Source organism: Scomber scombrus, chromosome 14 (assembly GCF_963691925.1).
Source record: "Scomber scombrus chromosome 14, fScoSco1.1, whole genome shotgun sequence".
Taxonomy (NCBI): domain Eukaryota; kingdom Metazoa; phylum Chordata; class Actinopteri; order Scombriformes; family Scombridae; genus Scomber; species Scomber scombrus.
The window spans coordinates 28,909,227-29,050,499 of record NC_084983.1 but is presented as its reverse complement, the minus strand read 5'-3'; the positions used below and the strand labels follow the sequence as shown (position 1 = coordinate 29,050,499).

Sequence of the window (141,273 nt, the reverse complement as noted above, 5' to 3'; positions counted from 1 at the left end):
GGAAGGATATTCAAGCACACAAAGCATACATTGTAAATACGCATAAGGGCCAATCTCCCCACTATTCTAGCAAAGGTTATGATGATGTTAGAGGCAAAGGTGGAGGTGAGAATCAGGATTAGCTGAATCATGTGAAGCAGGAGAGTCTGAAGAGCCTTTCTGGCTGATGCTTTGTCTGTTGAGGCAGACCTGGCTACGAGTGCTACACCAATGTAGGTGCCGATGATTACCACACCTATTGACAGAAACAGAGTGCTGGCATACACTTCTTCAAAATGATTAAACACTGGTGAAAAAAAAATTGCCTCTTTAGAGCAAAAGACACCCATCTGCATCAGGGAGAAGTCTGTCAACACATATAACAACATAAAACTTCGAATGAGGATGTGAATTAAACTGATGGCCCACACCACTGCAATGGCTATGCCTGTGCTTCTCATGTTGAAGACAGTAGCATGCCTCAGTGGATAACATACAGCCACATATCTCTCAAGTGACATCACAGCCAAGGTGAGAGGGGAGATGTTATCTGTGAAATTTGAGAGTAAGATAAGGAGACCACATGGCAAATATGTCAGTTTTATCCGTAAGGCAGCCAGTAAGTAAAGCAGAACTGATATTGCCATGTGAGCGATGTCTGCAAAGAGCAAGTTGTACAGCAGGATGTAACGAGATGTCTCACAAAACACCTGCTTACTCCTCAGGGTGAACAGCAAAACACAATTAATGTAGAGAAAAGAGCAGCTTGATCCCATGGATAACATGCCAAACATCATTACCTCCTGTGCTGTGAGATATTGTAGACCAGCAGTGATATTGGTCTTGGGCTGCAGCAAAGACAACATTACAGTACATGTAAAGAAAAAAGGCTTCTTTGGCTTGCTGTAGTTGTAATAATAAACTGTATAACATACAAAGCAAAGACAAAACAGTTAAAAATTACCCATCAGCACAAACACCTGTTGAGTGTAGAAGCCCAAGTTATCCATCAGTGTTGAGCAGTGAAGTCATGACGTCAGAGGCCATGTTCGTCTCCACCAGGGAAGAGCTGGTGTGGAGCTGTCTTTTCATGCAACATGCAGTATATATACTGTTTCCTCATACTCACTTCACAGGACACCATTACATCAACTTAGTCATGATATTAGAAATGAGTGATGTCATCTCTATACTATTGTCTTTTTCCACTTCTTCCATTTGTTTTTTTAAACTTTTTTTGGCATTCAGTGAACGTATCAATCATTTAAGTAGTTCTGATTATTATGTGAATGTGCAGTTAGTATTATACTCAGTACAGTTAATATAATTTGGATGTAATGCTTTATTTTACAGGTCCCCTAATTTTATACTAATTTCCTGGAATTCCTTTGAGTATTTAATGGTTAATATTTAGGACATTTGGTACAAAGTATAAGAAAAACATCTAGATTAGTTGGTAAGAACCCACTCATTATAAACTAAATGTAGCTGCTGTGTAAAGGTTAAAACACAATGCCACTGAATGGTGCATGTCAAAGCAGCATTCCAGACTATTTTCGACTAGTTTCTTCTTTTTTAACACCTACACTGGCAGCAGCAAGGTGCGTATTTATTTTATATTTTTTGCTGTGCTTGGAGCACTTATGGGCATCAACCTTTGTACAGTGGATGTGTAGCCTCCAGCCACCTCCAAACCAAACCACCTCATCCTGATGTTCCTGCAATCATCGCATTTCATTCATGTGTAGCTGAGACTGGCCCCGGAACCTGCATGACAATCACAGGTGTTTTTTTTAACTTATGAAGCTTAGCTAAAGTTCAGACAGGAAGACCACCTTTTTTGTATGCTCACGTCATAGTTTTATTTCTCATTCTTCTTCTCACAGCTCATACTGATATTTCCTGAGCATCAATTGACACATCAGCTGTTCACATCACCTGGTCATGTCTAACCAATAGCACAGTGACACACATTCGTTGTCAGCCTATCATATTGTAGCTGTCTTTTAAATGTTCTCCTTCTCTGCTCAGGTGCTCTCTTGATGCTGTTTTGTGCAGCCCACCACCTCCTCATCACCACCCAATCTTCAGATTCCTCAATGCAACACTTCAACCTCATCAGCTGATCAGTTTCAGCCTCATGATGACTTTGTTGTGATTTGGCCCGAGATTGATTGATCGAAGTCATCAGCCACCACCAGTGTCTGGACACCATGGGAGGATCTATCATGCTGATGCTCAGGATTTACGTCCTTCGATTCAAAAATTCTCCGTGCAGAGTCCAGGCGCCAAAGACTTTGACAATACCTAATCATTAATATCATCTGCATAATAAACATTATTTTACTTCATTCTCTGGTCTCTCCTGATTGAAATGTCATGTTGCTGTTAGGCGTTTCAGTCATTCAACCTGCGTTTCCTCATGGTGTAGCACAGTACGTTGTAAGCTCTGGTATTTTGTTTGTTTGTACATTGCATCGTTCGTGCTCACCATTTAGCAAAAATACTCTGTTGTATTTTGCAGCTGTAGCGGACTGATTGGTCCCAAGTAGTAAACGCAGCAACCGCCTGTTACCTGTGAAGTTGACCAGTGTTTGAGTTTGTACACTTGGTTAAAAGAGCGAGGTATGTAAATTACCGTCTTTGAATAAATGAAATCTGTGAGTTGCAGTTGATGGCTATTTTGTACAGGCCTTATTTAGTTAATTAGAAAGGTGAATGCGTAAGGTTTTTTGTGTTGTTGGTTTTTTATTTATTTAACTGTATTGAATATAATGTGTTTTGTATTGCTTTTATTAATTATGTAGAGTACTGTTTCATATTTGTATGGCTTGTATTTGTGCTTTGTTTAGTTTCACGGTGCTGAATGAAATTAAGAAGTTGAATCCATCAGAGACTCTCTGCCTTGTTTTTCATGAGACCAAGGGCTGCTACATCGGATGTTTCCCTTCTTTCAACATCATACGCCCTCCTCCAGGCAACCCAGCTGAGGCTGATCAGACCCCAGCTTGTATCTAGATTGCCAGCAAGCTTCTTTGCTCCCCGTGGTTCTCCTCTTTTGAGCCACAACCATCTTGAGGCTTTCTCTGCCACTTTGGTTGTATATTGTGGATGGCTCTTCCCTTCCTTGCTCCTTCGATGCCCAGCAAACAGAAGCCTCTGGACAGGAATCGGGCTGCAAAACCTCTGCATTCGACCTCTACTGGTAGACACCTTGCTATGTATCAGGTTTGTTGACACCCACTGACCAGTACCTCGTATTTTATGAATTTCCTTACAAAGGCCTCTTCTAAGCAGTCTTCTGAAAGTACTGTCAGCTCTAATAGAACCACTTGTTTGGTGGACTTGGATGGGAGAATGTCTGGTCTCAAGGTGGTGATCACAATATGATTTGGAAAATTCAATTGCCAGTCAAGGTCCACCAACAGCTGCCAGTCCCTCGCAGAGGCCAGAATGGCTGCACATGGTTTTGCAGTGGGTCTTGGCTGTCCCCCAGCTCTGATGGTGGTGATGGCTAACCCTCCATCTGTATTGTCCCTCCCCCATTGCTTTTGAGCAGTTGCTCAGATTGTGCTCCAGTGTCTCATGCTTGGAGCACAGTGACATGCTGATGGCTCCACTTTGCCCCACAGGTGTAGATTTGACAGGCTGGGGAGCACATCATACACCGTCTGGATAAAAACCGTGGTCTGCTGTGGTTCAGCTTCCCACAGCTCGACCAAGGTCACCCGCCTCTCAATCGTGTTCTCCCATCGTGTCCACACCCCCTGTTGCCTCATTCCCACTGTCCTGCACAATCTCCCCTCCTCAGCTGTTGCTCTCACCTCTTTCTGGACTAAGCAACGCCTTTCCTTCCCTTCGGTGGTGTCAGTGTGGGGAGTTGAAAAGGATCTCAATCCAGCCCTGCCTCTCGTTACCACTCCTACAAGCCTGCTGTGATGCAGTCGTGACTCTTTTTGCTGAACAGCCTCCTCTGCCCTCCACTTCCTTCTTGTCTTCACTTGAATCCCAGCTTTGGTCATGTTTGGATGAATGGAGCCTCTGTAATGCATAACCTATCTGGTTCTCTTCACTTTGGACTCCTCTTCCAAGGACTTTAGTGGCAGTTGTAGTTTGTTGCACTGTCCATGAAGTACAATGCTGCTCTGGCTCTTTGGAAGTCCCAGCCATCGTCTCAGATGTCCGCCAACTTTCCTCTCTATGTTCTCAACTGTTGAGATCACCACTTCATAAACGAGGAGTGGTAACAAATTTCTAGAAAGAATGCCATGCTGATACAGTCATGATCTATATTTCCCTAACAGGCCAGGCCGGTCCACTGACTTCAGCCAGCAATCCAACTCAGTGCAGGTTGACTGCATGGAAGCTACATCCCTTAGGGTGCTGTCAAACACTTTGCCTAAGCTCTTAACAGACTTCTCATAGATGGTTTGGGTGGTTGCACCTGCAGCACTAAACCGGAACTAGTCATCCACTTATCCTCTTCTCAGCACCATTGATCTCAACTTGTTGGCGTGAAATGCATCCAGGCCCACTCCATCAGCTTTTTGAGTCTCTACATAATCAGCTTGGTGTTGTGGATTCTCACCTCTGGTTTCTTCAGTGGGGCCCTTTGGCACATTTCTTAATCTCTTCTCCAAACCGTACAGATGCAGTGCTGATGATGTATTCATGTTATTTATCAATTTCAAAATAAATGTGTTTAAAATGTGGTTCTGCTGACAGACAGACTCTCCCTGCCTTTTTTAAAATTGATTTTATTAATTTTATCCATAATAAAAGTTAACAAGGGATCTACCAGATCATGAAGAGAATACTTTTTCTAATGAATAAAGAAAGTTTTTTATGGTTCTATTGTTTAAAAATTCTAAATGTTGTACAAGAACAATGTCTAGTTGCAGCAAGGATCTAGCTGCGCTTAAATGGTAAATGGACTGCACGATATATAGCACCTTTCTAGTCTGCTAACCTCTAAAAATGCTTTTAAACTACAAGTCACATTCACCCATTCATGCATGGTACTATGTTGTTCTTTATTTTAAAATGTATGCATCTTGCTAATGATCCCCATTTTTATTAAATGTATCTGTAATCTGATTAACCGTTTTTTATCTGTAACTATGGAATGCATTTACCTTTTTTCATATACTGATTACATAACTCAGTTGCATATGTTATGTTACTTCCCAAGCCTGCCAATAAATCCTGCATAATCTGCTTTTAAAGCTTTATTATGAATTACACAACCTGGGAAATGTTATTATCAGGACACAAACATGATATACATTTCTGTTTACTGCAGTACAAATAAATTAACTAGTGACACATTTTAGGGGTGGAAATTATATATAAGTACTTTATTGTATACAAAGTACAGATACAAGTACAAATATAATACCAGAAAGCATTAACAGAAAGGAAAGCCATTTTAATCTTCCACATGAGTTTATCAATAAGCTCAGCTCAGTTCTATATATCTAATATCTATTGGCACATACTATGTTGTATATTAGTAGTGCAAAGTTTTGTTCACAACGAAATATTTTGAGAACAAGAAATAGGTTAATATATACCATATGAATATATATATATATATGTAAGTATGAAATATATAAACAATTGACTGTATATGGTAAATCAGACTTAATATGCACTCACAAGGCAAGACCAACACACAAATGTATTATAAAGTGAATTTAGGAACATTAATGTATTTCTTTTTACCTAAACCTCTTGGTAAACAGAGCTGTGTATTACAATTATTATCACTTGAAATATATGTCAGAAAACAAACATAAAATTAGGGTTTGTTAAATTTCTCACTGGCTCTTGCTGAATACAACTGAACATCTGTACTGACAGCACAGATTCTGCATGAGGGCCGCTCTGATAGTTTGATCCCTGAGACCATAAATGAGAGCACTCAGACACCTTGGAAGGATATTCAAGCACACAAAGCATACATTGTAAATACGCATAAGGGCCAATCTCCCCACTATTCTAGCAAGGGTTATGATGATGTTAGAGGTAAAGGTGGAGGTGAGAATCAGGATTAGCTGAATCATGTGAAGCAGGAGAGTCTGAAGAGCCTTTCTGGCCGAGGTTTTGTCTTTTGAGACAGACCTGGCTACGAGTGCTACACCAATGTAGGAGCCGATGATTACCACACCTATTGACAGAAACAGAGTGCTGGCATACACTTCTTCAAAAACTTTTAACATTGGTTCAAAAAAAAACGCCTCTTTAGAGCAAAAGACACCCATCTGCATCAGGGAGAAGTCTGTCAACACATATAACAACATGAAACCACGAATGAGGATGTTAATCAAACTGAAAGACCAAACCACTGCAATGGCTATGCCTGTGCTTCTCATGTTGAAGACAGTAGCATGCCTCAGTGGATAACATACAGCCACATATCTCTCAAGTGACATCACAGCCAAAGTGAGAGGGGAGATTGTGGCTGTCAAATTTGAAAGTAAGACAAGGACACCACATGGTAAATATATGAGGTTTATCCGTAAGGCAGCCAGTAAGTAAAGCAGAACTGCTATTGCCATGTGAGCGGTGTCTGCAAAGAGCAAGTTGTACAGCAGGATGTAACGAGATGTCTCACAAAACACCTGCTTACTCCTCAGGGTGAACAGCAAAACACTGTTAATGTAAAGAAATGAGCAGTTTGATCCCACGGATAACATGCCAAACATCATTACCTCCTGTGATGTTTGATATTGCAGACCAGCAGTGATATTGGTCTTGGGCTGCAGCAAAGACAACATTACAGTACATGTGAAGAAAAAAGGCTTCTTTGGCTTGCTGTAGTTGTAATAATAAACTGTATAACATACAAAGCAAAGACAAAGCAGTTATAGATGACCCATCAGCACAAACACCTGTTGAGTGTAGAAGCCCAAGTTATCCATCAGTGTTGAGCAGTGAAGTCATGAGGTCAGAGGCCATGTTCGTCTCCACCAGGGAAGAGCTGGTGTGGAGCTGTCTTTTCATGCAACATGCAGTATATATACTGTTTCCTCACACTCACTTCACAGGACACCATTACATCAACTTAGTCATGATATTAGAAATGAGTGATGTCATCTCTATACTATTGTCTTTTTCCACTTCTTCCATTTGTTTTGTTTTTTACTTTTTTTGGCATTCAGTGAACGTATCAATCATTCAAGTAGTTCTGATTATTATGTGAATGTGCAGTTAGTATTGTACTCAGTACAGTTAATATAATTTGGAGGTAATGCTTTATTTTACAGGTCCCCTAATTTTATACTAATTTCCTGGAATTCCTTTGAGTATTTAATGGTTAATATTTAGGACATTTGGTACAAAGTATAAGAAAAACATTTAGATTAGTTGGTAAGAACCCACTCATTATAAACTAAATGTAGCTGCTGTGTAAAGGTTAAAACACAATGCCACTGAATGGTGCATGTCAAAGCAGCATTCCAGACTATTTTCTTCTTTTTTAACACCTACACTGGCAGCAGCAAGGTGCGTATTCATTTTATATTTTTTGCTGTGCTTGGAGCACTTATGGGCATCAAGCTTTGTACAGTGGATGTGTAGCCTCCAGCCACCTCCAAACCAAACCACCTCATCCTGATGTTCCTGCAATCATCGCATTTCATTCATGTGTAGCTGAGACTGGCCCCGGAACCTGCATGACAATCACAGGTGTTTCTGCTCACCGCTTTCTCTACTCACCCTAACTAGTCCCACCTGTCTCTTCCCTCCTCTGCTCTGATTACTCTGCCAGCTGCGCTGCATTACCCACTAACCTCTCCCAGTATTTAAAGCCTCTTCTTACAGCTCTACTTTGTCAGATCGTCTGCAAAGCCCACAGTCTGAACCTGTTTGCTCGCACTTCATCTGATTCCTGCTTTGTGACCCCGGACCTGCCTGTATCCTGACGACTCTTCTGCCCCGGAAACCTTCTCGACTCCTGACTACTCTTCTACCCCGGTAATTCTGACCAGCCTTCTGCCTTGCACTACGATTTTGGATTCTCCTTCAACTGTACTTCTGCCTTCTTTCATCGTGCTGTTGTGTTTGTGTTCCCCCCCACCAGGACTTCTGGACCACCCACCACCTTCTCCCTTGGATGCATCATTGCCACTGGGGGACACACACACACAGCACGTTGGACGGACCACTGGAACTCCTGTAACCCCGGTACCCCTTCACCACTGGAACCCTCACTCACTTCCAACTTCTCTTTCCCTGAAAATTCAATAAACATTCTTGTGTGACGCAATTGTGGTCCTCCGGTCATCTGTCTGATCCTTGACAGTACGATCTGACCACCATGGACCCAGCGCACATTTCCCCCAACATGGAAACCGACGAGCCTGAGCAACCCACCGCCATGCAACGTCTGGAAAACGCTGAGAGAGAGGTAAACCGCATGAGCGGCGACATTGCCTCCCTGCTACAGGTCTGCCACCAACAGCAGCAGCAGTTCCAGCAGCAACAGCAACAGGTCCAGCACCAGCAACAACAACTCGGCTTAATCGTCCAGCTCCTCACCAACCTTACCCCAGCCGTTCTACCCGCCGGCCTAGCCCCAGCCGCTCTGCCCGCCAGTCCAGCTCCAGTCAGTCTGCCCACCAGCCCAGCACCCGAGTCATCTGCCCCAGTCACTGCAGCCGCTGCTTTTGCCCCAGAACCCAAGATTGGAAACCCAGAGCGGTTCAACGGCGATTCAACCCAGGTCCGGCCATTCCTGATTAGCTGCTGACTTCAGTTCTCCTTGCAGCCAAGGACCTTTGCCACGGAAGGGGCCCCTGCATGTGCAACCTTCGACCTGTTTGCTGAGGAGATGCTGAAGGTGTTTGACCTGGATTCACAGACCACAGAGGCATCCCGTGAACTGTTTAGTATTCGGCAAGGCAGACGAACAGTTGCAGACCATTCCATCGACTTCCGAACCCTGGTAAGACGAAGTTCTTGGAACACACCATCGCTGGTGGACGCGTTCTTCCATAGCTTGGCCGACTACATCAAGGATGAGTTGGTCTCCCATGAACTGCCTTCCACCCTTGATGAAGCCATCGCACTGGTTGTCCGGATCGACAGAAGGATACAGACCCGCCGTCGTGAGAGGGGGTGCCAAAATCCACCAACCACAGGCATTCGGAGAAATTCGACTGGACCCCTGTCATCTACTGCTACCCAACCAAGCCAGCTTGACCAGTCTGAGCCCATGGAGATTGGGCGAGCCTCTCTCACTCCAGCAGAACGCCAGCGCCGCTTCACCTTAAACCTCTGCCTCTACTGTGGAGGTGATTCACATCGTGTTGCCATCTGCCCTTTAAAAGCCGAAGCTCACCGGACATAGGGGGAGTCCAGTTGAGCTCAATGACCATCCAGTCCTCCGACCGCAAAACCCTGCTGCAAGTTCACCTCCATCTCTCTGACTCAACTCACACCCTGGCTGCTCTGGTGGATTCTGGTGCCGAAGCCAACATAATAGACATCAAGCTGGCACGCCAACTGGGACTAGAGAGTCACCGTTTGACACCTCCTATTCCTGCCCGGGCGCTGGATGGACATTTACTCGGATCAGTCACTCATGTCACGGCCCCTGTCTCAATGAGCCTGTCCGGAAACCATCAAGAAACCATCCAGTTTCACCTGCTCCACTTTCCGGGCCAGCCCCTCATCCTGGGTTACCCATGGCTCCGCCGGCACAACCCTCACCTCGACTGGGTGACCGGGGAGATCAGGGAGTGGGGAGAAGACTGCCATCGAACCTGCCTGCTTGCTGCCGCCTTACCCCCACGGCCAGTACCCACCAACTCTGCTCCAGACCTTGCCAATGTCCCGGAATGCTACCACGGTCTCAGAGAAGTGTTCAACAAGGCAAGAGCCACATGGCTGCCCCCTCACCGGCCGTACGACTGTGCCATCGACCTCCTCCCTGGAACAGCTCCTCCCAAGGCCCGTCTCTATTGATTGTCTGCTCCTGAGAGACAGTCCATGGAGGACTACATCAATGACTCTCTGTCTGCAGGGTTAATCCGTCCATCTTCATCTCCTGCTGGTGCTGGCTTCTTCTTTGTGGGGAAGAAAGACGGATCCCTTCGCCCCTGCATCGATTACAGGGGGCTCAACGACATCACGGTTAAGAACCGTTACCCTCTGCCTCTGCTCACCTCTGCCTTTGAGTTGCTCCAGGGAGCCACAGTCTTTACCAAATTGGATCTCAGAAACGCATACCACCTAGTGCGGATCTGGGAGGGGGATGAATGGAAGACCGCATTCAATACACCAACAGGCCACTACGAGTATCTGGTTATGCCCTTTGGCCTCACCAATGCTCCTGCTGTGTTCCAGGCTCTTGTGAACGACGTGCTGCGGGACATGTTAAACCAATTTGTCTTCATTTACCTGGATGACATCTTGATCTTCTCCAGAAGCCTGTCTGACCACACCCGTCATGTCCAGCAAGTCCTTCGTCGTCTCCTGGAGAATTCCCTCTGTGTCAAGGCGGAGAAATGTGAGTTTCACGTCAAGACGGTGGCCTTCCTGGGGTACATTGTGGCAGAGGGAAGTATCCAAATGGATCCAGCCAAGGTGTCAGCAGTCAGTTCATGGCCAGTTCCGGAGAACAGAAAGAAGCTGCAGCAGTTCTTGGGGTTTGCTAACTTCTATAGAAAGTTTGTCAGGAACTACAGTACCCTTGCCGCCCCTCTGACTGCTCTAACCAGCACCAAGCAACCCTTCACCTGGACCCCAGCAGCCGACAAAGCCTTCGGTATCCTCAAGGCAAGGTTCACCTCCGCTCCCATCCTCCAGATGCCTGATGTGGACCGGCAATTCATCGTGGAGGTGGATGCCTCTGATGTGGGAGTTGGTGCTGTGATTTCCCAGTGGGCTGCGGAGGATAAGAAGCTCCATCCCTGTGCATTTTTCTCACGTCGGTTGTCCCCCTCTGAGTGCAATTACGACATAGGGAACCGAGAGCTGCTAGCTGTAAAGCTTGTCCTGGAGGAGTGGCGTCACTGGCTGGAGGGGGCCACCGTCCCATTCCTCGTTTGGACTGATCATAAAAACTTGGAGTACATCCGCACGGCCAAATGGTTGAACTCCAGGCAGTCCCGCTGGGCCCTCTTCTTCACGCGGTTTAACTTCACTCTGTCATACCGGCCTGGATCACGCAACACCAAGCCAGACGCCCTCTCCCGCCAATTCCAGAAAGGTGACACTCCCAAGGATCCTGTGTCGATTCTGCCCAGTCCCTGCATCGTAGCAGCTCTGACCTGGGATGTCGAGGAACGGGTGCTGGAAGCTCTTCGTAACCAGCCAGGTCCCAGCACTTGTCCAGTTGACCGCCTCTTTGTTCCCGAAGATCTCAGGTCCCAGGTCATTCAATGGGGACAACTCCCTCCTAGCTTGTCACCCTGGCTCCAACCGCACTTACGACCTGCTCGACCAGAGATTCTGGTGGCCCTCTCTGAAAAAGGATGTACGGGAATTCGTCCAAGCCTGTCCCATCTGCAGCCAAAACAAGTCGGCCTGCCAGCCCCCAGCCGGATTGCTGCAGCCTCTGCCTGTGCCCACACGTCCCTGGTCTCACATCTCCCTTGACTTTGTCATGGGCCTGCCCCCTTCCAGTGGCATGACTGTCATTCTCACCATAGTCGACAGATTCAGCAAGATGGCACACTTCGTTCCTCTCCCCAAGCTCCCAACCGCCAAGGAGACCGCCCAGGTGGTCCTAGAACAGGTCTTCCGCATCCACGGTCTGCCCAAGGATGTAGTTTCTGATCGTGGCCCACAATTCTCCTCTGCCTTTTGGAAGGAGTTCTGCCGCCTGCTGGGAGCCACAGTCAGTCTGACTTCTGGATTCCATCCCCAATCCAATGGGCAGTCAGAGCGGACAAATCAGGAGCTTGAGAAGGCACTGCGATGCATGTCGTCCCGCAACCCCCACTCCTGGTCACAGCAATTGCCATGGGTGGAGTACGCACACAATTCTCTGACCAGCTCTGCCATCGGTATGTCCCCCTTCCAATGTGTCTATGGATACCAGCCTCCTCTACTCGCCAGCGAGGAAGGGGAGGTTACCTGCCCATCTGCACTTGCTTTTGCCCGTCGATGTCGTCGCACCAGTCACAAGCCGAGCCACACTCCTCAAATCCGTTGCCAGCTACACTACCGGGGCCAACCGTCGGAGAATCCCTGCACCCACCTACCATGTGGGCCAAAGAGTGTGGTTGTCATCCAAGGACCTGCTGCTCAAGGTGGAGTCACGAAAGCTGGCGCCCAGGTTCCTTGGTCCATTCCCCATCAAGAGGGTGATCAGCCCAACTGCTGTCCGGCTCCAACTGCCCAATTCCATGAGGGTGCACCCAACTTTCCATGTGTCAAAGATTAAGCCCATTCATGAGAGTCCGCTGGTTCCTGCTGCACCCCCTCCTCCTCCACGCCTTGTCAATGGTGGTCCAGTATACACCGTCCGCCGCCTGCTTCGGTCCAGACGGAGAGGTAGGGGCCTCCAGTACCTCGTTGACTGGGAGGGCTATGGACCTGAGGAAAGGACCTGGGTGCCGGCTGGTCGGATTGTGGATCGGACCCTCATCACCAGCTTCCACCAACGGCATCCTGATCAGCCTGCAATCCGGAGGGGGTGCCCCAGAGGGGTTCCTGACCGTCCTACCCGCCCGGCGTCCCGTCCTGTGCCTGACCCTGACCCTGTCCCGCAGCCAGTGATCCGTAGGGGCCGTCTCAGAGGGGCCCCTGGCCGTCCTACCCGCTCGGCCTCTTGTCCTGTACCTGACCCTGACCCAGTCTTGGGCCCTGTCCCCGACCACGAGCCTCCAGCTTCCTCGGAGGATGAGGGCGCTCACTCGGACCGTTCAGAGTTCTAACCCTCCGCCGGCTCCCCTCCTCCCGCCCGGCGTGATGTTGCGTTTGGGACTTCTGGGGCCGTCCCTTGGGTGGAGGGTTCTGTCATGAGCCCTCTCACTCCACCGGTTTACTTCCTAATTGGTTCCCATTATCTGCCACTCTGCTCACCGCTTTCTCTACTCACCCTAACTAGTCCCACCTGTCTCTTCCCTCCTCTGCTCTGATTACTCTGCCAGCTGCGCTGCATCACCCATTAACCTCTCCCAGTATTTAAAGCCTCTTCTTACAGCTCTACTTTGTCAGATCGTCTGCAAAGCCCACAGTCTGAACCTGTTTGCTCGCACTTCATCTGATTCCTGCTTTGTGACCCCGGACCTGCCTGTATCCTGACGACTCTTCTGCCCCGGAAAACTAGACCTGCCTTCTCGACTCCTGACTACTCTTCTACCCCGGTAATTCTGACCAGCCTTCTGCCTTGCACTACGATTTTGGATTCTCCTTGAACTGTACTTCTGCCTTCTTTCATCGTGCTGTTGTGTTTGTGTTCCCCCCACCAGGACTTCTGCACAACCCACCACCGGCTCCCTTGGATGCATCATTGCCACTGGGGGGGACACACACACAGCACGTTGGACGGACCACTGGAACTCCTGTAACCCTGGTACCCCTTCACCAATGGAACCCTCACTCACTTCCAACTTCCCTTTCCCTGAAAATTCAATAAACATTCTTGTGTGACGCAATTGTGGTCCTCTGGTCATCTGTCTGATCCGTGACACAGCTGTTCACATCACCTGGTCAAGTCTAACCAATAGCACAGTGACACACATTCGTTGTCAGCCTATCATATTGCAGCTGTCTTCTTAAATGTTCTCCTTCTCTGCTCAGGTGCTCTCTTGATGCTGTTTTGTGCAACCCACCACCTCCTCATCACCACCCAATCTTCAGATTCCTCAATGCAACACTTCAACCTCATCAGCTGATCAGTTTCAGCCTCATGATGACTTTGTTGTGATTTGGCCCAAGATTGATTGATCGAAGTCATCAACCACTACCAGTGTCTGGTCACCATGGGAGGATCTATCATGCTGATGCTCAGGATTTACGTCCTTCGATTCAAAAATTCTCCCTGCAGAGTCCAAGCGCCAAAGACTTTGACAATACCTAATCATTAATATCATCTGCATAATAAACATTATTTTACTTCATTCTCTGGTCTCTCCTCATTGAAATGTCATGTTGCTGTTAGGCGTCCCAGTCATTCAACCTGCGTTTCCTCATGGTGTAGCACAGTACGTTGTAAGCTCTGGTATTTTGTTTGTTTGTACATTGCATCGTTCGTGCTCACCATTTAGCAAAAATCTCTGTATTTTGCAGCTTTAGCGGACTGATTGGTCCCGAGTAGTAAACCCAGCAACCGCCTGTTACCTGTGAAGTTGACCAGTGTCTGAGTTTGTACACTTGGTTAAAAGAGCGAGGTATGTAAATTACCGTCTTTGAATAAATGAAATCTGTGATTTGCCGTTGATGGCTATTTTGTACAGGCCTTATTTAGTTAATTAGAAAGGTGAATGCATAAGGTTTTTTGTGTTGTTGGTTTTTTATTTATTTAACTGTATTGAATACGATGTGTTTTGTATTGCTTTTATTAATTATGTAGAGTACTGTTTCATATTTGTATGGCTTGTATTTGTGCTTTGTTTAGTTTCACGGTGCTGAATGAAATTAAAAAGTTGAATCCATCAGAGACTCTCTGCCTTGTTTTTCATGAGACCAAGGGCTGCTACATCGGATGTTTCCCTTCTTTCAACATCATACGCCCTCCTCCAGGCAACCCAGCTGAGGCTGATCAGACCCCAGCTTGTATCTAGATTGCCAGCAAGCTTCTTTGCTCCCCGTGGTTCTCCTCTTTTGAGCCACAACCATCTTGAGGCTTTCTCTGCCACTTTGGTTGTATATTGTGGATGGCTCTTCCCTTCCTTGCTCCTTCGATGCCCAGCAAACAGAAGCCTCTGGACAGGAATCGGGCTGCAAAACCCCTTCATCCGACCTCTACTGGTAGACACCTTGCTCTCTACCAGGTTTGTTGACACCCACTGACCAGTACCTCGTATTTTATGAATTTCCTTTCAAAGGCCTCTTCTAAGCAGTCTTCTGAAAGTACTGTCAGCTCTAATAGAACGACTTGTTTGTTGGACTTGGATGGGAGAATGTCTGGTCTCAAGGTGGTGGTCACAATATGATTTGGAAAATTCAATTGCCAGTCAAGGTCCACCAACAGCTGCCAGTCCCTCGCAGAGGCCAGAATGGCTGCACATGGTTTTGCAGTGGGTCTTGGCTGTCCCCCAGCTCTGATGGTGGTGATGGCTAACCCTCCATCTGTATTGTCCCTCCCCCATTGCTTTTGAGCAGTTGCTCAGATTGTGCTCCAGTGTCTCATGCTTGGAGCACAGTGACATGCTGATGGCTCCACTTTGCCCCACAGGTGTAGATTTGACAGGCTGGGGAGCACATCATACACGTCTGGATAAAAACCTTGGTCTGCTGTGGTTCAGCGTCCCACAGCTCGACCCAGGTCACCCGCCTCTCAATTGTGTTCTCCCATCGTGTCCACACCCCCTGTTGCCTCATTCCCACTGTCCTGCACAATCTCCCCTCCTCAGCTGTTGCTCTCACCTCTTTCTGGACTAAGCAACGCCTTTCCTTCCCTTCGGTGGTGGGGAGTTGCAAAGGATCTCAATCCAGCCCTGCCTCTCATTACCACTCCTATAAGCCTGCTGTGATGCAGTCGTGACTCTTTTTGCTGAACAGCCTCCTCTGCCCTCCACTTCCTACTTGTCTTCACTTGAATCCCAGCTTTGGTCATGTTTGGATGAATGGAGCCTCTGTAATGCATAACCTATCTGGTTCTCTTCACTTTGGACTCCTCTTCCAAGGACTTGGGTGGCAGTTGTAGTTTGTTGCACTGTCCATGGAGTACAATGCTGCTCTGGCTCTTTGGAAGTCCCAGCCATCGCCTAAGATGTCCGCCAACTTTCCTCTCTATGGTCTCAACTGTTGAGATCACCACTTCATAAACGAGGAGTGGTAACAAAGTTCTAGAAAGAATGCCATGCTGATACAGTCATGATCTATACTTCCCTAGCAGGCCAGGCCGGTCCACTGACTTCAGCCAGCAATCCAACTCAGTGCAGGTTGACTGCATGGAAGCTACATCCCTTAGGGTGCTGTCAAACACTTTGCCTAAGCTCTTAACAGACTTCTCATAGATGGTTTGGGTGGTTGCACCTGCAGCGCTAAACCGGAACTTGTCATCCACCTATCCTCTTCTCAGCACCATTGATCTCAACTTGTTGGCGTGACATGCATCCAGGCCAACTCCATCAGCTTTTTGAGTCTCTACATAATCAGCTTGGTGTTGTGGATTCTCACCTCCCTTTGGTTTCTTCAGTGAGGCCCTTTGGCACATTTCTTATTCTCTTCTCCAAACCACGCAGATGCAGTGCTGATGATGTATTCATGTTATTTATCAATTTCAAAATAAATGTGTTTAAAATGTGGTTCTGCTGACAGACAGACTCTCCCTGCCTTTTTTAAAATTGATTTTATTAATTTTATCCATAATAAAAGTTAACAAGGGATCTACCAGATCATGAAGAGAATACTTTTTCTAATGAATAAAGAAAGTTTTTTATGGTTCTATTGTTTAAAAATTCTAAATGTTGTACAAGAACAATGTCTAGTTGCAGCAAGGATCTAGCTGCGCTTAAATGGTAAATGGACTGCACGATATACAGTGCTGTGAAAAAGTATTTGCCCCCTACCAAATTTCTTCTGTTTTTGCTTTTTTGTCACACTTACATGTTTCAGATCATCAAAGAAACTTTAATTTAAGAAAAAGACAATGAGAGTGAACATAAAATGCAGCTTTTAAATGATCATTCCACTTATTTAAAGTAAATAATTATTCAAAACCTATATCACCAATGTGAAAAAGTAATTGCCCCCTTAACTTAATAACTGGTTGTGCCACCCTTTGCTGCAACAACTGCAATCAAGCGTTTGCAATAACTAGCAATGAGTCTTTCACATCGCTGTGTAGGAACTTTTGCCCATTCTTCTTTGCAGAACTGCTTTAATTCAGCCACATTGGAGGGTTTTCGAGCATGAACAGCCCGTTTAAGGTCATGCCACAACATCTTGATTGGATTCAGGTCCGGACTTTGACTAGGCCACTCCAAAAACCTTAATTTTGTTTTTATTTAGCCACTCAGAGGTGGACTTGCTGGTGTGCTTCGGATCATTGTCCTGCTGCATAACCCAAGTGCGCTTGAGCTTCAAGTCACGAACTGATAGCCGGACATTCTCCTTCAAAATGTTTTGATAGAGAGCAGAATTCATGGTTCCGTCAATCACAGCAGGTCGTCCAGGCCCTGAAGCAGCAAAGCAGCCCCAGACCATCACACTACCACCACCATGTTTGACTGTTGGTATGATGTTCTTTGTATAAAATGCTGTGTTAGTTTTGCGCCAGATGTAACTGGACACACACTTTCCAAAAAGTTCCACTTTTGTCTCATCAGTCCACAGAATATTTTCCCAGAAGTCTTGGGGATCATCCAGGTGTTTTTTGGAAAATGTGAGACGAGCCTTTGTGTTCTTTTTGGTCAGCAGTGGTTTTCGCCTTGGAACTCTACCATGGATGCCATTTTTGCCCAGTCTGTTTCTTATGGTAGAATCATAAACACTGACCGTAACTGAGGCAAGTGATGCCTGCAGTTCTTTAGATGTTGTTCTGGATTCTTTTGTGACCTCCTGGATGAGTCGTTGATGCGCTCTTGGAGTAATTTTGGTAGGCCGGCCACTCCTGGGAAGGTTCGCCACTGTTCCATGTTTTCTCCATTTGTGGATAATGGCTCTCACAGTTGTTCGCTGGAGTCCCAAAGCCTTAGAAATGGCTTTGTAACCCTTTCCAGACTGATAAATGTCAATTACTTTGTTTCTCATCTGTTCTTGGATTTCTTTAGATCGCGGCATGATGTGTGGCTTTTTGAGATCTTTTAGCCTACTTCATGTTGTCAGACAGGTTCTATTTAAGTGATTTCTTGATTGTACAGGTCTGGAAGTAATCAGGCCTGGGTGTGGCTAGTGAAATTGAACTCAGCTTTCCAAAAAAATTGGTTAATCACAGTTAATTCATGATTTGACAAGGGGGGGCAATTACTTTTTCACATAGGGCTAGGTTGATTTGGATAGTTTTTTCCCTTAATAAATGAAATCATCATTTAAAAACTGCATTTTGTTTTTACTTGGGTTGTCTTTGTCTGATATTAGAATTTGTTTGATGATCTGGAACATTTAAGTGTGCCAAATGTGCAAAGAAATAGGTAATCCGTAAGAGGGCAAATACTTTTTCACAGCACTGTATAGCACCTTTCTAGTCTGCTAACCTCTAAAAATGCTTTTAAACTACAAGTCACATTCACCCATTCATGCATGGTACTATGTTGTTCTTTATTTTAAAATGTATGCATCTTGCTAATGATCCCCATTTTTATTAAATGTATCTGTAATCTGATTAACCGTTTTTTATCTGTAACTATGGAATGCATTTACCTTTTTTCATATACTGATTACATAAATCAGTTGCATATGTTATGTTACTTCCCAAGCCTGCCAATAAATCCTGCATAATCTGCTTTTAAAGCTTTATTATGAATTACACAACCTGGGAAATGTTATTATCAGGACACAAACATGAGATACATTTCTGTTTACTGCAGTACAAATAAATTAACTAGTGACACATTTTAGGGGTGGAAATTATATATAAGTACTTTATTGTGTACAAAGTACAGATACAAGTACAAATATAATACCAGAAAGCATTAACAGAAAGGAAAGCCATTTTAATCTTCCACATGAGTTTATCAATAAGTTCAGCTCAGTTCTATATATCTAATATCTATTGCCACATACTATGTTGTATATTAGTAGTGCAAAGTTTTGTTCACAACAAAATATTTTGAGAACAAGAAATAGGTTAATATATACCATATGAATATATATATATATGTAAGTATGAAATATATAAACAATTGACTGTATATGGTAAATCAGACTTAATATGCACTCACAAGGCAAGACCAACACACAAATGTGTACAAATGTATTATAAAATGAATTTAGGGACATTAATGTATTTCTTTTTATCTAAACCTCTTGGTAAACACAGCTGTGTATTACAATTATTATCACTTGAAATATATGTCAGAAAACAAACATAAAATTAGGGTTTGTTAAATTTCTCACTGGCTCTTGCTGAATACAACTGAAGATCTGCACTGACAGCACAGATTCTGCATGAGGGCCGCTCTGATAGTTTGATCCCTGAGACCATAAATGAGAGCACTCAGACACCTTGGAAGGATATTCAAGCACACAAAGCATACATTGTAAATACGCATAAGGGCCAATCTCCCCACTATTCTAGCAAGGGTTGTGATGATGTTAGAGGTAAAGGTGGAGGTGAGAATCAGGATTAGCTGAATCATGTGAAGCAGGAGAGTCTGAAGAGCCTTTCTGGCCGAGGTTTTGTCTTTTGAGACAGACCTGGCTACGAGTGCTACACCAATGTAGGTGCCGATGATTACCACACCTATTGACAGAAACAGAGTGCTGGCATACACTTCTTCAAAGTGATTAAACACTGGTGAAAAAAAAATTGCCTCTTTAGAGCAAAACTCACCCATCTGCATCAGGGAGAGTTCTGTGAAAAAATATAACAACATAAAACTTCGAATGAGGATGTGAATTAAACTGATGGCCCACACCACTGCAATGGCTATGCCTGTGCTTCTCATGTTGAAGACAGTAGCATGCCTCAGTGGATAACATACAGCCACATATCTCTCAAGTGACATCACAGCCAAGGTGAGAGGTGAGATGTTATTTGTGAAATTTGAGAGTAAGATAAGGAGACCACATGGTAAATATGTCAGGTTTATCCGTAAAGATGCCAGTAAGTAAAGCAGATCTGATATTGCCATGTAAGCAGTGTCTGCAAAGAGCAAGTTGTACAGCAGGATGTAACGAGATGTCTCACAAAACACCTGCTTACTCCTCAGGGTGAACAGCAAAACACTGTTAATGTAAAGAAAAGAGCAGCTTGATCCCATGGACAACATGCCAAACATCATTACATCCTGTGCTGTGAGATATTGTAGACCAGCAGTGATATTGGTCTTGGGCTGCAGCAAAGACAACATTACAGTACATGTGAAGAAAAAAGGCTTCTTTGGCTTGCTGTAGTTGTAATAATAAACTGTATAACATACAAAGCAAAGACAAAACAGTTAAAAATTACCCATCAGCACAAACACCTGTTGAGTGTAGAAGCCCAAGTTATCCATCAGTGTTGAGCAGTGAAGTCATGAGGTCAGAGGCCATGTTCGTCTCCACCAGGGAAGAGCTGGTGTGGAGCTGTCTTTTCATGCAACATGCAGTATATATACTGTTTCCTCATACTCACTTCACATGACACCATTACATCAACTTAGTCATTATAATAGAAATGAGTGATGTCATTTCCCTATTATTCTCCCTAACTATTTGTCTAAATGTGACACTGTTAACACAAATGTAACACTTTGAAGGTAAGGAACCACCTGATGACCTCTCCTCCTGGTCAAGCCTACATCTATTAAAAAATGAATGTATTCAAAATTCTCCAAGGCCAGAAACCCCTAATGCAGCACTCATGAGAAGTCACCAAACAAGCCACAAAACAGACAACCAAGCAATACCCAGAGTCTCCCAAGAGGGGAAAAGGATGAGAGACTCAGTAGGAAAGAATCAACAGCAACAGCCAGGATTGTGACACATACACAGAGAAGGCTCAAATAAACAACTTTAACGCGGGAGGCATAGGAAGCAAAATTACATTTTGGAAAGATCTGCAAAAATGCAAAAAGCGAAGGAGAAAAAAAAGGCAACCTTACAGTTGTCTGCTCATCTGTGCCAATGCATATGGATCCAGCATCTCCAGCACAGAACATCAAGCTGAAGACTGGCTGAAGATAGTTGATAAGTCTGGCCTACCTGTGCGACATCAATACTACATTGCCTGCTTCCAGGACATATGTGGCTTCTCACTGTGTATGAAGTGACTATAACATTTAACTGTTGAAGGAGTGGAAAGGAAATTCAATAAGCACCTTCGTAGATGGCTGGCTGGGAATACCCCCAAGCTTTACATCAGGCTCTCCATAAGGTCTGGACAGCTCCTGCTCCCATTGTCTTCCGTTGCTGAGTAGTTCAAGGTTGCTAAGTATAGATTATCCTTAATATACCAGGACTCTCAAGACCAACCCATCCAAGAAGTGAGAATAAGAACAAGAGCTGGGCAGACGCAGGTTGCAAGTGCTGCAATTAACAAGGCAGAATGTTCTCTCAAGACCAGAGACATCATTGGCAACTCAGCAGTGGCCAAAGTCCACTCCTAAGGAAAAGAGAAGCTTGATCCAAAAGGAAGACCAAAGCCTTAATGAAGAGGGGAGAAGAGCTAAAGCTGTTCAGCTTGGAACACGAGCCGCCTGGATGGAACCTTCCTACAATTACATGGACTGAAGACCAGACATCGTCATGTGGTCATTCTGGTGGAAGTAACAGTCCAGTGGAAGGTGGGCTGCAAGGAAGTGGCAGAGAGGGAAACTGGTCCAGGATTGTCAAGGGTGGACAACATGGCTGTTCTCAGTGGAAGTGGGGTGTCAAGGATTCCCAGCTCAATCAGTTTGAAATATGATGATGAAAACTGCTCTTCAAAGGTTGGGAGAACAGGAAGAAAGACTCTCCTGTTGGCTCTGGCATAAGAGGGAGGACAGTAGCTGAACACCAGGAAGACAGCGGCAGTGACCCACCAATTGGAGGGTGGTGTGGTTGAGGGTCGAAACAATCATTGAGGGTTAGGAACCACCTGACAACCTCATCTCCTGATCATGGATGTATTAAAGGATCTCTGATGTAATACATACCTTACAGGTAACACTGATTAGATGTAACGCATATCAAACTTGAAACTCAGGAACTGTCAGTCTCAGAGTGGAAATGGTGTCAAATATAAATGTGTTTCTTGTTGACAGACAGACTCTCCCTGACTTTAATTATGATCCATAATAAAAGTTAAATAGATAACAGTATTGTCAGGGCAATAGCCCTTTGTAGGGTCTCCCAAGGCAAATTGATACCACGTGAGAATCAAGACTAAGAATGATTCATAGACCCCATTGAAGAAACACTTAAGGGACATGAAAACCTCACCCAGAAGAGGGAGACCAGGGCACTCTCCTAGAGCCAGGCCTGGGAGGGGAGCTCACTGATAAGTGTCTGATAGCTGGGCCTTGACCTATGTGGCCCGGTGGTTGGGCACAACCCAAGAAACAACGCAGAGTTGCCACCCTGTGGTTCCGCCACTGGATGATGTGGTTCTGCTGGCTTCAACACATCAGGACCTCCAACAGTCACTGTGATGGTTTGCAGCCGATTGTGAAGCTGTCAGGATGAGAGTCAGCACCTCCCAATCTGAGGCCATGGTGGTCTACTAGAAAAAGGAGGACTGTCCCCTCAGGGTTGGGAGGGAGTTACAGTCCCAATAAAAGGAGTTCAAGTGTCTTAAGGTCTTATTCATGAGTGAGGGTAAGATGGAGTGTGAGTTTGACAGGTGGATCAATGCGGCATCCTGCAGTGATGCAGGTGTTGTACCGGACCGTCCTGGTGAAGAAAGATCTGAGCTTGAAGGTGAAGCTCTCAATTTACCAGTCAGTCTACGCCCCAACTTTCACCTATAGTCACCAGCTTTGGGTAGTGACCAAAACAATGAGATCATGGATACAAGTGGCTGAAATAAGTTTCCTCCAGAGAGTGTCTGGGCTCAGCCTTAGAGATAGGGTCAGACATCCGGGGGAGGCTAGGAGTAGAGCCGCTGCTGGTTTGGGCACCTGGTCAGGATCCTCCTGGACGCCTCCTTTAGAGGAGTTCCAGGTACGTCACCCAGAACACACTGGAGGGATTATATATATCTCTCCTGGCCTGGGAACGCCTTGGGATCCCCTGGGAGGAGCTAATGAGTGTTGCTGGGGAGAAGGATGTTTGGGTTTTATTGCTCAGCCCTAATGCCACCATGACCCAACCCTGGATAAGCAGCAGAACATTTATGGATGGGAAATAACAGACCATGAAGAGAAAAATCTTTCCAACAAGTGAAGAAAGATTTTTTTATGGTTGTTTTATTGATCAGACCCACAATGAACAGATGGTGAATTAAAAACCATTTAAAATACAAAGCTTGGGAATGGTACACTTGAGTTAATTCATTAAGCTGTCTCCACTCAGTGATGTTGTAATGTGTCAGATCAGTCTTATCAGCTGCAGCATCCAATCAATAACTGCTTTCCAGTAAAGTGTTGTGTCAACCAGTAAAATACTTCTGTGAAGGCTGCTCTCGTGTATCCTTGCTCATGGCTCCTCAGAGATGCTCCTTCGAGCAGACTTATGAGCTTTAAGATGGACTTCAAAATGGTGGACCAGAATGACATCAATTCAAGCGGTGAGCGAGGTAACAACACAAGAGACTTGAGATTTAAGCTGTGTGTTTGTCTGACTGTGGGTGGTGCTGAGCTCTAAACACACACATGTTGTCTTTATACCCTGGTGAGGACACTTATTGACATAATAATTCCCTTGCCCCTTACCCTAACTTTAACCATCACAACTAAATGCCTAAACCTAACCATTACCCTAAGCTGAACCAAGTCTGAAAACTCAAACAACCCTCTGAAGTTGTGAGGACCGGCCACAAGTTGTGATGTCCTAACAACACAGAAATGTCCTCACAATGCTGGTTTTTAACTGAAATTGGTTCTGTCAAAGATAGAGTGAGTCTTTGGGACTGCCTCAGTGAGTAACGACTGTCCCTGCTCTCCCAACATAAATTCAGTAAGTGTGACAGTTTCTTCCCCCCAGGCAGTGAGACCTGTCAACACACTGTGTCCCCTACCACTACCACCCCCACTGACAAGATAATATTCCCCTGGCACATACGCGCTTTAGGAGGCACACACATTGACTGTCGGCATCCCTAATGAACTATTTTTACCTCACTATTTATTTATTATTATTAAATGCACTGCACTTTTTGTTTAAGGGAACACAATTTTGTTTCTTATGTACATGTACTTGAGAAATGACAATAAAGGCTATCTTTATCTTTATCTTTATTGTGAGTGAGTTATTTTGCCTCTCATCCCTGCTCTGCTTCAGTTTGGGACTTTTACGGTGTATGGTAGTATATGGTTCTTTATTTTAAAATGTATTGTAAAACTGAAATGCTGCTAATAGTCCCCATTTTTATAAAGTGTACCTGTAATCTGATGTCTTTTTTTCCTACTAACTCTTTAACTTCAATGGTATGCAGGTACCTTTTTTGTATCCTAATTACATAATGTATTGTGATTCTGCCCAAGCCTACTAACAAATCTCGTATAATCTGCCTTTAAAGCTTCAATACATATTGCACAACCTGTAAACCTGTCAATACTAGGGCACAAACATAAGTGATAATATAAATTAACCAGTGACACATTTTGGGGATTGAAATGTCAATTATATGTACTTTAATGTATTTTACAAACATAATATTACAAAGTATTGAAAGAAAGGTAAAATGATAAATGGACTGCATTTATATTGCATTTGTCTAGTCTTCCAATCACTCAAAAAAAAGTATAAAATATATAAACTGAATTCATCTGATGAAGGTGATTCAATATGCAGTGACAAGACAAGACGTTCATCATACAGTATGGCTTCACTTACAGAAATTAGGGTTTGTTAAATGTTCTCACTGGTTCTTGCTGAATAAAACTGAACATCTGCACTGACAGCACAGATTCTGCATGAGGGCCGCTCTGATAGTTTGATCCCTGAGACCATAAATGAGAGCACTCAGACACCTTGGAAGGATATTCAAGCACACAAAGCATGCATTGTAAATACGTGTGAGGGCCAATCTCCCCATTGTTCTAATAATGGCTCTGATGATGGTAGAGGTGAAGGTGGAGGTGAGAATCAGGATTAGCTGAATCATGTGAAGCAGGAGAGTCTGAAGAGCCTTTCTGGCCGAGGTTTTGTCTTTTGAGACAGACCTGGCTACGAGTGCTACACCAATGTAGGAGCCGATGATTACCACACCTATTGACAGAAACAGAGTGCTGGCATACACTTCTTCAAAATCATTAAACATTGGTGCAAAAAAAATGGCCTCTTTAGAGCAAAAGTCACCCATCTGCATCAGGGAGAGTTCTGTGAACAAATATAACAACATAAAACCACGAATGACAATGTGGATAAAACTGAAAGCCCACACCACTGCAATGGCTATGCCTGTGCTCCTCATGTTGAAGACAGTAGCATGCCTCAGTGGATAACATACAGCCACATATCTCTCAAGTGACATCACAGCCAGCATTAGAGGGGAGATTGTCTCTGTGAAATTCGAGAGTAAGATGAGAGCACTGCATACAGAATATGTCAGTTTTATCCGTAAGGCAGCCAGTAAGTAAAGCAGAACTGATGTTGCCATGTGAGCAGTGTCTGCAAAGAGCAAGTTGTACAGCAGGATGTAACGAGATGTCTCACAAAACACCTGCTTACTCCTCAGGGTGAACAGCAAAACACTGTTAATGTAAAGAAAAGAGCAGCTTGATCCCATAGATAACATGCCAAACATCATTACCTCCTGTGATGTTTGATATTGCAGACCAGCAGTGATATTGGTCTTGGGCTGCAGCAAAGACAACATTACAGAATATGTGAAGAAAAAAGGCATAAAGCAGTTAAAAATGACCCATCAGCACAAACACCTGTTGAGTGTAGAAGCGCAAATTATCCATCAGTGTTGAGCAGTGAAGTCAGGAGGTCAGAGGCAATGTTCGTCTCCACTAGGGAAGAGCTGGTGTGGAGCTGTCATTTCATGCAACATGCAGTATATATACTGTTTCCTCACACCCACTTCACAGGACACCATTACATCAACTTAGTCATGATATTAGAAATGAGTGATGTCATCTCTTCTATTGTCTCCTTAAAACTTTCCCATTTTTCCACTGCTTCCATTCTCTTTTTTACTTTTTTTTGGCATTCAGTTAACATATCAACCACTCAAATAGTTCTGATTATTATGTGAATGTACAGTTAGTATTGTACTCAGTACAGTTAATATAATTTGGAGGTAATGTTTATTTTTACAAATCGAGAGCTTTGCCTTTCGGCTCAGCTCCCTCTTCACCACAACGGATCTGTGCAGGGTCCGCATTACTGCAGACGCAGCACTGATCCGCCTGTCGATCTCATACTCCATCCTTCCTTCACTCGTGATCAAGACCCTGAGGTACTTGAACTCCTCCACTTGGGGAAGGATCTCATCCCTGACCCGTAGAGTGCACTCCACCCTTTTCCGGCTGAGGACTATGGACTCGGATTTGGAGGTGCTGATTCTCATCCCGGCCGCTTCACACTCTGTGGCGAACCGATCCAGTGAGAATTGGAGGTCACGGTCTGATGAAGCCAACAGGACCACATCATCTGCAAAAAGCAGCGACCTAATCCTGAGGTCACCAAACCGGACCCCCTCAACGCCCTGGCTGCACCTAGAAATCCTGACCATAAAGATTATAAACAGGATCGGTGACAAAGGGCAGCCCTGGCGGAGTCCAACCCTCACTGGACACAAGTCCGACTTATTACCGGCAATGTGGACCAAGCTCTGACACCGGTCGTACAGGGAACGGACTGCCTGTATCAGGGGGTCCGATTCCCCCTTCTCCCGGAGAACCCCCCACAGGACTCCCCGAGGGTCGAATGCCTTCTCCAACTCCACAAAACACATGTGGACTGGTTGAGCAAACTCCCATGAACCCTCAAGGATCCTGCAGAGGGTGTAGAGCTGGTCCACAGCTCCACGACCCGGACGAAAGCCACATTGCTCCTCCTGAATCCGAGATTCGACTATCCGACGGACCCTCCTCTCAAGCACCCCCGAATAGACCTTACCAGGGAGGCTGAAGAGTGTGATCCCCCTATAGTTGGAGCACACCCTCCGGTCCCCCTTCTTAAAAAGAGGGACCACCACCCCAGTTTGCCAATCCAGAGGCACTGCCCGCGATGTCCACGCGATGCAGCAGAGTTGTGTCAACCATGACAGCCCCACAATATCCAGGGCCTTGAGGAACTCATCCACCCCCGGGGCCCTGCCACTGAGAAGTTTTTTGAGCACCTCGGCGACCTCAGCCCCAGAGATAGGAGACCCCACACCCGGGTCCCCAAGCCCTGCTTCCTTACCGGAAGGCGTGTCAGTGGGATAGAGGAGGTCTTCGAAGTATTCCTTCCACCGATCCACAACGTCCCGAGTCGAGGTCAGCAGCGCACCGTCCCCACCGTACACAGTGTTAACGGTGCACTGCTTCCCCCTCCTGAGACGCCGGATGGTGGTCCAGAACCTCTTCGAAGCCGTCCGGATGTCGTTCTCCATGGCCTCACCGAACTCCTCCCATGTCTGGGTTTTTGCCTCAGCGACCGCCGAAGCTGCACTCCGCTTGGCCTGTCGGTACCTGCCTGCTGCCTCCGGAGTCCCACAGGCCAAAAAGGCCCTATAGGACTCCTTCTTCAGCTCCACGGCATCCCTCACCACCGGTGTCCACCAGCGGGTTCGGGTATTGCCGCCACGACAGGCACCGACCACCTTACAGCCACAGCACCGATCGGCCGCCTTGACAATGGAGGCACGGAACATGGCCCACTCGGACTCAATGTCCCCCCCTCCCCCGATACATGGTCAAAGCTCTCCTGGAGGTGGGAGTTGAAACTCTCTCTGATAGGAGACTCTGCCAGATGTTCCCAGCAGACCCTCATAATGCGTTTGGGTCTGCCAGGTCTGACCGGCATCCTCCCCCACCATCGGAGCCAACTCACCACCAGGTGATGGTCAGTTGACAGCTCCGCCCCTCTCTTCGCCTGAGTGTCCAAGACATGCGGCCGCAAGTCCGATGACATGACTTCAAAGTCAATCATCGAACTGCGGCCTAGGGTGTCCTGGTGCCAAGTGCACATGTGGACACCCTTATGCTTGAACATGGTGTTTGTTATGGACAATCTGTGACGAGCACAGAAGTCCAGTAACAACGCACCGCTCGGGTTCAGATCGGGGGTGGTGTTCCTCCCAATCACACACTTCCAGGTCTCACTGTCGCTGCCAATGTGAGCGTTGAAGTCCCCCCAGCAGAACGAGGGAATCCCCAGAGGGAGCACTCTCTAGCACCCCCTTTAAGGAATCCAAAAGGGGTGGATACTCTGAAATGCTGTTTGGACTGTAGGCACAAACAACAGTAAGGATCCGTCCCCCCACCTGAAGGCGGAGGTAGGCTAGTTTGTGTCTGTACATGTCTACACTTTTCTGACACTAATAAAGACTCAGTTATCACTGGCACTCACTGTTATCACTGTTGACGTCCACTGATCAGTCCCTCATTTTTGGCGAGCTTCCCTTCAGAGGCTCCTTCAAAGCAGTCTTCAGCTCTAAGAGAACCTCTTGTTTGGCGGGCTCGGACAGTAGAATATTGTTTGGTCTCAAGGTGGTGGTCATAGGTAGATACTTTTGCAGCAGGTCTTTCTCTCAGATGACCGCCAACCTTCCTCTCTATGGTCTCACCTATTGAGATCACCACTTCATAAACGAGGAGTGGTAACAAAGTTCTAGAAAGAATGCCATGCTGATACAGTCATGATCTATACTTCCCTAGCAGGCCAGGCTGGTCCACTGACTTCAGTCAGACATCCAACTCAGTGCAGGTTGACTGTATAGAGGCTACATCCCTAAACCAAAAATCATCCATATTTCCTCTTCTCAGCACCACTGATCTCGACTTGTTGGCTTGAAACGCATCCGGGCCCACTCTATCAGCTTTTCAAGTCAATGCAGAATCCTCTGACAGCCTAGGAAACTGTGATGTCATCCATAAATGCCCTGATTGGTGGCTAGCATTGAGCTGATTTTATTTTGGGCCCTCTGTGCTCTGAGTCAGCAGATTTTGCATGCATAATAATGGTCAGGGAAAACAGGACCACAGAGATAGTACATCCTTTGATGATCCCAATCTTGATCTTGTGCCAGTCTGATGTCACTGCTTCATGAGAGGCTCTCATCCTGAATTTACTGTAATAGTCAGCAACAAGGTCTCTGTCTCTGCTGGGGGCTTGATGTTTTATCAATGTGAGGTGCACCAGCTTGAGTGATATTGACCCATATGCATTTTCCAGGTCAAGCCATGACACTGAAAGATTGCCCTTGTTCTTTCTGGCCTCTCTGATGAGCTGGGTCACCATGCCGATGTGCTCCAGGCATCCTAACGTTCCTGAGAAAAAAGTTTCTAATAAATAAAGTTTTTTATGGTTCTTTTGTTGATCAGACCAACAACTATCAGACGTGAATCAGAAAAAAATAAAATATAAAACTTGGTAATGATACACTTTAATTTAATGTGTAATCTGTCTCCACTCAGTCTGATCAGCTGCAGTATCAAATCAATGTTTGCTTTCCAGATAGGTGGTGTGTCGACCAGACTTTGTAGTCTGCTAACCCCTCGAAGTGCTTTACACAACATGTCACATTCACCCATTTATGGACAGTAGATGATGTTCTTTATTTTAAAATGTATTATAAAATTGTAATTCTGCTAATAATTAAATATATTTAATGTTAGTAGAATATAAACCCAGTAGGACTCTGAGATCTACTGACTCAGGTCAGATAGTGGAGCCCAGAGTTCAGACTAAACATGGTGAAGCAGCTTTTACACAACTGGAACAAACTACCAGCAGAACTGAAATCAGCCCCAACTGTGAATATTTTTAAATCCAGGTTAAAAACACTTCTCTTCTCCTGTGCTTATGATTGAGCTCTTTCAAAGCACTTTAAATTTTAATCTTTCATTTGCACTCTATGTCCTTTTAATGATTTTAAAGCAAATCATTATTTAATGCTGCAATCTTATATTTAATGCTCTATTATAGTATTTTATTTCTCTCTCTTTCTGTGTTTCTGTACTTTGTTTTTATTATAAGTGTGTGTGTGTGGGGGGGGGGGGGGGGGGGATTTGTATGTGTTTACTATGATTGGGTTTTATTTTTATTTCTCAAATTCCATGTTTTTTTCCCAATTTTTTCTGTTAAATGTTTGTTTTATGTAAAGCACATTGAGTTGCCACTGTGTATGAAATGCGCTATATAAATAAAACTGCCTTGCATGTATCTGTAGTCTGCCTTTAAAGTTATACTTTGTATTACACAACCTGTGAAATGTCGATATCAGGGCACAAACATGAGATACATTTCTATTTGCTACAGTACTAATAAAATAACATATGACACATTTGAAGGGTTGAAATGTCAATTTTCTATGAGAACTTTAATGTGTTAATTACAAACATAATACCAAAACATAATTACAGAAAAGTGAAATGGTAAATGGACTGCATTTATATTGCACTTTTCTAGACTTCCAACCACTCAAAGATCTTTATACTACATGACAACATTAACACATTAATACATTCATACAGTGATGGCAGAGGCTGCCATGCAAGGAGCAAACCTGCTCATCAAAAGGAGTTTCTTATCATTCACTCACACATACTGAGGCACAGCATTCAGGAGCAACATTGGTCATTAGTAGACAACCCACTGTACTTCTGAGCCACAGCCGCTTCATAAAGAAAAGCAATTTTAATTGTGAATAAGTTCAGTTCCTACTGTTTATTGTGATATGCATACCTTTTATATTGGTAGTGCAAAGATTAATTCTTGCTCTTTGTTCCATTGTAAGATAAATTATTTGTGCCTCTGATTATGGTAAAAACACAATGTTTTGGGAACAGGAAGGTAGTATATATATACCATATAAATAATTTTTTTGTGAAAAGTATAAAATATATAAAGAACTGAACTGAACTGATAAAGCTGACTTAATATGCAGTGACGTGACAAGACATCAAGTTTATCATACAGTATAGCTTTGCTTACAGAAATGAGGGTTTGTTAAATGTTCTCACTGGCTCTTCCTGAGTAAAACTGAACATCTGCACTGACAGCATAGATTCTGCATGAGGGCCACTCTGATAGTTTGATCCCTGAGACCATAAATGAGAGCACTCAGACACCTTGGAAGGATATTCAAGCACACAAAACATGCATTGTAAATACGCATAAGGGTCAATCTCCCCAATGTTCTAGCTAGGGTTATGAAGATGGTGGAGATGAAGGTGGAGGTGAGAATCAGGATTAGCTGAATCATGTGAAGCAGGAGAGTCTGAAGAGCCTTTCTGGCTGATGCTTTGTCTGTTGAGGCAGACCTGGCTACGAGTGCTACACCAATGTAGGAGCCGATGATTACCACACCTACTGACAGAAACAGAGTGCTGGCATACACTTCTTCAAAGTGATTAAACACTGGTGAAAAAAATATCGAATCTTTAGAGCAAAAGTCACCCATCTGCATCAGGGAGAGTTCTGTGAAAAAATATAACAACATAAAACTTCGAATGAGGATGTGAATTAAACTGATGGCCCACACAACTGCAATGGCTATGCCTGTGCTTCTCATGTTGAAGACAGTAGCATGCCTCAGTGGATAACATACAGCCACATATCTCTCAAGTGACATTACAGCCAAGGTGAGAGGGGAGATGTTATCTGTGAAATTTGAGAGTAAGATAAGGAGACCACATGGTAAATATGTCAGTTTTATCCGTACGTTAGCCAGTAAGTAAAGCAGAACTGATATTGCCATGTGAGCGGTGTCTGCAAAGAGCAAGTTGTACAGCAGGATGTAACGAGATGTCTCACAAAACACCTGCTTACTCCTCAGGGTGAACAGCAAAACACTGTTAATGTAAAGAAAAGTGCAGCTTGATCCCATGGATAACATGCCAAACATCATTACATCCTGTGCTGTGAGATATTGCAGACCAGCAGTGATATTGGTCTTGGGCTGCAGCAAAGACAACATTACAGTACATGTGAAGAAAAAAAGCTTCTTTGGCTTGCTGTAGTTGTAATAATAAACTGTATAACATACAAAGCAAAGTTTACCATGACAAAACAGTTAAAAATTACCCATCAGCACAAACACTTGTTGAGTGTAGAAGCCCAAGTTATCCATCAGTGCTGAGCAGTGAAGTCAGGAGGTCAGAGGCCATGTTCGTCTCCACCAGGGAAGAGCTGGTGTGGAGCTGTCATTTCATGCAACATGCAGTATATATACTGTTTCCTCATACTCACTTCACAGGACACCATTACATCAACTTAGTCATGATATTAGAAATGAGTGATGTCATCTCTATACTATTGTCTTTTTCCATTGCTTCCATTTGTTTTTTTAAACTTTTTTTTGGCATTCAGTGAACGTATCAATCATTCAAGTAGTTCTGATTATTATGTGAATGTACAGTTAGTATTGTACTCAGTACAGTTAATATAATTTGGAGGTAATGCTTTATTTTACAGGTCCCCTAATTTTATACTAATTTCCTGGAATTCCTTTGAGTATTTAATGGTTAATATTTAGGACATTTGGTACAAAGTATAAGAAAAAAATGAAAAATTGTTTATTTAGATTAGTTCGAAAGAACCCACTTATTATAAAGCTGCTGTGTAAAGGTTAAAACACAATGCCACTGAATGGTGCATGTCAAAGCAGCATTCCTTACTATTTTCGACTAGTTTCTTCTTTTTTAACACCTACACTGGCAGCAGCAAGGTGCGTATTTATTTTATATTTTTTGCTGTGCTTGGAGCACTTATGGGCATCAACCTTTGTACAGTGGATGTGTAGCCTCCAGCCACGCAACCACCAAACCACCTCATCCTGATGTTCCTGCAATCATCGCATTTCCTTCATGGGTAGCTGAGACTGGACCCGGAACCTGCATGACAATCACAGGTGTTTTTTTAGGGCCCGAGCGGCGACTGCAAGTCGCCTGGCGAAAGCCCTATTGAAATTCGTTCATGCCCCAACGTGCAAGTGACCCCAAAGTGCAAGTGACCCCAAAGTAATCAAGTAATCAAGTAATCATGTGGTATGGAAGACCCCCGGGGAAAAAAACTTTATTGAAATTGTAATGTTTATTATTATTATTATTATTCTTCCGACATTTCGTGCCCCAATTTCGCCCCTTTCTCAAATGCGAAAATGCTAATACTTTTGCACGGACGTCCGGCCTCATCCGAAATTCGATATTTTTGGGTGGTCGCACATGGTCGACGTAGAATGGCGGAATAGCGCCCCCTACAAAGTCCAAAAATGCCCATTGGGAATTTTGCTAACTTTGTCCTATGCTCACAAAATTCGGTACACATATGTATTATACCCACATATGCAAAAAAGCCTCTTGACCTCATGACCTCAACCCAACAGGGAGTCGGCCATTTTGGTTTTGATTTTTCCCGCCTAAAATGAACTCCTCCCACAGCGTTTGCCCGATCAAGTTCAAATTAGGTACGCAACATCTCTAGACCTAGCTGAGCTTAAGTTGTGCTCTGCGCATCCGTAGGTCAAAGGGCGTATCTGCCAGGGCTCAACTAACTTTGGCGTGCTCGCCATGTACATACGAGTGGCTGTCACGGCCACATACTTCATCCAATCACCTTCAAACTTGCTGGACATGATGATGTCTCCGCCCTGAACGTCGATATATTAACTTCCCACGTAACTCATAGCGCCCCCCGGTGGTAACAGGAAGTGAACTTAAATTCGTGAAAAATACATAGTTGACCCCATCAACTTCATTCCACATCTAAAACATGCAGAACCAGTTCGTGAAGCTACATTATGAACACTGTGAAGCTACGAGTAATGGCGTCCCTGTGGGGGCGTGGCTACCATCAATTCCTCGCCATGAAAATACGTTTGGCTTTTTGATGGCTTTATTGAACACGTATCATCATGAAAATTGGTACACAGGTCCAGGGTGGAGACCTCTTCCGTCTGATAGGGGTGTCGCTCATGTCGCCCCTTAGTGGAAACAGGAAGTGCCATTTTTTGCATCAACATTGTCCGATTTCCACGAAACTTCACATGTGTGATGAGGGACTGACCCTGAAAAAACCTGCATGCATCCCATTACTGCCCCCTGGTGGATGAACCATCAACTGCTCATAACTCCCTCATGCTTCGTCCCATTTCCACGAAACTTCACATGTGTGATGAGGGACTGACCCTGAACACACCTGCACGCATCCCATTACTGCCCCCTGGTGGATGAACCATCAAATACTCATAATTCCCTCTTGCTTTGTCCGATTCACTCCAAACTTCACATGAGTGATGAATGGCCGCCCTGAACACACCAGACCACACCAGACCATATGTGTAACTACCTGTGACTGCCCCCTACTGGATGAACGAAACATTGCATTTTTGGCCTCCTTCCAGGTTTTTTCTCACTTTCTGCTTCACGCCACAGCCCCGCCATGCCTCAGGCCCCGCGGTGGCATGGGTGAGCGAGGGCCCGCCATCGCCGCTTGCGGCTTTAATTTTACTTGTGTTATGTTGCTGATTAGGCGTCTCAGTCATTCAACCTGCGTTTCCTCATGGTCTACCACAGTACGTTGTAAGCTCTGGTATTTAGTTTGTTTGTACATTGCATCGTTCGTGCTCACCATTTAGCAAAAATACTCTGTTGTATTTTGCAGCTTTAGTGGACTGATTGGTCCCGAGTAGTAAACGCAGCAACCGCCTGTTACCTGTGAAGTTGACCAGTGTCTGAGTTTGTACACTTGGTTAAAAGATCGAGGTATGTAAATTACCGTCTTTGAATAAATGAAATCTGTGAGTTGCCGTTGATGGCTATTTTGTGCAGGCCTTATTTAGTTAATTAGAAAGGTGAATGCGTAAGGTTTTTTGTATTGTTGTTTTTTATTTATTTAACTGTATTGAATACGATGTTGCAATTACTATTGTGAGGACTGCAATGATTAATAATTTGCTCCCCGTGGTTCTCCTCTTTTGAGCCACAACCATCTTGAGGCTTTCTCTGCCACTTTGGTTGCATATTTTGGATGGCTCTTCCCTTCCTTGCTCCTTCGATGCCCAGCAAACAGAAGCCTCTGGACAGGAATCGGGCTGCAAAACCCCTGCATCCGACCTCTACTGGTAGACACCTTGCTATCTATCAGGTTTGTTGACACCCACTGACCAGTACCTCGTATTTTATGAATTTCCTTACAAAGGCCTCTTCTAAGCAGTCTTCTGAAAGTACTGTCACCTCTAAGAGAACCACTTGTTTGGTGGACTTGGATGGGAGAATATCTGGTCTCAAGGTGGTGGTCACAATATGGTTTGGAAAATTCAATTGCCAGTCAAGGTCCACCAACAGCTGCCAGTCCCTCGCAGAGGCCAGAATGGCTGCACATGGTTTTGCAGTGGGTCTTGGCTGTCCCCCAGCTCTGATGGTGGTGATGGCTAACCCTCTATCTGTATTGTCCCTCCCCCATTGCCTTTGAGCAGTTGCTGAGATTGTGCTCCAGTGTCTCATGCTTGGAGCACAGTGACATGCTGATGGCTCCACTTTGCCCCACAAGTGTAGATTTGATAGGCTGGGGAGCACATCATACACCGCCTGGATAAGAACCGTGGTCTGCTGTTGTTCAGCTTCCCACAGCTCGACCCAGGTCACCTTCCTCTCAATCGTGTTCTCCCATTGTGTCCTGTTGCCTCATTCCCACTGTCCTGCACAATCTCCCCTCCTCAGCTGTTGCTCTCACCTCTTTCTGGACTAAGCAACGCCTTTCCTTCCCTTCGGTGGTGTCAGTGTGGGGAGTTGAAAAGGATCTCAATCCAGCCCTGCCTCTCGTCACCACTCCTACAAGCCTGCTGTGATGCAGTCGTGACTCTTCTTGCTGAACAGCCTCCTCTGCCCTCCACTTCCTACTTGTCTTCACTTAAGTCCAAGCTTTGGTCATGTTTGGATGAATGGAGCCTCTGTAATGCATAACCTCTCTGGTTCTCGTCACTTTGGACTCCTCTTCCAAGGACTTGAGCAGCAGTTGTAGTTTGTTGCACTGTCCATGAAGTACAATGCTGCTCTGGCTCTTTGGAAGTCCCAGCCATCGTCTCAGATGTCCGCCAACCTTCCTCGCTATGGTCTCACCTGTTGAGATCACTACTTTATAAACGAGGAGTGGTAACAAAGTTCTAGAAAGAATGCCATGCTGATACAGTCATGATCTATATTTCCCTAGAAGGCCAGGCCGGTCCACTGACTTCATCCAGCCATCCAACTCAGTGCAGGTTGACTGCATGGAAGCTACATCCCTAAAGCCCAATTTCCACTGGGTCCTTCAGCGGAACGTTACGGCTGCGCCGCGGCCACCGGACCTGATAGGTACCACTATAATCAATGAGAGTATTTCCACAGGGAGCGTGTCAGCAACATCCCAGCAACGTCCAAGCAGCGGCTCTCCGCGCCGCAACGCTATCAATCCGCAGCATTTCTATTTTTCACGGACACGTTTCTAACTCGCAACAAGCTCAACAGAGCAGATTGCACCAGACAGGAAGTCAGACACAGAATCGGCATAATAAAACTTCCGTCCCCTTTCAAAATAAAACACAATGCGCAGATCACAACCTCACATCCACATTACATCATAACCGGTGGCCCCAGGTCAGCAGTCAATCGATCACAGGGTCTCAGAGAATTGGTCCGAGAAGCAAAGTAACCAGTTGTTTCTTGTTGTTGACTTTATACACCCAGTTCGCGGGATCTCGCGGTCTCGCGATTATCGCGTGATCTCGCGCGAATACTGCTGGCTCGCAAGGCACCGCTCCGCTGCTGTAACGCTCCCGGTGTGAGTTGACACTGGGCAGAGGACGGATCTAAACTGTGGCGCAGCTGTAAGGTGCCGCTGACGGACCCGGTGGAAATCCCGGGTTAGTGTGCTGTCAAACACTTTGCCTAAGCTCTTCACAGACTTCTCTTAGTTTGGGTGGTTGCACCTGCAGCGCTAAACCGGAACTTGTCATCCACCTATCCTCTTCTCAGCACCATTGATCTCAACTTGTTGGCTTGAAATGCATCCAGGCCCACTCCATCAGCTTTTTGAGTCTCTACAGAATCAGCTTGGTGTTGTGGATTCTGACCTCCCTTTGGTTTCTTCAGTGAGGCCCTTTGGCACATTTCTTATTCTCTTCTCCAAACCACGCAGATGCAGTGCTGATGATGTATTCATGTTATTTATCAATTTCAAAATAAATGTGTTTAAAATGTGGTTCTGCTGACTGACAGACTCTCCCTGCCTTTAAAAAATAATAATTTTATTAATTTTATCCATTATAAAAGTTAACAAGGGATCTACCAGATCATGAAGAGAATATTTTTTCTAATGAATGAATAACGTTTTTTATGGTTCTATCTAAATTTTAAATGGTGGACAAGAACAATGTCCAGTTGCAGCAAGGATCTAGCTGCATTTACCTTTTTTCATATACTGATCACATAACTCTGTTGCATGTGTTATGTTACTCCCCAAGCCTGCCAATAAATCCTGAATAGTCTGCTTTGAAAGTTTTACTATATATTACGCAACCTGTGAAATGTCGATATCAGGGCACAAACATGAGATACATTTCTATTTGCTACAGTACTAATAAAATAACATATGACACATTTGAAGGGTTGAAATGTCAATTTTATATGAGAACTTTAATGTGTTAATTACAAACATAATACCAGAACATAATTACAGAAAAGTAAAATGGTAAAGGCATTGGCATTCAGGAGCAACATTGGTCATTAGTAGACAACCCACTGTACTTCTGAGCCACAGCCGCTTCATAAAGAAAAGCAATTTTAATTGTGAATAAGTTCAGTTCCTACTGTTTATTGTGATATGCATACCTTTTATATTGGTAGTGCAAAGATTAATTCCTGCTCTTTGTTCCATTGTAAGTTTTTTGTGCCTCTGATGATTGTAACAACAAAATGTTTTGGGGAAAAGAAGATAGTTAATATATACCATATAAATACATATAAATGCAATTTTTGTGAAAAGTATAAAATATATAAAGAACTGAACTGAACTGATAAAGCTGACTTAATATGCAGTGACAAGACATCAAGTTTATCATACAGTATAGCTTCACTTACAGAAATTAGGGTTTGTTAAATGTTCTCAATGTCTCTTCCTGAATATAACTGAACATCTGCACTGACAGCATAGATTCTGCATGAGGGCCGCTCTGATAGTTTGATCCCTGAGACCATAAATGAGAGCACTCAGACACCTTGGAAGGATATTCAAGCACACAAAACATGCATTGTAAATACGCATAAGGGTCAATCTCCCCAATGTTCTAGCAAGGGTTATGAAGATGGTGGAGATGAAGGTGGAGGTGAGAATCAGGATTAGCTGAATCATGTGAAGCAGGAGAGTCTGAAGAGCCTTTCTGGCTGATGCTTTGTCTGTTGAGACAGACCTGGCTACGAGTGCTACACCAATGTAGGAGCCGATGATTACCACACCTATTGACAGAAACAGAGTGCTGGCATACACTTCTTCAAAATCTTTAAAAATTGGTGCAGTAAAAAATGAGTCTTTAGAGCAAAAGACACCCATCTGCATCAGGGAAAAGTCTGTCAACACATATAACAACATGAAACCACGAATGACGATGTTGATCAAACTGAAAGACCAAACCACTGCAATGGCTATGCCTGTGCTTCTCATGTTGAAGACAGTAGCATGCCTCAGTGGATAACATACAGCCACATATCTCTCAAGTGACATCACAGCCAAAGTGAGAGGGGAGATTGTGGCTGTCAAAATTGAGAGTAAGACAAGGACACCACATGCTAAATATGTCAGGTTTATCCGTAAAGATGCCAGTAAGTAAAGCAGAACTGATGTTGCCATGTGAGCGGTGTCTGCAAATAGCAAGTTGTACAGCAGGATGTAACGAGATGTCTCACAAAACACCTGCTTACTCCTCAGGGTGAACAGCAAAACACTGTTAATGTAGACAAAAGAGCAGCTTGATCCCATGGACAACATGCCAAACATCATTACATCCTGTGATGTTAGATATTGCAGACCAGCAGTGATATTGGTCTTGGGCTGCAGCAAAGACAACATTACAGTACATGTGAAGAAAAAAGGCTCCTTTGGCTTGCTGTAGTTGTAATAATAAACTGTATAACAGACAAAGCAAAGACAAAACAGTTAAAAATGACCCATCAGCACAAACTCCTGTTGAGTGTATAAGCCCAAGTTATCCATCAGTGTTGAGCAGTGAAGTCAGGAGGTCAGATGCCATGTTCGTCTCCACCAGGGAAGAGCTGGTGTGGAGCTGTCTTTTCATGCAACATGCATTATATATACTGTTTCCTCACACTCACTTCACAGGACACCATTACATAAATGTAGTCCTGATATTAGAATTGAGTGATGTCATCTCCCTACTACTAACCCTAACCCATATTCAACATTGAAGTTTAGATTTTTACATGAAAAACTAGGTCTCACAGCCCCGCACCGTGCAGCTTGATCAGCATTCAGAGAACACCAGAACCGTTCTCTTCACAGATGAGAGCAGGTTGACACTGAGCACATGTGACAGGCCTGAAAGAGTCCGTAGATGCAGTGGTGAACGTTATGCTGCTGGAACATCATCCAGCAGGACCGCTTTAGTGGGGGGGTCAGTGATGGTCTCGGAAGCAGATCCTTGGAGGGTCACACAGACCTCCATGTCATAGCCAACTGTACACTGACTGCTGTTAGGTACCGGGATGAAACCCTCAGAGAGACTGTCAGACCTTACACTGGAGCAGTGGGTTCCTCCTGGTGCAATGCCCGGCCTGATGTGGCCAGAGTGTGTAGGCAGTTCCTGTATGATGAAGGCATTGATGCCATTGACTGGCCCTCATGTTCCCCCGACCTACGTCCAACTGTGCACCTACGGAATATTGTGTATCAATGCATCTGAAGCCGCCGAGTACTGCCACAGCAGCTCACTGATGCCCTGATCCATCAGGAGCATGCCCAGACATTGTTGGGAGTCCATACAGGCACGTGGGGGCCAAACACACTACTGACTCATATTATGAGTTGCTGTGATGAAGTTGGATCAGTTGTAGGACCCACTGGACGTCAGGGGAGATGGAGGAGAAGACCAGGACTCTGCAGACAAAGGAGGGAAATTGTGCAGGTTGAAGATGTCATATTTATTCTCCAACTGGATGTCACAGTGAGGAGGTGCAGGTGACCTGTCCTCCTGCTGTGAGCCCTGACCAGGGCTTGTGATGGGATGGAGTGGCGCTGACCAGGGCTTTAGGTTTGTTGCAGCCACCTCCACAACTGAAGTCCGGAACATGGCCTACTGGGATTCCATTTCCCCAACCTCCTCAGGATGCAGGAAAAATTCCTCCAGAAGTGCAACTTGAAGACCTCATGGACAGGGGCTGATACCAGTCACCCTCACTATTCACTTAGGCTTCCCAGGTTTTGTCCAGGAACCTCCCCCGCCACCTGATCCAACTCACCACCAGATGGTGAGTAGTAGACAGCTCTCCTACACTTTACCTGAGTGTCCAAGACATATGACCGCAGACCTGATGACACAACTACAAAGTCAATCAACGATCTTTGGTTCTGGTACTAGGTACACTCATGAACAGCCTTATGCTTAAACATGGTGTTTGTTATGTTCAATCCATGGCTAGCAAAGAAGTTCAGTAAAAATGCACTACCTGGGTTCAGATCATGCAAGCCGTTCCTCCCAGTCGCCCCTTCAGGTTTCTCTGTCACCTGCATGGGCATTGAAGTCCACCAGCAGAACAATGGTCTTGCCAGGCTTCACATGCTCCAGGGCCTGACTCAGAGAGTCCAAGAAGGCAGAATACTCTGAAATGCTGTTTAGTGCATACGCATGGTCAACAGTCAGAGTCTTCCTGCCAGCATCAGGAGGTCTCAAGGAGGCACCTCTTACCCCAGCTGGTGCTGTGAAAAGAGGCCAGCCCAGCTACATCTAGTTGATACCGCTCCACCTCTTGCACTAGCTCAGACTTTCCCACCAAGAAGGTAACTTTCATCCCCAAAACTGGTTTACGATGCCATGGATTAGCACTAAAAGGCCTCTGCCCCTGCCTGCTACCTGTTTGGCAATACACTGACTCCAAGTCTTTATCCTTGCAGTTGGTCGGCCCTCGGCCGGTGTCCAGTCCAGGCCCCATGAGTCAAGGCCCGGGTACCAGATGTGCACCAGCAAGCTCCCCTCTCAGGTTTTTTTATTTTGCTGGCACCCATAGCATACACTATAGTAACTGCTCTCTTCAAAGAGCAAACTACATACTTTTTACAGTAATCCACTTTTCAGGGCTACAGGAAGTTATTCTGACAACTTTATGCTTTGTGGGTTAAATATTATGTTGTTAGGGCAATTTTGACAGATGCCTCAGCATACCTCAGCATACCATTTAAGTCCTTTCAATTCCTCCAAATTTGGATTTGGCCATGTGTTATATCCTAATATCCTACAATTGGGAAAAAAGTATTGTTGGGTGTCTACTATATTTTATTTTAGGTTTTATATGGTTCTGCTTGAATATCTAATGCCTACAACTAAATGGAAAACAGTAATCAGAAAAGTTGGACTTCTTCTAACCAAGTAATGAGGTTTGTTATTGTTATTATGACAATGATGTTTTTAGTTTGCTGAAATACTCTGAGGTATCACAGAGAGAAATCCCCACATCTAACCTGGTCCCCTGATAACTCATTTAGACGCATTAAATATTCAGACATTCACTGATGAATGTTTTCAGTAAATATTGACATAATTAATGTATCTTATGGATGTTTATCAGCAGTCTTAATGGAGGGGGGGTGGTGTGTGAGCCCATAGTGAATGATGAAATCTTTAGAGTGAATGAAAGTACAAAATTAATTAAGAAAACTTTTAACTTGAATCTTAAATGACGGAACATGTAAATAAGTATAAGTTGCATTAAGTAGAAAATAAATATAGACATAAATTAAACAAACAATGGTACCATTTCACATTTTAGGCTAAAGTGTGACTACAGAAAACAGCAATCTCTCTGTAGGCACTGCCTCATAGTGTTCAATATCCCTGTTTGCCAACATATAGTAGAGCATAGTTAGGTGCACTTTACACATTAATGTTAAGTATAAATATTATTTGGAGTAAATGGGGTACTTCGTAACCTTGTTATGTTAGATTAGTTATGGCCTAACTACAGAGTAGGTCTAGACTATAGACTGTACATATATTTGGAGGAAGCGAGGTGTGACATCACGCGTTGGTTTCATTGGAGCTGGTTTGAAGCCCAGAGTTGCAGCTCATGGTTGGTGCCATTTTTTCCATTTGGAGCCAGGACCTTCCAAATAGAGAGGGATGATGTTGTCTTTCATGCTCTGGAAACATGCCCAACTACCTCGGACCCAAGCTAATGCTAGCTTACCTGGGCTAACATTGGCTACTTTAGCAAAATCGTGCTAACAGGGCAGGTATCATAATCAAGTAACTTAGTGAAATATTGCAACAGTAGTCCAACTCAGTGTGAGAACACATCTACTAGTCTTTACATTTTATTGATGGCGCAATAATTTCCTAAAGGACCACCAGCACACCGAATTTAGAGATTGAAACCATAATGACTTGTTGAAAAAACAATTGACTTAGTAGTTCTAAAGAGAAGTTGAGGCTTTGAATGGGAATGCACTGGAGCAACTACTGGCTGTCAGTGGCATTGCATTTTATGGAACTTATGCATTGGCATTAACTTCTACCTGTGGTAGTTGCTGATTGATCTCAATTCTACTTAATGTTACCTTGAAGTTTCATGTTTCATGAAATTAACCAGAGCATAACGTTTAATTCCTTCACAGTGCACAGATAAAAACTTTTGTCAATGGAGAGAATTTCCCAGACTGTATTATGCATTTGTCCAGATTGGTTAATTAAGTAGACAAAAACCTCACTACTTCCTTCTCCAAAATTGAACAGAATTGTCTTGAGGGCTAACAGTTATAGGGGATTTAGTGGGATCAATTTTGCCTGAGAGCTAAAGCTTTGTACATCTTGCACCTTTCTACAATGAGTCATAAAAGTGAATTTAAGAGATTAATTTGAGCTATTTCAATTATGACTATTACTAATGCAAAAGTGGTAGAGGATTAAAAGTGCAAATATATAGAGGCCTTGTGCTAGACTTTCTCTTGGTGTTCTAAGGTCACACTGTCACTCTGAAGCAGGTTTCATTCGGGGATGCTCAGTAGACACAAGAGTTCGAGACCTGTTCTTGAGTTTAAATTGTGTCCAGACTGACTCCAAACTTGATTTTAGAGGTGGCACAATATCATATGGAAAGATGGCAATGGAGGCAAGTAGGTCTGGTTCTGTCGAGGTGGCAGAAAGACTTGTTCACCTGAGATGGAAATGCTTTGATTTGCAGCATAAAGTTTTGTTTTTCAGAGACAGGAGTAAAAAAGTATGTAAAAAAGTATAATGGAAAATAAATAAAGATAAACATGTGTTATTTTGAGTTAAAACTATTGATTCTGTGGTATTTCTTGGGAGGATAAAAATAAGGGAGATACACAGTAAGTGATGTGTTTTATATTACTCATCAGCAGTTAGTTGGCCAGAGATGGTGTGTGAAGCAGCGTACTGTTTTTTCCCGGTTCTGTTTGGATCTTTGGGAGTGAGGCTGAGTGAGGTCCAAAAACACATCTGTAATCCGGAAGGCTAAAAGCATTACCAGAGACAGCACACACCCTGGACACTGCTTCTTTGCCCCCCTGCCCTCAGGAGGGCGCCAAAAAACACTGAGCGCCCACACCACAAGACTAAAAAACACTTTCTACCACAGAGCTGTTACACTTCTTAACTACTTTAAATTATATCTTTAAATATAAAACTTTGGTATCACTGTTCTTCATGATTGACGTCATGTTTCCGTAATTGACTGTTAATGATTTCTAAAAGTGTAAATGTTGTTTTTGTGTTGTGTCACAGAGAGAAATCCCTCTCCTCTGACCTGGTCCCCTGACAACTCATTTAGACACATTAAATATTCAAAGCCTTGCTAACTGATGTTTTCAGTACATATCGTTATGGTTAATGATTCCTGTGGGATTAATCAGGAGAGCCTTCATGCAGAGGGTATGATGTATTCCTCTGTGGTGACAAATTATGGCAAAGTTGAACAAGTTGAAACAAAGTAAATAGAGAAAACTTAACTTCAGCTTCAACTTAAAACTTGTAAGGTAAAACTGTGCTTGGTAAAGATTGTTATGAATTTAAAGTTGGCCTGCAACAGAGGGGAATATCTCATCTTCACTGCCTGAGACGGTTCCTTTGCCCAGCATAGTGCATAGTTAGTTATATGTTACACAGCAATATAAAATATAAATAAAGTTAAAAAAAAAAAAAGGACATGATTGTGAGGTAAGGAAATCCCCCTTAGTCAAACTGTCATACAGATCTCAGCCTGGTATAGATATTTACAAATACTTTGGGACAGTAATTGAAATCAAACTGGAATCATATATTGATTTTGTTTATATGATAGCTTAACTGTGACTGTATTTTTTAAAGATATATGAACTCTCTTAAAGTTTGTGGCTCCGTGATGACTGTGTTCTATCGCAGTTTCATTTAATCTTTTCTACATGTTTGCATCGTGGTGTGGTCCAACAAAAATAGATTAAACAGTTAGAGTGTCAAAGTGTCCAATAATGGATTGTGGCATTTTCAGCTCTCTGACATCTATAATATGCATATTTTTAGGATAACTGAGGTTATTCTGGAGGTAATTCCATCTGATCGTTTTAAGGTAGCCTACCAGTTGTAAGGATTCTACAAATGTGTTAGAGTTTGAGTGTAGTTTAATCCAGGTAGGCTGGTTCGTGAAGAGATTCTTCTCCGTAAGGAAGGTCTAAATTGTGTTTGTGTTTTACTGTATTGTGGGTTTGACTATTGTTTCTGGTTCTCATAGCTGATGTCATCTGACTGCAAACCAAGTTTCCCCCTTAAACAAAGACAGTAAAGATTGTTTAGCTCGGTTTCCATCCATAGTTATCGCACATGTTAACCAAATTTTCAGACAAGGCAAAGGAAAATGCAAATTTATGTGAATATTAGGAGATGTTTAATCAAAATAAGTAGCAGGTGGCGCTAATTCTCCAGTCAGGTTCTAATTATACGACTGCAGAAGAAGAGGGCTCAACAAGATAAACAAGTGCAGTGAATGATCTGGTAGTTCTGTTGTGTTTGTTCTCCTCAGTCACAACCAGGCGGGGAGCTCCGGTCCTCTGAAATGAGGCCAACGCGGAAGTAACTTAAAACTGCATTCTATCAAAAGGCCACCAGGGGGCGACCGTTTTGGTGTCAAAAGGACTTCCGTCTCTATACAAGTCAATGGAGAATTCACCAACTTCTCACTTGATTTCTAACCTCAGTAAACGTTTTCAAAATGTGTTTATGGTCTCAATCGCTAGTTTAAAGCCTTCTTCAATGCAGTATGATGTTCATTTGGGACATTTTGGCCTCCCTGATTTTATATGTGACGATAAAGCAGGGTATGCATTAGGGCGTGGCTACGTCGTGATTGACAGGTTGATTGATTCACAGGTTCAGGAGGGCGCCTCATGCTCCTCCTGATGCCCATATAAGTAGAATCCATGTTTTTATTTTTCCCGACATGCACCTCAAATTCTCTGACAGCTCTGACATCTGGAGGGAGTTCTGAGTAGATGTGGAGATATTCCTGGCATGTCCAACTGAGAGGAGATGGCAGGGAGATTTACTGTACATCCCATCTGGTCTAGAGATCACCCAGGGCAGACTAGACGAAGTGTCTGTAAAGAAAGTTGAAAAAAGGTTGTACTTTATTTGCAATTTTTAAAGAAAAACAACACAAAGGTGCATCTTTTACACATAAAAGGGCTGTAGATGAGAATCAGGATGTCTGTCACCTGATGATGTCACGTGACGTTGGTGTGAGGACAGGATACTGAGAACGTGATAGTGTCATGTGAAATGGGCGTGAGGACAGAGTTCATAAACGGTATGTGAGGGTAGGCAAACCTTGCAGAAAGGCTGTGCCCATATGGGAACAAGCATGGCCTCTAACCTGCAAACTTTCTGCACTGAACAAAATACTTGTGTGTGATTTGGAGCTTTGTTTTGCTCTAAAGAGGACTGTTGACTGTTTTAGGAATACAAACTGAAAAAGAGTTGTTCTGCTTTTGTGCGCCAATTACTCAACAAGGCATTGTTCATATTTTAACTGTTTCTCTAAGATGTTGTTTGCAAATCAATCTCAGACCAACATCACTGCTGGTCTGCAGTATCAGGGGCTACTGGGAATAGTGATGTTTTCCATTCTGACAACCCTGCCATGTTGTGTGTTTCTCTTCATTAACGGGACTATGTTATTCACTTTGAGGAGTAAACTGGTGTTTCGTGAGACCTCCCGTTATATTCTCCTGTATAACCTCCTTTTTGCAGACACTGTACTCCTGGCACAGAGTCAGTTACTGTACATAATTGCTGCTTGTAGAATAAGGCTGACATATCCTGTATGTGGTTTTCTCATCACGCTTGCTCATCTCACAAATGAAATCTCTCCTCTCACACTGGTAGTGATGTCTCTGGAGAGGTATGTAGCTGTGTGCTACCCACTGAGGCACGCTACCATCATCACCATCAGAAACACAGGGGTGGCCATCACTGTGGTTTGGGCCTTTTGTTCAGTAAATGTCCTCATTCGAGTTGTTTTGCTGTTAGATTTTCCATTTGAAGACCTGGAGAGCCTGCAGATGAAAGACTTTTGCTCTGACATAGCCATGTTTGTTGGTGCGTTGTCTGATCATTATGACAAGGCCTACACTTGTTTTGTGTTTATATCAGCTGGTGTGGCAGTCATTTCTTCTTACATTGGTGTGATGATAGCAGCAAGGTCGGCCTCCACAGACAAAGCTTCAGCCCGTAAAGCTCGCAACACACTGCTGCTGCATCTGGTGCAGCTGGGCCTCAGTCTCCTGTCAACTATGCACAATCCATTGCTTTTAGCTATTTCAGAAATTGGAAGCAGGATAGTCATTGTGCGTATCCGCATGGTTGTTTATGTATGTATTATCCTCTTCCCCAGATGTCTGAGTTCTCTCATCTATGGGCTCAGAGATAAGACCATCAGACCCATCCTCATGTACCATCTGTGCTGTCGAGTGAAACTTTCAGTAATTCCATCCAAAGCTGAGGTCAGCATTCACTATCAATAGATGTACTACATCAGATGATATGGAAATGCTTGAAATAAAGGTTTTCAGTTTACATGATTCATAATTGAAAATATATATATTTAAAGTATATTTATGTAGTCAAACATGACACAAGACTCTTATTTCCATAAAATCCACCAGAAGAGGGGATGAAACCATTGCACAGACTGAAAACATAGCAGATTGTTGCCACATTTAATGATCACACATCAGTGTCTGACAGTGTCTCCTCTTCACATTCCTGATGGATTGATATAAAGTTTTAGACACAATACTATGAACATTTGTGCAAAACAATGCATTCCAGATAAATAGCCCTGAAGAAAATGTTTTGTGAAGATACGTAAATTTAGAAAGTATTCCTCTCTGTTAGGGATCTTTGCTGGCTCGGTGGTCAAACCTTGTTCCTGGTCAGCCTCCCTGTTAGATTGTTTTATGGCTTGTTAAATTTAAGAAATTATTTGTAATTTTACCCTAAGCCTAACCCTAAGCCTAACCCTCTTGCACACTCCATGTACCGTTTATACTGTTTTTATACTGTGAACTTTTACTACAAAATTTTCCATTTAAGGACCTGCAAGGTCTAAAAACTGATAGACCTTTTGTTCTGACATGTTTGTTGGTGCATTGTCTGATCATTATGACAAAGTCTATACTTGTTTTCTCTTCTGTTCGATGTTGTGTTACTTAATTCACTTATCTTTCATAGTAGTGGTATTTTTCTCTTTACTCTCTATTTTTTGACAGTTATGCACTACAGCACCAAGGCAGATTCCTTGTATGTGTAAATGTACTTGGAAATAAAGCTGATGTGGGAGAGGGAAGAGATGATGTTTTAAGGTTTTTTAATGAGGAACTTCATTTGTGGAAAGAGCATATTAGGCACAGATTATTAGTATTAGTATAGTATTAGGATAGTATAGTATTACAATGTTATAATATATTTTAAAACATGTCTGGAGGGGACCTTTAGAAAGTATGAAGACATGTTTTTCAGTGTTTATTCATGCACATTGCATTTGAATTCAAACTATGGGCCTAATTAATGTGTGATCATGTTTTCTCTGTTTTCTCTGATTATGTTTTCTCTTAACTGTGTTTGAAAAAACCCTGAGGAAGATTAAATAATTTATAGATCTCCCTTATTACCCTCAGGGAAATCTTTGCAAATCAAGATTGTTCTAAATTTGGGTGGAGTAGCGTAAAAATGACAAATAATCCAGTATAGGGCAGCGATCCTTACTCCCATATGCCTACCAGAACAACAGGGACTAATAACAATGCTAAATACACAAACTGCACACGTGGGGAAAAGAGAAAAGATCAAAAATGTTTTCACTGTAGTGTTAAGGTTGGATGGATATGATGAATGCTTGCAGTAAATACAGATCTCATGGAGACTTAACACCTGTAGCGCTTTCCACTGGATCAGGCATTATGGTCAGGTTTTTAATCAACTCCAGTGATAGTCACCAAAGTGGAGGCACATCATTGTCTACAATATCAGTGCATATTGGGACATTTCCCTTATAGAAATTAAGAGGTTCAGTCATAGCCATGAAAAACTACATTGGACCAAAAGTACACACTTTGCAAGAAAAAAACATGTCTTGACTTGGAGCCGGTCCAAACTATATTCTTGGTTGCTGTGGTTTCAACATGATACTGCAGAGCTTACTTCATGCAGAAAGTCAATGGTGCCAAAAGGTTGAACAAACCCCTCAAGAGGCTGCACATGAAACCTCTTTAGAACAATAGTGATACTTCACATGTGGAACCGATCAGCCAAAAGCTACTGGTTCAGGGTGTGTTCAAAGTGCTGCAAGGAACATTTAAATAAAATCTCTCTCCTCTCTACCCCAACCGGTCGAGGCAGATGTTCTCCCACTGTGAGTCTGGTTCTGAGGTTTCTTCCTGTTAAAAGGAAGTTTTTTCTCTCCACTGTCACCAAGTGCTGCTCATGTGGGAATGTTGGGTCTCTTATTTAAAAAAAAATTAAAATTAAAACCTGAAGAGTTCAGTTTAGACCTGCTCTATGTGTACAGTGCCTTGAGATAACTTTGTTTTGATTTGGCGCTATACAAATAAAGATTGATTGATTGATTGAGTCCTCCCACAGTGGTTTACCATGACAGGATGTCTGTTGCTGATGATTTCCTCCAAAGCTCAGATGAATTTCTCCATCCAGTAAAGGAAATGTGATTTGGTAGTCATTTGTAGTAGTGGTAGTTGTTTTTCTTCCAGCGAACCCCTCATGCCTGTCCATCACAGAGCCCCCTCCAGATGGCCTTCCAACCGAAAACATCACATCTGCTTTCACTACAAAGGTTTCTCCCCTACATCACTACAAAGAAGATACATTCATTTGTTCTGGCTTGTTTGATCAGCAGTACTTAGAACATTTGAGCAACTTCTGCCTTCTACTGATTATGATTCAGAGATTCTCAAATATCAACCCAAAACTGGCTGACTGATTGTGTTCGCTGTCTTACTGAGATTCATAGAGGACTGACAGGGTTGATTAATGGACGTCAGCCAATGTTAATTTAGTTCAGAATTGGAGGGTCTATAAATTGTACAGCTGATGTCAGGATTTCTGGAGTGCTGTCATTAGCTGTGTTCCCATCTAATGTCAAGCAAATTTTAAGCAAACTTTTGAAATGTCACAAACAAAGAGAATATGATAACAAAGAGGATTTCCATCAACTGGTTCGGAGCGAATAAACTGGGGTACGCAAAGCATAGTTTTGTCAGAAGTTGGCGGTAAAGACTACATTACACATGGCCGTACCAAACATAGCTGACCTTTTCATAAAAATGTATTGATGACAACATGGCTACTGCAACTATGGTAATGCTAGCTGTTATATGGTCAGTAAATCCTCCCAAACTGTCTCTTTGCCTGCTCGTTAAACCACAAATATCTAATTTTCTTTCACTGCATGTGTTAAATAAGATGCAGAATGCGGTTGTAGAAGATTTTGAGCTGTTTAAAAGCAACTTCGATGGAGCTGAGTAACAGGAGCAAAGTGATAAGTAATATAACATGTTACTGCAACTGCTGAGGAATGAGTTGAGTAATGTAAACACTTTCATAATTAGTGTTATCAATAATTAATTATAATTTTTTAAGTAACTTGTCCAACACTGTTCAGAATACATCCAATTTGGACATCAGTTTGTGTGCTTATTTTGCAACTTCAGGACAGACTGGATGTTCATTGGCAGGAGAAATCTTTCTATAGAATAATATGCTTGGACAGCCATGATTAATACAAGCAAAGCAACAAATAAAAATAAATCCACCAAGTTTGATAGATGCTAATCATTTCTTTGCATTTCCACTATGGAAAACATCACCAGATGGACCAGGATACTGGGAATGTGATGATGTCATGTGATGATGTCATGTGATGGTGTCATGTGATGGTGTTTCGTGAATTGGGTGTAAGGGCAGAGCTCATATACAGCATATGAGGGTAGTCAAACCCTGCAGAGCAGCTCTGCTTACATGGGAACAAGCTGAGACTCGTACTTGCTCAAACTGTTTGCAGGGGAAACATGTATGTGCATGATTTGAAATGTTTGCATGTTTACTGAACAGGTGCCTCTTCTCACGCTGGCTCTTCACTGTTGTGGGAATACAAATTTGAAGAAAATTGTTGTGTGTTAGTTTTCAAATGAGATCAGTGGATTAATGTCTTAAATGTCTCTCTGAAATGACGTTTTCAAATCAATCTCTGACCAATGTCAGCGCTGAACAGCAGTTTCAGGGATTGCTGGAAAGGGGGTTATTTTCCGCTCTGACTACAGTGCCATGCTGTGTGTTCCTCTTCATTAATGTGACCATGCTTTTTACCCTGAGGAGTAAATCAGTGTTTTGTGAGACCTCCCGTTACATTCTTCTGTATAACCTCCTTTTTGCAGACACTGCACAGCTGGTTGTGAGCCAGTTATTGTACATAATTGCTTTCTGTAGAATGAAACTGACATATCCTGTATGTGGTGTTCTGACTTTGTTTGCTGTTCTCGCAAATGAAATCTCTCCTCTCACACTTGTGTTGATGTCTCTGGAGAGATATGTAGCTGTGTGCTACCCACTGAGGCACGCTACCATCATCACCACCAGAAACACAGCTGTGTCTATCATTGCAGTTTGGGCCTTCAGTTCACTAAATGTTCTCACTCGAGTTTTTTTGCTGTTAGAATTTCCATTTGAAGACCTGGAGAGCCTGCAGATGAAAGACTTTTGCTCAAACATAGCCATGTCTATTGGTCCGATGTCTGTTAACTATGACAACGCCTACACATGTTTTCTGTTTGTTTCAGCTGCTGTTGCAATCACTTCTTCCTATGTTGGAGTGATGATAGCGGCCAGGTCGGCCTCCACAGACAAAGCTTCAGCCCATAAAGCTCGTAACACACTGCTGCTGCATCTGGTGCAGCTATGCCTCAGTCTCTCCTCAACCATTTACACCCCAATGCTCATAGCTCTTTCGAAATCTGTTGCAAGATTAGTATTTGTGCGTGTCCAGAATGTTTTTTATGTGTGCATCTTCATTTTCCCCAGATGTCTGAGTTCTCTCATTTATGGTATCAGAGACAAAACCATCAGACCCATCCTTGTGTACCATCTGTGCTGTCGGCTGAAACTCTCAGCCAAGTCTGAGGTCTCCCCTTAGGTTTAATGGACTGGGTCAAGCTTTGTATGTCCTCGTAAATATTTAACACATTTAAAATAAGCATATCTTTGATTTAGCACGAGGCAAATTGAAAATAATAAGAATAACAATTTTCATATGTAGTTTTATCAGTATTTTTTTATCTACAGTAAAGAAGAATGTCAAAAATATTAACATAGTGTGAACAAACAAAGGGTGTTTGAAAAGGATTGTAATTGTTGAAGATACTTTCATTAAAATGTTGAAAGGGCAGAAAGGGCAACGTCAAATGTATTATTATGGGGAAATCTCTTCAGATCTTCTCAGATATGTGGAGTGAGCAGATGTAGTAGATTTATTCATTTTGATTTAATTCAAGCTCGGATTGTCTATAACGAAATACAATGATATGAATATTCTTCATAAGCAAAATAACTACAGATTGCATTATTAGTGATTTTCAGTCTTTATTAATGTGAAGAGATTAATGTGGTACATATTATTTTCTGTTGTATAACTGCCAGGGGAATGTGCTTGGGGAAGAATGTATGTTATAAACAGTATGAATATTTGGTCCATTGTGGCCACAAAACTCTAAGTGACGGTTAATATTTTTAAATTGTACTTTTATTCCTATTTAATGTAGATGCCAAACAAATGAATGAATAAAACTGTACAGGAAGGCATATTTGTACATGTGTGTATGTGTCTGTCAGGTGCATGTAGAGCACTAAATGCTGCAGCTGCTGTTAAAACACCCACAGGGTTAATTAGACGCTACAGGCTTTTAGTTAAGTTAATTTGACATAAGGAGTATGACATTTAATCACACACCACTACAAAATGTCCTCTTTGTGTAGAACAGCAGTAATGTACAGAAGCATTCAGGTAACAGGAGATTTCATGGATGGACTGAATGACCTCATCCAAAATAAGGTACCTGGGACCCCATCCTGGACCCTGGCCAGGCAGCGTGGCGCAGGCTATGCTGTCAAATTCTGGTTTCATAAACTGTCTTTTGTCTTTTGGTACCTGGAGTGTTTCCTCTGTGGGGCAGAAGGAACCATATGTAGTTTTAAAACTGAAGTGATACCTAGTATTTACATTGTGGTTCCTAGTATCTCTAAAAGTAGAATGGGAGGCAGAGCCTTCAGTTATCAGGCTCCTCTCCTGTGGAACCATCTTTCCTTTTAAATAAAGCTTATAGTTAGGCCCGAGTCCTATGTAGGCCATGATGCACTGAGGTCCTCTCTCCTCCTCCCTCTCTCTATCTGTTCACATTCATGTACCATTAATGCATTTCACCAACTTAACTTCTTACCCAGAGTTTCTGATAACACTTTACTTGAAGGTATCGTCATAACTGTTACATGACGCAGTCATGAACGCGTCATAAACATTATGTCAATGTCATAAACGTTTATGACTGTTGTCGTTAAGTGTCATTCGGTTTTTGTAATGACAAGTTGACATTGTTTGGGTTGTCCTTATTATGACAACTTGACATTAATCAAAGTGACATTACCAGAAAATGTCTTTGTCATCTGTGTGTGGGTATCATATCTGGATAAGAGAAAAACATTTTAATGCAGGTGTAAATGAATGCAGAATGCATTAGGAGAACACATTTGGGGGTCAGAAATCCTGAGTAAATTTAGCAGTGAATATTCTCAGTAAAGTCTACATACCAATAAGAATCGAGTTTAATAAGAAATACTCATCAGGTTTAACAGCAAATATCTGTTTTCAACAGTAAATCTTACTCAGAATAGCTGACTTACAAACTATATTTTGAGAAATACTTGATTTTTCAAAGCTTTTCACTGGCTGGGCCACGTTTTTACTTTTCCATATTTGCTCATTTACATTTGAACTCTGGTTCTATTATCAATTTTACCTTTTGTTCCAACACAACTGTCCACATACATAAGGATAACGATAGTACACATGACACAACAGACACATTTTATTTATATGTTCTCCATTATTGGTGCAAAAATTCTGAAACTGTTTACAGTGTTTATAACATAATGAGTCGACACACAGTCAGCCTTTGTTGCAAATAAAATAAGATCAAGTGCCAACAATTTTTTGCATTGACATTCACACCTGCCTTTATCATGCTGTATCACCTGTGTGTGGATATCCTATCTGGGTAATGTTAATGCAGACATTCAGACAGAATGCATTGTGATCATAATGTGATAAGATCAGCCAGACCACTTCTGGAGATGGTCTGGCTTACTTAATGATGTCATTATATCAGTCAGGTATAAATCATAGACTGTATATAAGAAATGGACGTAACATCCGTGACGTCACCCATTGGTTTGTGGACTGCTGCTCCGAAGCCAATAGTATCGGATCTGAGCAGCGCCATCTTGAAAATTTCAGGTGCATGCTGGGAAAAATAAAAACAGGGATTCTACTTATATGGGCATCAGGAGGAGCATGAGGCGCCCTCCTGAACCTGTGAACCAATCAACCTGTCAATCACGACGTAGCCACGCCCTAATGCATACCCTGCTTTATCGTCACATATAAAATCAGGGAGGCCAAAATGTCCCAAATGAACATCATACTGCATTGAAGAAGGCTTTAAACTAGCGATTGAGACCATAAACACATTTTGAAAACGTTTACTGAGGTTAGAAATCAAGTGAGAAGTTGGTGAATTCTCCATTGACTTGTATAGAGACGGAAGTCCTTTTGACACCAAAACGGTCGCCCCCTGGTGGCCGTTTGATAGAATGCAGTTTTAAGTTACTTCCTCGTTGGCTTCATTTCAGAGGACCGGAACTTCCTGCCTGGTATAAATGCAGTTTGTACGGTGTGACTACATTCGTAAGAATAAAACTCTGCCCAGTAAGTTGAGAGGTTACCTGACTCCACCTAGAGGTACAGCTGAAGGAAGTGTGGCAGCAGTGAGTAAGCAGTCAAATGCTTTAAGAACAAACGTATGGAGGGGGATCTGCTTTTGTGGTTTGTGACAGTTTGAAATTCGTGTCACATACATGAAGGTGTCTGACCACATGACTCTGAGGACTCCCACCTTGTATTCCTCCATATCACTGGTTTCAAGTAAGCAGCAGCATGTTTTGAGTTTTAGTATGGACCGTATAGTCATCTTAGGAATGGAAGAAACCTGCTACAGATTTTGCAGTGTCTGCAGTTCTATTATACCCCAGCACACACTGAGATGTTTTTTGGCTATTGTTTAAACATCCATTGTTAGACCATTGTTCAAAAATAATTCCAAACTGAAAGTCGTTATCTGGCTGTGATCAGGGCATCCTCCCTGGCTGTTTCAGCAACATGGAAATATATCTTTACCATCGTTAATGGACCTGTTCAGCTATTCTGCTGAGGTTTATGTACACAATGTGCATTCCACAGCATTATATGCCTTATGTGTCTAGATTAACAATTTAATATAGCCTACAATATACTTTATAAAATGGTCCAATGTACTGTGGTAAAAATATAATAGAAAATACATTACACCTGTTATTACGAAGCTGTTCAACATGCTCACGTGTCACAGTGTCACATGATGTTGTAGGACTAAGCTGATATATAGTATGTGAAGGCAGGTGAACCCTGCAGACCAGCTCTGCCTGCACAGAAAGAAGCACTGACTCCAGCTTGGTAAATATCTGTGCAGGGAAAATGTATTTTGATGATTTGTGCTTTTTGATGTGACTCAACATTTATTTGTGACTTAAACACATTTGATTTGAATTATTATTAATTAATTATTATTATTATAATTATTATGTATTACATACTTCTCTGAGATGTCTGATGCTCAATCTCGGACCAACATCACTGTTGGACTGGGATTAGTGGAAAGAGTGATGCTTACCACTCTGACTACAGTACCATGTTGTATATTATTCTGCATTAATGTGACTATGCTGTTCACTTTGAGGAGCAAACTGGTGTTTCGTGAGACTTCTCGTTACATTCTTCTGTATAACCTCCTTTTTGCAGACACTGTTCAGATGACACTGAGCCAGTTACTGTACATACTGTCTATTTGTAGAATAATGTTGACATATCCTGTGTGTGGTGTTCTGGTTATGATCGCCAGTCTTACAAATGAAATCTCTCCTCTCACACTGGTAGTGATGTCTCTGGAGAGATATGTAGCTGTGTGCTACCCACTGAGGCACGCTACCATCATCACCATCAGAAACACAGGGGTGGCCATCACTGTGGTTTGGGCCTTTTGTTCACTAAATGTTCTCATTCGTGTTGTTTTGCTGTTAGATTTTCCATTTGAAGACCTGGAGAGCCTGCAGATGACACGTTTTTGTGGCACATTTGCCATGTTTATTACACCAATATCTGATCATTATGACAAGGCCTACAGTTATTATCTGTTTATATCAGCTGGTGTGGCAGTCATTTCCTCTTATATTGGTGTGATGATAGCAGCTAGGTCGGCCTCCACAGACAAAGCTTCAGCCCATAAAGCTCGTAACACACTGCTGCTGCATCTGGTGCAGCTGGGCCTCAGTCTCCTGTCAACTATGCACAATCCATTGCTTATAGCTGTTTCAAAAATTGTGACGAGGATAATGCTTATACGCATTCAGAATGTTTTCTATGTGTTTATTATCATTCTTCCCAGATGTTTGAGTGCTCTCATCTATGGGCTGAGAGATCAGACCATCAGACCTGTTCTTCTTTACTATCTGTGCTGTCGACTGAAAGTCTCAGTCGTTCCAGCCAAGACTGACTCATCCTAAGATTCATGAAATGAACCTTTCTACATGTTTGTTTAACTCATACTGTAATCAGACTGGCTTTCATAGGTCAGCAAGAAATACATTAAAACATATTTTGAGATGTTTAGTTTAGATTTTCTTATTGTAATACACATGTGTTTAGTTGTGTGTGTGTGTTCGTGTGGGTGGCTTTACTGTGTGATAGATGTAGAGAGGAGATAAGACCATAAAGGGGAGACAGTATTAACTAGAGGAAAAAAGAAAGAGAAAAAAATAAATGAAATAAAAAATAAGTAACTATAATGCAGCTTGGAGGGGTCTGTGGCTGTGGGGGATTAGATGTAACAATGATATATGATATTAATTGGAATTTACAGGAGCTTTGTGTTTATTTTGTAATTTGTAGAATTGTGAAAAATGTTTTGATGTAAAATATCAATTTTCATCGGAGGGACAAATATTTTTGCTGCTGGGCCAAATTCACTAATTGCCTCCCTGTGGTGTAATATGAAGTAAGGAACTTTTGCGGTCCTGACACTTTTTTATATTCTTATCAAATCAAAGCCAAAAACATTCAAAACAACACATGAGAATGAATAAACAATGTTTTTAAATTATTCCAGTTGACGTCTTTGTTCATCATTTCTGTATCTGTCTAAAATTTTATTTTTATAAATTTGTTTAAACTCATTTAATGTTCTACATGTTTTCAGTTCTTCAGTACAGTTGTTACACAGATTAACTCCTTGTGTTGTGATACAGTGAAGTTCTGCTTTTGTCCTCACTAATTGTTTATTGAACATAGATATTCCCTGTAGATCATGTTTACCTTCTCTCATTTGGATGAATATTTTTGAAGTTAACGAGATGCTTAAACTTTAGTACTTTTAATTTAATTTGATGAAGAGTGGGTTTGTTGGTTCTCTGTAAGAGGTTTTATTTACATTTCTCATGGCTCTTTTTTCTTGATGATGAATATTGGATCTGTGTTTGTTATGTATGTGTTCCTCCATACTTCCACACAGTAGCTCATGTTTGGGAGTACAAAAATACAGTAAAAGGTGTATAGTAATGGTTAATTTAGAAGATCTTTGACTTTATATATTTATATATATTTATATTTATATATTGCTCTAAAATGATTTATGTGTAGCTTCCAACATAATTTATTGTCTATAATTACTCAAAGAGATTTGATTTCAGACACTCTTTCGATTTCTATATCGTTCATCACAAGTTTCTTGCATGTGCTAGTTGACCTATTCCCAAATATTATAGATTTTGTTTTGCTTAAATTTAGTGTCAGTTTATTTAGATCAAACCAACTCTTAAGCTTCTTCTATCATTTCCTCCTGTATCCAAGAGTTATTCCAAGTTATCCCCACAGCAGATTAAACTTGTGTCATCCGCAAATAAATTATTTTTTTGTATTTTGGAAACCTTGCATATATTATTGATGTACAAAATAAACAAAAATGTTCCCAACACTGAACCCTCGTAAATCCCTCACTCAACCTTCAACAGCCACGATTTGAGATGATTCATTTTCACATAATGATTCCTGTTAAGCTGGGTCAGAGCAGAGTGACCCAGCGGGGGACCTTTGCGGTCCGATCCTCGGATGCAGAAGCTAGCTCTAGGGACGTGGAATGTCACCTCTCTGGTGGGGAAGGAGCCTGAGCTGGTGCGCGAGGTTGAGAAGTTCCATCTAGATATAGTCGGCCTCACCTCGACGCATAGCAAGGGCTCCGGAACCAGTCTTCTCGAGAGGGGTTGGACTCTTTTCCACTCTGGAGTTGCCACTGGTGAGAGGCGCCGGGCAGGGGTGGCAATACTTATTGCCCCCCGGCTTGGTGCCTGTATGTTGGAGTTCACCCCGGTAGATGAGAGGGTAGCCTCCCTTCACCTTTGGGTGGGAGGACGGATCCTGACTGTTGTTTGTGCCTATGGTCCAAACAGAGTATCCACCCTTTTTCGATTCCTTAGAGGGGGTGCTAGAGAGTGCTCCCTGTGGAGAGTTCCCTTGTTCTGCTGGGAGACTTCATCGCTCACATCGGCAGAGACAGTGAGACCTGGAAGGTTGTGATTGGGAGGAACGCCCCCCCGATCTGAACCCGAGCTGTGCGTTGTTATTGGACTTATGTGCTCATCACAGATTTTCCATAACAAACACCATGTTCAAGCATAAGGGTGTCCACATATGCACTTGGCACCAGGACACCCTAGGCCGCAGTTCGATGATTGACTTTGTAGTCGTGTCGGCGGACTTGCGGCCGCATGTCTTGGACACTCGGGCGAAGAGAGGGGTGGAGCTGTCAACTGATCACCACCTGGTGGTGAGTTGGCTCCCATGGTGGGGGAGGATGCCGGTCAGACCTGGCAGACCCAAACGCATTGTGAGGGTCTGCTGGGAACATCTGGCAAAGTCTCCTGTCAGAGAGAGTTTCCACTCCCACATCCGGGAGAGCTTTGACCATGTACCGGGGGAGGCGGGGGACATTGAGTCCGAGTGGGCCATGTTCCGTGCCTCCATTGTCAAGGCGGCCGACCGGTGCTGTGGCCGTCAGGTGGTCGTTGCCTGTCGTGGCGGCAATACCCTAACCCGCTGGTGGACACCAGTGGTGAGGGATGCCGTCAAGCTGAAGAAGGAGTCCTATAGGACCTTATTGGCCTGTGGGACTCCGGAGGCAGCAGTCAGGTACCAACAGGCCAAGTGGAGTGCAGCTGCGGCGGTCGATGAGGCAAAAACCTGGACATGGGAGGAGTTTGGTGAGGCCATGGAAAACGACTTCCGGACGGCTTCGAAGAGGTTCTGGACCACCATCCGGCGTCTCAGGCGGGGGAAGCAGTGCACTGTTAACACTGTGTACGGTGCGCTGCTGACCTCGACTCGGGACGTTGTGGATCGGTGGAAGGAATACTTCGAAGACCTCCTCAATCCCAACGACATGCCTTCCGGTAAGGGAGCAAGGCCTGGGGATCCGGGTGTGGGGTCTCCTATCTCTGGGGCTGAGGTCGCCGAGGTGGTCAAAAAGGTCCTTGGTGGCAGGGCTTTGGTGGATGAGATCCGCCCCGAGTTCCTCAAGGTCCTGGATGTTGTGGGGCTGTCATGGTAGACATGAATCTGCAACATTGCGTGGACATCTGGGGCAGTGCCTCTGGGTTGGCAAACTGGGGTGGTGGTCCCTCTTTTTAAGAAGGTGGACCGTAGGGTGTGCTCCAACTATAGGGGGATCACACTCATCAGCCTCCCTGGTAAGGTCTATTCGGGGATACTGGAGAGGAGGGTCCGTTGGATAGTCGAATCTCGGATTCAGGAGGAGCAATGTGGTTTTCGTCCGGGACATGGAACTGTGGACAAGCTCTGCAGGGTCCTAGTGGGTGCATGGGAGTTTGCCCAACCAGTCCAAATGTGTTTTGTGGACTTGGAGAAGGCATTGGACCGTGTAGTAAGTCGGACTTGTTTCCAGTGAGGGTTGGACTCCGCCAGGGCTGCCCTTTGTTCCTGATTTCTAGGATTTCTAGGCGCAGCCAGGGCGTTGAGGGGGTCCGGTTTGGTGACCTCAGAATTGAGTCACTGCTTTTTGCGGATGATGTGGTCCTGTTGGCTTCATCAGACCGTGACCTCCAACTCTCACTGGATCGGTTCGCCACCGAGTGTGAAGCGGCTGTGATGAGAATCAGAACCTCCAAATCAGAGTCCATGGTCCTCAACCGGAAAAGGGTGGAGTGCACTCTCCAGGTCAGGGATGAGATCCTTCTCCAAGTGGAGGAGTTCAAGTACCTCGGGGTCTTGTTCACAAGTGAGGGAAGGATGGAGCAGTATATCGACAGGCAGATCGGTGCGGCGTCTGCAGTAATGCGGACTCTGCACAGATCCGTCATGGTGAAGAGGGAGCTGAGCCGAAAGGCAAAGCTCTCGATTTACCAGTTGATCTTTGTTCCTACCCTCACCTATGGTCATGAGCTTTGGGTAGTGACCGAAAGAACAAGATAGCGGGTACAAGCGGCCGAAATGAGATTCCTCCATAGGGTGGCTGGGCTCTCCCTTAGAGATAGGGTGAAAAGTTCGGTCATCCGGGAGGAGCTCGGAGTAGACGCGCTGCTCCTCCGCATTGAGAGGAGCCAGATGAGGTGGCTCGGGCATCTAGTTAGGATGCCTCCCGGACGTCTCCCTGGTGAGGTGTTCAGGGCACGTCCCACCGGTAGGTGACCCCGGGGAAGACCCAGGACACGCTGGAGAGACTATGTCTCTCGGCTGGCCTGGGAACGCCTCGGGATCCCCGGGGAAGAGCTGGACGAAGTGGCTGGGGAGAGGGAAGTCTGGGCTTCCCTGCTTAGGCTGCTGCCCTCGCGACCCGACCCCGGATAAGCGGCAGAAGACGGACGGACGGACGGACGATTTGAGATGATTCATTTTCACATAATGATTCATGTTAAGCTGGGTCAGAGCAGAGTGACCCAGCGGGGGACTTCATTTTATTTTTGTTCGTTTGCTAGTTCTATCCTTTCTCAATTTTCGTTTTTTTTAGCTCTTTTCCCCTTCCCCTTCTCCTCTTCTTTGTTTTCTTTGCTTTCACCTGCTTTAGGCCACCATCAGTGTGTAAATATTCTATCTGGATAAGGAAAAAGGTGTAAATTCACACAGAACACATTGTGATTATAATGTGATAAGATCAGCCAAACCACATCTGGAGGTGTTCTGGCTTACGTTATGATCAGACCTTAGTCAGGTATACATGCAGTCTGTACAGTGTGACTACATTCTTAAGAAAACACTCTGCCCAGTAAGTTGAGAGGTCACCTGACTCCGCCTTATCTTGCTAAAGGTACAAGTGTGACAGCAGTTAGCAAGTCTTTCTTTGCAGAAAGTTATGAAAAAATGAATGAATGCCCACTTCTTGGTCATGTATAGATTCACATTATACATTCACAAGTGACTGTTGCTACAGAGCTACAATTACCTCCATCAGAAACACAGCAGCAGTGGTTATCATTGTGGTTTGGGCCTTTTGTTCACTCAAGGGTTAGGGTTAGTTTTCTAACCTATAGTTTGTTTGCCCTGGTCTGAATCAGTGGACAAGTTGTTAAACTTGGTTTGGTTTCACATAGAGAGAAATCCAAGCAAGCCGAAATCCATCACTACAAGCCAGGTGAGAACGTTCACTGTTTATTGGTCAGATGTGTCCGGAGAAGGAGCAAGAACATAAACACAGGAAGAAGATCCTGAAGAAGCTCCTCTGACCAAATACAACATACTACATTACACTAGTCCAGGCCAGACCTCCATTCATTCTTCAGTTTAGGCATCCATCACAGGATGCAAAGCTAACCTGGCTGTGCAAGCCATTTAGCTCAAACTCTCAAAGTAGGCCTGGTTACTGGATCGGATCGAGGTCAGATCACATTCCCACAACAGATGAACCACTCCAGAATTTGTTTGGGACCAATTTAACCAGACTAGAATGCAAAGGTGTGAAAATGCTCAAAAGGTCCTCATACTCATGTTTGAAAAAAATAATAGGAAATACATTATTATTACGAAGCTGTTCAACATGCTCACGTGTCACAGTGTCACATGATGTTGTAGGACTAAGCTGATATATAGTATGTGAAGGCAGGTGAACCCTGCAGACCAACTCTGCCTACACAAAGAAGCACTGACTCCAGCTTGGTAAATATCTGTGCAGGGAAAATGTATTTTGATAATTTGTGCTTTTTGATGTGACTCAACATTCATTTGTGACTTTGATTTGAATTTTTCTCAGAATACAAACAGAAAGAGATTTTTTGTGCTTGAATGTTTTAATGACATCAACAGGTTCATAATTATTATGTATTACATACTTCTCTGATATGTCTGATGCTCAATCTCGGACCAACATCACTGTTGGACTTGGATTAGTGGAAAGAGTGATGCTTACCACTCTGACTACAGTACCATGTTGTATATTATTCTGCATTAATGTGACTATGCTGTTCACTTTGAGGAGTAAACTGGTGTTTCGTGAGACTTCTCGTTACATTCTTCTGTATAACCTCCTTTTTGCAGACACTGTGCAGATGACACTGAGCCAGTTACTGTACATACTGTCTATTTGTAGAATAATGTTGACATATCCTGTGTGTGGTGTTCTGGTTATGATCGCCAGTCTTACAAATGAAATCTCTCCTCTCACACTGGTAGTGATGTCTCTGGAGAGATATGTAGCTGTGTGCTACCCACTGAGGCACGCTACCATCATCACCATCAGAAACACAGGGGTGGCCATCACTGTGGTTTGGGCCTTTTGTTCACTAAACGTCCTCATTCGTGTTGTTTTGCTGTTAGATTTTCCATTTGAAGACCTGGAGAGCCTGCAGATGACACGTTTTTGTAGCACATTTTTCATGTTTCTAGTTCCAATATCTGATCATTATGACAAGGCCTACACTTGTTTTCTGTTTATATCAGCTGGTGTGGCAGTCATTTCTTCTTATATTGGTGTGATAGTAGCGGCCAGGTCGGCCTCAACAGACAAAGTTTCAGCCCATAAAGCTCGTAACACACTGCTGCTGCATCTGGTGCAGCTGGGCCTCAGTCTCTCCTCAACTATACACAACCCATTACTTGTAGCCATCTCAAAAATTGTGACGAGGATAATGCTTATACGCATTCAGAATATTTTCTATGTGTTTATTATCATTCTCCCCAGATGTTTGAGTGCTCTCATCTATGGGCTGAGAGATCAGACCATCAGACCTGTTCTTCTTTACTATCTGTGCTGTCGACTGAAAGTCTCAGTCGTCCCAGCCAAGACTGTCTCATCCTAAGATTCCTGAAATGAACCTTTCTACATTTTTCAGTTAATGCTGTAATATGCTGCATAGGTCAGCAAGAAACAAATTAAAAACATATTTAGAGATTACCAATGTTCATGTGTAGTTTTGTCAATATTTGTTGAAATCCACTGATAGAAGAATCAATATTCTGACAACCAAACAAAGGTATACTTGTACTTGTTTTGTTGTTTGTTTTTTTACAATACAAACTCAGTTAGATTTATTGTCTCTTTCTGTAACATCCAATACATGTTTGTAAATATGTAAATCCTCAAAAACCCAAATGTATGTGCTGTGGCTACATTATATTATATTCTATGTAAATACAGATACACTTTTTTATTTTATTTTGTTTGTTTATATGGACAAACATTAACACTAACAAAAAAGCATGACTCAACACAGCAGCAATAATAACAACATCTAGAATGACAATGAAAAAAGCAAACAATACTGTCTTTATTTCTTGTAGGAAATATGAAGATATAGTTTTGTCAGAAGTGCTCTCTGTCCTGTGTGCTTTTTTTACTCACTCACTTACTAATTGTAGTGCCAAGTGTAGTGTAATGCATAGAGCACCCTCTGCTGGAAATATTGTGTTTAACAGGAATAAAATAACCACACGTTAGTAAAACACCCAACCACAAATAACAAATGGCAAAGTAATTATATAATGTTTTTGAGACCTTATATTTTGCTGACTTAAAAATGTAGGGGGGTGTTAGTATTTCCCTGTCTTTCCAAACACCCAGTGCCTCACTCTCCCTCACAAAATAAAATGTCTCCTGACATTTCTATAGACAGTCAATGAGCAACCATTTCAATCGACCTCCATCTTCCAAGGCCTCAACAGGTTTTAGCCTCTGTTACCTTACAGTCACTCTGTTGTAGCAGGCTTTTCCACATGATGCCACCTTGTCAGCTGCCCTGGCCACAATCTGGTATGCATCTTGCATTCTCTTTTTCCAGTGACTCACATAGTCCTTTAAGGTTTCATGGGCCCCATCAATTTTGAGATCAAACAACAGATCAATTGGCAGGTGTGGGATCATCCGAAGATGAGGTAATAGGATGCATAGCCTGTTGCGTCATTCTTTGTACAGTTGTATGCATGGACAACTTTTGCCAGAGACTCTTTTTTCTCTTTCTCTTCTTCCAGGGTGCACAACATTGACAAGAGGGTATGGTTAAATATCTCTACCTGCCCATTCCCCTGTGAGTGATAAGGTGTTGACCGGGTGCCTGAGAGATCCTTCAGCCCTACCATTAGTTGGTCCCCATCTCTTTGCCCATATAGTGATGCAACTTGTGGGTGATGGACTTTGGGCATCACCAACTTTGTTGTCCATGTATTTATTGGAGCAATAGGTAGCATTGTATTTATTTATTGTTGTGCAAATGTGCAACTTTGTTGTCTATCTATCTATGTACTTGTCTATGTATTTGTTGCGCAAATGTGCAACTTCACTCTTTTTTTCTTTTTTTTAACTATGGCGACAGCTTGTCTCAACACTCCAAGACAAATTTCCCTTCGGGGACAATAAAGTATCTATCTATCTATCTATCTATCTATCTATCTATCTATCTATCTATCTATCTATCTATCTATCTATCTATCTATCTATCTATCTATCTATCTCACTGTTTTCAGCAGGAGGTCCTGCTGCACAGGACACCATCTGCTTCGACCTGGATCTTTCTTTGGTACAGCACAGCACCCAAACCAACCTGAGATGCATCACAATGTAGCACGAATGGCTGTATAAAATCAGGTAAAATCAGGACATCAAAGGACAAGAGGCTTGGTAAGTGCATCAATCAGCTCATTTAGCACTGTGCGTGATGGTAAGTGACCTTTCTTCTTCTTCACTGGTTTCTTTTGTCTTTCTGTTGGTGGGTCTGGGGTGTGTTCTTCAGGGTTTGGGACAGTTATGCAGTTTATGCAGTGGATGGGCAACGCAAGAGAAGTTGGGAATGAAGGGTTGGTAATAGGAGAGGAACCCAAGCATCTGGCGTAGGTCACCAACAGTGATGGGTGCTCTCTCCTTTAGATCCCTCACAGCCTGTACTGGATTCTTGAGTTATCTGTTGTCACAACAAAGGTGCAGGCTGTAGTCTTTCTTACAAACGCATACCACCGGTGATTAATATGGTGACCCTGATGGGGTGATCCAACCTGTTCTACAAATCTTGCAGGTAGTCTTTTACTTCATCGTGGAGACGCTCTGAGGTGGACATGTAGGTCTGTTGCACTGGACTGGTATCCTGAAGGGTGATATGCACCTTGAGAGAGGGGATACAGCTATATCGCCACTGTCAAATGCAAAGGCCTGACACTCGTCCCTCAACATTATCTTTACCACTCCCTGTTGACCCTCTGGAAGGTGTTAAGGTCCACAGGGGGTTCCCATGTCATTGGTTATTGGTTTCCATGTCATGTCATTGGTTCCCATGTCCTCTTGCTTGCTACCAGAGTGTGGGGCTCTAGTTACATAGTTGGACTCAACCTCCATGCTGTCTGTCATATCAGGTGTGGATTTGTTCTCTTTGGTCTGAATTGCTACTGAATACGCTGTTGTGACTGGTTCTAGATGTCCAACAACTTTATGATTGCCCAGGTAGAGAGGGGTTCTGTATGTTCATCACTGGAATTGGTTCATAAAGTACTTTGCTTCTGGGATCCACACATAGACTGTATATAAGAAATGGACGTAACATCCGTGACGTCACCCATTGGTTTGTTGACTGCTGCTCGGAAGCCAATAGTTTCGGATCTGGGCAGCGCCATCTTGAACATTTCCGGTGCATGCTGGGAAAAATAAAAACACTGATTCTACTTATATGGGCATCAGGAGGGGCATGTGGCGCCCTCCTGAACCTGTGAAGCAATCAACCTGTCAATCACGACGTAGCCACGCCCTAATGCATACCCTGCTTTATCGTCAAATATAAAATCAGGGAGGCCAAAATGTCCCAAATGAACATCATACTGCATTGAAGAAGACTTTAAACTAGCGATTGAGACCATAAACACATTTTGAAAACGTTTACAGAGGTTAGAAATCAAGTGAGAAGTTGGTGAATTCTCCATTGACTTGTATAGAGACGGAAGTCCTTTTGACACCACAACGGTCGCCCCCTGGTGGCCTTTTGATAGAATGCAGTTTTAAGTTACTTCCACGTTAGCATCATTTCAGAGGACCGGAACTCCCCGCCTGGATCCACACCAGTATTTCAATAAAGACCCCGCCCTCAGAAAGTGGTGACTTGATTGGTTGGCAAGTGCACCCTTTTCTCACCTGCGGATGACACCAGTTCCTGGGTCTGCGCCCTCTGTGCTACATCAACTTCACCACACTCTGAGCTGTTTTCACGATTATGGCAAATGCGTCACTCACTCTGTGAGCTAGCTGTTTTCTTCCACCTTTCGTCTTTCCCTCATTTCTGTTGATGATGATCTCTATGACATTGTAGCCTATAATGGGGTCACTGGCTAATGCTTGGTCACTAGACATGAGTACTGGTACTTGTAGGTCACTTGTCATTTGAGGGTTGATGTCCAGCTAAAACCTGACCTTCATCCAGCCAGTATAGGCGATGGGTGTATCATTAGCAGTAGGAACTATCAGCATCTCATCCTCCAAAAGCTCTGAGATGGACCGGATAACTGTGTGAGGTAGGTGTTTCTGTCACCAGGTATCATTTACTATGACCAGACTAGGCCCCTGTAACCCAAAATGCTTTAACTGGATGATTGTCCATGAAACAGTTTACCATACATCTGCTTCCTACAAGGCTCACTAATCATGACTTGTGATGGGGGGGCCTGATAGTGAAATGCATTCACAGCTATTGAGGCATCTGCTGCTTTTTCTCTGGGTGCTGTCATTGGTAGAATTGTTGGTGATGCTCCATCCTGGACTACTGATGGTCCCACCAAAACCAGAGCCCCTCTACTACTCTTTGTCTTTCTCCATTCCTGCTGCTGAGAGTGGCAAGGATTGCTCTCTTTCTTCAGCTTCTGCTGCTCAGCTTTCTGTTCTCACATGTGGCCTGCTTGCACCAAACATACACTGAACAGTCCTGAACAAACAGTGATGCGGGAGCCTGCCTAGGATTCAGCAACAAAAGAACTCTCACAACAAGCAACCTCTTCAGTAACCTGGACCCTCTGATCTGCACAACTGAACACCAACTACCTAATAAAGCTGGCATCATTCAGACTTGGAGCCAACCTCTTTTAAACCCAAATTCACACACCTCACTATCTGCAGCACATGTGGTTTCAAGACACCACATGATCTGGTCTTTTGTCTGTGTAATCTTCTTTGTTGGTTATATTGCTATTGTTTCCTAACACACACACACACACACACACACACACACACACACACACACACACACACACACACATCTGCACATACGCATACTTAGATTTCTCGTTTGTTTTTACTCTTTTAGTATATTTAGCTAAGTTTTGAGATTGTTGTTTTGCATGTTCATTGTTTAAAATAAATGCTTTTGGATATACATGCTGTCTGTTGAATGTTGCTTAAAAATACGTTTTGCAGTAACATCATCACCCTCAGAAACACAGCAGTGGTTATCATTGTGGTTTGGGCCTTTTGTTCACTCAAGGCGTTTTCTAACCTATAGTTTGTTTGCTCTGGTCTGAATCAGTGGACAAGTTGTTAAACTTGGTTTGGTTTCACATAGAGAGAAATCCAAGCAAGCCGAAATCCGTCACTACAAGCCAGGTGAGAACGTTCACTGTTTATTGGTCAGATGTGTCTGGAGAAGGAGCAAGAACATAAACACAGGAAGAAGATCCTGAAGAAGCTCCTCTGACCAAATACAACATACTACATTACACTAGTCCAGGCCAGACCTCCATTGATTCTTCAGCTTAGGCATCCATCACAGGATGCAAAGCTAACCTGGCTGTGCAAGCCATTTAGCTCAAACTCTCAAAGTAGGCCCGGTTACTGGATCGGATCGAGGTCAGATCACATTCCCACAACAGATGAACCACTCCAGAATTTGTTTGGGACCAATTTAACCAGACTACAATACAAAGGTGTGAAAATGCCCAAAAGGTCCTCATGTTTTTTGTGCATATACGCACCAACTAAGTTTACATTACTAAGTTCACACTGTGTAAGACATGATCACACAGACCAGGGTGGTGACAAAATAATAGGAAATACATTATTATTACGAAGTTGTTCAACATGCTCACGTGTCACAGTGTCACATGATGTTGTAGGACTAAGCTGATATATAGTATGTGAAGGCAGGTGAACCCTGCAGACCAGCTCTGCCTACACAGAAAGAAGCACTGACTCCAGCTTGGTAAATATCTGTGCAGGGAAAATGTATTTTGATGATTTGTGCTTTTTGATGTGACTCAACATTCATTTGTGACCTAAAGACATTTGATTTGAATTTTTCTCAGAATACAAACAGAAAGAGATTTTTTGTGCTTGAATGTTTTAATGACATCAACAGGTTCATAATTATTATGTATTACATACTTCTCTGATATGTCTGATGCTCAATCTCGGACCAACATCACTGTTGGACTGGGATTAGTGGAAAGAGTGATGCTTACCACTCTGACTACAGTACCATGTTGTATATTATTCTGCATTAATGTGACTATGCTGTTCACTTTGAGGAGCAAACTGGTGTTTCGTGAGACTTCTCGTTACATTCTTCTGTATAACCTCCTTTTTGCAGACACTGTGCAGATGACAGTGAGCCAGTTATTGTACATACTGTCTATTTGTAGAATAATATTGACATATCCTGTGTGTGGTGTTCTGGTTATGCTCGCCAATCTTACAAATGAAATCTCTCCTCTCACACTGGTAGTGATGTCTCTGGAGAGATATGTAGCTGTGTGCTACCCACTGAGGCACGCTACCATCATTACCATCAGAAACACAGGGGTGGCCATCACTGTGGTTTGGGCCTTTTGTACACTAAACGTCCTCATTCGTGTTGTTTTGCTGTTAGATTTTCCATTTGAAGACCTGGAGAGCCTGCAGATGAAACATTTTTGTAACACACTTATCATGTTTCTAGTTCCAATATCTGATCATTATGACAAGGCCTACACTTGTTTTCTGTTTATATCAGCTGGTGTGGCAGTCATTTCTGCTTATATTGGTGTGATAGTAGCGGCCAGGTCGGCCTCAACAGACAAAGCTTCAGCCCATAAAGCTCGTAACACACTGCTGCTGCATCTGGTGCAGCTGGGCCTCAGTCTCCTGTCAACTATGCACAACCCATTGCTTATAGCTGTTTCAAAAATTATAACGAGGATAATGCTTGTACGCATTCAGAATGTTTTCTATGTGTTTATTTTCATTCTCCCCAGATGTTTTAGTGCTCTCATCTATGGGCTGAGAGATCAGACCATCAGACCTGTTCTTCTTTACTATCTGTGCTGTCGACTGAAAGTCTCAGTCGTCCCAGCCAAGACTGTCTCATCCTAAGATTCATGAAATTAACCCTTTCCACATGTTTGTTTAACTCATGCTGAAGTTAGACTGGCCTTCATAGGTCAGCAAGAAATACATTAAAATATATTTTGAGAATACCAATGTTTATCTGTAGTTTTGTCAATATTTGTTGAAATCCACTGATAGAAGCCTCTCAGAATCAATACTCTGACTACCAAACGCAGGGCTGAGGTGGTTCCAACACTCAGATATGGTTGGGATGAATGCATTAATGCAAAAATAAGAATGCAAAAAAGTTAATTAAATAAATGTGAACAGTGTGGGTTGTTGAGTGAGCAGCATTAGCACCATCAACAGCTTCCCCATTCTTATCCTCAACAGTATGTGATATATGAAATGGTCCTCCTAAATAACTGTGTTAATTACCATAATAAAAAGAAAAACACAGAGGGAATGCAGTATTTGGAAGAGGAGGCTCCTGATAAGAATAAACAAAATAAAAACACAAGCAAATCCAAAACACTTTCAGTATATGGTGGGTAAACATTTATTTTCAAATTGAATTACTAAAATGATATTTAAAGTGAAAATAATAAAATAAAAAGCATCAGAGAAAAAAGGAAAATGATGAGAAAATGATGGAGGAAAAAAAGAGAGCAGTCAAAGTTGGACTGTGTAGGGAAATGTGTGTGTGATAAAAATTAGAACTTATGGAGGCAGGGTGAGCGTTAGGGTTACAATTGATTGTGGATTTGTGGAAACAATGTGTATGAAATGGATCAAACAGTAGAAATATAAAGATCAGAGTGCCCCAATGTTATCAGGGAATCAATATTTAAAGTGCATTGAACGTTGTTTCATGAGTCTGGACCACAAAGTCTAAAAGCAGTCTTTCCAAGAGGAACATGTAGTGTAATCCAGTCATGAGAGCAGGTTTTTATAAGTGCCTTCATATTGATCAGTCTACCTTTTCTTATAGAGCAATGATGGGTATTATAGGTATCTCTAGTAATAAATCTATGTACAGAGTGGTGTATGGCGTCCAAAGACTTAAAGGTGGTAAATGCAGCATGTCTATATATGACAGCACCATAGTCTAGAATTTTATTATTGGTATTTTTCTGGACTTCCATCACATACCTGCATGGCTGCAAAGGGTCAAAACCATGTAAGAGTATGGTAGCACGCGTTTTACATATACTCTACATTTCATGTTCCTCCAACTTGTCACGCTTTCTGATTGTGACTAACTACAGGTTATTGCTCTCCTTGTCTGAGAGCCCCTTCCCCGGGCTGCTACCTAAAAAAAAACATCTTCAGACTCATTTTCGTGTCCTGTGAACAGCTATCTTGGAAAGCTATGGAGGAAAGCTGCTAAAAAAAATCAATGTCAACTCTCCCGGACAACGATGATGTAAATTTACTAACTATTTATATTTTTTTCTGGAGTTAGCCACTTAATAAACATGATAAACGTTACTTTTGGAAACATAACCCTCTGAGCTGTGGCAGACAGAGGCCGTCTCCCCCCAGGTAACACTGGGAACACAGAACAAGAAAAGCAATAAAATAAAAATACAAAATAGAAAAGAAAAATAAGATTCACAGGAGACAGGCAGTGACCATTCCATTCAACTGCTCAGTCCACTATAATGTCCTGCCCCCATTTCCCCCCATTATGGCCCCTCTGAGCCTAACTGTCCAATGATTTTGTGTTGGGCGACGTGGAGAATGGAGTCCCTCTGGGAACACATCAGGGAATGGTTGGAAACAAAAACGTCCAGATAGAAGACATGTGACTGCGAAAAGACAGGGACGACTTCCTTCGATACAGGGTGAAAGTCTTTGAGGTGGATGGCCAATGTCCTCCATTGTCGTAAATATCCAACCTGCTCCCTCCAGTCGGCTGAATGTAGAGTCGGAGGTTGTATTATAATAGGGTGGAATTAGTGATGGAGAGGAGAAGAGGAGGGGGTGAAGCCAGCGTCCATACACACTATAGATCAGAGTAGGAGAAGAAGAGGGAGTGTATGGAGATCCAGGGGCTCAACTTTTCTTCATGGGCTTTTTTGAAAGAGCGGGGCGTTGGCCAGGGTTACAGGCTCAGGCAGTATTCAGTAGGTCCTGTATGGCTTTCTGCTGCGTCTCGTTCAGTGTTGATACACACTGTGTCCATAATCCTGCCGACACCTGTACTTGACGGATGACATTTGCCAGCCGCTTGCTGCACGGGTCTTCACTCTTCACCGATTCATTTGCAACGCCATCTGCGATGATGAGGAACATTTTGGGGAGGTTGGAGTTGTCTGGTCCAAGGACAATAGGGTGTTGCTTTCAATGAGGTAACACAGGAAGTCAGACGTGTGTACGGCCTCCTCTTTGTCCTCGTTGAGCGGTAGCCAGCTCAGCCAGTGAGGAAGGATCTCGTTGACATTGACTCACTCTGGTCGGAACCTCATGACCTTTCCGACGGCGGAGATGCAGTTCTCTGTGGCGTTGACGTTCTCCTTGGAGCGCGAGTCAGGTGACTGGATGACTGTGACCAGTAAGGGGATAGCCTCTGTACAGAATGGGCGGTAGCTCTCTCCTCCATACTGAGCCATGACACTGACACCATAGGAGGCTGCCTGCCGAACCTCGGGGCTCGTATCACACAGTGACTGCAACATCGGCCCCAGGAAATACTCAGCATATTTGAAAGAAGAGGGGCTGCAGTACTCCACCACATCGTCAAAGATGCACAGACCCCACTGTCTGTCAGCCCATGGCCTGTTGGGACATATTAGCTGGACGATTAGCTGCAGCAGCTGCTCAAACCAATGGCAGCACCTTCTCCTTGTAACTACTGAAAACTGAATGCAGGATGTCTGACACTTTGGTTAGGATGTACACATCGTTCTCATCCTCATCTTGTAACGATTCCTCCACCTGTTCATCATAGTCTTCATTTTGTCTCTTAGCCTGTCTGAGCTCTTGGTTCTTAAAATGTTCCTCCAGTTTCCCTTTCAAGATGCCGCCCAGCTTCTCAAAATGCTCATTGTTCAGACAGCCGTTTCCCATCAACTCAATACACTTGGCAAATGAATGCATAATTTCCGACAGGACGTCAGAGCCGGGCTCCCGTGCCGATGGCCTTGATGAGGGTGTCGCACATGAAGAGCCATATATGGGTGAGGTACTCTGGTCCTCGAACCCGTGCACACTCCAGCAGCAGGGGCATGGACTCGGCTGCTGCCACCCGCACACCATCGTGGAAGTAAAACTTTAGTAGAGGAACCATCAGCTTCACCTCTTCAGCTCTTTGGCATAACAGACCAGCATCTGGCAGGCAGTGACCTTCTCCTCCAGGCCGGCTGTCTTAATACTGAAACTCTGCTGGTCTCCCAGGTTGACAAACTCCCAACCGTCATCCTCTGATATGTTCTCCATGTCCTGAGTGTCAAGGAGGGCCACCTCAGGCTTGATGGAGGCTGTCTTCATCAGGGGGCCTATCACTACAGGCAGGTACTGCTGAAACTCTTTCCCCAGGATCTTACACATTCGGGCCCAGGCTGAGATCATGTACGAGATCTGAGGATCATCATCCTCCAGGTCTTTAAAGTCTGGGTCTTGAAGAGCAGCTGCATGACGGCAGATGTGTCTGGCATGAACTTCTCTTTGCCAACAGCCAGGCCGATGAGGCTGATGCACTCGATGGCCTTTTCACAAAGCAGCCGCAGCTCCTTCTGCACAGCGTTTTCTACAATGTGTTTCAGTGAGGGCAAGAAAAAGTCATAGTATGGCACAAACTTCTCCTCAGCCGTGTCAGCCACTGAAGCAATGGATGTCACCACCTGCTCCAGGACCAGTTTGGTACCCTTCTGGATCAACTCTTGCAGCTTGGCAACCATGATGACATGGAGGTGTTGCACCAAGCTGTCCAGATAAGGGATGAGCAGTGACTTGGGACAGTCCTCTGTGAAGTTAATGAGGGCAGCGGCAGCATGCGCCTGCACCCGAGGATTACTCTGGTCCTCCATGGTCTTAAGCAGGGCCAAAACAACCTTATCGTGAAATTTCTTTTGGAAGGTGGGGGCAAAGTCTGTGGCCATTTGTCCAATAGCGTTGCAAGCAGCATACCGCACCCTCGAGTGAGGGTCAGAGCAGAAGAGGAGGACGAAGCTGACGATCTCATTGAGAATGGCCTCCATCTGCTGGTGGCAGCCCTCACCGATGGCTGATAGCGCCATCAGCCCAGCATGACGGTACTTCCAGTCAGAGTTCTGCAGCATCTGCATGATGTGCTGTTTGATCACTGGCAAGATGATCTTTCCTCCCAGACCGCAGGCGATTCTGTCCAGAGCACTTTCCCCAGCCACAGCATTACTGTCAAAGTCATCATCTTCCAGCTCATCAGCCATGGCCCACTCATCATCCTCCTCAAGGTCCACCATCATAGCCAGCATCTTGGGCACACTCTGAGACACAATGGCAGTGTGTTTCCTCAGCATGGCTGCTGCAGTCTCGGATAAGGTGACGATGACCTCCAGTGCCAACTGGCTCTGCATCTTAGTCAAGTTGGTGTCTGCACACAGCTTCAGAAAGAGCTACAGAGTGGCTTCCAAGTTGTGTCTCAGGTATTTAGGCGCTGTGTCTGCAATTTCCACCAATGACTTGAGCACAGAATCGTCTCCCTGGTAGCAGGACTCATTCACTGCCTGCAGGATGCCTGGTGGCAGGTCAGCAAAGTGCTTCAGCAGGCTGTCTGCATCTCCAGGGTCAGGCCCGGGTAGATCTCCTCAAAGGACGATGACAGCAGCCGTCGCAGAAGCACTGCTGCCATCTGTTTGGCCTCCTCCGCAGCAGATGCATCTCTGATGGCCTGCAGCAAGAATGTGATCTTAGTCTGACCGGGGATGGTGTCATAGGTCTCCTCTGATTGTTTCCTGTTTCCTTAAGAAAAAAATGAATGACACCCATTTCTTGCCCATGTATACATTTACATTAGATTTTATATTATATATTCACAAGTGACCATCGCTACAGCACTACCATCATCACCCTCAGAAACACAGCAGTGGTTATCATTGTGGTTTGGGCATTTTGTTCACTGAAGGCGTTTTCTAACCTATAGTTTGTTTGCTCTGGTCTGAATCAGTGGACAAGTTGTTAATCTTGGTTTGGTTTCACATAGAAATCCAAGCAAGCCGAAATCCATCACTACAAGCCAGGTGAGAACATTCACTGTTTATTGGTCAGATGTGTCTGGAGAAGGAGCAAGAACATAAACACAGGAAGAAGATCCTGAAGAAGCTCCTCTGACCAAATACAACATACTACATTACACTAGTCCAGGCCAGACCTCCATTCATTCTTCAGCTTAGGCATCCATCACAGGATGCAAAGCTAACCTGGCTCTGCAAGCCATTTAGCTCAAACTCTCAAAGTAGGCCCGGTTACTGGATCGGATCGAGGTCAGATCACATTCCCACAACAGATGAACCACTCAAGAATTTGTTTTTGGACCAATTTAACCGGACTAGAATACAAAGGTGTGAAATGCAAAAAAGGTCCTCATACTCATGTTTCTTGTGCATATACGCACCAACTAAGTTTACATTACTAAGTTCACACTGTGTAAGACATGATCACACAGACCAGGGTGGTGAAAAAATAATAGGAAATACATTATTATTACGAAGCTGTTCAACATGCTCACGTGTCACATGATGTTGTAGGACTAAGCTGATATATAGTATGTGAAGGCAGGTGAACCCTGCAGACCAGCTCTGCCTACACAAAGAAGCACTGACTCCAGCTTGGTAAATATCTGTGCAGGGAAAATGTATTTTGATGATTTGTGCTTTTTGATGTGACTCAACATTCATTTGTGACTTAAAGACATTTGATTTGAATTTTTCTCAGAATACAAACAGAAAGAGATTTTTTGTGCTTGAATGTTTTAAGGACATACTTTTCTGAGATGTCTGATGCTCAATCTCGGACCAACATCACTGTTGGACGGGGATTAGTGGAAAGAGTGATGCTTACCACTCTGACTACAGTACCATGTTGTATATTATTCTGCATTAATGTGACTATGCTGTTCACTTTGAGGAGTAAACTGGTGTTTCGTGAGACTTGTCGTTACATTCTTCTGTATAACCTCCTTTTTGCAGACACTGTGCTGATGACACTGAGCCAGTTACTGTACATACTGTCTATTTGTAGAATAATATTGACATATCCTGTGTGTGGTGTTCTTGTTATGATCGCCAATCTTACAAATGAAATCTCTCCTCTCACACTGGTAGTGATGTCTCTGGAGAGATATGTAGCTGTGTGCTACCCACTGAGGCACGCTACCATCATCACCATCAGAAACACAGGGGTGGCCATCACTGTGGTTTGGGCCTTTTGTTCACTAAACGTCCTCATTCGTGTTGTTTTGCTGTTAGATTTTCCATTTGAAGACCTGGAGAGCCTGCAGATGAAACATTTTTGTAACACACTTATCATGTTTTTAGTTCCAATATCTGATCATTATGACAAGGCCTACACTTGTTTTCTGTTTATATCAGCTGGTGTGGCAGTCATTTCTGCTTATATTGGTGTGATAGTAGCGGCCAGGTCGGCCTCCACAGACAAAGCTTCAGCCCATAAAGCTCGTAACACACTGCTGCTGCATCTGGTGCAGCTGGGCCTCAGTCTCCTGTCAACTATGCACAACCCATTGCTTATAGCTGTTTCAAAAATTGTGACGAGGATAATGCTTGTACGCATTCAGAATGTTTTCTATGTGTTTATTTTCATTCTCCCCAGATGTTTTAGTGCTCTCATCTATGGGCTGAGAGATCAGACCATCAGACCTGTTCTTCTCTACTATCTGTGCTGTCGACTGAAAGTGTCAGTCGTCCCAGCCAAGACTGTCTCATCCTAAGATTCATGAAATTAACCCTTTCCACATGTTTGTTTAACTCATGCTGAAGTTAGACTGGCCTTCATAGGTCAGCAAGAAATACATTAAAACATATTTTGAGAATACCAATGTTTATCTGTAGTTTTGTCAATATTTGTTGAAATCCACGGATAGAAGCCTCTCAGAATCAATACCCTGACTACCAAACGCAGGGCTGAGGTGGTTGCAACAATCAGATATGGTTGGGATGAATGCATTAATGCAAAAATAAGTATGCAAAAAAGTTAATAAAATAAATTAAGAGAACATGCATGTGAACAGTGTGGGTTGTTGATCGAGCAGCATTATCTATCTATCTATCTATCTATCTATCTATCTATCTATCTATCTATCTATCTATCTATCTATCTATCTATCTATCTATCTATCTATCTATCTATCTATCTATCTATCTATCTATCTATCTATCTATCAACCAACGGTTACTGGTTGTCAAGGTGACAGTCTTCTATAAAGTTGAGGGGGGAAAAAAAACCGGAACGTCTTGGTCACTGCGTATGACGTGTGAAGTTGCGTGGTGACGGCGGCAGCGGCAGTTTTTCCCTCCTCGTTGTGAAGCTAGCGATGTTTAGCTAGCTCTGAGTTCTGCACGCGTTAAACTCCGCAGCTTGTATTGTTACCAGGGGGGAAACACCGCTACGGAGCTCCCACAGCAGCAGTGTTACAGGTACATATCACACAAACTAAGTAGCGTCAGGTTTTACGTGCGTGTGTGTGTGTTTTTTTGCAACCGTTTACGTAGCAGCCCTGAGCGGTTAGCTGCAGAGCTAGGTGGCTAACGTTAGCATCAAAACCGAGCTAACTTATAACTCTCAGCTGATTATAACTCCATATACACCCTCTAATATGAGTTTACATTGATTTGTTATATTAGAACCATCACTGTCTGTTAGTAGAGAGCAGTTAGTAGGTAAAGCTGTGCGGTGAGGTGTTTATGAGCTAATGTTAGCGTGATTGTGGCTAAACCGGAAGCTTCTGGGTTGTTTACCACCTTGGTTCTGATCCCGGCTGACGTCAACTGGTTCTGAACCCGGCTGGCGTCACCTTGGTTCTGAACCCGGCTGACGTCACCTTGGTTCTGACCCGCTGACGTCACCTGGTTCTGACCCGTTGACGTCACCAGGACTCGGATCCCGGCTGGGTCAGCTGACAGCAGGCTGGGATTAGTGATCGATACCTGTGATTGGCTGCACGTGGCCGGAGGACCCTCACATTATTATATATTTATTTAAATTGGTTGTATGTTTATTTGTTAAAGAAAGGCAGGATCAGATGTCATGATCCATGCAGGAGGAAACATCATCATACACACAGGGTCCCTGCAGAGCCTTAAAATGTCTGAAATTTAGTCAAAAAATGTGTTAAAATGTCTTAAATGTAGTTTTTGATGTTCACGGTCTAAAAAATGATGAAATGTAAGTGGTAACCGTGGCCTTCTGTACTGCTGAGGACACTGACGTAAACTAAATATATATTAAAACTGACTAGTGCTGATCAATATATTGATATTATATCGAGACTAGATATCGTCTTAGATTTAGGATATCATGATATGTCATCAGAGTTGTCTTTTCCTGCTTTTAAAGGCTGCATTACTGTAAAAATATGTAATTTTGTGAACTTACCAGACTGTTTTAGCTGTTCTGTTATTTACCTTTTACCCCCTTGCTCATTATATTCACAATACTGATAATTATTCATCAAGAATCTCATTGTGTAAATATTCTGTGAAAGCACCCGGTTAGCTGCACGTGGCCGGACGACCCTCACTTCATTATATTTATTTATATTGTTTGTTTGTTTATTAGTGACACGATAAATAAATGTCCTCATCAGGCACGTTTATTAAAGAAAGGCAGTATCAGATGTTAAATAAACATGACATCATACAAAATAAAAGCAGTACCTGTTCAATAGAGGAGGGAATCACCAGAGGCTCCACGAGACGATATTATTAAAATTGTAAATATATTGCAATATATTGCAATTCATTACCTTTTTTCACCTACAAATTATGTCCCTGAAGGAAAAAAAACTTCAATTTTCATTTGTTATTTCTATAATAAAGATCAATACTTGGCGTTAGTGTATTGATACAATATTGTCATGCAAAATATCACGACACTATGCTTTATCGATTCCCCTCCTACTGTTTCAAGGAGGGCGATGTGAGCTGAATCAAATATCACAATATCAATATTGTAGGTGTGACTATCAGTGCTTTCACAAAATATTTACACAATGAGATTTTGATAAATAATAATCAGTAAAGTGGATATAATGACAACATGGATAAAAATAGAAGAGTCCGTTAAGTAAAGTAGAAAACATCATTTTACTGTAATGTCGCCTTTTTAAAAGCAGGAAAAGAACAACACTTACTTACACCACCGTAATACTATATCAGCTGATATCTAGTCATCATGATATCGATATAATATTGATTTATTGGCCAGCTCTAGTTTAAAACATTACAAAATAAACTCTGTTTAGTGTCTGCGTGTCAAATGTGAACGTTAAACCACACACACACACACACACACACACACACACACACACTGAATGTTGAATGTTGTTGTTTGTCTCTCCTTGCAGACGTATGCTGTCCTGCTAGCAGGGCGACATGTTCAACAAGTCATTTGCGACTCCCTTCGGTGGAGGGACGGGCGGGTTCGGCACCGCTTCCACCTTCGGACAGCCTCAGAGTAAGTTATTATTTTTTATTAATGTTTTTATTTCTGGAGGATTCAAACGGCATCGAGTCGGCGTCGTGTTTTCATGTCTGAACATTTAGAGTCTGAAGTTAAAGGCAGATTACACAGAAACGTCTAACACAGTGAAGTAAGAAGGAAACACTTCTAGAGGTTAGAAGTGAGGATTGTTGTATGAGTCTGTACTTTTTTTAGGAAGATTCTGCATAATGTTCCTTTAATCAGACTATTATAATAATAAAGTTTAAAATCATCATTATAAATAAAACAGTTTCCAGATATTTTCAACACTAGCCGGGTTTACGTGGAGCTTAATATTCTGATTAGAAGCACAAACAGACTGAAAATGCTCCATGTAAATAAACCGGCCCAAACCGAAGGGAGTTTCATTTGGTTTCAGAGAGGAAGAATATTCATTTTCTCACACCGATGAAAGGTTAAATGTCATCATGTAAACGTTGAAAAGGAAAGTTGTCTCAATTAGGGCTGGGCGATTATGGCAAAAATCAAAATCAAGATTAATTGAACTTTTAACCTTGATTACGATTAATGAATGATTATGTATTTTTTGTATTTTACTCTGCTGCCCTCACACATGAGGATCTTTAGGGAGGGAAAATAATGCTGTTTTAAGGTGTGACGCTGTGGTTAATGTCTATTTTACTTGATTAGAACTATGTAAAGATCATGTTTGGGTTCAAATGATCATTAAAGATATGCAACCTTTGCTGTCATGGCAACAGTGAACACCACCATTAATTGACATGAGCAACATTAAGTCCATTAGAGTTTCTAAATGTCGGTTTCCATTATTTTTCGATTAATTGCCCAACCCTACTCTCTCTGCGTTCTTTCTGCTCCGCCTCGACGTCGCCGAAATGCTCAGTGACGTTTCCTCTCTAGTAGATGTGGCGGCTTCAAGCAGAGCGACTGGTCCATGATGGAGAGCTTGTTTCTAATTAAACTATAAAAGATTAAATATTATCTCACGTTTAGATGGAAGAAAAACAAGAAATACTCAACTCTTCAAAAAAGTCCATAAAAAACTGAAAGAAGCCGCGATAGACCGTAAACAACAGCAGCTACTGATCAGCTGACTGATCTCCATCTTTGGTCACGTGACGTTTACATTAATCTGCACAAAACGTCTGTTCTGATTAAATGGGCGGCGCATTTAAACACCAGATCAGAATAGATCACATCTCATGTTAACAGTCCTGAATGAAACAGTCTCCATGTAAACTTGGCTGCTGTGTTTAGAGCTTCATAATGTGACTTTATGATTCTCTAAATTTAAAGTTATCTCTCAGTTAGCTGCTAAGTAAAGGCTTCACACTTTATTTATTTATTATTTTAGAGGAAGTGAGGCTGTGAAACAAAAGGAGGAAACTTGAACATATCACACTATTTAAAACGAGCAGTCTGAAAATAGTTTAAACTACTGATCGGCGAGCGGAGTGATGACATCATCTGACCTCACGTGACCTCTCTCTGCAGACGCGGGTTTTGGGACGACGGGAGGCTTCGGGACGTCTGCGTTTGGGGCGACCACGAACACCGGAGGCCTGTTTGGTGCCACACAGACTAAACCTGGTCGGTACTGTTTAGTGTTTCACTGAGCTAGATTTAAAGGAGTTAAATTAATACATTAATAACCTCTCCTCTCCTCTGCTCCTCTGCTCCTCCTCTCTCTCTCCTCTCTTCTCCGCTCCTCCTCTCCTCTCCTCTCCTCTCCTCTCTCTTCTTTCTCCTCTCCTCTCCTCTCTCCTGCTCCTCTGCTCCTCCTCTCTCTCTCCTCTCTTCTCCGCTCCTCCTCTCCTCTCCTCTCCTCTCTCTTCTTTCTCCTCTCCTTTCCTCTCCTCTCCTCCTCTCTGCTCCTCCTCTCCTCTCTCTTCTCTCTCCTCTCCTTTCCTCTCCTCTCCTCCTCTCTGCTCCTCCTCTTCTCTCTCCTCTCCTTTCCTCTCCTCTCCTCCTCTCTGCTCTTCCTCTCCTCTCTCTTCTCTCTCCTCCTCTCTGCTCCTCCTCTCCTCTCTCTCCTCTCCTCTCTCCTCTCCTTTCCTCTGCTCCTCCTCTCCTCTCCTCTCCTTCTCTCTCTGCTCCTCTCTCCTCTCCTCTCCTCTCTGCTCCTCCTCTCTCTCCTTCTCCTCTCTCTGCTCCTCTCCTCTCCTCTCCTCTCTGCTCCTCCTCTCCTCTCCTCTCCTCTCCTCTCCTCTCCTCTCCTCTCCTCTCCTCCTCTCCTCTCCTCCTCTCCTCCTCTCTCTCCTTCTCCTCTCTCTGCTCCTCTCCTCTGCTCCTCCTCTCCTCTCTGCTCCTCCAGGCGGTTTATTCGGCTCCAGTACCTTCAGCCAGCCCGCTGCCTCCTCCGCCAGCACCGGCTTCGGCTTCGGAGCGGCCGGCGGCACGACGACGAGCCTGTTTGGAAACACGGCAGCAGGAACAACCGGAGGACTCTTCTCCCAGCAGAACAATGCCTTCGGAGCCACTAAACCCGCCTCGTTTGGAAGTAAGAACCTAAACTCAGAACTCCATCACATCAGAACCAAACATCAGCTAGAAGATAATAAAACACAGCTGAGACAAAGTTAGAAGACTTTTAGAAAATATGAAATAATATAAAAACTAAACCCTGAAATACAGAGAGTTAAAATTCCTCCTGAACCTCCGACAGCAGGGTGTTAAACATGAGGCTCGTGGGCCAGAACCGGCCCTCCGAGGAGTCCAATCCGGCCCACTTTCCTTCCTTTCTTCCTTGCTTCCTCCTTCTTGTGTTCTTTCCCTTCCTTCTTTCCTTCCATCTCTTTCCTTCCTTCCTTCCGTTTGTCTGTCCTTCCTTCCTTCCTTCCTTCCCTCTTTCCTTCCTTCCCTCTTTCCTTCCTTCCATCTTTCCTTCCCTCTTTCCTTCCTTCCATCTTTCCTTCCCTCTTTCCTTCCTTCCCTCCATCTTTCATTCCTTCCTTCCTTACTTCCTTCCTTCCTTCCTTCCTTCCTTCCTGTCTTCTTTACCTTCCGTTCATCTGTTCTTCTTTCCATCTTTCTACCTTTTTACTGGTCCGGCCTACATGTGGCCCTTTTAATAAAGATGAGTTTGACCCTCTTGTCCTACAGTAGTTCTGGCTCTCGGTACTTAACACTTTTTAAGGTATCGACTGAAATAAATCGATACCAAGTAGAATAAAAACGTCTCCAATCAATCGATGCTTTTTATATCCAGAGCTGAAAGTATGATGTTTATATGAACTAGCTCTCAGCCAATCAGTGTCTGTGCTTCAACCAGCTGTCTAACAATGAAAGATGTATATAAAGTTGAGTTTGTCTTTTGTCTCTGAGGCGTCTCCTCATGTCCTCCAGGCTTCGGGACCAGCACCAGCAGCGGCGGCTTGTTTGGGGCGACCAACACCGCCTCCAACCCGTTCGGAGGAACCAACTCTCTGTTCGGAGGCGCCGGCTTCTCCGCCGCTCAGCAGCCGGGAACCACCGTCAAGTTCAACGTGAGTAAGGCGGGAAAACCAGATGACATCATCAGTGTGTTTGAAATCCATATAATGATTTTAACCCCTTACAGTCGGTTCAGGGGCACCTTTTTACATTTGAGAGCATTTTTGAAGCAGAAATCACAGTTTGCTTTGAATCTGAATTAAAAGCCTTAAAATGATGATTTTGTTTGTTTGTTTTTTTTACTCATCAGCCTCCAACAGGAAGTGACACCATGGTGAAAGCCGGCGTGACCACGAGCATCAACACCAAGCACCAGTGCATCACGGCCATGAAGGAGTACGAGAACAAGTCTCTGGAGGTGAGTCAGACGGGTCGGGTTTGGGTTTGGGTTTAGTTCAGAGTTCCTGCGAGGTCTTAACTCCGTCCATATGTTGCACACTAGGTTTTAAATCTGTACGTTTATTTACTGCTTGTAATGCGTTGGTGGGATTCACAGTTAGATCTGTGTGTCGTTCTCTCTGAAGGATCCAGGTAATGTCATTGGCTTCAACAGTCAGAGTTCAGTAGTTGGTTAAAACTAATAATAATAATATTTTATTTAAGGCGCCTTTCAGATACCGTAACTGATACCAAACGATCAATTTGAAGCTCAGTGTTCATTATTTGCAAGAAGTCAAATTAGGCAGAGTTGGTGTGAAAGATTTTCCTTATTTTTTCGTACTTTGTGTCGGTCTTAAATTTAATTCATAAAGGTCTTAAAAGTTTTCCTTCCTTCCTTTTTACATTTAACTTGTTCAAACCTGCAGAAACCCTGTTAACTTATAAAATAATAAACTTCAGCTTCACATAAACAAATCGAAATGATCCGACTCTGTTTTCATTTCATTTTAACTGAACATGTAAAAAACAAAACGGCTATAAATAAACTTTCCATAACATACTTTATATCGTGCTGTAAGGTAGAAACATCAATATAGAAGATAAATAAATACATAATAAAATAATAAATAAATGTTTTAAGTGTGTCGGTGCTGAGTTTAGTTTAGAGAGAGCCGAGGTTTTAGTGAGCCTGATGATGATGATGATGATGCTGATGCTGATGATGATGATGCTGATGATGATGATGATGATGATGATGATCTTCATCTCTCTCTCTGCAGGAGCTGCGGTTTGAGGATTACACGGCGGGCAGGAAAGGTCCGACCAATCCCATCGCGGCTCAGACCGGCGGCCTGTTCGGCGCTACCACGGCAACGTCCAGCGCCGCCACCGGCCTGTTCGGCGCCGCGGCTCCAAACACGTCGTTCTCCTTCGGACAGAACAAGAGCACGTTCGGAGCAGGTGAGGAACCGAAACATTCAGTCGGTAGTTCAGAGAGAAATAAAGAAGATAAACGCTGCTCTGTTAATAACGTTTCATACTGCGAGTGTTTTTTATTTCTATTTTAACTAAGACATGAAAATATAACAATAATGATGGAAATGTTATTTTATTGGTAGTTTTGAGTCTCTTCAGTCTCTCCATCTCATAGTTACCATGGTAACTAGATGGCAGCTGTCACTCAAACTAACTGTAGGTTGTTTATAGTCATTTTAAGCCTCTTTTTAATCATTTTTGTTTTTTTAGGTTTTTTTTGTCTCTTTTTAATCATTTTTATGTCTGTTTTGGGTCCTTTTTAGTTTTTTACATCTCGTTTTGGTAGTTTTGAGTCTCTTCAGTCTCTCCATCTCTACGTTACTACGGCAACTAGATGGCAGCTGTTACTCAAACTAGCTTTAGGTTGTTTTCAGTCTTTTTTTAAAATCTCTTTTTGGTAGTTTTTAGGTTTCTTTAGTCAATTTGTGTCTCTTATAGTCGTGTTTTCATCTCTTTTTGGTGGTTGAATGTTATTTTATATGTAAAGGTAAAATGAGCAGAGCTTTATGGAGCTGTGGGGTTTATTGTATAACCATTAGAGCCATCAGTCTTCACTGATACATCATAAAAAGAAATCCTCATAACTACTATCTTATTAAAACTATTAACTATTCATTTCACTAAAACACATGGCAATAGATGCGGAGATAATCGGACCAGAACAGCCTCAATGGACAAACATTTGGAGCAGACATTTTATTTAGGACCAGCTGAAACATGTGAAGTGTGATTTAAGGAACCTGTAGAACTGGTAAATGGATCCGCTGAGTTAACGTGTCTCAGTCTCCGCTGTAGCTCCGGCTGCTGCAGGCTTCAACACCAACACCGGCGGGTTGTTCGGTCAGCAGGCTCCTCAACAAGCAGCATCGAGCCTCTTCAAACCGTTCGGACAGACGACCACAGCGCAGAGCACCGGATTCTCCTTCGGTAACACAAACACCATGGGACAAGCTAACACCAGCAGCATGGTGAGTCTCCTCCTCCTCCTTCCTTCCTTCCTTCCTTCCTTTCTTCCTTCCTTCCTCTCTCTCTCTCTGCATTTTTTTTTTTTTAGGTGATAATTCTTTAATTTTCTGATGGAGTTTTAATGTGCTCAGTCTCAGATTGTAAAACACACATTCATCAAACCGCTAATCAGACATTTTCAAGATTTATGAACTTTAAACAGTTTTGGGAGAGATGTTTAACCCTCTGAATCCCGAGCAGTTTCTGGTCGGTTTTTGCTTCGGTCACATTTTTACTCACTGTGGTCTCATTTTTCACTGCAATATGAAGTCCTGCACCTCTTTAGATTCAGGACAACCATGGTTAAAGCCAAATGTAACTCAACAATGTTTCCTGAGAAGTATAAAATATTGTTAAATGTGCCCTGTAACAAGTTTTGAAGGCGTAATAGAGTATGCTCATTGGTGCTGAGCTGAAATTCTACGCCTGCAAGACAATGCTGTGGGAAGCAAAATTCAAAGGCTTGTTGAAGTGCGAATACGGGGTGTGTGTCCATCATTCAGGGCTTGCTGAAAGCAGTAAGAAGCGTAGAATTATTTGTTTTTCACAGAATTTAGCTAAAGAGAGAATCTGAGGATTACGCCAGTCTTTTCAGTTTTTGGATTGGACAAATGGTTTGTAAATGCCAGTCATTTAAAAATAAGTGGTATTTTGATCCCGCTGTTAGGATTTGGGATTCAGAGAGTTAAATGAAAAGAAAGAGCTTTAACATACATATAACCTTTTATAAGATAAAAGCAATGTTTAAAAAGGACAAAAAAGAAACAATGTTAAATGGAAAGTAAAAACAGTACATAGGACAAGTAGCTAGAAATAAAATAAACTGAACAGTAGAAACATGAATGGGTTAGGGTTAGCAGTTTTAAACCATCATGTCTTCAGTCTGAGTGATTTTGTGTTTCAGGGCTTATTCGGTAACACGGCAGCGTCTCAGACCGGCAGTATGTTCGGTGCGGCTCAGACCAGCGCCGCCACCGGTTTCGGCACCGCTACCGGACTGTTCGGACAAACCAACGCCGGGTTCGGGAACGTCGGCACGCAGGTAACCATGGAGATGGAGACTCGCTGACAGGAAACAGTTGGTTGGGTTATTCTCTGTGGATTCTAACGTTTATGTCTCTTAAAGCAAAGCCTGTTCGGGAATAAGACGGCCGGCTTCGGAACCACGACCACCAGCGCTCCGTCCTTCGGAGCCGGAACCGGACTGTTCGGGAACAAGCCGGCTCTGGCGCTCGGAACCGGAACCAACACGTCCACCTTCGGTACGCATATATCTGTTCATATCTGTTTACATCTGTTTATATCTGGGTCAGTTATGTAACTCTAACCCTGTTTCTCTCTGTGAGGTTTAGTTTGAATTTAAAGGTTCAAATGTGAAAATAAACGTTTTAATAAGTTTAAAAACACTTTAATTTATTATTGATCAGCTTTAATCCATTTAGAGAGAAATCATGGAGATCAGGAACCAACTTCTTTCTTTCTTTCCTTCCTTCTCTTCTTCCTTGTTTATCTTTTTTTCTTTCTTTCTCCTCTTCCTCCTTTCTTTCTTTTCTTTTCTTCTCCTCTTCCTCCTTTATCTTTCTTTCGTTCTTTCTTTCTTTCTCTCCTCCTCCAACTTCGTGTTCTTTCTTTCTCCTCTTCCTGCTTTCTTTATATAATATATATCTTTATTTTTATGGTGCAAATGTCATTTCAAATGATATAAAACCAACAAAAATACTAAATGTACATTTTAACAAACCTGATGCTGCTTTTAAACCTTTTCTCTCTGTTAATCTGATCTACATCTGTTTGTTGTTTCAGGTTTTGGAGCGAATCCAGCAGCAGGGGGTCTGTTCGGTAATAAGCCGGCTACTGGAGGACTGGGAACCGGACTGGGAACCAGCTTCGGAGCCGGTACCAAAATGATTCAATTATTATAAATATGAGTTAAATGAAACGTTGCAGCTCTAGTTTGGATCATGAAAGACGATAAAAGCAGGTTATTAATATGAAGTTGTGTTTGTGCAGCGGTGGGAACGGGCCAGACGTCTCTGTTTGGGAACAACCAGAACAAACTGGGAACCACACTGGGAACGATGGGAACGTTCGGAGCGACCGGATTCAACAGCGGAGCGAGTACGCTGGGCTTCGGAGCGCCGCAGCAGCCCGTCGGTGAGTCTAAAGGCTGGTTTATTACTTTAAACATTTAGTTATTTGGTTCAGATGCTGCTTTCTGTTCCAGAGTTAGTTAGTTTAGTTTCAGTGAGTTTAACAAGTGATGTGTGATATTAGGAGGAAAGCCTTGATTAGTAGAAGCTGTAAAGGATGAAATAATGCTGACACTGTGTTTGTGTTCTCCCTACTGATAGGGGAGAACGGGGTTGGTAGTCACACTTTTTACTTTCCTTTGAATTCCTCATGAACCATAAACTGAATAAATTAACTTTTAATTTGTGATGAAAGCCTAAAGCATCAGGTAGGAATAGAGAGGTCTTACTGTCCTTCAGCTGATTCTGTTCTAAAGATATGAACCGTCTAATATGCCTTGTGCACTTGTGACAACCAACCCCACTATGGAGGTTGGTAGTAAGACATCATGGAAGTTGGTAGTAAGACACCATGGAGGTTGGTAGTAAGACACCATGGAGGTTGGTAGTAAGACACCATGGAGGTTGGTAGTAAGACACCATGGAGGTTGGTAGTAAGACACCATGGAGGTTGGTAGTAAGACATCATGGAGGTTGGTAGTAAAACACCATGGAGGTTGGTAGTAAGACATCATGGAGGTTGGTAGTAAGACACTATGGGGTTGGTAGTAAGACATCATGGAGGTTGGTAGTAAAACACCATGGAGGTTGATAGTAAGACATCATGGAGGTTGGTAGTAAGACACTATGGGGTTGGTAGTAAGACATCGTGGAGGTTGGTAGTAAAACACTGGAGGTTGGTAGTAAGACACCATGGAGGTTGGTAGTAAGACATCATGGAGGTTGGTAGTAAAACACTGGAGGTTGGTAGTAAGACACCATGGAAGTTGGTAGTAAGACATCATGGAGGTTGGTAGTAAAACACCATGGAGGTTGATAGTAAGATATCATGGAGGTTGGTAGTAAGACACTATGGGGTTGGTAGTAAGACATCATGGAGGTTGGTAGTAAAACATCATGGAGGTTGATAGTAAGACATCATGGAGGTTGGTAGTAAGACACTATGGGGTTGGTAGTAAGACATCACGGAGGTTGGTAGTAAGACACCAGTGAGGTTAGTAGTAAGACACTATGGAGGTTGGTAGTAAAACACTATGGAGGTTGGTAGTAAGACACCATGGAGGTTGGTAGTAAGACATCATGGAGGTTGGTAGTAAGACATCATGGAGGTTGGTAGTAAGACACCAGTGAGGTTGGTAGTAAGACATCATGGAGGTTGGTAGTAAGACACCATGGAGGTTGGTAGTAAGACACCATGGAGGTTGGTAGTAAGACACCATGGAGGTTGGTAGTAAGACACCATGGAGGTTGGTAGTAAGACACCAGTGAGGTTGGTAGTAAGACACTATGGAGGTTGGTAGTAAGACACCATGGAGGTTGGTTGTCCCTGTGTTATTTTAATGGTGAAAAATAAAAAATGTAGGTTGGTAGTAAAACACCATGGAGGTTGATAGTAAGACATCATGGAGATTGGTAGTAAGACACTATGGGGTTGGTAGTAAGACACCATGGAGGTTGGTAGTAAGACATCATGGAGGTTGGTAGTAAGACACTATGGGGTTGGTAGTAAAACACCATGGAGGTTGGTAGTAAGACATCATGGAGGTTGGTAGTAAGACACTATGGGGTTGGTAGTAAGACATCATGGAGGTTGGTAGTAAGACACCAGTGAGGTTGGTAGTAAGACACTATGGAGGTTGGTAGTAAGACACTATGGAGGTTGGTAGTAAAACACCATGGAGGTTGGTAGTAAGACACCATGGAGGTTGGTAGTAAGACATCATGGAGGTTGGTAGTAAGACATCATGGAGATTGGTAGTAAGACACCATGGAGGTTGGTAGTAAGACACCATGGAGGTTGGTTGTCCCTGTGTTATTTTAATGGTGAAAAATAAAAAATGTAGACAGTCTTAAAAAAATATTTTAAATGTTTAGTTTGATTGAAATACAACAACATAACACATCTCCTGCACCAACAGAACATAAACAGCAAAAATCATTCCGTTAAGTGCCTTTTTTTGTCCTTATATAACAATATTGTTCATTTTCATCTCTCTGACTGCTCTGAGCTTCACATCTGGAGGAGTCTGGCTCTTTGTTTGTCTTCCTGACAGAGTTCCTGCTCATTTTGTTATCTTAAAAGAAAGAAAGAACTAGATATATGACACTATATGTATAAAAACCAACATGTGACAAACATCACCAACTGGGTTTTCTTGCTACCAGCAAAGTTAACAACCACATGTTTAGTTTTGGCGTAGAAGAATAAAACCTACCTAACTATCTCTCTCTCTCTTTTACTTTTTAATGGTAATGATGTTTTTTTATAAACTGATTGTGTAAAAGAAGAGAAATAATGAAGAGTTGATATTTGCATTTTCACATAAAAACACTAAACGTCCTCTCACCTCAATGTCATGTTTACTCCAGAAATGATCTGAAGGAACATCTCACCCAAACTCTGAAACTTTCAGTACCAAAATTATTTAACAGCGCCCTCTAGAGGCAGAGATCTGATCAATGTGACAACCAACCCCGTTCTCCCCTACTAGCTCGTTATCTCAACAAGTCACACTGAACACAACACAGTCACCATGGAGACAATGAAAAGAAAACTACAACTAAGATCATTTTATCTGCTGCTCACTTTAGTTTGAGTCTTATTTATATTTAACTATAATAACTGTTTCTGACTCTGGATTTCTACCACAAACGTGTTTTAATATCTACAGTGAAACTAAAGTAAATCACATTAAACTCCATCAAATAAACCAAACTATAAACCTTCTCCTCCTTCATTCTGACTGTTAGTGTTGAACTCATCTAAACATTTCTTTATTTATTCTCAGCTCTCACCGATCCGAACGCAGCGGCCGCTCAGCAGGCGATGCTTCAGCAGCAGCTCAGCGTTCTGGCGTATTCACCGTACGGAGACTCGCCGCTGTTCAGAAACCCGCTGTCCGACCCCAAGAAGAAGGAAGAGGTGAGAACAGCTTTAAATGTCTGTTTTAACATGTTTCTCTTTGTCTTTAAGTTTTTAACCTTCGTGTCGTCCTCCCGTCTGTTTTGACTCTTCCTTCTTTCCTCCCTTCCTTCCTTCCTTCCTTCCTTCCTTCCTTCCTTCCTTCCTTCCTTCCGTCTGTCCTTCCTCCCTCCCCCTTTCTTCCTTCCTTCTGTCCTATCTTCCTCCCTCCCTCTTTCTTTCCTTCCTTCCTTCCTTTCTTTCCTCCCTTCCTTCTTTCCTTCGTCCTTCTTTCCCTCTTTCATCTTTTCCTTTCTCCTTCCTTCTTTCCTCCCTCCCTCCCTCCTACCTTCCTTCCTTCCTTTCTTACTTCTTTCCTTCCTTCCTTCCTCCCTTCCTTCCTTCCTCCCTCCCTCCCTTCCTTCCTCCCTCCTTGCCTTCCTTCCTCCCTCCCTCCCTCCCTTCCTTCCTCCCTTCCTTCCTTGACTCGAGGACAACAGGAGGGTTAACATTTGAAACTTTGAACAGCTGCATTAAACAGATTTGCTGATTTACTTTTTTTGGACTGCAGATTGTAAAACAAACATTTATAAGCTTTATGATCTTTATACAGTTTGTAAAGCTGCAAACATAATAATAATAACTTATTTTTATAGCAGCTCAAAGTGTTTTTACCACAAAATGATTTTTGTGGTAAAAAGGACATAAAAGGAGCATAAAGCAATGTTAAAAAAATAAACACTAACATAAGATGGAAAGTAAGAATGGCAATAATGAATAATAACTCGTCTGTGTTCTGACAGCGTCTGAAACCGACCAATCCGACGGCCCAGAAGGCTCTGACCACGCCCACTCACTACAAGCTGACCCCCCGCCCAGCGACCCGGGTCCGACCCAAAGCTCTGTCGTCATCGGGAGCCTCCAAGTCTCAGCTGTTCGACGGCCTGGACGACGACGAGCCGTCGCTCACCAACGGAGCCTTCATACCCAGGTAAACCCCGTCGCCATGGTAACCCCTTCACCATGGTAACGATGGCTGGAAACAGGTGTCATCACTTTTATTGAGTGTGCTGCCTTTTAAAAACGTTGTTATATATCGTATAATGTAAAGATTATTCATTCATTCATTGTGCTGCCTTTAATTTAGTGGTAACTGTGTGTGTGTTTGTGGGTGTGTGTGTGTGTCTGTTACAGGAAGAGCATCAAGAAACTTGTGCTGAAGAACCTGAACAGCAGTCAGTACAACAGTCCGATCAGCAAAGAGACGGACGACCTCGCTTCACCGTCAGAATATCCACAGAACGGACACAGGTACACAACCAGGGATACACACACAGAGATACACACACACAGAGATACACACAACCAGAGATACACACACACAGAGACACACACGCAGAGACACTCACACACACAGAGACGCACACACACAGTAACTCTCTCAACCTCGAACTGTCGCTTCACACTAAATTAGTTTACATCGTTTCTGTGTTGATGCTGTTATATAATAAGTTCAATATTGTATAATGTTATAATCCTCTCTCCTTCCTCTTTCTCTTCTCCTTCCTCTTTCTCTTCTCCTTCCTCTTTCTCTTCTCCTTCCTCTTCCTCTTCCTCTATCCTTCCTCTTCCTCTTTCTCTTCCTCTCTCCTTCCTCTTTCTCTTCTCCTTCCTTTTCTCTTCCTCCCTCCTTCCTCTTCCTCTTTCTCTTCCTGTCTGCAGCCACATGGAGGACGAGGACGAGCTGCGAGAGCTTCCGGGTCCGAGCAGCCGAGCCGACGACGACCCCGAAGTCACGCAGTTCTACGTGAATCCGATCGCTAAGCCGATTCCTCACGGCCGCCTGCAGAGCAGCCTGCAGGACACCATCAGCGAGCTCAACATGCACAAACCCGCCAGGAACGGCCTGGAGGTTAGTCTCTGTGTGTGTCTCTGTGTGTCTCTGTGTGTGTGTGTGTGTGTGTGTGTGTGTGTGTGTGTGTGTGTGTGTGTGTGTGTGTGTGTGTGTGTGAACTCTGATATTTACCATCATGTTCTTCGTGTCTTCAGCTGAGCAGCGATGACGTTTCTGCGTCTCTGGGTGAAGATTCTCTGCTGGAGAGTCGAGAGGAAGAGCAGCAGGAGTCCCAGTCTCCTCATCCTGCAGGTCAGATACACACCTGCACCAGATACACACCTACACCTGCACCAGATACACACACCTGCACCAGATACACACACCTGCACCAGATACACACCTACACCTGCACCAGATACACACCTGCACCAGATACACACCTGCAACATCAGTCAGAGGGACGAGAGTTCATTCACCTCACAGATAATATGCAGATGACGTCATCATCAAGGGTTCCTGCAGGGCCTTAAAAAATAATAATTGAGTAATCAACTCAATTTTAGGCCTTAAAAAGTCTTAAATCCGTTTGTTGCACACTAAGTCTGAAATATGTACGTTAATTTACTGTTTCCTCCGTCGCCTTTTTCTTTAGTTTTTTGTTGTTGTTGCAGAGTAATGCGTTGTTGTAATTCTCTCTGAAGGATCCAGGTAGTTCTGGCTACTTGGTTAAAACTGATACTAGAGCTGGACGATCCGCGATTAAATCGTATATTAGTGATTGGAGGGTTGCCAGGCGATTTGCTGTTTATCAAGGCGATTTTGAAACTGTGCGTTAAGAGATATTTCTGGAGGAAATACATGACAGTTAGAGAAGCCCCGTTTACAAACAGATCTATCTGTTGTTTTAATGTGTAACTATTGAATTATTCACACAAGGGCTTTCATAAACTCCTACAGTGTTGCAGCACTGCAGGTTAAAAGTTAATGACAGCGACTTGAAGTGAGGACGAGCAACACGTCTCCGGCTGTGGCTCGGCCCTAACTGACACCAAACAATCAATCTGAAGCTCAGTGTTCATTATCTGCAAGAAGCAACGAGTCCCTCAGGTCAGGCAGAGTTGGTGTGAAACGCTCTGATGTCTCTCAGGATGTTTAGTTCCTTTCAAAGATCTGGGACTGCGTACTTCATGTCGGTCTTAAATTTAATTCTTAAAGGTCTTTAAATGTAACTAGTTCAACCTGCAGAACCCCTTTGATCATTACCAGCTGACCTCTGACCCTGTTTCCTGTCTGCAGGCATCGTGCTGAACCGGGTCGGTTACTATACGATCCCGTCTATGGACGAGATCGCTGAGATGGTCGATGAGAACGGAGACTGTCTGGTGGAGAACTTCTCTGTCGGGAGGAAAGGTAACAAATACAGTCACTGCCTTCTCTTCTTTCTTTCTTTCTCCTCTTCCTCCATCTTTCTCTTCATCCTCCATCTTTCTTTCTTTCTCTTCTTCCTCCTCTTTCTTTTTCTCTTTCTTTCTTTCTTTCTCTTTTATCTTTCTTTCTTTCTCTCTTCTTCCTCTTTTATCTCTCTTTCAGGAGGAAAGGTAACACACAGTCACTGCCTTCTCTTCTCCTCCATCTTTCTTTCTCTTCCTCCTTCACCTAAACCTTTTGATGGTGAGCTGTGATTGGTCAGACTTCTCACCGCTGTGCTCTGATTGGTCCTCTCAGGATACGGCTCCATCTTCTTCCCCGGCGAGGTGAACGTGACGGGACTGAACCTCGACGAGATCGTCCACTTCAGACGCAAAGAGGTCATCGTTTACCCCGACGACAAGAACAAGCCGCCGGAGGGAGACGGGCTGAACAGGTGAGGGGGGGGGGAACCGGTCCTCGTAGAACCGGTCCTGGTAGATCTAAACCTCGTAGATGCAGTCCTTGTCTGTAGTCTGATCTGTTCTCTCTCTCTGTTCTTACTCCTTTCCTTCCTTCCTTCCTTCCATCTTACTCTCTCCAGGAGGGCTGAGGTGACTCTGGACGGCGTCTGGCCGAACGATAAGACGAGCTGCACTCAGATCCGGAGCCCCGACCGTCTGACCGACATGAACTACGAAGGACGGCTGGAAAAAGCTTCCCGGAAACAAGGAGCTCGTTTCCTGGAGTACAGAACTGAGACCGGATCCTGGGTGTTCGAGGTCCGTTTGACACGAAGCAGACTGTTTGGGTCAAACTGATTTTCATTCGAGGGTCACAGAACAATTTGATCTCATGTGGGCCGGATTGTTAAAAAGAAGAGGGGAAGGAAGGAAAGGAGGAAAGATGGAGGGAAGGGAGGAAAGAAAGAAGGAAGTGAGGAAGGAAAGATGGAGGGGAGGAAAGATGGAGAGAAGGGAAGAAGGAAGGAAGTGAGGAAGGAAAGATGGAGCGGAGGGAAGGGAAGAAAGAAGGAAGTGAGGAAAGTTGGAAGGGAGGAAGAAAAGATGGAAGGGAGGAAAGATGGAGGGAAGGAAGGGAGGAAAGATGAAGGGAAGGAAAGATGGAGGGGTGGAAAGAAGGAAGGAAAGATGGAGGGAAGGAAGGGAGGAAAGATGAAGGGAAGGAAAGATGGAGGGGAGGAAGTGAGGATGGAAAGATGGAGGGAAGGGAAGTGAGGAAGGAAAGATGGAGGGAAGGGAAGAAGGAAGGAAGGAAGTGAGGAAAGGTGGAAGGGAGGAAGAAAAGATGGAAGGGAAGGAAGGGAGGAAAGATGGAGGGAAGGAAGGAAAGATGGAAGGAAGGGAGGAAGGAAAGATGGAAGGGAAGGAAGGAAAGATGGAGGGAAGGAAGGAAAGGAAGATGGGAGGAAGGACAGAAGTATTGGACCCCTCAGCGGGCCGGTTTTGGCCCACGGGCCTCATGTTTAACACCTGAGTTAGAAATCAAACCTGGAGATGATATAGAAGCTGATATTTAATAAATAATAATAATATATCTGACCCTCTCCTCTCCTCCTCTCTTCCTCGCTTCCTCTCCTCTTCCTCTCCTCCTCTCTTCCTCTCTTCCTCTCCTCTCTTCCTCCAGGTGGCTCACTTCTCTAAATACGGGCTGCAGGACTCAGACGAGGAAGACGACGTTCCTCCCAAAGCTGACCCCAAGAAGCTGAAGACGATGATGTCACTTCCTCCCTCCCAGCAGCAGATGGCGCCACAGGCACAGGTAGAGCTGCCTGCGCCCACGCACACTCTTCATCCTCTTCATCCTCCTCTTCATCCTCACTGACATCATTAAAGGAGCGAGTCACTTTAAACCTCTGTTTAGTTTTATTAGACTCAAGCTGCTAAAAGTGTCGTTTTCATCTCTTTTCTCCGTTTTTCAGATTAAAGTTGATGCTTTTTTTTTTTAGCTTTCTGCCAAAAATAGAGGAAATATTTTCACTCCGCTCGTCTTACATGAGTTTATCAGGTGATTTCCAGCCAGATATTTATTCTATAAGGGCGGGAAAACCTCTGAGGCTTATTATCACTGCTGGAGTTTAATGAACCCCTAAAATAAAAGATCAGTTTTTATTGATTTATGAAGCGAAGCCTTATTAATGAGACACAGTTTGCAGATAAAAGATCAATATCTCAACATCTGATCAGCTGATATTTGTTTTTACTTCTGGTTTATTATTTCTGACGTTTTTCTTTCATGTTGCACTTTTTTTTTAAACTGTTAAAACTCAACAAACATTTTATTTTTCAGCACAAACTAAAAGTTCGACTCATTTTAACCCTTAAATACAACTTAGACCTGTTTTAAAAGCCTCATAAAACCATAATTATAGTATTTAAAGCCTATTTTTTGTCCTATAGTGACCTTAAATGTCACATCTCTGCACACAGACGGTGTTTAAAGGTTAACGTGAAGCTTAATATTTAAACCTTCACTTTTAGGTAAATTAACAGAAATAATAATGATGATGTCATGATTTCATTTTAAATAACTTGAGATCATGATGTCGTCGTTTGTTCTGGTGGTTTTAAAATGTGGCACTAAATATAAAATACGTCAATTTATAGTCAGAATATGATCAGTAATGAAAGGGTTAATAAATAAATCACATAGTCGTTAAAAAGGTTTAAATAAGGTCAAATATTCAGTGATAATAGTATATAATGTGAAGATAGTGATCAGTTATGAGATGAAGATGAGGAAGACGAGTTGCTGCTGCAGAAACTCTTCAGCTGCACGAATGTTCAGTTTACAGCTTTTATAATAAATGATTTAATTAATAAATAAATAAATAAATGATCAGCAGCAGTTTTGACTTCAGTCTAAAACATCCAGGTTTAAATAATCAGTTATTTTAATCTGTTTAAAGTTTATATTTAATAACAGTTGTTTAAAAGCTGCAACGATTATTCCCACTAATTAATTAATTAATCAATTAATCAATAAATGTTTTGGTTCATAAAATCCCAGAAAATGTTGATCAGTGTTTCTTAAAGACGATTTTCAGTTTAATGAAACCTGAAAATATTCAACATTTAAAGAAGCTCAGTCAGAGAAATTAGACTAAAAACTATAAATGATCAGATTAGTTATTGATCATTAATCAGAACAAAACAAAAAGTTTAAATTCAATATAAGGTTATATAATAATCTGTGAATGTTTCAGTATAAATGATCAATTACAGTTAATCATGATATTGATTATCGATGATGTCATCAGGCAGAGTTTGTATTTATGTTTGTTAAATTACACTAAATATAGTTTTTACTCTGCTGCTGCTTCAGCTGTAAGTTGGAACACACACACAGAGAAACACACACACACACACACACACACACAGAGAAACACACACACAGAGAAACACACACACACACACACACACAGAGAAACACACACACACACACAGAGAAACACACACACACACACACACAGAGAAACACACACTTTGCTGTTTGTTTTGTTCTTCAGTATTTTTCTCTCAGAATATTTCGTTATGTTTGTTATTTTTATTTTTTTGTTGTTTTTTTTCTTTTGAGCCGAAAATATAAGAAATAAACTTTTTAAAATCTGTTTGAGTTTAAAAGTTGAAGCAGCTTTAAAATGTGTGATAAACGTTGTATTAAGCTTCATTCTGCTAATTATGGTCAAACTAATAAAGTTAACTGGATTTTAACCTTTTTGTCTTCACAGTTTGTATAAAGAACAACTTTAACTTCAACTCTGTAGTTAAATATAATAAAAAGCTGCTGGTTTTTAAATTAATGTCCTTTAATCTAAACCAGTTTATTCAGGAGTAAAGACAAACAGTAGATGGCCGACAGGAAATAGGGAGCGGCAAAGGTCCTCCGTTCAATAACTTTGAGAATGTTTTAAAACATCTGGAAATAAGTTTGCATCAAAATGGACCAAAGTTACCATTTAATAACAAGCCTCCATCTTTAAACTCTGATGTCTTAAAATAATCTCCTCAGGTTTAACTTCCTGCTCATCCGTCTGTTCTTCGTTTTATGTTGTTTTTTACTGTCTCGTTATAATCAAGACGTTTCAGTCTGAACTTCATCACAACTAAGGTTCCTTTAGATCAGAGGTCTCCAACCCTGCTCCTGTAGAGCTGCTGCCCTGCATGGTTTAGGTTTCTCTCCACTCTAACACACCTGATTCTAATTATGAACATGTTATCAAACCTCTTGAGAAGCTTCAGCTGCTTGATAATGAGTTTATTATGAGAATCAGGTGTGTTAGAGTGGTGAGAAACCTAAACATGCAGGGCAGCAGCTCTACAGGAGCAGGGATGGAGACCTCTGCTTTAGATATTAGATTAAACAGCTTTTATTGTCATTACTCAAGTACGTTTACATAAGCAATGAAATTGTGTTTCCCTAAAACAAAAAGTTCTGTGCAGAAAAGGCATTTCAATAAAAGCTCTAAAAACATTTAATAATAATAATAATAGTGACATATGAACCGGTACCGGTACTCAACTTTACTTCAGTACTTTACTCTAAATCTGTAACTACTGAACTATCAACCGTAAAAGTCCCAAAATTCTTACTTTAAATGTTTTTGCCTATTTTATTTAAACTTTTTTTAAACAATATAAAAGTGTGAAAATATGAACATATAAAAATAATAATTATCAAACAAATATACACAGTACAATGATGTGTAGTGAAATATTAGTGCTGCCTTTCCAGCAAAGATTAATATAACACACAAAAATATTAAAACAAAAGAATAAAGATATAAATATAAAGGCTGCAATTAGTAAAGAGACAATGTGATAAAAATATATACAAAGTAAACATAAAACATATAAAACAAGTGTTGAATATATATTCATAGTTTATTTAGCTTTTATTAATATTTCTGTTGCATCTGTGTAGCTGCAGCGCTACTACAGTTACCATGGTAACTATAGTAGCGCTACTACAGTTACCATGGTAACTATAGTAGCGCTACTACAGTTACCATGGTAACTATAGTAGCGCTACTACAGTTACCATGGTGACACCACGACGGAGTTTAGCACCACCGCTGGTTAACGGCGGTATTGCACCATGAGCATCAAATAAAAAGCTGCTTTTAGCTGAAGGACGATGAGCCTTAATGTCCTGAAATGTGACGGGAATCAATACTCCGTGGTTATGACATCATTCGGTCGGTACCATTAAAATTAAAGTACCGACCGTAATCACAACACTTACATATATAAACACGTAACAGCTGCAGCTATCATCCAATCAGAGCACAGATCAGTGTGATGAAGCGTCTCAGGTCAGAAAAATGTTCATATATAAAAGTCAACAAGTGAAAATAATTAATTAGAAGCAAAAGTTCTGATAAATCTGAATGTTAATAAAAAAACACAATAAACGTATATTGTTAAAAAGGGAAATTGTCAAAAGTCCATTTATCTTCTGACACCTTTCAGATGCTCAGAGATTATAGTTTTGGATTAAAGTTAAGTATCACTCAGATGTAGACAGACTGCAGTCAGTATAATTATTATTTATTATAAACAAACCTCTAACACACAGCTGTGATGCTCAATGGCCTGAAGTTTGTCAGATTTTATGTATTAAATTAAATGTAATTGTTCACTAAATTCAGTCTCTGCAGGCTGCCGTTAGGTTTTATGTAACTTGAGTTTATAAAGAAAATAAAGAGAGCAGGAAGTCATCAACACAGTGCTGCTGGAGGTGGAGCTAGTTTACACTACTTTATATACAGTTAGCTAGTTTAGTCCAGTGGTTCCCAACCTAGGGGTGGGGCCCCTCCAAAGGGTCAGCAGGTAAATGTGAGGGGTGGTGAGATGATTAATGGGAAAGAAGAACAAACTAAGTTCTGATACACAAATGTGTTTTCAGTTTTTGGACTTTTTCTCTAATCTTTGATTTTTGCTGAAATATTGGATCATTTGAACATTTATTGAAATGAAAGCATGTGAGAAGTTTAGAGGGAAAAATCAGTATTTGGTGGAGCTGTTAACAACTCATAGACATCTGAGATGTGAGCCGACTACACACTGCTGTCTGGTTTCATCTTTAACAATGTGTTGTATTTATAAAGCTTGTTATATTATATATTATATTATATTATATTATATTATATTATCCATTGTGTCAAATCTGCATCTGAAAAGTAACTAAAGCTGTTAAATAAATGTAGTGGAGTAGAAAGTACAATATTTCCCTCTGAGATGTAGAAAGTAGCATCACATGGAAATACTGCAGTAAAGAACAAGTACCTTGTTGCATTGTGGGTAATGTAGGCGTCTCTCTCTCTTCAGTCCACCGTGGTCGTGGATCTTCCCGGCAGCATGGCGGAGTTGGACAGCGACATGGCCGACATCACCCAGAGCTTCCCGACAGAGAGCATGCTGGGAGGCGAGGAGGACAGCGATCTGTCGGTCGCCTTGGAAACGGCAGCGGTGGCGGCGGCGAAGCTCGGCGGTTTGATCTCTGCGGAGAACGACGTCATCGCTACGTCCAGCCACATCGCGTCCTCGCTGGGCATCAACCCTCACACCCTGCAGGTAGAGACACACACACACACACACACACACACACACACACACACACACACACACACACACACACACACACACACACACACACACACACACACACACACACACACACACACACACACACACACAGGAAGGATGTCACTGCATCAGACCGCCACAATAAAGCCCTTTCCTTCCTGTTGTCAGATCATGAAGGCGTCTCTGTTTGCGGAGGATGAGGAGGACAGCGACATGTTCCAGGATCAGGGAGCGATGAAGATCTCTGCCGAGGTCTCGTCTCCTCGTCTCGTCCTGCCGGGAGCTCAGAGCCGACCGTCGGGTAGGAAACTCAAACATCTACTTCCTGTTAACAGTTAATAATAATAATAATCATGTTGATGACGGCCGGACTAGAAGCTGGATCCTAACGTTCATCTCCTCTCTCTCCAGTCGGCGGTCTCCTTCAGGCTCGGTTTACTTCGGGTCTCCTCTCTCAGCTCTCAGACTCTCCTCGCGCTCCTCCTCTCTCGTCTCCGGCCGCCGTGGAGTCCTCACGGTCGTTGCACTGGGCGGGACCCGGCTCCTCCTCCTCCTCCTTCATGCTGCCCTCCAGACCCGCAGAACCGGCCGTCAGGACCGTTGGGGTCCGACGGCTGGGCGGCCCGGTGGCCCTGAAAGAGTCCGTCACTCAGGGGAAGGTCGGTACTCTGAGGAGGAAACAAGCATCATTCAAATGTCTTAAAATGTCTTTAAATGTCTCGAACTGCAGGAGTTAAGGTGTTAAATTAGGTCAGAGTGTAATTATATTATTATCATTATTTATCAGTATTTTATATAAACCAACCAATCAACTTACTAATTAAAGTAAATCAGTGTAAACTATAATGAAACTAATCATTAGTTACAGTCCTTTATAAATGACTTTAAAGTGAGCTTCAACCCACAACAACAGTAACATCCTGCTTTTGCATCATTATTAGTCTCATAATATAAATTAGTATATATTATATGTCTCATAATTTCAGGTTATTTGGTTTCTTTTGCCCAAACTTTAAAAAAGGCAGAGATCAAACCAGAGGACACAGTTATAAATCAGTTCCTTTTTAAATCTTTTCTGCATTTATTTCAGTTTTCAGGTTGATAACTTTTAAATAAACATCACAAGAAAGTAGTAACTATAGTAACTGATGCTGCTGCTGCTGCAGGGAGGTCTGCTGATGGTTAAAGTAGTAACTATGGTAACTAGTGATGCTCCTGCTGCAGGGAGGTCTGCTGATGGTTAAAGTAGTAACTATGGTAACTGATGATGCTCCTGCTGCAGGGAGGTCTGCTGATGGTTAAAGTAGTAACTATGGTAACTGATGATGCTCCTGCTGCAGGGAGGTCTGCTGATGGTTAAAGTAGTAACTATGGTAACTGATGATGCTCCTGCTGCAGGGAGGTCTGCTGATGGTTAAAGTAGTAACTATGGTAACTGATGATGCTCCTGCTGCAGGGAGGTCTGCTGATTGTTAAAGTAGTAACTATGGTAACTGATGCTCCTGCTGCAGGGAGGTCTGCTGATGGTTAAAGTAGTAACTATGGTAACCGATGATGCTCCTGCTGCAGGGAGGTCTGCTGATGGTTAAAGTAGTAACTATGGTAACTGATGATGCTCCTGCTGCAGGGAGGTCTGCTGATGGTTAAAGTAGTAACTATGGTAACTGATGATGTTCCTGCTGCAGGGAGGTCTGCTGATGGACGCTGGGCTGTACGTGGGCCGATCGTTTCGGGTCGGTTGGGGTCCCGGCTGGACGCTGGCGCACTGCGGACAGAGGCTCAGCTCAACATCTAAATACATCGACCAAGAAATGAACAGGACCGACTTCAGCTTCCTGCCAAAACCTGCCAAGAACAAACCGTAAGAGACACACACACAGACACACAGAGACACACACACACACAGAGACACACACACACACAGAGATACACACACATAGACTCAGACACACACACACACACACACACACACACACAAACACACACACACACACACACACAGACACACACACACACACACACACACACACACACACACACACACACACATACACACACACACAGTGCAGTATGGCTGCCTCTCATTGGCTCCTCTCTGCTGCAGATTGGCTGAGAGTCCTTATAAGGTCGTGCTGGAGCAGCTGGAGGGTTTGGAGCCTCCAGGAGGGAAGCTGAGTGAGGAAGAGGATGATGAAGATGAGAGCCAGGTGTTCCTGCAGCGCCCTCTAGAGATCTGCCTGAAGCACAGCAGCGTCAGCACCACAGACGCCTCTGCATGTCCGCTGGTCCAACCGCAGCCCGGCGTTGCAGCGCTGCACGAATACGCAGAGTGGATCCTGCAGCTGAGCGACCAGCAGGGAGGAGCTGACCGTAAGAGACCGCTCCTTTCTTTCTTTCCTTCTTTCTTTCTTTCTTTCTTTCTTTCTTTCTTCTTTCTTCCTTCCTTCCTTCCTTCCTTCCTCTCTCCCTTCCTCCCTCCCTCCCTTCCTTCCTTCCTTCCTTCCTTCCTTCCTTCCTTCCTTCCTCCCTTTCTTCCTCCTTTCCTCTCTCCCTCCCTCCCTCCCTCCCTTCCTCCCTTTCTTCCTTCTTTCCTTCCTTCCTCCCTCCCTCCCTTACTTCCTTCCCTCCTTCCTTCCTTCTTTCCTCCCTTCCTTTCTTTCTCCCTTCCTTCCTTCCTTCCTCCCTTCGTCCCTTCCTTCCCTCCTTTCTTCCTCCCTTCCTCCCTTTCTTCCGCTTTTTCTTCCTCCCTTCCTCCCTTTCTTCCTCCCTTTCTTCCTCCCTTCCTTCCTCCCTCCCTTTCTTACTCCCTTTCTCCCTCCCTCCCTTTCTTCCTCCCTTTCTTCCTCCCTTCCTTCCTCCCTCCCTCCCTCCCTCCCTTTCTTCCTTCCTTCTTCCCTCCCTTTCTCCCTTCCTTCCTTCCTTCCTTCCTTCCTTCCTCCCTTTCTTCCTTCCTTTGTTTGATCCTTCTGCTCTACAGAGTTAAATGATAAGATGACTGAACCCCCCCCCCCCCCCCCCCTCTCTCTCCTGCAGCCCTGCTGGGTTACTGGGCCGAGGTCTGGACCCTGTGTGAGGCCCTCTGGGGCCGCTTGGGACCGGCGGACCAGGAGCCAGATGTTGAGCCGTCCAGCGAGTATCAGCAGCAGCTGGAGAGGAGACGAACCTTCTCCGCCTGGTTGTCCCGCGGCGCCACCTGCAGGGTAGAGGAGGAAGTGGCGCTGGCGGGGAAAGGCCGCCACACAGACGCCATCTTCAGCTACCTGACAGGAAACCGCATCAGTGAAGCGTGTCGGCTCGCTCAGAGGGAAGGTGAGGAAGAGGAGGAAGAGGATCAATCTTTATTTATATATATATATATATATATATAGAGCCAAATCACAACAAAAGTTACCTAAAGGCACTTTACACATAGAGCAGGTCTAAACAGATTTTTTACCCCCTTTTAACCACAAAACAACAAACATTGATCCATAGACATTTATATAAGAGAGTGAGCTGCTGAATCCTGCAGGTGATTTTTACCTTCTTATGAACGTTAAAGAAGTTTTCCTCCTGTTCAGACCAGGCGGGGAGCTCCGGTCCTCTGAAATGAGGCCAACGCGGAAGTAACTTAAAACTGCATTCTATCAAAAGGCCACCAGGGGGCGACCGTTTTGGTGTCAAAAGGACTTCCGTCTCTATACAAGTCAATGGAGAATTCACCAACTTCTCACTTGATTTCTAACCTCAGTAAACGTTTTCAAAATGTGTTTATGGTCTCAATCGCTAGTTTAAAGCCTTCTTCAATGCAGTATGATGTTCATTTGGGACATTTTGGCCTCCCTGATTTTATATGTGACGATAAAGCAGGGTATGCATTAGGGCGTGGCTACGTGGTGATTGACAGGTTGATTGGTTAACAGGTTCAGGAGGGCGCCTCATGCCCCTTATATACAGTCTATGGTTCATACTGACTATTAAAAAGATGCCTTCAAAATGCACGAACGTGAATGATTAAAAGTAGAGTATTATTCAGATCCTGCAGACATGAAGTAAAGCAGCTTTTAAAAGGAGTTTAAAGTCTGAACTCTTGTCTCTGTTAAACGTCTCCACTAACGTCCAGCTCTTTGTCTTCAGGAGATCACCGCCTGTCTCTGCTGCTGTCTCAGGCGATGGGCTCCCAGTACAGTCGGGACCTTTTGGCCCTTCAGCTCGCCGACTGGAACCGCATGCAGTCCGACAGCTACCTGTCCGAGGAGCGGCTGCGAATCTTCACGCTGCTGGCCGGGAAACCCGTACGAATAAAAACAACCACAGAAACATTATCGAACTAGACGAGATTCAGAGAGATGAAAGCAGATAGTAAGAGTTGTGTTTTACTCCTGCAGGTGTGGCAGTCGTCTGAGTCCGTGGTGAACGTCTGCTCAGAGCTGGACTGGAAGCGCTGCGTCGCCGTGCACCTCTGGTTCATGTTGCCTCCCACCGCCTCCGTAGCCGACGCGCTCGCCAAATACGAAACCGCCTTCCAGGTAACAGAACCCGCCCCTCTGCTGCTGCTCTGTGGAGAAGCTTCATATTTAGACTTTAGTCGTCGGTTTGTGTTGACTGGCTGCTGTCGTCCTGCAGGGCTCGTGTGAGGGGGGGAAGTACGCCTGCGCCCCGCTGCCTCCGTACCTGGAGGAGGAGCAGCCGGAGGAAGAGGAGGAGGAGGAAGAGTCCAAACGGCAGCTGTATGATCTCTGCTTCCACCTGCTCAAACTCTACAGCGACAGGTAAACGCATCACATGACTCACCTGGGGAGAACAGTTCATATCAGCAAGAAAATGATCATAAAACTCATTCTTTTGTGGTTACACCATTTGACATTTTCAGGAGCATTCAGTCTTAATTTTGGTAAAAAATGGTGCAAATGTCATTTCAAATTATATAAAACCAACAAAAATAAACAATATTTTTGAATTACTCATCTTACCAACCCTTACTGTTACTGACTCATGTTCAAATTTCATGATGAATTAAACTGTCAATTATTTTATAAATGTCAGAAAATTGTGACAAATATGAAAGAAAGCAGAATATTGACATTAAGAAGCAGAATCAGCTGTTCTGTGTTTATATTGATGCTTAAACGTCTGCAGCTTCACATTCCCAGTGTTCCCAGTATGAACCCTGACTGGTTTCCCTCCTGCAGACATTATAACCTGCAGCAGCTGTTGGACCCTCTGACGGTGACCTGGGAGCGTCTGGACTACCGGCTCAGTTGGCACCTTTGGGGCGTTCTGCAGGCGCTGCACTACAGCCACCTGAGCTCCCAGCGGCAGGGGCTGCTGCACGCCAGCTACGCCGCTCAGCTGGAGAGCGCCGGGCTCTGGCATCTGTCCGTCTTCATCCTGCTGCACATCCCCGACCACACGTACGTACTAACTCATCATCTCAGTTAGAAAGAGACGCAACAGTTGAGATAACCAGCAACTCAGCAATTCATCATTTACATACATCCATCCATCCATCCATCCATCTTCTTTCCGCTTATCCGGGGTCGGGTCGCGGGGGCAGCAGCCTAAGCAGGGAAACCCAGACTTCCCTCTCCCCAGCCACTTCGTCCAGCTCTTCCCGGGGGATCCCGAGGCGTTCCCAGGCCAGCCGAGAGACATAGTCTCTCCAGCGTGTCCTGGGTCTTCCCCGGGGTCTCCTACCGGTGGGACGTGCCCTGAACACCTCACCCGGGAGGCGTCCGGGAGGCATCCTAACTAGATGCCCGAGCCACCTCATCTGGCTCTTCTCAACGCGGAGGAGCAGCGGGTCTACTCCGAGCTCCTCCCGGATGGCCGAGCTTCTCACCCTATCTCTAAGGGAGAGCCCAGCCACCCTACGGAGGAAGCTCATTTCGGCCGCTTGTACCCGCGATCTCGTTCTTTCGGTCACTACCCAAAGCTCATGACCATAGGTGAGGGTAGGAACGAAGATCGACTGGTAAATCGAGAGCTTCGCCTTTCGGCTCAGCTCTCTCTTCACCACGACGGATCTGTGCAGAGCCCGCATTACTGCAGACGCCGCACCGATCCGCCTGTCGATCTCCCGCTCCATCCTTCCCTCACTCGTGAACAAGATCCCGAGGTACTTGAACTCCTCCACTTGGGGCAGGATCTCATCCCCGACCCGAAGGGTGCACTCCACCCTTTTCCGGCTGAGGACCATGGACTCGGATTTGGAGGTGCTGATTCTCATCCCGGCCGCTTCACACTCGGCGGCGAACCGATCCAGTGAGAGTTGGAGGTCACGGTCTGATGAAGCCAACAGGACCACATCATCTGCAAAAAGCAGTGACCCAATCCTGAGGTCACCAAACCGGAACCCCTCAACGCCCTGGCTGCGCCTAGAAATCCTGTTCATAAAAATTATGAACAGGATCGGTGACAAAGGGCAGCCCTGGCGGAGTCCAACCCCCACCGGAAACGAGTCCGACTTACTACCAGCTATGCGGACCAAGCTCTGACACCGGTTGTACAGGGAACGGACGGCCTGTATCAGGGGGTCCGATACCCCGTACTCCCGGAGAACCCCCCACAGGACCCCCCGAGGGACACGGTCGAATGCCTTTTCCAAGTCCACAAAGCACATGTGGACTGGTTGGGCAAACTCCCATGCACCCTCAAGGATCCTGCAGAGGGTGTAGAGCTGGTCCACAGCTCCACGACCCGGACGAAAACCACATTGCTCCTCCTGAATCCGAGGTTCGACTATCCGACGGACCCTCCTCTCCAGTACCCCCGAATAGACCTTACCAGGGAGGCTGAGGAGTGTGATCCCCCTATAGTTGGAACACACCCTCCGGTCCCCCTTCTTAAAAAGAGGGACCACCACCCCATACAACTTTATTTATTATTCAGGTTAATTTAGTTCAAAGTGTTTCACAGCTGATACTGAAACAGAACAAGTGAGAACATGAAGAAAAGGAAGAAAACAAAGAATAAAGATTGAGACCAATGTACACGAGAGAAAATAAGAATGATAAACGTTTTTAAAAATGTATAATTTAAGAAATTATGAATAAAAATAATAGAAAATGTATTAAATGTTAAATAACTAAAAAAATAATAGATAGAAGAGAAGTTTAATAAAAACTTGACTAGAAACTACGTTAAAAAGATCAAATAAACAGACGAATAAAATCTAATAAAAAGATAAAACTAAATAAATAACATAAATTAAAGTAAAACAACATTTTAAAACCTCAAAAAACAAAGACTTTAAACAGTTATTAATTAAAAGGCTGAAGCTAAAGGCTGCCTCATAATGTGAATAACTGTTAGTTGCAGCTCTGAAGTTCACAGTGAACGTTACTAGAACTCAAAGAATCGTTTTATTGTTAAAATGATTTATATGAATAAATGTTGACGTGTACTTTCTTCTTCTTCTTGTGTTCAGTCAGCGGGAGCGAGCGGTGCGGGAGCTGCTGACGCTGCACTGCCCCCTGCAGGAGACGCAGGAGTCGGTCCGCAGGCAGCGCTTCCTGACGGAGAGGCTGCTGATCCCCGAACGTTGGATCCACGAAGCCAAAGCTACCAGAGCTCGCCGTGACGGAGACCGCCACCAGGAGGCGCTGCACCTTTACCGGGCCGGATACTGGAACCAGTGCCACCGGCTGCTCATCCAGCACCTGGCCTCAGGTACGAGTTAGGGCCCCCAGTACAGGAGGTTTATTAGGCACAGATCAGAGTCACTGTTTCTGATCATCTTTGAGGGCCAAGAGGAAAAATAAATAAATAACATTTTGGGAAATTACCAGAATAAAGTCGTAATGTTACGAGAAAAAGAGTCATAATGTTAGGAGAATAAAGCCTTGCAGTCGACCGCTACCAGACGGCTTCTCTTCCACAAAAGAAGCAATTTCTTCCAAGTCCGTGTGGATCTTTCTTCCAAACATACTCAGTCGTTTCAAAGTTTTGATAATGATAATAATTTGAAAAGTATTTCCTTATTTGTGAAACCGACTTTATTCTCTTAATATTATGACTTTATTCTCGTATTGTTACGACTTTATTCTCCTAATGTTACGACTTTATTCTGGTAATATTACGACTTTATTCTCGTAATATTACGACTTTATTCTCCTAATGTTACGACTTTATTCTCGTAATTTCTGCTTGTGACTCCTTTGATCTGAATAATCTGCATATTTCGTGTTAATCTTCGTACTTCTGTAAGTGTTAATAAGTTAAATATCAAAGACACTAACGGCTCCAACTAAACTCCCTGAGCCATGAGAACATTGAGACATAGATAATAGTATTTTGTCCCTCCTCTGCTGCCGTAGATTGCATCATCAACGATAACCACGACTACCTGCTGGAGTTTCTGGAAGGTCTGGCGCTTCCTGAGCACAGCTCCTCCATCCAGGACTGGGACACGGCGGGGGGAGTTTACCTGGATTACATCAGAGTCATCAAGACGCTGCAGGACATCCAGCAGGTCAGCATCATCATCATCATCATCATCATCATTATTATATATTACTAACACGTAGAAGAACAGCATGAAGTCCTGCAGATTAATACTTTTAAACGTTTATTTCCACCACAGGAACTTTAAACTTTAGTCTCCAAACATTTAAACCTTAAACTGACTCTTTATCTCTGTTAGCAGCAGGATTAGTTAAAGTAGTTGTTTAATTGTAAGTCTGCATTGAATTAGTAGAATAGAAGCTTGTGGAAGTTTTATACTTTGATAGAAATGATAAAAATCAGTTTAGAAACTAGTATGTGTGATATTAATAACAAGGGATCTTATACATATAATATAAAACATTTAATTGCTTTCCATTATGTAACGTATCCTGGTGGAGAGGCAACTCACAATATATTAATATAAATGTTTTATTTTAGGAGAAACATCACTTTGTTTTTCCTCTCTGCCTGTTTGAGGGTTAAATGTTTATCTGAGGATTTAATGTTAAAAGTAAAGTTTGGTTCTGTCGTCGAACTTCATGACTCGTTTAAAACAGAGAAAGAGAAAGAAAGAAAGAAAAAAGGAAGAGAAGAAGACAAACTCTGCTTTATATTCATCATCATCATCTGACTCTACTCTGTGTTTCCTTCATGTTTTAATCAGATGGAAACTGACTTAAACTTTTAGTTCCAGGTTTACTTCCTCAGATTAGATCGTCTGTGTGAGTTTGATAGTAACGTCCCCCCCCCCTCCTCTCCCCTCAGATGGAGAGCACCGGCTACCAGCTGGAGGGTCTTCACACCGATGTGACGTCTCTGTGCAGCCGGATCGAGCTGCTGCCCTGCAGCACCGCCAGAGACCGACTCGCCCAATCAGGTATGAGCTCGATCCCCTTAGCTCCCCGATTACTCAAACCATCATTATTATTATTATTATCATTAACCCTTCTCTCACTCCCCCCCCCCCCCCCTCTCTCTCTCTCTCTCTCTCTCTCTCTGTCTCTCTCTCTCTCTCTCTCTCTCTCTCCCCCCCCCCCTCCTCCTCTGTGCAGAGATGGCGAAGCGTGTGGCGAACATCCTTCGTGTGGTCCTCAGTCTGCAGCAGGGCGACGCAGCGTCCGACTCTCTCAGCATCCCGTTGGCTCAGCTCGCTCCTCACATCACGCGGCTGCCGATGCCGGAGGATTACACGCTGGAGGAGCTGCGAGGCCTCACGCAGTCCTACCTGAGGCAGCTGATCGTCAGCCAATGAGAGCGCAGAGCAGCGGACGCCGTCGCCTCTTCTTCATTGGCTGAAACCTTCAGCTGCTCAAACATCATGAAACTCTGACGCAGAAAGTTTTGCTTCGATTCGTCATTCCTCAACGTGTGTGTGTGTGTGTGTTTGTTTTTAAAGGATCAAACCAGATGTTTCATGTTTTAACCCCAAAATGTTCACTTTACTTTAATAAAAGAGAGAAACTGGATCCATCAGATTCATTATTTCTGTTACAATAAGTCAGAATTACTTTACATTAAAGAGACGATTCAGATTCTTCTAATAATTTTGTGTTTAAACTGCAAAAAATAACCAAAAGCAACTGAAACAAACCTTAAAGATTGATGTCAGTATTTCTCTCCCAGGTTGAAACAATGAGAACATTTAAACATTAAACATCTGATAAAGTTTCCTGAATGATCTGCAGTTAAAACTCTGGTCTGCTCCTTTAAAAAATGATATTCAGTTACATTATTTCCATTGAAATGCTCCAAAAAAAACAAACAGACTAGTGAGTTTGTTTCTGCCTTTTGTTTGTACGATGTGACTCTGAATGACTCGTTTGACCTCCGACCCCCAGCGCCGTTTGTTCATGTGTCAATATGTGAATAAAGATCTGAATTATTAAAAGACGCGGAGCGGCGACGGACGTTCAAACGACTCAGAAAAACTCAACATGCAAAGTGTAAAAATGCCTGATGGTCTATTTTTGTAGATTTCTTGTTTTTTTTCCTGTTTGGTTTGAATGTGAGTTGAAGCGTGCGCACGTTACCGACACAAAACAGCAACAACGACAAGGTTTTTTTTATTATTATTATTAATATTATCATTATTGGCTTGTCTGGTTTTCTGCAGTGAAGAGTTTCCTTCCTCAACGAGCTGCATGTAATTATATAAATAGTGTATATTTTTGGAAAATCAAACAGGAAATATCAGGTCGTTTTTATCCTCCACCTTTAATTATTAATAAATTAGATGCAAAGTGTTTTGGAATGAAACCCTTCACTTATTGATCACTTTTAGTTTTTTAGTTGTAGATTAACTGTCAGCTTGCCAAGAGGTTTTTTCTTTTTTTTCTTTTTCTTTTCTTCTGGAAGTAAAATCAGTTTCAGTGTTTCTCTTCATGATGTCTGTTTACTGCTGTTGAACACAAACAGTGGATGTATGTAGTTTACATGGATGGATACTGTGTGTGTGTGTGTGTGTGTGCATGTTTCCTGATGATTTTGTTGATAATATTTTTTAATAAAGTCAAGTAGAAATAAGTTATCTGTTCTGTTCATGATTCAGACTTCAGTCCACAGTCACATAATTAATAATTAATCATCTTTATGAAGCACAGTGAAGTTCATGTGCTGAAAATCAGTCAGTCTCAAATATTAACATGCAAGTGGCGACACCTGCTGGACAAACACTGGTATTGTTTTTAATATATATTTTCAGGTAAAAGGAGACGAGTCTTAACCATAGACTGTATATAAAAGGTCTTACCCCTATAATACCAAGTGAATCATATTTGATATTTGTTTTTTTTATTGTTATTTGGATACCACCATGAAATATGAAACGCTATTTTCTGGACGGAAGACTGAGGGAGTTTTTTGCAGATGTGTGTGTTCAATAGAGCTAATGTTATATTTCTGACCAACCAGTGTGTGAAATATAGTGTGACAGACTAGATTTAAGTAGCTATAACAGAACAAGCTGTGACTTATTTATTTGCTCTGTGATTTAAGGGCTGTTTAAAGACTTTTCGTTTGTATCAATTAGCTCATCTTCACAGTTCACATATTTTTTAGACGTTTAAATAGGCAGAGCAAATTTCATTCAAATGCCACAAATGCTTGAGATGCAATATGTGTTAATTGTGTTATTAAAAGTGATCGAAGATGTCGGTAGTTATGTAAAAGTAAACCTTTGTAGATCCTATAAATAGACATAATTAGGCACATGGTTGACACCTCCTTTCTTTTTGACATTTTAATGGAGTCAAAGCTGTTATCTAAGGGGTCCCAGAGCCCCACGAACACACTGATTCTAACCCGATCTGACAATGATCCTGCTTGACGTTTGTAGTTATAGCTATTACTTCAAAGTGAATTGACTGACTGATTGATTGATTGAGTGATTGATTGAATTACATTTCCCCTCAAGGATATTAAGAGAATAGCTATGAAGAAAGGAGAGATATTCAGAGATTCTTAAAAAAAAAAGAAAAGAGTTAAGTTTGAGTTAATTGAGTTTATTTGGTTTACATTCGGTCTGGTACTTTAAAATAGCGAAACAAGCACAATAGAAATTATAGAAAAGAAAAAAAAATAGAAATAGAAATAAAAAAAAACAATAAAAAAAAAAACTCTTACATACATGTCATCTCATCTTCTGGCTGACTAGCTTTTCTAGTCCCAGTTCATTGAGCAGCAGCAGTACGTCTCCTCGGATGGGATCTCCATGTTGATGCCGTACTCTCGGAGACCTTCTGCTGCAGCTTTGAGGTCATCAAACACCTTGAATTTTCCATCGCTCGCAAATATTTTCAGTTTTGCAGGAAAAATAATGTGCGACTTGATCTGCCTCTTCTCAAGTTGTTTCCTTACTTTTCTGTATTTTGCACGCTCCTTGTACACCTTGGTGGTGAAGTCTACATCAAAGTAAATCCTGCGGTTATTCACCTGAATGTCCTTCTTTGCCCGAGCGGCCTGAAGCACCATTTGCTTCATGTGGTAGTTTCGGAAGCGAACTACTATCGACCGGGGAGGATTATTGTCCTCCGTCCTCTGTCCATTGGCCCGCTGCGCTCGTTCAATGAGGATTTCATCCTGAACACCCAGTTCCTCCTTTATGAGTTTCTTCACAAACCCAACAATGTCATTTCCTTCACTTCCTTGAGGCACCCAACGAATTCTGAGATTATTCCTTCGGGCAAATGTTTCAAGTTGCTCACATCTCTCTTCCAGTTGTTTCCGTCGGCTCAGACAGTGGTTAGCCGCTTCCATCGCTCTGTTTTCATATCGCACATTTTCTGCATTTCGTAACTCTTCTGCGTCCATTTTTGTTCTAATTTCTGTGGTTGATTCTGTAACTTTCATGAGTCTTTCTTTCAGCTGTTCAGTTTCTTTCAGGTCTTTCAGTATATCAGACTGTATCCTGGCAGCTTCTGCATCCTTGTCAAGTTGATTCTCTTCAGGTGGATTGTTTGTGTTTGTCGCTTTCTGAATTTTTTTTGTGCTGTACATGATAGCCTGGAAATAAATGACAAATCATTTTATTGTCATATCAATTGATGAATTTTTCTTGCATTTAGAGATTATTTACTGAGTTGTATCTAAATACAACTCAGTAGAGAGATGGGCCAGGTCCACGCTGGAAGTAGGATTAAATGTAAGGTCCCATACTGTTTAGTTTGTTTTGTTTTTGATTTCCTGTATTATTTTGTTGGGATTCCCTCACTTCCTGTTTGTGTTCTTTCTAGATGTCTTGACTCCCTGTGTGTGATTGTCCATTGTCTTCACCTGCGCATCGTTATCTCCTCCCCTCATGTGTATATATGCATGTTTCCCCCAGTGTGTCTTTGTCAGATTTCCTGCATTGTTTTGTGAGTAGCTTTCCGGCAGTTTCTTGTGATTATTACTCCTCGTGTTCCGACCTTGTTTTTCCCATTGATACCAGTCTAGCCTAGCGTTTATATACCGTAGCCATATCTCACCTGTGATGATTTTGACCCTCGCCTGTTTTTTGGACTACCCTTTTTGCCTCGTGTTTTTGTACTTCTGCCTGTACTGACTGCAATCAATCTTTATCAATCAATCAATCTTTATTTGTATAGCGCCAAATCACAACAAAGTTATCTCAAGGCTCTTTCCACATAGAGCAGGTTCTAAACCGTACTCTTCAGGTTTTAATTTTAAAGAGACCCAACATTCACACATGAGCAAGCACTTAGCAACAATGGCAAGAAAAAACTCCCTTTTAACAGGAAGAAACCTCAGGGAGAACCAGGCTCCTGCCTTTGTGTACCAAACCTGGACTGTTAATAAACTGCTTCACCGTACCTGTCTGTCTCTGGTCTGCTCTGTGGGTCCCAGTTTTGTCTGTCTGAGCCTGACATTAAATACATATTAGTTGATAGTAGGAGGACCCAGACCTGTCAGAGGAGGCCATTCTGTTGTTGTTTCTTGATCCAGCCCAGTATTTGTCCTCGAGTTCTTGTCAGGGACCCGCTCCCCCTCCTTCTGAATGAAGTAAAAAGACAAATGAAGTACTTTACATGTATTTATAAATACTGCTTTGTGTGTTTGTGCATGCTCTCTATCTTTAAGAGAACAAATTTCAATTAAAAAACAGCGTTGTAAGGACATTTCTGCGTTGTGAGGACATTTCTGCGTTGAGAGGACATTTCTGTGTTGTGAGGACATTTCTGCGTTGTGAGGACATTTCTACATAGTGAGGACATTTCTGTGTTTTGAGGACATTTCCGTGTTTTGAGGACATTTCTGTGTTATGAGGACATCTCTGCGTAGTGAGGACATATCTGCATTGTGAGGACATTTCTGCGTAGTGAGGACATTTCTGCGTTTTGAGGACATTTCTGCATTGTGAGGACATTTCTGTGTAGTGAGGACCTTTCTGCGTTGTGAGGACACTTCTGCGTAGTGAGGACATTTCTGCGTTGAGAGGACATTTCTGCGTTGAGAGGACATTTCTGCGTTGTGAGGACATTTCTACGTAGTGAGGACATATCTGCATTGTGAGGACATTTCTGCGTAGTGAGGACATTTCTGCGTAGTGAGGACCTTTCTGCGTTGTGAGGACATTTCTACGTAGTGAGGACATGTCTGCATTGGTTGGACATTTCTGCATTGTGAGGACATTTCTGTGTTTTGAGGACATTTCTGTGTTTTGAGGACATTTCTGTGTTATGAGGACATTTCTGCATTGTGAGGACATTTCTGCATTGTGAGGACATTTCTGTGTTTTGAGGACATTTCCGTGTTTTGAGGACATTTCTGTGTTATGAGGACATCTCTGCGTAGTGAGGACATATCTGCATTGTGAGGACATTTCTGCGTAGTGAGGACATATCTGCATTGTGAGGACATTTCTGCGTAGTGAGGACATATCTGCATTGTGAGGACATTTCTGCGTTGTGAGGACATTTCTGCGTTTTGAGGACATTTCTGCATTGTGAGGACATTTCTGTGTAGTGAGGACCTTTCTGCGTTGTGAGGACACTTCTGCGTAGTGAGGACATTTCTGCGTTGAGAGGACATTTCTGCGTTGAGAGGACATTTCTGCGTTGAGAGGACCTTTCTGCGTTGTGAGGACAATTCGGCGTAGTGAGGACATTTCTGCAATGGTGAGGACATTTCTGCGTTGTGAGGACATTTCTGCAATGTGAGGACATTTCTGCGTTGTGAGGACATTTCTGCGTTGTGAGGACACTTCTGCACTGCGTTGTGAGGACACTTCTGCGTAGTGAGGACATTTCTGCGTGAGGACATTTCTGCGTTGTGAGGACACTTCTGCGTAGTGAGGACATTTCTGCGTTGAGAGGACATTTCTGCGTTGTGAGGACATTTCTGCGTTGTGAGGACATTTCTGCATTGTGGGGACATTTTGGTCGGCCCTCACAACTTCAAAGGGCAATTTGAGGGTTTGTAATTGGTGTTAAGGTGAAAGTTAGTTGGGTTTAGGAATGTAGTTGTCATGGTTAAAGTGAGGGTGAGGGGCCTTAGAACGCATTATGTCAACAAGGGTCCTCACAAAGATATAAAGACAAGTGTGTGTGTGTGTTTCCTGATGATTTTGTTGTAAATATGTTTTAAATAAACGAGTAGGAAATAAAGTTATTAGTTCTTCTTTCATATGATTTCTGGATCTCAGGATTAAGTCTGAACACTTGCAAGATATTCAACATATAGACATTAATTAATAAATTAATAACCTTTCTGAACCACTGTTAAGTTCCTGAGCTGAACACGGATCAATGTTTCAAACCATTTTAATGTCAATGGTGACATCTGCTGGTCAATCAGCTGTACTGCAGTTGCATGGAAAGATTCATATAAAAGTGGTCTATCATTAATGATATTTTGTTCAATAAATATGTTATGAAATGCTTCCACTTTCCACTGCAGGAAGGACCAAGAACTACACTTGTTTTAACTGGAGGAACCAGGGTCCAAATTTAGTTTCTGTTGAACAGTTTATGTGTAACAAAAGATGCTTTAAACTGATTCACATTTCCCTCACCTACGTTTTTTACTTTGCATCTTTAGTGTAAGAGACACGAGAGGAAATTAGGAAATATGTCTGTTTCTCAAGACAGATTTATTCTCCAGGTAGTCAGTACAAGGAATGCAATAAACATGAACACCAACATTACCATGTAAAAGAGGACAACTGTTATCAACCCTTTTATACAGCACATTGACATTATTTTGACTGCAAAGACAGATGATTAAATGTGTTGTGTAAATGTTCAGCTGGACCAAATCTACTCAAAGTTGTGATGTCAGCAAACAGAGAAACAGACGGTTACACTGAAGCTCGAGAAGATCAAGGTCTACGAATGTGATTATTCTTACATATTTTTGTAATTTTATTTCCTCGTATTTTTGCTTCTGTCGAGTCCGGTATTACATCGAGGAGTTTCTCTCTCCAGTATGAAGCCACAACAAGTGTCTGCTGTTTGTTGCTGAACTCTTCCTCAAGGTAAAACTTTGTCTTTCTCGATTTTAATATTCTTATTATCTTTCTGCTTCTTTTGGCACATTTCATCTTCTCCAAATTGGGTAAGGCCATAATTAAATGACGCTGAACAGAGTTTGTTTTATATCACATTTCTTTATTAGTAACTCAGCACAAAGCACATGTTTCTTGCCAAATCATGAGTTCAGTCTGAAACTGTCATTACTACCATTTTTTCCCATCACTCCAAACAGTCGTTCCATGTTTGTCAAGAACCAGTTTACCCTCGTTGGTCATAGTGAGGCGCATCGCTGTGCTGTACCCGTAGCAGTGTTGCCAGGTGTCAGAGGCCCAAACCGGCTTGTTTTGTTCGGTGTAAACGACCAGGTTGTTGTCCTCCTGCACAGTGATCCTGAATGCGTTCTTACCAGCTGTTCCTGTTGCCCAAATGGGAGAGTCATCTCCGTCAGCAAGGATAACAAAGTTGCCGTCTTGCTGTGGGGGGAACAAATTGGAATTTAATTGACTTAGAAGTTGATATATGGTAACAATGCTGGACTGAAGCAGAAGTGTTCAGTATAAAACTTGTTTCCTCACCTGGAAAACAGCTTTGTATCTGCCATTCGGGCTGATGATAAAATCCCCTTTATATAGATGGTTATCAATGCCGATGTGGCGCACATACATGGTTCTGGCAACACAATAGTTAAAAAAGGTTTAGTGAGTCAGGTGTCCACCAGGTGACAGAGACATGGAAAGATCATTCTGTATGTATCAGAACACCCAGAGAGGTTAGAATGAATGAGTTCTTGATTAGTATTGTTGGTGCTACACAGCCACAATTTCAGTAATAATATTAAAGGGTCAATGAGGTGTTTATTGTCCATGTGGTTTATTTTAAATTTAAAGGGTTAAAATGATAAAATAAACGTATGAATAACTTGCAAACATTCTTTTTTTGTGGACCCAGCATCAAATTTCTGCTTTTAATCCATTTAGAGAGAATATATTAGAGGATTATGGTAAAAATGTCTAAGTGGTGTAACCATAAAAACTTTGTACCAAATAATTCAACTTGCTTAAAAACAGTAAATTGTCAATAAAACACCATATCAACTAGTTTGGCATGATCTTACATTATAACTTTATATTAAATAAAGGTAATGGAATACAATTGTTCGAAATATTACATTTACTCTGGTAACCATGGAGACCAGGAAACATACATGTTTTAAATGAAGTCATTATTAGTATAAGTCCACTTAAATTCACTGTAGGTGATAAAATATGTAATATTTATCATTCTTTTGTGGTTACACCATTTGACATTTTCAGGAGCATTCAGTCTTACTTTTGGTTAAAACAAAACCCAAATGGTGCAAATGTCATTTCAAATGATATAAAACTGACAACCAACTTTGTACCAAGTTGCACTAGAAACACTGATGTTAAATATCGTAGAATGACCCGTTAAAGACCTGCGCACTTCTTTAAAGATTTTCAGGAAATTTGCATCAAATGAAGGGCTGTCAGTGTTTCCTGTAGGAAAAACAGCTCATCATGTAACTTCATTAACATTAAACCTTCATGAACCACAGCTCACAGAGAGTATGCAGCACATGAAATGAATAAACTGAGAGGAGAAATCTTTACCCGCAGCTTTCCATCACACTGTTGGTCTTCTTCTCCTACAGCGGCAAAGTAGAGAGAAACATGAATCAGCATAAATCTTCCTCCCACTTTAATCATCTGTTGCTTTCACAAATCAGCTTCTTTCAAATCATCAGTGTGACTTTCAGCATTTATCTTGGGATAATATGTTTATGTCTTTTCTAAGTTTGACACCAAAACTATTAATTTGATCATAAATACAGCATAAATGTATGTAAAATAATGCCAGCATGAGTAGAATATCATAACTCAGAGCAGGACAATTAACATGATTAAAGAAAATAATAGCTCATCTTTCCTCTGTTCCAACCTGACTAGTTTAGTGTTAGTTTGTAGTTAATGTGATTAAGGATCTTACCTCACAGTAGATTCATATTTAAAAGGAATAAATAAAGTGTTGTTAGAAATATTGACACTCACCTTGTGCTTTTCTTCAACCACATCCGAGCAGCTTCCTGCTTTCAGATGATCATACCTTGACAGTTAGAGTTACTATCAGTGGCGGGAAGTTATGTTTGTGCAGCTGGGGGACAGATACCAATTTAGATAATGTGTTACAACCTGCTTCCCATCCTGTTTATCTACATTAAATGCTCAAATATTTATATGAAGACAGAAATTTCTCCAATCAATTGTACTTTTCTGACTGTTAATCATAATTACCCTTACAATAATGGTTTGACCCAGTTCCACCATTTCCTGTCAAACTCTTGTGGTGTGTGATGGAGTTCACAGTTCAGCCTCTGTTCAATGTGTAGGAAGTAGATTCATTTCAGTAAAAGCACCAGCACACTGTAAAACATACAGTGCAACACAATACACTTACAGTTTCAAAACTAAAAGTACTTTTTATGCAGAATTGCTCCTTTTAGAGTGTTATTATATATTTTTATATTGTAGGATTATCATAAATATTGACTCAATAACGTTTAAAAACAGCTTTGTGTCATAAAGTCGCTTAAATGTTTTAATTTATAAGCTGTAGCTAAACAATACTGTTGACTAATTTAACATGTAACAATACATCACATTTTATAGTGATCATATTAACATCATTGAACAATGTATTATAGTCGTGGTTATATCTGTAGTCTCTGTTCTGTATAGTTATTTATTTTTATATTTGAGTTATCTATCTATCTATCTATCTATCTATCTATCTATCTATCTATCTATCTATCTATCTATCTATCTATCTATCTATCTATCTATCTATCTATCTATCTATCTATCTATCTATCTATCTATCTATCTATCTATCTATCTATCTATCTATCTATCTATATGCAGAAATCACAAGCATTTTCTTCAGGAATTGTAAATATTCACCATCATCAGTATAGCTCTTTCACAGAGAAATCAAACCTTTGAAAAAATAACCATAAATTACTGAGTGTTTAATATCACATTTCTTTATTAGGATCTCAGCACAAAGCACACGTTTCTTGCCACATAATGACTTCAGTCTGAAACTGTCATTTCAATCAGGAGAGACAAGTGAATGGAAAGATATTTATTGTAAATATGTAATGAACAAAATCTTAGTAATGACAAAGTCTTTGGCGCTTGAACTCCATGAGGAATCATCTCTGAATGGCTGCATATATATGTGATATGATATATAAATCCCCCACGAAGTCCAGACACTGGTGCTGGTGATTGCTGATGAGACTGAAGAGAAGATGGCAGATGGGAATAGACTGCAGATCCTGTAGAGAATGGCGGAGATGGGGAGGTGGTGGGGCGCAGAAACAGCTGTATGACAGGACTGAAGCAAAGGGAGAGAGGCACATTTAAACGGACCGCTACTAGATGATAGGCTAAGGCTGAAGTGGCATTTTGCTATTGGTTGGCGAGATTGACAGGTGACTGGCAACAATTAAAATCACACCCTTAGACATAGAAATCTAGGTAATAGATGAGCATGCTTGAAGGAGGCAGAAGTGACCAGTTATGCCTGTATGTTTTAGAGTCTTCTGACTGAACTTTCGCTAAGCTTCATTACTACCATTGTTTTCCATCACTCCAAAGAATCTCTCCATCTTTGTCAAGAACCAGTTTACCCTCGTTGGTCATAGTGAGGCACATCTTATCGCTGTGTTCGTGTTCCTTTTCTTCCCAGGTGTCAGAGGCCCAAACCGGCTTGTTTCTTCCGTTGTACATAACCAAGTTATTGTCCGGCTGCACAATGATCCGATGAGGGTTCTCACCGGCTGTTCCTGTTGCCCAAATAGGACACAGAGCGAAGATGACAAAGTTACCGTCTTCCTGTGGGGGGAACAAATCAGACTTTAATTGACAGACAAGCTAGAATATGGCACCAATGTTGGACTGAAGCAGAAGTACACTAAGAAGATCTAATACAGTTGGTCTCAATAAACCACACTGGACGGATTTCAAAACTGTACATGAGGGTTGTTATATCTTTGTTACAACAATCACAGAATATGGATTACCAGGATTATGTTTGTTATTTTAAAACTATATGTGATTCTACACAGTTCTTTGATGTCAAAACCAACCTAAAACTGGACCATGTATTAAATAACTGATTTAAACCAAAATAAGAATATTTGTTTCCTAACCTGGAAAACAGCTTTGTATTTGCCATTTTCACTGATGAGGAAATCCCCTTTACGCAGCTCCTGGTTTGTAAGGATGTGGTCCTGAGCCAGTATGAAAATGTAGAATGGAAACATGATGGGAGGAATGTTATATTAATAATATATTAAAAAAGTGGTAAGGTTTTCATACTTTGACACCAAAACTATTAATTTGATCATAAATACAGCATAAATGTATGTAAAATAATGCCAGCATGTGTAGATTCATCGTTAATTGTAATTTCATAACTCTTACCGTGTCAGGTTGGCTGCTCATCGGTTGATCTTTAAAATAAATAACAAACAGTCAGTTTCCACACTGAGGACTTCCTCTTGTTTGTTTTGGTCTCATTTCATTAACCAGCAGGTTTCACAGGACAGAATTCAGTTTTCTTACTGTGTTTTATTTAATGTGACAGATTGTAGAGGACAGCCTGTTCATTTTCTTTTCTATCCAGGAGGAAAGATGTGAACTCACCTTTGTTCTCTTCTTCCTGTTTGATGCTCAGTTTGTTCACAAAGGGACGCAGCTTGTCCTGGACTGCAGAGTCCATCCTCGGTATTTGCTCCATTGCCTCATTGATTGCAGAGATGGACCCATCTACTCCTAAGAACTGGATGAGTGTTTGAGGCATCTCCTCTCTGGGCTTGCTAGTCTTCACACTTTTGGGGATTTTTCCAAAACAGGAACAAAACAGCATCTTCGTGTATTCCTGCTCATCCAGCTGCTCCAGGATGGAGGTCAGGGCTGTTTTCCATTCACTCTCTGAAATATTTAAGGACATTTCTGACACACAAAGAGTCAAGAGACAGAAAAGTGAGAAACATGATCCAGATGTGGCCGATGAAACCACCACGCAAAAAAAACATTTTGCAACATTGCAAATGTTGCTGCAAATGTAGGCAGAGATTTTCAACATTAATAGTCCATAAAACTGTTAATTAAGTGTCAAAAATCCTTATTGTAGTCATTGTAGTCAAATGTTGTTTTTCTGCAAACTGCTGCAGGAAAAGTCTCATCATGCTTTGTTTAGTTGGTCTGTCCTGTTGTCTGCTGGACAACACTGAAATACAAAAACACCTCCATTTGTTTTCTGTGTTGTGATTTGATCTTAATGTGGAAATACTACGTAGATAATTTAGTCAGGTTAAAGTCCCAGTTCACTGATAGAGCTGTAAAACCACTTAACAGCTAAATAAAGTCCTACCTGGGAATGTGTAGCATTGTTATATCGATTTCAGAGATGGACTCATCATTAACATATTAACTATCTATTATTGTTATTGCTATTAATGTTTATTTGATAAAGCACCTTTCACACAGCAAGGTCACAAAATGCTTCACAAGAGTAAAATTGTTAAAGAAAAAAGACCATATAGCACAATATAACAATATGGGGGAAGGACCAGACAAAGCATAGCTCAAAATAACCCTTATGATGGAAAACATGTATGGATCCACGTTTCCCCTTCCCGGACGCGGGTCACTGGGCTCCCCCCCCGAAGCCAGGCCTGGGGGTGGGGCTCGATGGCGAGCACCTAGTGGCCGGGCCTGCACCCTATGGGGGCACAGCCCGAAGAGGCAACATGGGACCCCCTCCCCGTGGGCTCACCACCCGTAGGAGGGGCCAAAGGGGTCGGGTGCACTGTGAGCTGGGCGGCAGCTCAAGGCGGGGACCTTGGCGGTCCGACCCTCGGCTGCAGAAGCTAGAGACGGGTCGTGGAACTGTGGACCAGCTCTACACCCTCTACAGGATCGTTGAGGGTGCATGGGAGTTTGCCCAACCAGTCCACATGTGTTTTGTGGAGTTGGAGAAGGCATTCGACCGTGTCCCTCGGGGAGTCCTGTGGGGGTTCCTCCAGGAGTACGGGGTATCGGACCCCCCTGATACGGGCCGTCCGTTCCCTGTACGACCGATGTCAGAGATTGGTCCGCATTGCCGGTAGTAAGTCGGACTCGTTTCCGGTGGGGGTTGGACTCCGCCAGGGCTGCCCTTTGTCACCGATCCTGTTCATAATCTTTATGAACCGATCCGCCTGTCAATCTCCCGCTCCATCCTTCCCTCACTCGTGAACAAGACCCCGAAGTACTTGAACTCCTCCACTTGGGGCAGGATCTCATCCCCGACCCAAGGTCGGCCGCAGAGTGCGAAGCGGCCGGGATGAAAATCAGCACCTCCAAATCCGAGTCCATGGTCCTCAACCGGAAAAGGGTGGAGTGCACCCTTGGGTCGGGGATGAGATCCTGCCCCAAGTGGAGGAGTTCAAGTACTTCGGGGTCTTGTTCACGAGTGAGGGAAGGATGGAGCGGGAGATTGACAGGCGGATCGGTGCGGCGTCTGCAGTATAAGGGCTCTGCACAGATTGGTCGTGGTGAAGAGGGAGCTGTGCCGAAAGGCAAAGTTCTCGATTTACCAGTCGATCTTCGTTCCTACCCTCACCTATGGTCATGAGCTTTGGGTAGTGACCGAAAGAACAAGATCGCGGGTCGAGCGGCCGAAATGAGCTTCTTCCGTAGGGTGGCTGGGCTCTCCCTTAGAGATAGGGTGAGAAGCTCGGTCATCCGGGAGGAGTAGACTCTGAGCTCCATCTAGTAAGGATGCCCCCCGGACGCCTCCCTGGTGAGGTGTTCAGGGCACGTCCCACCGGTAGGAGACCCCGATCCAGGACACGCTGGAGAGACTATGTCTCTCAGCTGGCCTGGATCTTCTAATTCTAATGTAATTATCTAAACATAGTTATATTTTTGCATAACTGTCCCTGAGGATGTAATAATACAACAGTCTGGCTGCTAACACTAAATATAGTGAAACATACTGATAAACACACAGCTAACAGTCATCTGTGGGACAAACAGCCATCGGGAGATAACACTACGCCAACAATGAACCACACTACATTTCAGTTGCTGTACAGGACACATTAATGTGATTAAGGATCTTAACTCACAGTAGATTCATATTTAAAAGGAATAAAAAATGTGTTGTTCGAAATATTGATACTCACTTTGTGCTTTTCTTCAACCAGCCGAGCAGTTTCTTTCTTTCAGATTATCATCTGTTGACAGTTTCAGTTCTCTCAGTGGCGGGAAGTCATGTTGGGTGCAGCTGGGGGGCAGATACCAATTTAAATAATGTTTTACAACCTGCTTCCCATCCTGTTTATCTACATTAAATGCTCAAATATTTATATGAAGACAGAAATTTCACCAATCAATTGTACTTTTCTGACTGTTACTCCTCATAATCACCCTTATAGTAATGGTTTGGCCCAGTTACACCTTCATGTTCTCGGGTACTCTCCGTTTCCTGTCACACTCAGCAATAACCGCAGTTCCTTGTCTTATGGTTTGAGATAAAAGAGTTGACAGTTCAGCCTCAGTCAGAGATGCAGGAAGTGTTTTGGAAGTAGCAGCACTGTAAACAATGCAGAGCAACACAATGTACAGTTACAAAACTAAAAGTACTTGTAATGCAGAATGGCTCCTTTTAGAGTGTTATTATATATTTTATATTGTAAGATTGTCATAATTATTGACTCATTAACATTTAAACAGTTGTGTCTTATAAAGTTGCTTAAATGTTTTCATTTATAAACTGTAGCTTATAAAGTGGAGTAAATCTTAACCACTGTTGACTGATTTAACAGTAGAGTACCGTAAATAGTTCGGTCTACACCTGCTCTGTGTGTAAAGTGCCTTGAGATGACTTTTGTTATGAATTGGCGTTATATAAATACATATTTATTGATTGATTGATAAACATGCAACAATACACATTTCATCAATAATAATGCATTTTATTTAAAAGGCGCCTTTCAAAGCACTCAAGGAATCCTCACAAGGCTCATATAACACAACAACAGTACATCAGACAATATAAATCAGGTAACATTTAGTGCAAAGATAAAGAATAAATATGAATGTGACTACAAAGTGCATCAGTGCAATAAATAAACAAGAACGTGATGCATAGTTAGTGTGAGACAGAGTATGCAGCTCTGAATAGGAGCGTTTTCAGGTGAGATTTAAAGGTGGAATGTCTGGTGGAGTTCCTGAGGCAGGGGGGCAGATCGGCTGAAGGGTCTTGACCTCATAATAGTTAAGTTGGCAGATGAGGATCAGAGAGTTCGGGAAGGTGTGTAGATGTGAATCAGTTCAGAGAGATATGATGGTGCCAGGTCGTGAAGGATCTTGAAAATGAGGAGTAAGTGATCATATTAGCATCACTGAACAGTGCAGACTCAGTTAATAATATATTATAGTTGTGATTATTTATCTACTTTCTGTACTAAACACAAAATCTTAATCTGAAAAATGGCTTAGCTGTTAGAGAAATGAAGTAACAGATAATATTTCCCCTTTTAGATGTAGTGAAGTAAAAATGATTAATTAATACTATTGTCCCTAAATACAGTACTTGCTTGTTTGTAATCTCCACATAACAAATTAAGGGAACACTTAATGATTCCATGATTTATAACAACAGTTAACAGTCAGTTAAACTTCAGGGAGATCAGACTGTCCATTTAGGAGTCACAAGTGATCATGAATCAGTTTCAGCTGCTTTGGATCAAATGAAAGTGACAGCAGGTGCAATGGAGAGAAAGACAACCCACAAAGGGACTGGTGTGTCCACAGACAGCTGCTCTCTCCTTCTCCTTCCTGACTGGTTCTTCTCTAGTCTGGTGTTCTGCTAGTGTCCTCGTCACTACTGGTAGCATGAGGCGCTACCTGCAGCCCAATCAGGTTCACAGCTAGTCCAGCTCCTCCAGGAAGGTTTGCTGTGTCTCCCAGCACATTGTGAAGAGCAGGGAGGAGAAACCAGGAGACCGGCCGTACCACCAGGAGAGCCGGACATTGACCCAGCAGCAGGACCGCTATCTGCTCCTCTGTGTGAGGAGGAACAGGAGGAGCACTGCCACAGCCCAAAACATGAGCTCCAGCAGGCTGCAGCTGGATCAGCATTCAGAGAAACACGGTCGGTGCCCCGTTCTCTTCACAGATGAGAGCAGCTTCACACTGAGACCATGTGACAGGTCTGAAAGAGTCTGAACGTTCTGCTGCTGGAACATCAGCAGGACCGCTTTGGTGGGGGGGCACTGATGGTCTGGGGAGGCAAATCCATGGAGGGTCACACAGACCTCCATGTCAGAGCCAACGGTACGCTGACTGCTGTTAGATACCGGGATGAAACCTTCAGAGACTGTCAGACCTCATGTTGGTGCAGTGGGTCCTGGTCTCTACTGGTATGTAGGCAGTTCCTGGATGATGAAGGCATTGATGCCATTGACTGGACCCTCATGTTCCCCTGACCTAAATCCAGCTGAGCATCTACAGGACTTTATGTATCGTGTAGTCGACTCCGCCACAGACTGTCCAGCAGCTCACTGAAGCCCTGATCCAGGTCTGGGATGAGACTCCTCAGCACAGGTAGGCAGAGACCAAACACACTGCTGACACATTATGAGCTGCTGTGATTGGATCAGCCATGAATCCAGCCCTCAGTGGGTCGATGGTTCTGGTTTCCATTGATTCATTTTGTCATCAGTGAAGATTTTACACTTGAGTCATTCGTTCAACAAGATCTGATGTGAGATTTAAATGTTCCCTTCATTTCTTTGAGCAGCGTATTATATTGTTAGACTTCACTGTGATTAAAACCCAGCGCAGTATTTATTCATCTTTATGTCAGTGAGCTTCATTAACTTTACAACACCAAAACTTTAAAATTCCCTATTTATGTACTTATTGATTGATAAGTGTTGATAGACCTTCTACAGAAAGCATCCACTTATTGAACTTGAAACTCATAAAATTCCTCTGAAGTTTTTCAAAGACCATGTAAAGTGAATTCAGACATTTTCTTCTAAACACATTAAATAGGTCATAAATGTATTTCTAAAAAAGGTTAAAAAGCATTTCAACCATTTAGATTTGAATTGTGGAGCTAGGATTAGCATAAACCCGCCCTGCTGCTGTAGAGGTATAAATACATTCAGCGCACACTACTACTACAGTCTACAGTTAGCCAGTTAGCTGATTTAGCTGCCGAGCTAGCCGCCGAGTTAGCAGCAGAAAGCTCTCAGACCTAGCTTTGATTGACAGGTGACACTTGGTAGGGGGCGGGGCTTCAGTGTTTGGGAGCAGAGACAGAGGCAGACTTTTACACAACTTTGAAACCTAATTTCATATATTTGGCGATTTTTTTTTTATTCTTTCAAATTTGGCAGGGTGGTTAACAACACACTTTTCTGTGGTATGTCAAACTCAGAACACATATTTATTTTTACTTTACACAGACTTTAAGTGCATCCTGAGTCAGCCTCAACATCGACCAGTTTCTCACTAAAATGTCCTTTACAACACAATAAAGACCAAATGAAGCATTCAATAAATAAAATTCTGACAACAGTCTTCAAGTATTTACACACACACACACACTTTATTGCAAAGGATTATCCACCGTTACACGTCTGTCACATTAAACATCATCCAGTAGCGTTAATGACAAACATCATGTAAACAGAAACCTGCTTTAAATTAACATTTCTGAACCATTGATGCAGAAAAACAAAGCAGAGGATGAAACAGTTCATACAGCAGAGGTGGAACTTCACATCTTTTTAGAAATATGCTGATTTTTCATGTTTCTTTTTTTCTTTTTAAACCAGCTGATTGAACGTTAACTTTCACTGCGTCATAATTTATTCATTTTAATCTAATTCAGTAACCGCGTGCAAACAGGAAGTGGTCCAACGTTTGGTCGTTTTTAGGAGAAACCCGTTCAAAAAAGGAATGATACAACAACAAACAACAACAACAACAAACACATCGACGGTTTAACTTTAAAATAAATAAATACTTTGCCTCTTCACCTCACTACATGTAACGACATTAATCAGCTGTTAACCAACCAGGTTGCGTAACAGCGTAATGTAAATCATCCTCTGATAGCTGATGGTCAGAGGTCAGAGGTCAGCAGCTGTTTATGTGACCATGTACTCCTGGCGTTTGTTGAGGCGGACCTGACACAGCGAGACGGCGCCGACCGCCACGTAGATGGAGGCGGCGATGAAGCAGTTGATGCCGACCTGGTTGTAAAGACCGTAGATGTTCTGAGGAGGACTTTTACTGCAGGAGAGAAGAAGAAGAAGAAGAACGGCCGCGTCACTACAGCTGTGATCAGTTTAATGACATTCCTTCATAACAATAACAATAAGAATCTTGTTATTAAAGACGTAACCAACTCGAGTACTGAGCCGGATATTTAACAGCTGAGAAATAAACTAAAGGTTTCAGTTCAGGAAATTTTATTTTTATACACAGAAATCATGAAATCTACGGAGCTCTTGATTCACTAATTTGTGCTCTAGATTTCATAATTTGTGCTCTAGATTTCATAATTTGTGCTCTAGATTTCATAATTTTGGCTTTCCATTGACTAATTTGTGCTCTAGGTTTAATAATTTGTGCTCTAGATTTACTAATTCATATATTTGCATGTAAATAGTGTTTATATTAATTGTATTTCTCGGTTCATTGAAAAATAAATTCACTTTAATTTTCAAGATACAACATGATTGAAGGGGAGTGACGCCGTTTTCCTGAACGTGTTTTAGAGAAATAAAAAAATATATAATCTTTATTAATAGAGCACGTTATAAAATCTAATCACAAAGTGTTTCGTAAAGGCGTAAAGAGATAAGAAGCTCCTCTCTGACAGTAAACCGCTGCAGTCCTGAGGCGCCAAACGGACGCCTGTGATTGGCTGCTGACATTAAACAGTGAAACAAACTACTTCCTGTTAATGGAGGTTTATTTTTAATGTTTCCGTTGACTCACTCGTTGCGGATGTCCTCCTCAGTGAACGGGACGTCTTCGATCAGCACGGCCGACTTCGCAGTGAAGAAGATTCCCAACATCGCCTGTAAAAACAAAACAAACAGCAGAGTGGCTCAACATGAGGCTCGGGGCACAGCAGGGGGCCGGGGGTCTGTATCTTATCACAGAGAAACACCATATTTATAAAGGAGAGGTTCTTCTAGTTGTGTGATTAACTATGAAATAACAATATGGAGTTTAGTCCAGTGGTTCCCAACCTAGGGGTGGGGCCCCTCCAAAGGGTCAGCAGATACATGTGAGGGGTGGTGAGATGATTAATGGGAAAGAAGAAAAAACTAAGTTCTGATTGTTGCTGAAATATTGGATCATTTCAACATTTATAGAAATGAAAGCATGTGAGAAGTTTAGAGGGAAAAATCAGTATTTGGTGGAGCTGTTAACAACTCATAGACATCTGAGATGTGAGCCGACTACACACTGCTGTCTGGTTTCATCTTTAACAATGTGTTGAATTTATAAAGCTTGTTATATTATCCATTGTGTCAAATCTGCATCTGAAAAGTAACTAAAGCTGTTAAATAAATGTAGTGGAGTAGAAAGTACAATATTTCCCTCTGAGATGTAGAAAGTAGCATCACATGGAAATACTGCAGTAAAGTACAAGTACCTCTAACTGTACTACAGTAAAGTACAAGTACCTCAAACTGTACTACAGTAAAGTACAAGTACCTCAAACTGTACTACAGTAAAGTACAAGTACCTCAAACTGTACTGCAGTAAAGTACAAGTACCTCAAACTGTACTACAGTAAAGTACAAGTACCTCAAACTGTACTACAGTAGATGTCTGTTAGAGCCGGTGTGATGTGTGATGATGATGACAGTGAATCAGTTCCTCCTTCATCGTGTTTATTTTTATATTTTATAGAGTTTGTTTCCTCTTCCAACATTTAAAGGTTTTTTTTCTGACTGGAAAAACTGACTTCCTGCTCTGAAACATCACGAGAGCCAAACATAAAGAATCACATGATCTTCGGTCACTTGAGTTCCTGCATTTTAACACTGTGGTAAAGAATATTTTAATCAATTAACAGGCTGATTATAAACCAAACCATATAATCATTGAATTAAATGGTGATCAATAAATACACACTAACCTCAGCAGATATCAGACTGCAGGCTTTTATCAACATGCATTTAATCTATTTAAAGAGCCTTTACACACATGCAACCATTAATTAGTCTGGAAACCAAGCTTTAGCCTCCTCCATTACGTCCATCACAGGCACAGCTGTTTAGTTAATACTCGTTAATAAAACTACTTTAATATCCTGGTTTAGACAGAGCCCACTATTTAAATACATGCATTTTTGGCCTAATTGGGCTCCGTCTATAACGTGGAGCATTATTTCTGTTTTAAAGCGTTGAAGATGGTTCAGTGTTTAATTTAATCATAATGAGGTTTACATGACATTCAGCAAAACTATAAAAATAATAAAACTGCGCTGTAAATATTTATATTTTAAAGATGTCTTCTGGTCAAACCGAGTCACTCCAGGAAATAGTCGGGCCCCTGGCGAAGCTCCATATGTCTTACCAGCATGATTACGCCCCAGATGCTGATCACGATCCCGCACGCAGCCATCTTCGGCCCGCAGAACAGGAGCGACGGCATGTCGGTGTCCGGACGGATCGATGGATCAAACAGAAACTGATAATTTCTACTTTTTAATTCACGAAACGGGAAAAATGGTCCATCGACAGCCGAGCCTCTCTGTCAGCTGATCCCTTCACTGCACTCGGTTGCACTCGGCTCGACTCGGCAACTATCGTCTCCCCCGAAGCAAGCGACCAATCAGAACGTCCAACGCAACACGCCCCGCCTCTTCCTCTGAAGCTGACCAATGGCGTTCAACTTTTAAACTCGCGCAACATTCCCTTCATCCCGTCTGTCTTTTGTTTGTTCGATATTTATAATATTTATAATATTTTCTGCTGAATATGTGAAGTAGAAATAAATTAAAATCAATCCGCAGCGTGTAACCGGGCCTCTCTCCTCCACACTCGCGCTGTTTGTAGAAATATCGCCGTTTTCTCCGATGGAAGCCCGCTAACAGCACCGAGCTAGGAGCTAACTGTGGCTAACAGCTAACAGCTAACTGCTTTGTTTTGATTCAAGAAAAAACTTTTAACTCATTTACCGACATGACGTCAGCGTCTGCTAAGGTAAGTCACATTAACCCCGACTGTAGTACAACTAGAGGTACTTATACTTTACTGTAGTACAGTTTGAGGTACTTGTACTTTACTGTAATACAGTTTGAGGTACTTATACTTTACTGCAGTACAGTTTGAGGTACTTGTACTTTACTGTATTACAGTTAGAGGTACTTGTACTTTACTGTAGTACAGTTTGAGGTACTTGTACTTTACTGTAGTATTTCCATGTGATGCTACTTTCTACTCCACTACATTTATTTGACAGCTTTAGTTACTTTTCAGATGCAGAAGTAGAAACAGTCTTTAGGTTGTTTTCATATATCAGCAGTCTGAGAGTTAAAGGTGTAACATGACCTCGAAAACAACAGATACTTGTAGTTAAATGATGTATATTATATTATGTTGGGAGATGGCAGATCTTTATTTGATGAACTCTTCTTCTTCTCTGCAGGTCGGAGAGATTTTCTCAGCAGCAGGAGCAGCGTTCACCAAACTGGGAGAGCTGACCATGCAGCTGCACCCAGTATCTGACTCCAGTCCTGCAGGGTGAGACACACACACACACACACACACACACACACACACACACACACACACACACACACACACACACACACACACACACACACACACACACACACAGACAGAGACAGAGACACACACACACACATACACACACATACATACACACACACACACACACACATAGACAGAGAGACACGCACACACATACACACACACACACAGATACACACACACACACACACACACACGAGAACCCTCACAATCATAATGCATAATGATAATAATCTCTCTCATGTTCGTCCTCAGAGCCAAATGGACGGAGACGGAGATCGAGATGCTGCGTCTGGCGGTTCGGCGGTTCGGTGACGACCTGAACAACATCAGCACCGTGATCAAAGAGCGCACTGTGTGAGTTAAAGGAGCAGCTCACTGTTTTATAATCATATCATCAACCAAAGTCCATGTGGTTTATTTTAAATTTAAAGGGTTAAAATGTGAAAATAAACGTATGAATAACTTCACACATTCTTTTTTTGTGGACCCAGCATCAAATTTCTGCTTTTAATCCATTTAGAGAGAATATATTAGAGGATTATGGTGAAAATGTCTAAGTGGTGTAACCATAAAAACTTTGTACCAAATAATTCAACTTGCTTAAAAACAGTAAATTGTCAATAAAACACCATATCAACTAGTTTGGCATGATCTTACATTATAACTTTATATTAAATAAAGGTAATGGAATACAATTGTTATAAATATTACATTTACTCTGGTTACCATGGAGACCAGGAAACATTTATGTTTTAACCTTCGTGTCGTCCTCCCGGGTCAAATTGACCCCGTCTGTTTTGACTGTTCCTTCCACCCTCCCTTCTCTCCTTATTCCTTTCCTCTTTTCCTCCCTCCCTCCTTACTCCTTTCCTTCCTTCCTTCCTTCCTTCCTTCCTTCCTTCCTACCTTCCTCTTTTCCTCCATCCCTCCTTACTCCATTCCTTCCTTCCTTCCTTCCTTCCTCTTTCCTTCCTTCCTCCCTTCCTTGTGCAAGTTATTCAAACCTTTATTTAAACTAAACCACATGAACACAGTAAAGTGTTTCTACCATCTGGAATCTCTTCAGATAACAGCAGTGAGTTAATGATGATAATCAGCTGACTCGTCGTTTCTTCTTCAGCGCTCAGATTAAGAGCACAGTGAAGAGGAAGCTGTACGAGGACAGCAGAGTCCCCATCTCCTCCGAGTCCCCGAAGAAAACCGTCAAGAAAGCCGCCGTCGCCATGGCGCCGACGCCGGCCCCCGCCGCCCCCGCCATGATCCCCGTGCCGACCTCGCAGGTCGTCGTGGCGACGGGAATGCAGAACAGCCCGTCTCTGGCCCCGCCCATCAAGAAGCAGAAGACGGCAGGTGAGAAGCGATGATGATGATGATGATGATGATGATGATCCTGATACCAGCTGAGTTCTTCATTAGCTCATCATGTGAATAGAAGCAACTCCTCCACATCTAAATGCATTTAACTAATAACTCAGATTCACCACAGACGGGTCGTAGCTGCTGTGGGCCAATCACATCGCATTAAACCCAAGAACGCTTGCTGTTGATTGGCTGTTAGCAAGTCCGTACAGAGAGTCATATTTTCAGCTCTGGTATTAATATCTTAAAGCTGTAGAGCACTGAGACCCTGATGATGATGATGATGATGATGTTCACTCTTCTTCCTCTGCAGACGTGACTCTCAGCGCTCTGAACGACTCGGACGTGAACAGCGACCTCGAAGGCCTCGGAGACGGCTCGTCCAATAAGAAGCTGAACTTTGACCAAGGTCAGTGACGGACACGTTTTCAATTTACCGGACAGATGTTTGAAATTCCGGTCAAATATTATCTGAATTTATTGAGCTTAAAATGATAAATGATATGAAGGCATGTCAATTTATAGCGTAATCTTATTATTGAAAAGTATATCAAATAAAATGAGTGCCGTCAATTGTACTTTACTGTAGTGCAGTTAGAGGTACTTATACTTTACTGTAGTACAGTTTGAGGTACTTATACTTTACTGTAGTACAGTTTGAGGTACTTGTACTTTACTGTAGTACAGTTTGAGGTACTTATACTTTACTGTAGTACAGTTTGAGGTACTTGTACTTTATTGTAGTACAATTTGAGGTACTTATACTTTACTGTAGTACAGTTTGAGGTACTTGTACTTTATTGTAGTACAATTTGAGGTACTTATACTTTACTGTAGTACAGTTTGAGGTACTTGTACTTTACTGTAGTACAGTTTGAGGTACTTATACTTTACTGTAGTACAGTTTGAGGTACTTGTACTTTACTGTAGTACAGTTTGAGGTACTTATACTTTACTGTAGTACAGTTTGAGGTACTTGTACTTTATTGTAGTACAATTTGAGGTACTTATACTTTACTGTAGTACAGTTTGAGGTACTTGTACTTTACTGTAGTGCAGTTAGAGGTACTTATACTTTACAGTAGTACAGTTTGAGGTACTTATACTTTACTGTAGTACAGTTTGAGGTACTTGTACTTTACTGTAGTACAGTTTGAGGTACTTATACTTTACTGTAGTACAGTTTGAGGTACTTGTACTTTATTGTAGTACAATTTGAGGTACTTATACTTTACTGTAGTACAGTTTGAGGTACTTGTACTTTATTGTAGTACAATTTGAGGTACTTATACTTTACTGTAGTACAGTTTGAGGTACTTGTACTTTACTGTAGTACAGTTTGAGGTACTTGTACTTTACTGTAGTACAGTTTGAGGTACTTGTACTTTACTGTAGTACAGTTTGAGGTACTTGTACTTTACTGTAGTACAGTTTGAGGTACTTATACTTTACTGTAGTACAGTTTGAGGTACTTATACCTATTATAAAATAAATAAATAAACGCTCTTTTAACATGAACATAAAACTATTTGCAAACAAAAAAACACATCTGGACCGGCTCATACCATTTTAATAACGCGGCGTGCTGCCAACTGGAAATCAAATAGATGCGATAAAAACCATCTAAAGAATCCATTAACATGTTTCTGGCTTGGGACATTTCAGCAGCTGAATTAAAATCAAAAGTCTCGAGTGTCTCTCCGCAACTTGCAATGCGCATCAGTCTTGTGACCTTGTTCTCCCCTCAGGCGACTTTGCTGCGCTGCTTTGACCCGGTTCTGGCACACTGGAGACAGAGATCACGCTGGCTATTTTGGCCAGTTTAGCCCACTGAAGTCTTTGATCAGAACGTTACAGGCTGTTCAGAAGTTAAAAGGACTGTCAAATATCAGTTTATCCTCATCGAAAGTACAAACTGTGACATACGAAATTCAAATTGAGCTTAGAGGGAATATTTCCACCGACATCAGCAGATTTTACCGGTCAAAGTCCGGTAATTACCGGATAACGGAAACCCAGCCATGTGGGGATCATAGTCAGCCAACGTGGGCTTCACATGTGGGACCAGCAGAATTTACCCAGTTCGAGCCCAAATGGACCCACATGGACCTGCTGGTGTTAACAGACCATCTCGTGTTGCTGACTTCATATATAAATCAGTTCTGATGATGTAATAATTAGTTTAATGAGGAAAGGAGGAAGGAAGAAAGGAAGGAAGGAAGGGAGGGAGGAGAAGGAAGGAAGGAGTAAGAAGGAAGAAAGGAAGGTAGGAGGAAGGGAGGAAGGAAGGAAATAAGGACAGAGGAAAGAAGGGAGGGAAGGAAAAAAGGAGGAAGGAAGGAGGGAGAACGAAGGAAGGAAGGAGCGATGGAGGAAACAAGGAACGAGGAACGAGGGAGGGAGAAAGGAAATAAGGACAGAGGAAAGAAGGGAGGGAGAGGAAGGAAGGAAGGAAGGAAAGGAGGGAGGAAAGAAGGAAAGGAGGAAGTTCTGATGATGTAATAATGAGTGTAATGAGTGTTTTGTGGTCTTGTCCCCTCAGAGAGCCTGAACCTGGACTCCAGCCTCATCATGAACTCCAGTGACCTCCCGCTTCTGTCCCGCTGACCTCTGACCTCTGACCTTCCCGTCTGTGTTACAAACGCTTCGTTTTTTCTTTTATTCTTTGTTCATCTGACGACTCGCTGAGTCCGGTTTTAGTTTTTAAGACCAAAAATCTCCATTTTTATTTTATTTAATGTTTATTTTAAAGACAGTTTGTTGACAGATGAACTTCAGACGTTTTTCAGCAGAATCATGTTTCAACTTTTTTAGTTTTCATCGTCTGTTTGGAAACTTTTAAAAAATCACAAAAGAAACAAAACTGTCGTGAAGCTGAAATCATCATCATCATCATCATCATCATCGGCTTTAAAGTGAAGAAACATCAGGAGAGAAATCAGCTGATGAATCATTAATAATGAGCCTCAGTGTTTATTTAACCGTTACAAAGGGCTGAACAGTAAAAGCAGTTTATGAGAAGAATTTAAGATAAACATGAGTCTTAATAATTAAAATTAAACCATCAAAGAAATTCGGAGCAAAAAATTCAAAAAAACAGATTTTTAAGTTCAGTTTTTGAGAGTTTATGAATTTAATTTGTTTTTTTTGCTCTTTTTGTGAAACATTAAAGTTTTCTTTGACATGAAAATCTAAAATATTGTAGAAAAACACCAAATTCTTCAGCTGCTGATTATTTTCTTTATTCAGTTTGTTAAATGTTTAAAAAGCAAAACTTCTAAAAAATCCTCAAATTGAAAAAGCAGCAAATATTTGAAAAAATCTGTTAAACTGAAATAATTTCACTGATCATTTAAGTTAAAATGTTTGTTATTTTTTGTACGAATTTGAGGATGAAACGTCTCATCCTGCTAAAAATCATTTAATGTTGCAGCAAATAAATAGTTAAATGTTCAGAGACTCAAACTGCAGTAAAAGTTTCTTGTGAAATAATAAATAATAAACTGTTCAGTCAGATTTAAAATGATAAAAATCAATAAACTGAGGAATAAAAGATGCTGAACGTACAAATAACTGATTTATTTTAATGATTCATCAACGTTTCTCCTCCTGAAAGTCGTTAAACTCATAAATCTGAAGCTTCATGAATCTCAGAACAGTTTGTGGACAGAAGAAGAAGAAGAAAGTGTCTCAGTGTGTCGTTGGTTTGATTCCCGTGTTCATTAAACTGTCCGCGTGTGTTTCAGCTGCTGATCATGACGCAGCGACTCAGAAAACATTCAGACTTTAGATCAGTGGCTGCAAGATGTAAAAAAACATGTTTTAATTATGTTAAGTAAAAAAAACAAAACTACAAACTAAACTCTGGTCTCTTGGTTTTTGTTTGAGTCCACTGCTGCCCCCTGGTGGCAGAAACACTGAACTGCAACATACTCAATTATTAGTTTACTGCAGAAGTTTAATCCTGTTGTCCTCGAAGGGTTAGGGAAGGAAGGAAAGAAGGGAGGAAAGGAGGAAGAAGGAAGGAAAGAAGGAAGAAGACCTCTTTATGTAAAAAAAAACAACCAATGTATTCATTATATTCTATAAAATGCACCATAAAATAGTCTCTTAACCTTCTTGTCGTCCTCCCGGGTCCTTTTCCTTTCTCCCTTCCTTCCTACTTACCTTTCTTCCTCTGTCCTTCCTTCCTTTCCTTCTTCCCTTCCTTCCTCCCTCCCTCCTTTACTTCCTCCCTTCAATCTGTCCTTCCTTCCTCCCGCCTCGCTTTCCTTCTTCTCTCCTTCTTTCCTCCCTTCCTCTGTCCTTCCTTCCTCCCTCCATTCCTTCCTTCCTCTGTCCTTCCTCCCTTCCCCTTTCTCCCTCCCTCCTATCTTCCTTCTTCCTCTGTCCACCTTTCCTTCCTTCCTCCCTTCCTTCCTCCCTCCCTTCCCATCCTTCCTCCCTTCCCCCCTACCTTCCTTCTTTCCTGTCCTTTCTTCCTCCCTTCCCTCCTCCTTCCTCCCATCTTTCCTTCCTTCCTTCTTTCCTCCGTCCTTCCTTCCTCCCTCCCTCCCTCCTTTCCTCCCTTCCTTCGAGGGTTAATCCAGCACTGATTGGCTGATGGGGAACATTATAGACACAAAGAAAACTCACCAACAGATATGATACAGATTTTCTTTTATTGATATTTTTCATAAACAATATAATATATATATTTATAGTACATGATGAATCGTTTCCACTAAAAACTAAAAAGTCATTCTGCGTCTTTTTGTTTGTTTTTGTTTACAGCCGTGAGATCATCAGGAGGGAATGAACACTTTGAATATAGAGTTTATTTCTCATTTTTATTATTTTCAGTTGCATAAAAATACATCTCATCTGTTTTATGTCGAGAATTTGTCCAAAAATAAAGAAAAAAAAGAAGAAAAAGTAAAGAAATAAACTATTTACAGTTTGAAAATACTGAGTGTGAATGTTTCCTTAGATGTGCTTTTTGTATTTTTTTCCCTTTTATAATCTTAATAAACTCTAGCAGCCCTTTTTTTTGCTTTTTTTAAAGTCGTATTTCTCTGATCGATCGGCGGCGTTTCTTTCAGCAACGCGACGCTGCTGCTGTCAGATTATAAATCATAAAAACAAAGAAAGAAAAGACTTCCTGCATTTTAATAAGTGAGTTTTTAAAGTCAGGTGACGTTTAATTTAAAGTGCTTTAAGTTTTTTATCTTCAACGTCTTTAACTGATTAAACGTTAAAGATTCAACACAAATAAAACGTCGTTATTTTACTTTTTTTGGCTCCTTTAACAAACATTAAAAGTTATTTTTAAAGACTTTTTTATCTCCTCAGTTGATTCTTTAAATTTTTCTCCACTAGAGGTCGCCAAAGCTTCAATCGTGTGTGTGAGATACTTAACCATCCTGTTGTACTCGAGTCAAGGTAGGAAGGGAGGAAGAAGGAAGGAAAGGAGGGAGGAAGGAAGGAAGGATGGAAGGGAGGAAGAAGGAAGGAAAGGAGGAAGGAAGGAAGGATGGAAGGGAAGAAGAAGGAAGGACAGGAGGAAGGAGGGGAGGAAGAAGCAAGGAAAGGAGGGAGGAAGGGAGGAAGAAGGAAGGAAAGGAGGGAGGAAGGAAGGTAGGAGGGAGGAAAGGAGGTAAGGATGGAAATAAGGAAAGGAGGAAGGAAGGACTGAAGGAAGGAAGAAAAGGGGATGGAGGAAGGAAAAAAGGAAGGAGGGAGGAAGGAAGGACTGAAGGAAGGAAGAAAAGGGGACAAGGAGGGAAGGAAAGAAAGGAACAGTCAAAACAGACGGGGTCAATTTGACCCGGGAGGACGACACAAAGGTTAAAACTTAAAATAATCTCACAGTAAAAGTGGAGAAAAAGAAAAAGGCTGTTCAAAGAATAATAAAAAGAAGATTTGTCTCTAATGAAATACAATATTTACAGGAAATATTATTTTCTAAATTTGAGCCAAACTGCCAGAAAAATGTTGTTTTTAGAGCATTTTTTAATTTAATTTAAAGGTTTAATTCTACAGGAAGTCGAGGAGCTGCAGGATCGGTCAGTGTTTGGTGCATCGAGCGTTTCGGTGCTGAGAAATCGCCGATCTTTCAGAGCGAAATACGACTTTAATACTGAAAACTGTCGACTGGTTTTGTCGCTACGAAACTTCTCGAAACAGGAAACAGGAAGTGAGTCAGAAACAACCTTTTTTTTTTCACGTCAACTGAAAACTTTTTATCTTGTATTTTAAAATCCAAGAAGAACAAGAAACTAAAAATAATAAAAACAGCTCGTCACAAATTCCCAACGATGTGTTTGTCACCACCGTCGGTAAAAAACACAACATTAAATTAAAACTTAAATTCCAGCGTGATCGGACGTTTTTCTTTATTTCTAATGTTTTCAGTTTCAATTGTGTAAAATGGAAAGTTCATGTTTTTAGTTTAGCTTAGTTTAGTCCTGCAGCGATCAATTATTATTATCATCTACTAGCCGAATAATTAGATTAATCAGAATCCGAATATATTCAGTTTAATATCGTAAAAAAGAAGCTAGCAACAATTTGAATTGAATTTATGGTATTTTTGCTTAAAAACGGCTTAAAAACAAGTTAAGCTAATATCAGAATTCAAACTTTTAATTGTTTATGCTGATGAATAATAATTAAACAAGACAACAGTTAATTCTTCATCAACTACATCAAACTTCGTCCACCAATAAGAATCGACTACGACTGAAAGCTCCGGAAAACGTTCATAAGCAACATCGGGTAAAATTATTTACTTATTAGGCCTTAAATGAAAAACTGTTATCACTTTTTAAACTGTCAAAAATTATAATAATTGTCCACCAACATTTATTGGTGGCCTTTTTTACGATGTTACCACGTATAACTTTAAACGTTAGTTCATCAATAGCACGTTAACGTTTTCACATTTCAATAAAATACACTAAATTAGATATTTAAGGTTAGAAAAGGAAATTAAATGAGAGCTGTAAGTTTGTCAATTATTATAATCTGCTGAATATTTTGATTAATCACGTGAAGAAGTAGTGATAAGTTAATCGCTGCTTAACGTTAGCTTTTATTTCGGAGATGAGCAAAATCTCCAATCACACTGGAAATATGTTTTAAATATATAAAATAATAATAATAATGTTACACTGTTGGGAACTCGTGGCGGCGCTGAGCTGATTCGACGCTTTGAACAACATTTAAAGGACCAGTGTGTCGGTTTAGTGCCATCTAGTGGTGAACAGTCAGAAACTACGCTAGCAGTGTTTGGCTTGTCTATTCTGGGCTAATTCTTATTTTCAGGTGATTATAAACTAACTAAATGATTATATTTAATCTCTGACTCGTCCGTGTTGTTAAATGTCACTAAATTCTGGTAACTGGCCCTTTAAGAGACATGAGAACCAGGAGAAGCAGATAAAGACAGGAAGGAGAGGAGGAGCAGAATACTGTTCTTCTTCTATCACAGCGATCGTTTCATGTCTGACGAAAATATTTTTGGCTTGAAAACATTCTTTGAAAATAGAAAAATTCGTACGAGCACCGAAGTGCGAAACTAGACGAGACGTTAAACTGGACACTTTTTACGACAAAGAGTCCACGTCACGTTTCTTTTGATCCAGCTACGTTTCTCTCTTCATACTGAAACATGAGATGGTGAGAGTGCAAAGTTCAAAATAATACAGACGATACAAAAAAAAAAAAAAAACGTCTTAAAGCTACAGTCCGTGTCTGAACAGGAATTTGGCAGAGTTTTGTTAGCGGTCGGAGAAATTCGTCCTGATTCACTTACGACTCACGAACATTACTGATTAAAACATATCGTCTTTAAAAGTGTTCAAACATCGTCAAAATGCAAATTTGAACCTATGAAATCAGGCGTTGATGTTAAAACAGCTGATATGAACAAATTATGAGTCAGTGATGTTTCTTTGTGTCCATGTGGTTTAGTTTAAATTTAAAGGGTTAAAATGTGAAAACGTGAAACGTATGAATAACTTCACACATTCTTTTTTTGTGGACCCAGCATCAAATTTCTGCTTTTAATCCATTTAGAGAGAATATATTAGAGGATTATGGCAAAAATGTCTAAGTGGTGTAACCATAAAAACTTTGTACCAAATAATTCAACTTGCTTAAAAACAGTAAATAGTC

General features: G+C 42.6%; 17 protein-coding genes and 3 pseudogenes across 18 annotated transcripts in view; 8 read left to right on the top strand and 12 right to left on the bottom strand.

Moving 5' to 3' along the window:
* The window catches only part of LOC133993603 (odorant receptor 131-2-like), an 852-nt gene extending 115 nt beyond the window's left edge, over nt 1-737 (bottom strand). Inside the window, exon 1 of the mRNA XM_062432590.1 lies at nt 1-737. This exon is cut by the window's left edge and continues 115 nt beyond it. Coding sequence (XP_062288574.1) covers nt 1-626 — 626 coding nt within the window. The 5' untranslated portion in view covers nt 627-737.
* Nucleotides 738-2,868: 2,131 nt separating this feature from the next.
* LOC133993602 (uncharacterized) lies at nt 2,869-4,996 on the bottom strand (annotated as a pseudogene).
* An 802-nt stretch (nt 4,997-5,798) lies between these two features.
* Nucleotides 5,799-6,650, bottom strand: LOC133993601 (odorant receptor 131-2-like). Its single transcript, XM_062432589.1, has one exon. The coding sequence runs from the start codon at nt 6,537-6,539 to the stop codon at nt 5,799-5,801; it is 741 nt and encodes a 246-aa protein (XP_062288573.1). The 5' UTR covers nt 6,540-6,650.
* A 7,938-nt stretch (nt 6,651-14,588) lies between these two features.
* LOC133993600 (uncharacterized) lies at nt 14,589-16,315 on the bottom strand (annotated as a pseudogene).
* A 2,839-nt stretch (nt 16,316-19,154) lies between these two features.
* LOC133993597 (odorant receptor 131-2-like) lies at nt 19,155-20,006 on the bottom strand. Its single transcript, XM_062432587.1, has one exon. The coding sequence runs from the start codon at nt 19,893-19,895 to the stop codon at nt 19,155-19,157; it is 741 nt and encodes a 246-aa protein (XP_062288571.1). The 5' UTR covers nt 19,896-20,006.
* A 4,736-nt stretch (nt 20,007-24,742) lies between these two features.
* LOC133993596 (odorant receptor 131-2-like) lies at nt 24,743-25,594 on the bottom strand. Its single transcript, XM_062432586.1, has one exon. The coding sequence runs from the start codon at nt 25,481-25,483 to the stop codon at nt 24,743-24,745; it is 741 nt and encodes a 246-aa protein (XP_062288570.1). The 5' UTR covers nt 25,484-25,594.
* Nucleotides 25,595-31,000: 5,406 nt separating this feature from the next.
* On the bottom strand, nt 31,001-31,852 carry LOC133993595 (odorant receptor 131-2-like). Its single transcript, XM_062432585.1, has one exon. It carries the CDS (start codon nt 31,739-31,741, stop codon nt 31,001-31,003), a length of 741 nt encoding a protein of 246 aa, XP_062288569.1. The 5' UTR covers nt 31,742-31,852.
* Nucleotides 31,853-38,124: 6,272 nt separating this feature from the next.
* On the bottom strand, nt 38,125-39,012 carry LOC133993594 (odorant receptor 131-2-like). The gene has a single exon (XM_062432584.1). The coding sequence runs from the start codon at nt 39,010-39,012 to the stop codon at nt 38,125-38,127; it is 888 nt and encodes a 295-aa protein (XP_062288568.1).
* A 7,263-nt stretch (nt 39,013-46,275) lies between these two features.
* Nucleotides 46,276-47,256, top strand: LOC133993593 (odorant receptor 131-2-like). The gene has a single exon (XM_062432583.1). It carries the CDS (start codon nt 46,276-46,278, stop codon nt 47,254-47,256), a length of 981 nt encoding a protein of 326 aa, XP_062288567.1.
* Nucleotides 47,257-50,975: 3,719 nt separating this feature from the next.
* On the top strand, nt 50,976-51,938 carry LOC133993592 (odorant receptor 131-2-like). Its single transcript, XM_062432582.1, has one exon. It carries the CDS (start codon nt 50,976-50,978, stop codon nt 51,936-51,938), a length of 963 nt encoding a protein of 320 aa, XP_062288566.1.
* Nucleotides 51,939-55,714: 3,776 nt separating this feature from the next.
* On the top strand, nt 55,715-56,671 carry LOC133993591 (odorant receptor 131-2-like). The gene has a single exon (XM_062432581.1). The coding sequence runs from the start codon at nt 55,715-55,717 to the stop codon at nt 56,669-56,671; it is 957 nt and encodes a 318-aa protein (XP_062288565.1).
* Nucleotides 56,672-62,506: 5,835 nt separating this feature from the next.
* Nucleotides 62,507-63,463, top strand: LOC133993590 (odorant receptor 131-2-like). The gene has a single exon (XM_062432579.1). It carries the CDS (start codon nt 62,507-62,509, stop codon nt 63,461-63,463), a length of 957 nt encoding a protein of 318 aa, XP_062288563.1.
* Nucleotides 63,464-69,015: 5,552 nt separating this feature from the next.
* On the top strand, nt 69,016-69,972 carry LOC133993589 (odorant receptor 131-2-like). Its single transcript, XM_062432578.1, has one exon. The coding sequence runs from the start codon at nt 69,016-69,018 to the stop codon at nt 69,970-69,972; it is 957 nt and encodes a 318-aa protein (XP_062288562.1).
* A 1,782-nt stretch (nt 69,973-71,754) lies between these two features.
* On the bottom strand, nt 71,755-75,006 carry LOC133993588 (importin-5-like; annotated as a pseudogene).
* Nucleotides 75,007-75,901: 895 nt separating this feature from the next.
* Nucleotides 75,902-76,858, top strand: LOC133993586 (odorant receptor 131-2-like). The gene has a single exon (XM_062432577.1). The coding sequence runs from the start codon at nt 75,902-75,904 to the stop codon at nt 76,856-76,858; it is 957 nt and encodes a 318-aa protein (XP_062288561.1).
* Nucleotides 76,859-77,429: 571 nt separating this feature from the next.
* On the top strand, nt 77,430-111,417 carry nup98 (nucleoporin 98 and 96 precursor). Of its 2 annotated transcripts, none has more exons than XM_062433272.1 (35): nt 77,430-77,564; nt 79,493-79,602; nt 81,106-81,201; nt 81,926-82,111; nt 82,936-83,096; nt 83,294-83,401; nt 84,204-84,384; nt 85,255-85,427; nt 86,369-86,506; nt 86,591-86,726; nt 87,268-87,360; nt 87,475-87,618; nt 90,503-90,636; nt 91,419-91,606; nt 91,810-91,926; nt 92,338-92,527; nt 92,665-92,761; nt 93,749-93,862; nt 94,178-94,316; nt 94,464-94,641; nt 95,507-95,641; nt 100,210-100,455; nt 100,636-100,768; nt 100,879-101,126; nt 102,153-102,328; nt 102,572-102,837; nt 103,501-103,776; nt 104,584-104,741; nt 104,835-104,975; nt 105,073-105,218; nt 105,639-105,860; nt 107,876-108,117; nt 108,765-108,919; nt 109,660-109,771; nt 109,947-111,417. In XM_062433272.1, the coding sequence occupies exons 2-35, from the start codon at nt 79,521-79,523 to the stop codon at nt 110,144-110,146; spliced, it is 5,511 nt and encodes a 1,836-aa protein (XP_062289256.1). In that variant the 5' UTR covers nt 77,430-77,564; nt 79,493-79,520; the 3' UTR covers nt 110,147-111,417. The 2 variants fall into 2 exon arrangements, with proteins under 2 accessions (XP_062289256.1, XP_062289255.1); XM_062433271.1 differs by having other exon boundaries at nt 85,243-85,427.
* A 5,598-nt stretch (nt 111,418-117,015) lies between these two features.
* LOC133993856 (B-type lectin plumieribetin-like) lies at nt 117,016-118,996 on the bottom strand. The gene is made up of 4 exons (XM_062432958.1): nt 118,934-118,996; nt 118,496-118,530; nt 117,440-117,533; nt 117,016-117,337 (listed from the first exon to the last, which is right to left on the bottom strand). The coding sequence occupies exons 2-4, from the start codon at nt 118,507-118,509 to the stop codon at nt 117,068-117,070; spliced, it is 378 nt and encodes a 125-aa protein (XP_062288942.1). The 5' UTR covers nt 118,510-118,530; nt 118,934-118,996; the 3' UTR covers nt 117,016-117,067.
* A 1,521-nt stretch (nt 118,997-120,517) lies between these two features.
* Nucleotides 120,518-122,003, bottom strand: LOC133993585 (uncharacterized). Its single transcript, XM_062432576.1, has 4 exons — nt 121,595-122,003; nt 121,373-121,401; nt 121,099-121,179; nt 120,518-120,781 (listed from the first exon to the last, which is right to left on the bottom strand). The coding sequence occupies exons 1-4, from the start codon at nt 121,899-121,901 to the stop codon at nt 120,518-120,520; spliced, it is 681 nt and encodes a 226-aa protein (XP_062288560.1). The 5' UTR covers nt 121,902-122,003.
* A 5,528-nt stretch (nt 122,004-127,531) lies between these two features.
* rnasekb (ribonuclease, RNase K b) lies at nt 127,532-130,745 on the bottom strand. The gene is made up of 3 exons (XM_062432957.1): nt 130,556-130,745; nt 128,960-129,042; nt 127,532-128,248 (listed from the first exon to the last, which is right to left on the bottom strand). The coding sequence occupies exons 1-3, from the start codon at nt 130,631-130,633 to the stop codon at nt 128,104-128,106; spliced, it is 306 nt and encodes a 101-aa protein (XP_062288941.1). The 5' UTR covers nt 130,634-130,745; the 3' UTR covers nt 127,532-128,103.
* A 134-nt stretch (nt 130,746-130,879) lies between these two features.
* Nucleotides 130,880-136,961, top strand: c14h17orf49 (chromosome 14 C17orf49 homolog). Its single transcript, XM_062433325.1, has 6 exons — nt 130,880-131,184; nt 131,630-131,724; nt 132,010-132,111; nt 132,878-133,107; nt 133,430-133,525; nt 135,659-136,961. Exons 1-6 carry the CDS (start codon nt 131,164-131,166, stop codon nt 135,721-135,723), a joined length of 609 nt encoding a protein of 202 aa, XP_062289309.1. The 5' UTR covers nt 130,880-131,163; the 3' UTR covers nt 135,724-136,961.
* Nucleotides 136,962-141,273: the final 4,312 nt, after the last annotated feature.

What these genes read in the sequence shown, in the direction of transcription:
- LOC133993596 (XM_062432586.1), bottom strand. Translation starts at nt 25,483, where the DNA reads ATGGCAACATCAGTTCTGCTTTACTTACTGGCTGCCTTACGGATAAAA.
- rnasekb (XM_062432957.1), bottom strand. Translation starts at nt 130,633, where the DNA reads ATGCCGTCGCTCCTGTTCTGCGGGCCGAAGATGGCTGCGTGCGGGATC. An exon ending in TCTGGGGCGTAATCATGCTG is followed by an intron (nt 129,043 to 130,555) that starts GTAAGACATATG and finishes TTGTTTTTACAG; the next exon opens with GCGATGTTGGGAATCTTCTT. An exon ending in GAGGAGGACATCCGCAACGA is followed by an intron (nt 128,249 to 128,959) that starts GTGAGTCAACGG and finishes TCTCTCCTGCAG; the next exon opens with TAAAAGTCCTCCTCAGAACA.
- LOC133993597 (XM_062432587.1), bottom strand. Translation starts at nt 19,895, where the DNA reads ATGGCAATATCAGATCTGCTTTACTTACTGGCATCTTTACGGATAAAC.
- LOC133993589 (XM_062432578.1), top strand. Translation starts at nt 69,016, where the DNA reads ATGTCTGATGCTCAATCTCGGACCAACATCACTGTTGGACTGGGATTA.
- LOC133993586 (XM_062432577.1), top strand. Translation starts at nt 75,902, where the DNA reads ATGTCTGATGCTCAATCTCGGACCAACATCACTGTTGGACGGGGATTA.
- LOC133993591 (XM_062432581.1), top strand. Translation starts at nt 55,715, where the DNA reads ATGTCTGATGCTCAATCTCGGACCAACATCACTGTTGGACTGGGATTA.
- LOC133993592 (XM_062432582.1), top strand. Translation starts at nt 50,976, where the DNA reads ATGACGTTTTCAAATCAATCTCTGACCAATGTCAGCGCTGAACAGCAG.
- nup98 (XM_062433271.1), top strand. Translation starts at nt 79,521, where the DNA reads ATGTTCAACAAGTCATTTGCGACTCCCTTCGGTGGAGGGACGGGCGGG. An exon ending in GGGAACCAGCTTCGGAGCCG is followed by an intron (nt 87,361 to 87,474) that starts GTACCAAAATGA and finishes GTGTTTGTGCAG; the next exon opens with CGGTGGGAACGGGCCAGACG. An exon ending in AGATGGCGCCACAGGCACAG is followed by an intron (nt 95,642 to 100,209) that starts GTAGAGCTGCCT and finishes CTCTCTCTTCAG; the next exon opens with TCCACCGTGGTCGTGGATCT.
- c14h17orf49 (XM_062433325.1), top strand. Translation starts at nt 131,164, where the DNA reads ATGACGTCAGCGTCTGCTAAG. An exon ending in GTGATCAAAGAGCGCACTGT is followed by an intron (nt 132,112 to 132,877) that starts GTGAGTTAAAGG and finishes TTTCTTCTTCAG; the next exon opens with CGCTCAGATTAAGAGCACAG. An exon ending in CAAGAAGCAGAAGACGGCAG is followed by an intron (nt 133,108 to 133,429) that starts GTGAGAAGCGAT and finishes CTTCCTCTGCAG; the next exon opens with ACGTGACTCTCAGCGCTCTG.
- LOC133993595 (XM_062432585.1), bottom strand. Translation starts at nt 31,741, where the DNA reads ATGGCAATATCAGTTCTGCTTTACTTACTGGCTAACGTACGGATAAAA.
- LOC133993593 (XM_062432583.1), top strand. Translation starts at nt 46,276, where the DNA reads ATGTTGTTTGCAAATCAATCTCAGACCAACATCACTGCTGGTCTGCAG.
- LOC133993590 (XM_062432579.1), top strand. Translation starts at nt 62,507, where the DNA reads ATGTCTGATGCTCAATCTCGGACCAACATCACTGTTGGACTTGGATTA.
- LOC133993856 (XM_062432958.1), bottom strand. An exon ending in GATACAAAGCTGTTTTCCAG is followed by an intron (nt 117,338 to 117,439) that starts GTGAGGAAACAA and finishes TTCCCCCCACAG; the next exon opens with CAAGACGGCAACTTTGTTAT.
- LOC133993601 (XM_062432589.1), bottom strand. Translation starts at nt 6,539, where the DNA reads ATGGCAATAGCAGTTCTGCTTTACTTACTGGCTGCCTTACGGATAAAC.
- LOC133993585 (XM_062432576.1), bottom strand. Translation starts at nt 121,901, where the DNA reads ATGTCCTTAAATATTTCAGAGAGTGAATGGAAAACAGCCCTGACCTCC. An exon ending in ACAGGAAGAAGAGAACAAAG is followed by an intron (nt 121,402 to 121,594) that starts GTGAGTTCACAT and finishes TTTATTTTAAAG; the next exon opens with ATCAACCGATGAGCAGCCAA. An exon ending in AATACAAAGCTGTTTTCCAG is followed by an intron (nt 120,782 to 121,098) that starts GTTAGGAAACAA and finishes TTCCCCCCACAG; the next exon opens with GAAGACGGTAACTTTGTCAT.
- LOC133993594 (XM_062432584.1), bottom strand. Translation starts at nt 39,012, where the DNA reads ATGTTTGGCATGTTGTCCATGGGATCAAGCTGCTCTTTTGTCTACATT.